The sequence below is a fragment of the Triturus cristatus genome, chromosome 3_2 (genome assembly GCF_964204655.1).
Source record: "Triturus cristatus chromosome 3_2, aTriCri1.1, whole genome shotgun sequence".
Classification (NCBI taxonomy): domain Eukaryota; kingdom Metazoa; phylum Chordata; class Amphibia; order Caudata; family Salamandridae; genus Triturus; species Triturus cristatus.
The window spans coordinates 1152114471-1152258649 of record NC_140584.1 but is presented as its reverse complement, the minus strand read 5'-3'; positions in this window follow the sequence as shown (position 1 = coordinate 1152258649).

Sequence of the window (144179 nt, the reverse complement as noted above, 5' to 3'; positions counted from 1 at the left end):
CACGACATGTAAAATGTAAAAGTGTTTTTTAAATACACTGCACTCTGCCCTCTGGGATGTTCAGGCTTTACCCTATGGGTGACTTATATGTATTAAAAGAAAGGTTTAGGCCTGGCAAAGAGGTTTATTTTATGAGCATCAGAGGTGGTGAGATGCACACCAAAGTAATCCCAGTTTTTTTTAAAAAGCTTAAACACCATCAGACCTGTGTAGGCGTGCATGATTGCCCCGCACCACGCCCCATTGCGCTGCAATGTAACAAACACGAAGGAATCCCATTCAGTTCCAATCAAGCCGCACAATCATTAAACTGAATGAATCCAATGAATCAAATTCATATTCCTTAATCTTCTGTTTTTCAATTTTACTCCATTTCTTTTTCGCCGTCTTTTTTACTTTACTTCAATTCATTTTATTTATTCAAATATTTTTGCAGAAGAGTTCACACAAGCACAGGAGCAGTGGTTGGTTCCACATGTCATGACTTTATTAAAAAAGTGACCCAATGCATTTCGGGATGAATCCCTTCATCAGGGGTATCTAAAATACAAAAAATCCGTGCACATCAGTATCAGCATTATAATAGCACTTTCAATTCACTAAGCGAACTTCCTACTTCTATTTAACTCAAAGTCTGTTCTATCAGTAAACTGTAAGCTAGAAACGTCATACTGCATCTATTTTTAACCAACAGCATTTCCATTGCATTTTAATTGCCATACCAATTCGATTAACAAACTTGCTGCATCTATTTCCCTCAAAATGATGCTAAGAGGAACACTGTGTTTTTTATGACCAACGACATTTGTAGTACATTGAACAGCATCCCTTTCCACATCGCCTGTACCTTTATCTATCCCTGCGTGTCACTGGAAAACCTTCCCTAGTTTAACGTAAAACTTTCCCATATTGGTGTACATCACTTGTTCTTTATCACTTAGGCACTTATCGTCTCAAGGACGCTTACCGTGACACATGGTGCATTTACATCCAATGTTCAAAAGTACCCCCTTTGTATGGCGTACTTGTATAGCGCAGACTGTCACCCGAAGGGTATCCTGGCGCTTGTGGGGTGACAACTCTTTTAAACAACAAAAAAAAACTGCCATGGCGTTGGATTTCATGGATTGCAGAAGCACACTTCTCCCTTTTAGTCAACTATTGGAAGATCGCTCCTTATATTATAAACCCAACTCCCCCCAGGTGAACTGTCACGTGCATCAAAAAGGGAAGGCTCTGAAAGGAAATTAAACAATGGACTTCGCGTTAAGCGCGCTCACCCTCATTCCTGTTTGCTGTCCAATAATACATGTCCCAGAATGCTGTATGACAAATCCTTCTTGGTATTATGTACTCCCCCATGCCCCATTTACCAATGCAACGATTCTGTATAACCAATATCCACACTAATAGACAAACCAGACAAAAGTATAATGTCCTCAAATTTTGTTCAAACAGTTCATCTTCATGAAAGTGGTGCCAACGTCACAGTCTTTAAAATGCCTGTCATATTTGCATGCTGAATCGTGAACGGTCGTGACCGGAAACCCAAGAGGTTTATTTTGCCAGGTTGAGATAGCAGTTTAAAACTACACATACAGGCTGCAATGGCAGGCCTGAGGCCTAGGTACAGACAGTGTCACTTTACTAGGGACTTACAAGTAATTAAAATGTGCCATTTGTGTGTAAGCCAATTCTACCGTGTTTGAAGAAGAGAGCACAAGCACTCTAGCACTGTTTAGCAGTGATAAAGTGCACAGAGCCCTAAAAGCCAACTAAACCGGGTTCAGAAAACAGGGCGAAGGCAAAAAAAGTCTGGGGATGACCCTGCAGAAAGGGCAAAGTCCAACAAAAGTGTTATTTACTAATAATATTTTTGTAGTAACTTACACTTTTGTTGTACCTCCATTTTTTTCTAAGCGAAGGTGTCCCAATAACAAGGGTACTCCATGTGTAGTGTTGTAATCATTATAAAAGTGTAAGTTATAACAAATATGTACGTTACTACCAAAGTGAAGTTTTTGAATACTGAAAAGTAGCTAACTTACTCCAATGTGTAAACTTACTCAAAACTGTAAACTTTCTCAAAAGTGTAAACTCATTAAAAAGTGTAGGTTTATTTTACGGAGTTTTATATAGCGTACACTTGACCCGAAGGTATCGGGTATTAGAGCGTTTTGCATAGCCCCAGTTGCGTTACATGAGGACACATTCATTTTTGTTAGGCACTGGGAGATTAAATGATTTGCCCAGAATTACAGGATGTTCAGCGTCATTGCCGAGACTTGAACCCGGTTCCCCAGATATGAGGTCGACCGCCCTAGCCGTTAGGCCAACTCCTCTCCCCAAGTTACCTTTGTCAACCAGGCTCAGTGTGTTTGGTGGGCTATCCTAAGAGCTACACATTCTGGGTTGGAGCACAGGTCTGTATATTCAAGTCTCATGTAGTGAATCCTGAAAGATTTGCACCATTACTCAATAAACCACAATTCATCCCAAGATTTGCACTAAACCTTATCACCGCAAAAGGTAAAGAATTTTAAAACACCAGAGCTGTTCCTACATTTGACATACACTGAAAACGAGCAAGGGATGAGGAAACTGAACTAAACAAGCAAATGAGTGAAGTGAACTCACCCAAATCCCATTCTCTGTGAGTTGTTCATGACAAAATTCTTGGCAGCATCAGGCATAAAAAAGCCTCCCCACGACACAACTGAAAGTATTCGATGTGTACTTTCCTCGTAATGCTTGACATTTGTTTTGTAGCCCAGAGACTTTCTTAGCTCCTTACCTTTTACTTTCCATCATTCAGTAACATCTCACACCAATGGGCACTTTAACCTTAAACTAAGTTACCGTTTGTAAACATGGCATTATATTGCTGGAGGGCTGTTATATCAGATCTTCTTAGCCAGCTGGACTCTAGGCTCCCACCCCTTTACACTGCCTCCTGACTCTGTCTCCCTAGGCCTGCTCCAGCATGGCACCTGTCAGTGTCGCCCCCCCCCCCCCCGCAGCACCAGCCACCACCCCACATTCCTCTTCTGATCCCGCCTGGGTCAGCCAGCTGTCAGCACCACAGCTTGTCCAGACAGTAACACATCTGCCCTCATCGCCTTCCAGTCCCTGAGTGCAGGCAATCTGCAGCCAGACCTCGTAATCAGCCAATTAGCTCTGCACATGGGGATATGTTACGCCTAATAAATCAAATCTTTCCAGTTCACACAGAAGGGCTGAGTATATCACAGGCTGGGTAATCATAGCAGCCACAGCTTAACCTGGGGGCTCCTGGGAATAGGAGAGTCCACCAACCTGGTCTTACAATTTCACAGTGGACTCTAATGTTTTCATCAGTTGCTGAAGGCTAAATAGAGGGGTATAATCCATTTCATAATTTAAGGAATCCGTATCTAAGCTACCAGGCATTTCCATGCATAAGTGGTAGTAAATGTGTGTCCCTGATCCAGTGTCTGGATAGAGCAACACTGGCTGGGAGTGAATACACCCAGACTGAAGTAATAACGGTGGGATCTGTGAGCCTCCCGAGGATGTGCCATAGTGCACAAGTGAGTCCCATAAAGAAATGCATGTGTCCCCTCTTGGTAACAAATTTACAGAGCCACAGCAGGTGAACTGGCCAGCCTGATCCTGAGTTTGGTGTAATTAAAATAAGATGTTATTGACTCAGTAGCACTGAAAAAACCACATAGTTGCCGTGGTGGCTCCTCCGCTAAGGTGGAGCAGCGTCGCCCCACTGCTTTTAGCATTTCAAAGAAGGAGAAATAAAATGATAACAACACAATGTTGTTATCATTTTATTTTTCTGCGCTGGTTTTGGGGTGGGGCTTGTCTGTCATTGCAGCCAGCTATGGGAGGATGAATTATGTGAACTTAAATACACATGATGGTTTGGCCAGACCTATTGGGCCAACCAAACTGTCATGCGCACTTTGCATGTTTGCCACCATGCTGTAATGCACAGCCTAGTGGGGAACATGCACAGGCTCCCACTGCCTGTCTGTGTGCCGAACCACAGCGCTGCATTGCAGCATTATGATTAGCTAGGGGAGCCTATTTGCGCTTCCTGTTCCAGCGGGACCAAGCGGAGGAGAGACGGTGATGGAGGAGAGCCGGTTCTCTTTAAAGGTAAGAGAGGTTTATTTCTTAACTCCCCCCACTGCCGCCCCACCACCCTCGTTCAATACCAGCCGACACTGGGATTGGCGGTCAACAAATGGATCCACGATCTGATTGCAATCAACTTCTAGAATAAACAATTCATCTTTATATTGGATACATTTTTTCATAAATTAGGCCAGACGGAATAATCTAATTGAGTCAGACCATAAACATTAAATACAGTCAAAGATATATTATCAATAAGTAGTTTAACTAATAGCCATCTACCCTCTGAATCCATGTCTTGAGAAACAACAGAACATTTGAACTTTTTATGATATAAGATAATGATACAATTTTTTCTTTGTAGAGATAGGAGACACTAAAACTAAACCAACCCAATTTCATTTGAGCTTCAAAGCCTCTGTCTCCGTCAAATGGGTTTCTTGCAAAAGAACTAAGGGCCATATGTATGAAACTTAGGTTTTGCGATTCTCAAATAGCGATTTTTAGAGAATCGCTATTTGAGAATTGCAAAATGCTATGTATGTAGGATTTGCAAATAATTTTGCGAATCCTACATATTCCTCAATTGCGAATCGCAAATAGCAATTCGCAATTAAGGAATACCTCCCCATTCATTCCTATGGGCCTAGAGGTGTCCTGCTTTGGGTCAAACTTGCACTAGGTGTAAAATAAAAGGTTATTCTGTTTCTATGTGCAAAAGTAAGTCAGTACCAAAAGTTAAAACTGTAGAAGTTTATGAGACCGAAGACAATGCGGTGGGAGGTGATGATTTTGAATTTGGACAAATTGTTATTCAGGTTCCGAGTGAGACTAATAAGAAATCATGCCCTTTTGACAATATTACTGTTGAAAGGGAAACCACTTGTGTTTTATTCGATTCTGGTGCAAAAATTACAATTGTATCTAATGATTTTTATCAATCTAAATTGAAAGACAAAGTTTCACTGATAAAGCCTGACGTTACTCCTTTGGCCTATGGTGGTGATCCCATAAAATTACATGGATATTTTTACTGGTTTGATCGAATATAAAAACAGATTTACATCTGGAAAGATTTATGTATCAAATCAAATCAAATCAAAAAGAGCTTTATTCGGTTTTAGACATATAAAATTACAAAAGCAGTCACAATTTAAAAAGACATTTAAAAACATTTCATAGATTATGTATAAAACTGCTTTGCATTTTAAAAAGGGGCATACGTATGGCAGCCGCGGTCGGTAGTAGGAGTAACTGCAGGGCGGTGACGTGGGGCGGGGGAGTGGCAGGGTGGGGGGTAGTAAACTATGGATTACGGAGATTTACAGGTAAATTAACATATAAATTAATAAAACGAATTTCGTTGCGTGCACTGCATCCCCAAATGCAGTTGCTCCTACTACCGACCGCGGCTGACGTATGGAAAAAGGTTAGCATAAAATGATCAGGATAAGGAAGACATGCATAATTAAAGCAATACTACATGATTTAATTTAATACATACTAATCTTTTTGAAAAGGGTGTTAGGCATTAATAATTTTCCTAGATCTCAGTATACTCTTTAAATAACCAGCCATGACTCCAATACAGTAATCACTGCCCAACAATTGTAAATACAGAAAAGCAGGTCGACATTGCCTCCAATTCCCTTTTCTCAGGAGTGGTATAATCCACCTAGATCTTTCCTTGAAGTAAAATTTACAGAATAAAATCACGTGGATAGTTGATTGTGGGAAAAGATCATCATAGGAGCATAAGCATAACTCTCTAGACCAGTTGTTCATCTCCGGATAGCTAAAACGTGTCAAAACATGTCTGTCATATCCCCCTATACAGCGTAAAAGGTATGGTTGAATGTCATGTGTTATTGCAGACAATTGATATTGTACAACCGCAGGTTTGCTCTTTTCCAATGCTAGCCTGTTTTTCTCCAGGTGGGACATGCAGATTAATTTAAATTCTTTCCGACAGATGGACTTTAAAGTCTCTGGTAAAGTAAAATCATTTGGGCACCCAAGATCATTAAATGTTTTTTACATGCTTTAACCAGGTAAGTTGCATGCTCCAAATTCATTGAGTCCTTCATAATTTCCTTATTTAAGTCTGTGGAGTCTGAGGTCCAAATTCGGTGCCAGAGTAAAACAGGTTGTATCTTAATAACATCGGAGATGTATGTGACCCCCAGCTCCTTGTGACAGTTAAAAACATGAGAACTAGCAGGAACTGCTAAAACAAATCTTAAAAACACATTTTCAACATATTGAATGAGTGAACAGTCCTGGAAGCCCCAAATTTCTGCCTCATATGTAGCTATGCTTACACATTTTGCCTTGTAAATCTTTAGGAGAATTTCCGGAGGCCTTTTACCAAGTCTTTTATAAAAGTTAACTACAGCCGCTGTCGATTTCATAAAAAGAGTCCAGGAACAGGTGCGGCTAAAAGGAACACCCAGATAAGTAAGTGTGTTTGTGGATTCTATTCTGGTTCCACCTACACGGATACTACTGCTTTTTTGCTTTCCCCGCCTGCAAGACATGATAAAAGTTTTCTTCGCGTTCATTTTTAATCCAAGTTCATTCATAAATCCGGTATAAGCAGTAAGTGCCTTTTGTAGACTTATCTGTGTACATGTCATGAGTACTGCGTCGTCTGCGTAGAGAAGGGAGACTATCGGACGTTTGTTGACATAAGGTGAGTCCCTAGTGTTTGACACCAATTCCTGTTCCAAAGAGTTCGTATAAGTGAACAGGAATGGAGCCAAAACACAACACTGCCTTACTCCTCTCTCTACTTTGAATGACGCAGTACATTCCCTTTTCGTTCCATACCGTATCTTGGCTTTTGCCCCTGAATACAGTTGTCTTAAAAACTGTACCAGTGCTGGTTCTACCTTTAAATCAGTCAAAATGTATCAAAAAAAGGCAATAGTATTATTAGTTGGTTACATCAAGGAGATTTAGGTGTATTTCTTGATCCAAACGCAGATCCTCCAATTCAAATAAAAGATAAAGTGTGTTCTGTGATGAAATCTGACGAAAATGAATTTTTACATAATATTAAGAAAGAATTTCCAGGTGTTTTCAAACATGAGTTAGGTTGCTTAAAGGGCTATCAACACAAAATCAAATTGAAGGAAGGTTCCGTTCCAGTATGTCGCAAAGTACAAAATGTACCTCTATCTGTAAGGGATGACATGCAAAAAGAGATTATTAAACTCCAACGTTCTGGAATTATATGAAGAGGTTGAGGGAACTGAATGTTTGGCCCCGGTGGTCACAGCCCGAAAACCCAATGGAGATTTGCGTCTCTGCATTGATTTGAGACAACTAAATAAATGTGTGATTGTTGATCGATATCCCTTGCCAAATATCACTGAATTGTTAGTTTTACTAGGTGGAGCAAAAGTATTTAGCACAATAGATCTAACCTCTGCTTATCATCAGGTTGAGTTAGAAGAATCATGAATGGATTTTACATCTTTTATAACACCTTTTATCACATTTAGATTCATTAGAATGCCGTTTGGATTAGTATCCGCTTCATCTGTTTTTCAACAGGCCATGGAAAATTTACTTAGAGACACTCATGAGGTATGTATATACCATTACCAAGACGACATTCTCATTTTTGGTGATGATGTGGAGCAACATGTTGCTCATTTAAGAATTGTGTTGGAAAGGTTGTGTGAGTGTAATCTTACTATTAAAATGGAGAAGTGTAAGTTCAGAGCTGATTCGACAAACTATTTAGGTGGAGCTGCTCTGTTCAGCTAATGAGGAGATCGGACTTGGCTCACCCCCTGACCGTCACCTGCCCAGCCGGACCTTGGGCACAGTTTCTCCTCTTCTCCCTGTCTTGCCCACCCTCCCCCTCATCGTATTTCTGCCGTTCTGCTTTTGCCTGTCTCCTTTCTATCCACCTTTCTGACCGACACCCATTGGAGCTTCCTTGAGAGCTATAGGGGAGACTGGCCTTGGACTACCTCCCTGGCCATCACCTACCCATTCGGTCTTTGGGCTGACTTTACCTTTGTCTCTTCTTCCTTCTTCCCCCTCGTCCTCTCCCTTCTCACTCCCCCTCTCCCCCTTCCCTCTCTACTTGTCTCTCCTTCTCTCCCGTTAATGTGTCTTATATATTTGATGTAACGTGTAATTGTTATTATTGTTGTAACTTTGCTGACCTTATGTAAAGCTCTCTGATACCTACGGGTCTAGCCAGTGCTATATAAAACTGTTTAAATAAATAAATAAAAATAATTAGGTCACAATATATCTGGTCATGGAGTTAAACCAAAAAGTGATTTGATTATTACTATTCACAACATGAGCTCTCCTACTAATAAGAGTGAGTTGATGAAGTTCTTTGGTATGGTGGAATATTACGCAGAGTTTTGCAGATTCAACTGTGAATATGAGGTCTTTATTATGTAAAGGCATTGACTCTGAATGGTCAGAGTTATGTGAGAGTGAACTCAAAGGTGTCAAGGAAAAACTAAATTCTGCTCCTTCACTTAAGAGCTTTGATCCCACTATTAAACTTATTCTAGTTACTGACGCTAGTGAGAAAGGCTTAGGGGCTGTTTTACAACAGCATGGTCCTTCTGGGGTGCAAACTGTCATGTTTCTTTCCAGAAGTTTGAGACATCCTGAAACTAGATATTCGGTGGAGGAAAGGGAATCTCTTTGCGGTCTTCTGGGCAATAAATAAATTAAAGAAATTCCTGTGGGGTATTAATTTTGAGGTGCGCACTTACTATAAACCATTAGTGGAAATTTTCAACAAGAAGGGTCTTGATCTAATTTCTAGCAGGATCACCAGATGGGGGTATTGGTTTGCAAGAATATAGTTTTTCACTAAAATATATTCCTGGAATTGACAATGATGATCCTGATGTTTTATCGAATCTCATCCCCAGTGAATCCACCGTGTGTGAGGAATATGATGATACAAGTGAATGGGTGTGTGTGGTAGATCATGAAATAATTTCTGAGAAAAGGTAGTTGGAAGAGTTGGCCAATGATTCGATTTTGACAGATGTGATGTTGTTTGTTCAAAAGGGGTGGACTAACAAAAAGGCTGGTTCTGACTCTATGAGACCATTTTGGATTGTACGAAACGAGTTGTCTGTTGAGAACGGGTTGTTGTTTCGTGGCACTAGGTTAATTCCTCCATGATGTCTCAGGAATGAATTAGTGGATCTGGTTCACGCAACACATGCTGGTCTTACCAAAAGCAAAGAAAGGTTGCGCAAGTTGTATTGGTGGCCTGGTATGGACAAGCTAGTAGAGCGTGTGGTGCGAGATTGTGTGCCGTGCACGTTAAGTGATAAATCCAAATGTCCACGAGTGCAACCCATGATCATAAGAAGGCGTCCCTCTCGTCCTTGGCAGATCATTGCTTTGGACATATTAGGTCCGATTTATCATGGTGGCATGCAAACGTATCTTTTGGTAATAATTGATATGTATTCCCATTGGCCAGAAGTTTTCTTTTCGTCTGCAATAGACTCAGCTCATGTAATTATGTGTTCGAAAGAATTGTTTTCGAAGGAGGGTTTGCCTGAGTCTATTTTAACGGACAATGGTGTTCAGCTTACTTGGAGAAATGGAAGAATTTTTAAGCTTGAGAGGTATTATTCACAAAACTTGTGCTCTATATCACCCAGAATCCAACGGAAAGGTTGAGAGATTTAATAGAGTTCTTAAGGAAACTATTACCTTGGCAAAGTCGTTGTCCTTAGATTGGAAAGGTGAAGTTCTAAAAAAAGTGGAGGAGTACAGAATGTCTCCTCATGGTACCACTGGGAAAACTCATTTTATTTTATTCCGTGGAATACCTAACACATTTGTGGAACCTTCTTGGGTCAATATTAAAGAGTTAGCTAAAGGAAAGGGAGGAGTGTGTGATGGTAATGACGTGCAAAAGAGAGAAGACATGAAAGGCAATAAAAAAAAATGTTATTTTGACATAAAGAATGCTGTTGGTGAAAGTCGGAGATTGGGTCATGATTAAGCGGCCTGGTCTGGGACGTAATTCTATTTCTAAATTCAGTAAACCTCTTATGGTCATCAAACGTTTTAAGAATGCTATTAAAACCCAGGATCATCGCATTTGGAATTTAATAAGAATTGTGGTGGTCAAAGGAAGATTGGATGCAAATGTAGACAATGCAATTTTTACTCCTGTTGGTTCATTTAAAAAAATTAATAATAATAGCAATGTTTTGAAAAACATCTGTTGCTCTTCTATGACTATCAAACATCCTGGTTATCTTACAGATTATGTTTAATGTTTCTTCATGTTTTTAATTTTTTTAAATTTTTGTTGTTAAGGAAGGGAGGTGTGTGGTATGTCTCTTTAAATGACATCTGCATAGTCTGGAACACTTGTATGTCATATTGGAATACTATGTATGTCATCAAGATTTATTATGTCTTGAGTGAGCTTCAGTTGAAGTTCTAACCTTAATCTTGATGGATGGGATCTTCTTATGGAATAAACCTACATTTAATCAGCCTTCCTTTTAGTCAGTCTTTTATGTCAGGAATGCTTCAGTACACTTTTGGCTAATTATCTCAAATCTCGGAAAGAACATATGTTGATAGAGTCCATTTAATCATCGGAAGGAAAGCATCTTTTTAAAGATCAAGACATCTTAGATGAGTTTATGAAATTTTATAAGAGTCTATATACTCCAGAAACCCCTGGCTCTGTCTCTCTTATTGATACTTATCCTACTCAGGATCCCCTCCTTTGCATGTGAATCTTGACTTTGTAGCTCTACAGTTTGATGCATTGATTCTGAAACTTTCTCAATCTTTAAGTCTTCTTAAAAAAGGAAAAACCCTGGGTATAGATAGATTTATGGTAGAATTCTATCTACACTTCTCAAACCTACTTCTTACGATACTCTAACAACTTTTTAAAAAAAGTTTGTTACTGGCAAGGCGAATGGCACCTTTTTAGAAGCCACGATATGTCTAATACATAAAGAGGGCCATGATCCTAAGCAATAAAAGAACTATCATCCTATATCCTTTGTAAATGGACGATTACAAAATTTTTGCTAAACTGCTTGTTTTACGTCTTAAGCCTCTTTTGCTGAATTTGATCACTGGAGAGCAATGTGGCTTCGTTAAGGATAGGTTGACGTCCGATTATTCTCGACTGCTATTTAATGTTTTAAACAAGGCTTCTACTTTTTCCTATTCTTTGGCTGCAGTTTCTATCGATGTGGCAAAGGCATTTGATAGAGTAGACTGGTCTTTTTCATTTAAAGCTCTTCATTGGCATGGTTTTGGTTGTAGATTTATTTCCCTTATCTCTTTGCTTTATTCAGCGGCTAGAGCTTCTGTTCTAATTAAAGGACTTATCTCTCACTCCCTTCCGTTACAGCATGGTGTACGTTAAGGTTGTCCCTTATTTCTTCTATTATTTATTTTATCTCTGGAACCTTTTTTGTCTCGTATCCGCCATAACTCCTCCAATTCTGGATTCCTCTATGGTGATCAACATTTGAAGTTATCGGCATATGTGGATGATGTTTTACTTTTTATATTAGGCCCCGAAACCTCTAATCTCCCTTTATTGCAAGACATTTCTTATTTTTCTTTAGATTCCGGTTATAAAATCAATTTTGACAAGACAGAAATTTTATGTCAAGACAGGAGGCTAGCATTATCCATATAACTTTTATTTCCCACTTCTCAGCAGCACCATTAAAAGCTCATTGAACCTTAAAACATCACAATCAAAAAGAATCTTCAAGTCCATAAATAACATGTGACCACCATCTTCTTTCTCTTTTGTTTGCTGCTTCTGAGCAAATTTTTAAAAAGACATGAACTATGTCAGATTCTATCTTTTATCCAATTTGGGATGAAGTGTTAAAGTTATGTGTGGTTAGATGTGTGAAAGAATATGAGTCACGTATGTTGGTGAAAAGGAGTGATGGAGAGAACCAGTTATTTATTTCTTATGTTAAACCCTTTGATGCTGTTATGAATGCTACCTTTGCAAGATGGGTGAGGTCTGCTATGGGAGAAGCAGGTATTGATTTGTCAAAATACAAAGCACACTCAGTGAGGGGTGCCATGGCTAGTAAGACTTTTATGTCTAGAGGGAAGTTGAATGAAAGCAGATTGGTCTAATGAAGATCATTTTAGGAGATTCTATTTTAGACCAATTGATCATGTTTCACGCTGCGCTTGAGAAACTTTGAACATGCATAATGCTAGCCGCCTGTCTTCCCATAAAATGTTGATTCGTATAGGGTCACTGAATAAAGAATTATGATTCTATTAAAGACGAGGAGGCTAACATTATCCCACCTTACTCACCCAGGTGAATATTTGGGTTAAAATTGATGAGTGCATTTTTGTACAGAAATTAAGGGATTGTATTGCCATGGTTGTTACTCTATATTTTGGGAAGAAGGATATACTTGTGTCTGTTGCTTTTATTTGTACAGATCAATGAAAGGTTGGACAATCAAGAGGCAAAAAGAAGAGGTTAAGTTGAAGCGGACAAACAAAAGAGGAGGAACATGGAACCTTGAGGGACTTATTTGGACCTGAGTGTTCTGTTTAGTTAAGAGATAGTTTTAGTTCTGCTGTTGGAACTTTTAAGGTTGCTGCTCTTAAGTGGTGAATAAAAGGATTATACCCCATAAACTAGTCTCTTAAGCAACTTTAGCTAGATGGATACGGACCATAATGAGTGAAGCTGCCATAGATCCATCTAGATGTCCTAAGCAGCATTTTGATTTGGCTGGCTTCCAATGGAACAGTTCTAAAATTAAATACTTAGGCGTTTTGTTTAATAACTCAATTTCGGATTCGGTTAAGATTAATATGAAGGAAGGGTTTCATCAAGTCTCTAAACTCCTCCTGGAATCCTCTTTTTCTCTCATGGTGGCGATGTTTAGATTCTATTAAAATGATGATTACCCCTATTCTGTTATATATTCTTACCAGGATTACTGTCCATATTCCGTCCATTTACTTGAAAACATTTAACTCCCTTCTTTACAAGTTCCTATGGAACAATAAGGGAGCTAGAATGTCGCTGTCACATCTTAGGAAACCTAAATTGACCAGAAAAGTGAATTTTCCTGACTTTAATCTTTATCATAAGGCCTTCTGTCTTAGACAAGTATCTAAATGGCTTCTTACAGAACTCTCCTCTTTCACACTTTTGTGGACTGTCATGAAACTGACTCTACTTGCGGCCTTTACTTTTTTAAAAATTGTTGCCTTTACTGCAAAGGCCAATATAACTTCTATTCCACTGTTTAATCATACGTGCTCATTGTTAAAACCTCATTGTCGGCCAAAGATCGTCTCCTGGGATTCTTTCCTACATTCTCCTCCTTACCACAACCGTTTTATTACCATTAAAAATAGACCTCTTTATTGGAAATCCTGGAGAGTTTGGGGAATAGTTTGGGTCCAAGATATGTTTGATGGTATGACTCCTTGTTCTTTTCCTCAATTTCAGGCTACCTTTAAGTGTTCTCGCTCATTCTGGCTCAATTTCTCAATCCTTATCTAGACTTTTTTTATTCTCTTCCTAATACTGACGTTACTTCCGAAAACATCCTTGATTTATAAATATTTTTTCACTCCAGTACCTGACTGTCCTAAAAATAAATTGGAGTTGTCCTGTGAGGTGGATTTGGGCTGTTTTGGAGCATTGACTTCAGGAACAAGATCTGGGCTAGGTCGCTAAATTTCTAGGTCTTCTTCCACTACTCGATCTGTTTTTTCTACATTACAGATTGTATTTTACTCCTATGTCCATAGCTGATTTCTCCCATACTAATAATAGGTCTTGCTGGTCATCTAATTTCCTGTCAGCTGATTTTAAACATCTCTCGTTTTCCTGCCCATTGTAGTTTAATTCTGGGTAAATATATGGTCTTGTCTATACATTCGTTTTAATTTGCATATTTCTTTATCTAATACCATTCTCTTTACAGGAAGCTTATCAGAGTCATTGGGGCTATCTCCACATGAAAAAGGGTTATTTGATCTTATGTTTCAGCAAATTACACTAAATTGGAAATGTTCAACTAAACTTTCAGTTAAAGCTTGGTGGAATAATGTTTGTCATTACCATAGATTGAATATTGCTTATGCCTCCTCTTGCAAACCATTTGTAAATAGAGATTTATATTGGTTACCATTAACTAATTATTTAAATAAGGTTGCAGCATTACAGGTATCTCGTAAACATTCAGAAAACTTTCAACTCGCATAAATTGTTTTTTCTCTGCTTATTCCTCTTTATTATTTCTTCATCATTAGATAGTTTTTTTTACGTATTTTAATTGCTGCCATATTTTCTATCAATGTTACAGATTTATATTCTATGCCCCTTCTTCTCCCCTCCAAACTGTGAAAATGTAAATAGCTCTCTACTCTGTTTTATTGATAGTTTTATGACTTTATGCAATATTATATTTAATATGTTATGTTCATGACTTACTTTTTGTAAATGTTCTTAGTTCAAATAAAGTTGGTGTTGGAAAGGGAATTATTGGTAGGGGCAAATGTAGGTCTGCCACTGACAGTAAGGCCACTAACACAGTATAGGGCTCAGAATTGGCCTTAGAAAATTATTCCTATGCTCAACCCTTGGTAACGTGGCTGCGAGCAGGCAGGCTTAACTTCAAAGGCAGGTCTGTAAAGCATTTAAAAACACCAATTCAGTAAATAATTAAGACACAACACAAAATAAAAATCCAACACCAATTTATAAAAATAGGAAATATGTTTATCTTTTAAAAGACACCAAAATGAAAACAATCCACTGTAGGGAACCAGAGATATGAATTTTTAAAGATGAGTCACTTTCTAGTGCTTAGAAACCAACATTGCCCCTTTTGGTAATTTTGTTTCCTCTGGCAGGGACACATTCACATTTGGCAATTGTTCTAGAGGATTTCTCACCAGTCTTGTGCAGAACCCTCCAGCAGGCTGGTTCTGGTTAGAACTCCTTCCTGAAGTTCTTCTTGCGGGTATTAAAGCATCCAGCACACAATCCAAGGTTGTGGATTCTCCAGGAGGGTGCTTGAAAGTGTGAGACTTCATTTCCCACAATCCACTTAGACAAAACCCTTACAAATCCACTGGGGATTCTTGTGGTGATGTTCCAGGTGAGCTCTGTCAACCTGTAGCTTGCAGGGAGTCCACTCTTTAGTAATACACAGGCTGTAGTTACAGATGGTGCAAAAGGTGCAGTCTTCAGAGTGCAGGAAATGCACATCAAATTTCCAGCATGGCCCGTCTTGCTTTCTTAAGTTTCAAGCAGCAGATCTGAGCGGCGCTGCCCTTCTCAGATACTTATTCCAACTTCTCTGGGTCAAGCAGGAGGGCACTCCTGTCCAATGGGCTGCAGGGTTCCACCCAAAGGTCTGACCACTTCCTGCAAAGTGTAGCAAAATGCTAACCCAGAATATTTCTCAGGTGTGCAAGCGTGACTGTACTTTGTGATCAAATTTGATTTGGAGTCCTTTTGTCTATCTAACATAATATAGTCTCTCTGTCCCTCAGCGCTGCTCGCAGTTGAAATTACATGGAGGAGAGGTCGTACCTTCGCTGTGGCTGTTCTCAACTGATGACATGATAGAACCTCCCTCAGGAGTTAGTGGAGAAGGGCTATGCGTCATCTCCTGTGTTACGCGTCAATCAGGAACTTGTTGTTACCTGGCTACAAAAAGAGTGCGTCATCTTGCAGATGAGGAGCATCACTCAACAACATCAGCACGTTACTCTGTGTATGTCATTGTTGCCTAGCTATGTGATACTTGGCTATACTTAGCACACAGTGTGCACACCATCACGCAGAAGCCAGCCGTGTTCCAACAGATTTAACGCTTGATCTGGGATAAAAGTGTATGCTGACTTCTGTGTCCTATTTCACGGTGAGCAAGTCTGAGCAAAGCGTTTACTGTGCTGTGTGTGTTGCTTTCAGTGCGGTCCGCCGATGGGATCCAATAGGTCAATTTGACGGAGGCAAGCAGAGTCAAGGTTATTTAGGCTCCTCCACCCCGGCAGACCATGAGGCAAATTTTGATTAACTACTAAATACTACGCGTTCAATCTAACCGTATGTAATTGATTTACGCTGACACTAATGTGCGCGTTTATTTTTCCTTTTTACTTTATCACCTTATTATAGGTCTTTGCACGGAGTGGTACACATGGGGCTGGTCCCCATGCGGTCCTGAAGAAGAGGTTTAGGGGATAAACTCGAAACATGTTGGCTTTCAATATTAGGGACTATTAGCACATTATTACCTAATTCCTCCCTTGTATTAACCCCCCTTTTCATCCTTTACCAACTAGGAGCACGAATAAACTCATTTACTCTCACTAGCTAGGTCATTTTTAATTTAAACCCACACCACTCCCCTCTCACTGCACTACACAAAGTCTTCACTAAATAGTGCTCCTACGTAACTGTCGCAAGTCGCAGCACGCCCCAAGCAGTAGATGCTTGGGATGGCCCCAATGATGAAGCATGTCACCTAGGGGAAAACTTTGGTGAGTGATGGGACTCAAGAAAAGTATTTTCTTTTCCCTATTTGAGGTGCGTCTTACTCACTAAGTAGACCCCTCCCATCCCATCTAGCTAGGTTCTCTGATCCCTGATGTCGGATCTTTTTTTGCGCTTTCAGTGACACCACGCATAACATTGGAGTGGGTGCTTAGCGCATTGTCTGTTGCCCAGAAAGACACAGCGTTTGACTGTAAGACACATGGTGCATGGGCATTGTCCTATGCTCTGAGATACACACCGTGCATAGCGCAGTGTCTGTTGCTTTGAGAGACACACCGCGTTTGACATCACATTGTTTGTCCAGCTTTTGGAAATGTCTGCAAGTTTATAACTGTTCTATTTTCAAACACTTTCAGCTTATGGACTGTTTCTTGTTCTGGAAAAAGTCTTGCAGTATCTATTTTATCCATTATTATCGCAAGAGTGACTAACGTTTTTTAAGAAGGGATGTGCATTTATTTATAACTTTTGCCATTCTTGCCTAAGTACTGCACAGCGACGTTTTGCTGCATAGTGTTCTCTGTGACATTTAACAGTCAAAGTGGAAGTCCATCTTCAACGTGGGGTTGCTCTATTCATTCATCAATAGTAACCTTTTATTTCACAGGTGGACTATCTAATTATTTACTGTAGTGTATTAGGATTAACTTCTTTACTCCTCAGGTATTTTACCACTTACAGTAATTGTTTCTTCTTGTCTTCACCATGCAGAATGTACAACCCTCGCCTCCTTTTTTGCATCTTCCAGGTGATCCACCAGTCAAGTGGAAAGTGTGGTATAGAGCCTTTGTGAAATACCTAGGCGCTATGGGGAGGCTCAAGATTTAGCGCTGAAAGGAAGCTTTTCATCTAAGAGCATAACCTGGGATTTGAAGGACAAGCTGTTTTGGAACATCTGCCTCCCCTAGTTGTGGTTGTGGGTGAAGAGGAATTAAATGTGTATGATAAAGCTGTGGGCATGCTAGAGAAACAATTTGATATAGAGAGCAGCTTAGTTGTTGCTAGGCACAAGTTCTTGACGAGAGAGCAGGTCTGTGAGGAGAGCATTGTGTCTTATGTAGCTGCTTTGCGCATTCTCGCTTCAGAATGCGAGTTTGAACATTTCTCGTCTCAACTTTTTCTTGACCAAATTGTTGTACATTGTAGGGACAAGAAAGTACAAGAGAAATTGCTCACTTTAAAGAATCCTTCTTTGGATGAAACAATTACCATTGTCAAGAGTATTGAGCTTTCTCAAAAAGCATCGAAAAAGCTCAAACCTGAGAAGAATGTTATAGGTTTGGTTAAGGATCATAAGGATTTGAGTGAAAAAAATTCAGGGAGACAAAGTCAAACCGCAAGAACAAAAAGGGAACAGGTTTGCTTCCACAAAGGCTGAGAAGAAAGGTTATTACTCAAAAAATCTATCTAATAAGTGTGGGTTCCCATCGCATTTTCCCAATTTAAGAGTGTGTCCGGCAAAGGATGCTTCTTGCCGCAAATGTGGGAAACAAGGCCATTTTTCAAAAATGGACGGTTTCCGGGGGAGCATAAATGTTGTGTATTCAGAGGAACCGAAGAGTGATCTTGTATCTGAAGTAATTAGCTCTCTTACCGATTTTGTTGTGGTTGTCAAAGAGGATTGTGTTGATCCCATTGTAGATGTGTTGGAGAATGGGAAGTGTCTGCACCTGCTTGTGGATTCGCGGGCCTGTATGACTATGATTACAGAAGAGTTGTTTGAGAGCACTTGGGGGAACAGACTCCTCAATCCTCCTGACAGAAGTCCTGTCTCATATGAAGGAAGAAAAATTGATTTGACGGGGTTCTTTGAGACTTCTCTAGTATTTAAGGATAGGCATATCCAAGGCAGGGTTTATGTGGCCAAGAAGGGTCTCAACATTCTTGGCTGGTATCACCAGGGGTTGTTCGGGATGACTCTCAGGCCTGGCACGTCTGAACAGGTTTCAGTCGTGGGTGAACAATCTGAAGGGAAGAGTTTAGCTACCTGGTCCATAAAGTTTACCAAAGTCTTTGGTGACAAACTTGGTTTTGTTAAAGGATTAAAACACTTTATTAAGGTCAAGGAACGGGCCCTCCCGGTTAAACATAAATTACGTAATGTGCTTTTTAGTATCAGGGATGACCTCTCATTAGAGCTTAAGAAAATGTGTGAATCAGGACTCATTGAACCTATTGAGTCCTCTCTCTGGTTATCTCCCTTGGTGGTCGCGCGCAAAAAGAATGGAACTCTTAGGGTTTCCATTGGCTTGCCCAGCCTCAATAGGGAGATTTGGGTGGATTCTCTCCTTCTTCCCCGTATTGATGACATCCTATCCAAATTTGCTCGTGCAAAGTACTTCTCCAAAATTGACTTAGCATCAGCATACCATCAGGTTGAGCTTGATGCTGCTTGTAAGCACTTGACTGCTTTTGTATCACTTGTCGGTACTTTCCAATTTAGGAGGATGCCCTTCAGGCTGTGCTCGGCAGCCTCACTTTTCCAGCGTGTTATGGAGAATGTTTTGGAGGGCGTCACAGATACGGTTGTCTTCCAAGATGATATTTTGGTGGCTGGAAAGAGCAAGGAGTCGCATGACAAGAATCTTGCTGATGTTTTGGGAAGGTTGGAAGGGAAAGACATTGTTGCCAACAAGCTCAAGTGTGATTTTGGTGTGAATTCCATTGAATATCTGGGACACCGTATTTCTGGAGACGGTATCGTGCCAAGAGAATGTCTCATCGAGGATATTTCTAATGCTTCTTGTCCAACCTCAAAAGAACAAGTCTCCTCATTCCTAGGTTTGTGTGAATTTTATACTAAATTTATTTCCAATTTTGCTGCAAAGACTGTCCACAAGAGAAAATCTGTGTTTCTCTAGGATGACTTCTGTCAAGAAGAGTTTTTGCAGATTAAAAAAGAGTTAGGGTCATGCAACATTCGTACCCCTCTTGATTCTCTCTTTCAATGTACGGTGTCCGTCGACGCCAGTCTTGATGGACTCAGTGGTATGATCTCCCAAGTCAAGCAAGGAAAGGAGTTCACAACAGGCTTTGCCTCACAAGCATTACGCCAGAGTGAAAAGAATTACTCGGTCATTGAGCGAGAATTGCTTGCATGCTGTTGGGCTGTTGAGCGTTTCAAATGTTTTTTGTGTGTGGAAGACGCTTACTCTCCTTACTCAAAGACCACACTCCTTGAATCGCCAGGTTGAGTTCAAAGTTGCTGCAATACAATTTTGGGGTGGCGCATATCCCTGGTGGGCAAAACACACAAGCTGATTATCTCTCTAAATCTCCTTTACCCTTAGGGAAATCTGATTATGACAACGATGCAGATGAAGATTGTCTGATTGCTGCAGTTGACGCTTGTGGTGTGGGTTGTTTCACTGAACGTGATTGGTCTTGTAGAATGAAGTCTGATTCTCTACTTAAGAGGGTGAAGGGATTTATCGTTTCAGGTTGGCCCAAGGAAAAGCATCTAGACAGTGATTTACATGCTTTCACAAAGGTCGCTGATGAGCTTACTTTGGAGGGTGGAGTGATAATCATGCATGGGGATAAGTTTGTTCCCCCTGAATCTCTCAGAGGTCGTATCATCGAATATGGCCATGATGGACATCTTGGATAGACGAACTCTAAGAAAAGGGTTTGCAGTGTTTATTCGTGGCCTTCCATGGACCGTCAAATCAATGATGTTGTGGAGATGTGTCTGACTTGTTCTACAAGTGATAAGGTTGTCAAAATTGTTTTACCTCCAGTACAACAGGTCGAGGCGCCTGATGGTCCCTGGTTGAGATTGGCCATCGACTTTCTGGCACCTTTTAATGTGCTGGGCAATAAATAAAAGTTCGCTCTGCTGGTTGCTGACTATTTCAACAAGTGGTGGGAGGTCCATTTCATGACAGATCCCAACGCACAGGAGGTTATCAGGTTCCTTCAGAGTGTGTTTGCCAGAGAGGGTTTCCCCAAGGAAATTGTATCCGACAATGGAGAACAGTTTACTTCCAAGGAAATGTCTGTTTTTTTAGTCTCAGTGCGGTATTACCCACCGGCATGTGGCTTTATATCACCCACAGGCCAATGGTTTAATTGAGCGCAACAACTGCATTCTGGTTGAGAGTGTTCAGTGGGCTGTTTCGTATTGAGTTGACATCAAGGAAGCTGTCCAAAGTATGTTGTGGGCACATCGCACTACCCCTAGTTCGATCACAGGTTCTAGTCCCTTCACTTTACTTAGGGGTAGACAAGCTTCTTTCCATGTGTGTCCTGCTTGGATGAAGAAGTGGGTGTAGGTGTCAAGGTGCCGGGAGACACAGGAAGACAGAGACATACAACCCCTTCCCACGGTCCCGACACAGCCCGTTGTTCCGGATGTGGCCAACTCTAAGTCCTTTGTCTCTGTGGGGGATTGAGTCAGAATTATGTTCCCTCTCAATGTTCCCAAGGGACTGTCAAAGTTTGGTCCTCCTGTAAGGGTGGATGCTACTTTTCGATTTGCTATAAGAGTCAATGGCAAAAATTGGTGTAATCTATCCAGGATTTATAAGATTCCAATGAAGGTTGATTTGCAACTGGGTCTTGAGACGAGCAACACCGTTCAGTCTGATTCTGTTCCAAAAAGTTCCCATTCTTCTCAGGACGGGAAATCCTCCTTGAGATATGTTCCTCCATCGAGGAGTGGTAGGACGAGTGTCCCGCCCAAACGTTTAAATCTTTAGTCTTTTTTATTTCTGTAATGCATTTATATTTGGCCTATTTTACTTGTATGCATTTGTGGACTCCTTCTTCATTTTATCTTCCATTCTTTTTGTTTCATAGAAGGTACTCTCTCTGCCTTTCTCCTTTTCTTGTTCCTTGGTGTATTTTCTCCTTCTTTCCTCCTCTGTTTCTTTATTTCCCTCCTTCTTTGGTTGTTCTCTCTTCCTTTGTGTATTTATGGAAAGAGAGGAGATGTTGTAGTAGTTTCTGATTAGCATGCTGCACTTCCAGTCTCTTATTCTTATGATGTCACTGTCATGACAATGGAATGCTATGGTTTGAATCCCAGGAGGTTGTCAGTTCCTGGAAGCTGTGGAGATGAACAGTCATTAAAGTTCGTACTCTTACACTTACCTGTCTGGTTTAATCACTACACCACGATTCTTCCAAAATATAATATGTCAGAACTTTCAGCAGGGAAAGAAAAGCTGGCTAAACACACCCTTAGGATGGCTAATCTCCATAGTCTCTCCCCCTTGCATCTGCTCATTCCTTTCTTAAGCCTAGCATAGTAGTGTAGTTCCTGTAGTACCTCTGCAGGACCTGCGCTTTTGGATAACATACACTGTGGGTCTGGTGGTAGACTGATTCTGTGCACCCCCACCGCGTATGTTAGCCTTGTTTGCATTAGCTAGCTCACAGTGCAATTAGAATCTCCTTTTATCAGGGAGATTAGTTTTTGCCAACCTCAGAACATAAACCTGATTCCTCAGACTCGTGGAAACAATATACTACTTTTCACCCAGTCACTCGTGTTTGCTCATTTGGTCTCAGAGAGTTACGCAGAAGAAACAGTTGAGCGTGTTTACAATAAGAATTTATTGCACCGTTGTTCGTTTAGCGTAAAATATATCTGCTGCTACAGCTGTTACACAGTAGCAGAGATATAGGATCAGCAGTACAATGAATAAAAATACAGTTCTACCATTTTGCAATAGTCATGAACATATACATGAATATAAAATGCATTTATAAAATAAAGCACATACTCATACGATGTCTGTCTAGATGTACCGAAGTGTACCTAGCATGTGAGTAGGTGCGAAAGAGCTAATAAGCCTAGGAGCCAAGAATCCCGCTAGGATTTAGTCGAACCCCATTACCTGAATATTGAGAGTGTGGGACCTCGTCCTGGTCTCGAGTTGGACACCCCGCAAGGGATGTTTAGACCACTGTCAGCTGGGGCGACTGCATGCAGGATCCTCAGCGTCTTTCGTCAGTGTGTCGGCCTTGAAGTCTCGGTTCCCTCCAACTACTGATTGCAAGAGGTGCTGTATTTATACAGAGTCCCTTTGTCCCTTGTGCGCGTGTTAGCCATTGTTTAGTATGAGGATGACTTATGGGATAAACCTTGTGCATAGACAGGAGGAAGGTGAAGTATACCCCCTGGGTATTATCCTCATAAATTATTCATATGTGCTAAGGATGACGTCCGAGCAGTATTGATTGGGAAAAACCCTCCCTCTGCATGGAACTAGGTGAAAGCTTTAGGCCATAAAAGGCATTCGATCCTTATAAGGCGTTCTGTCCCTATAAAGCGTTTTGTCCTTATTAGGTGTTCTTGTCCTTATAAGGCATTATGTCCCTAAAAGGCTTGTTCGTGTGAAATGTAGGGGAGATGATGTAGGTGAAAGGGTATGATGTTCCCTGGACCTATATTAGAGTATCTATATGAAACATAACACTCCTAATACTCAACAATAATAATACACATTTGAGATACACATTTTACTAGGTGTCAGTGCATAAAGTTATCAATGAACCATTCAAAATGTTTCTGAAAACGTTAAAATCATTTAAAAACAGTTTAAAAAAACGAGGAGAGAAAAATATTTCTCTTGAAAAATAATTTTTGTTTTAAAGTTCCGCAAATCACAGTCCTAAATGAGTTCGATCATACACTTTGAACTACTACAAGCGTACTCAGAAGGCCATGCTTTGTTATTGAAAGTGTCAATTTAAGGAATTTTGTTGAATAAAAGGGAAAAATCCAAATTCTTTCCCAGCACACGATGATTTTTGCAGGAGTATTTCAAGTTCAATTCTGCCCCGGATATTCCATTTCATACTACCTGGGACACTTTTAAGCAATGGCCAGTCAAATGTATAATATTGATTATGTAGCAAATAAAATGAAAAAAGCTATCAAGGAACCTTCATGTTTATTTTAATCTATTAAACAACTCTAACATGAGTATTTTACATCCAACTAAGAAGACACCAAAGATGCTTCTAGTGTGCTATTATAAATCAATGTTAAGTTCAATAGGACAGGAAAACTGTTTTCTAATTATCTAAAGGTTGAATGTCAAAACTCTAAAATTGTTAGCATCACCGATGACCGCGGTATTAAACACTTGAAAGATGCTGACATTTCAAAACGTTTTACAGATTTTTACTAATTCTTCTGACAGACATTATGACCCTGAGCATCTCGTTTCTTTCCCTGCTCCTCCCTGCTAAGATTGAGCTTGTGTAAACCTTTTTATCCATAGCATATTTATGGAGATGGTGGGAGCCCTCTCACTCAGCAGTTTGTGGTGCAACATCCGCTGAACACACTGCTATCATTGAAGCCTTAGGAAGCATCAGTCCATGGTACATTCATATCCGTGTGCAGAAACCAAAGCTTATAGCAAGGCCATCTAGCAGGAATGTTTTACCTCCTACCTACTAATGCTGTGAATGCCAAGCAGCAAAAATACACAATTCTTCCGCTAAAGAAATGAAGAATGGAGGATGGTGATTTACACACGCACAAAGGGGCATATTTACAAGGAAGTGGTGGAGCGCTGTTTTAGCTTCTTTGGCTAAACGCCGCGCTCCACCACATCTGAAACGCAGTGCTGCACCATATTTACAAGAATACAGTGCAGCCTTCTGTTCCCCCCAGCTCTGGCGCTAATTTAGCCCCCTACCGCCAACAAAGGCATCGTTGTACCACTGTGCAAGGGTGTTTTCATTAAGGGGAATGATTGTTTATGTTCAGGAAGGTGCCCCTTCCTGCACATAAACAATCTGAATTGGAGTATTGAAACTTTTATGTGAGTTGCATTATTCAGCACACATAGAAGTTGCAAGACGTAATTTGTTTATGATTGTTTATGGGCAGGATGGGACACCGTCCTGCACATAAACAATTAATGGTGTTTTGCGGGTTTTCCCTGGTCTTAATTTTGGTGCTGCCCTATACTTACGCCACCCTTGTAAATATGGGGCAGTGTCAAAATCAATGGGTATTGCGGTGGAAGGCCCACCACAATACCCATTGCCCACTCCTTTCATGCCAAGTATAGCGTGAAAGGGGGCCTCATTCACAAGGCGACATTAAGCCACATAAAGTGGCTTAACGCTGCCTTGTGAATAAGGCGAAGCCCCTGTCGCCACCATAACATCGAGAAAAGTGATGTTGTGGTGGCGATACGGGCTTGTAAATATCCCAAGTTCAGTATTATTCAGCTGACTGTATGAATAAAGCAAGACATTTACCTTCTTTTTATAGCATTTAAAAGGTTGATACAAGTCCTGTAATATATTAATATCATAAAAACAAAGACTGCTGACTGTCACACACCTCTTTCATCACAGGGTACGCCAAGGATCCATCCTTAACTTGAGATGTGGGTGTGCGCTGCTGGACACACTTCACCTCACAAGTCATCAATACATCTCGCTCTAGTACAGGGTCTCACCAGCATCTGACAGTCACCATGTCAGATTCTCTCTCTCAACCATATGCATGTATGCAGTCCTGTGTGCTGCCTGTCCACCTCAAACATAATCCCATCAACACAAACTATGTTTTGCCACACAGTAGTGTTTAGCAAACCCACATACAAATCAGAATGAACTTCTTATTATTTCCCTCACACTGTACGAAGCCATCAGTTTTCACATTAATTTTAAGCACTACTTAAAATCCTGAGACTTGCATTACCTGCCACCAAGAGATTCTCGCTTTTCAAACACTTCATCCTCCCTGACACTTTGTGAACTGCTTCAGGCTCTGCTTTCAACTCACTTTGACAGAGGAATCACCTTGCTAAATGGTGTAATCAATATCATTATTTCCACCTTAAAATGTCGCCTCCATGCACTAGCTCGCCTAATATCTGGTGAGTTAGTAGGACTTTGTGAAGCGCACACAGTCACTGACGGCATCATGGTGCTAGGACTCGGAACGACTATGTGAGGCGGCATTCTCTCAGATCGGCTGACCAAGCGTTAGTCAGTGTCCCTCGTGTTCTGAGAGCGAGAGCCGGAGGCCGCTCTTTCCGCAGTCTTGCGGCGCAACTCTGGAATTTGCTTCCGGTTCCGGTCAGAGGGATTCAGAATCATCTTGCTTTTCGTAAAGCCATTAAGACCTTGCTTTTTCCGGTTCACTTTTAAACTGCTCTCCTCCGGCAACTCTCACTGTCTTTGGTCGCGCTGGGACGCCCCGTTGCTGGGACAGCTATGCGCTATACAAATTTGACAAATAAATAAAATAAATAAGGAGAAGCAGCTAACCTCAGTGACTAACAAGCAGGAGGGAATTTAGAGTCCCACTGAACTTTCATGATTGACAATCTGACACAAGACCAGTGATGAACTGTTTCAGAGCTGCTTATGAGGAAGACAAATGGCCTGCCACCTTTCCTGCATATCTTGTAGCTTTGACTCACAGCAAGAGAGAGGAAAGGCGGAGCGCAAGAATAAGTGTGTCCAGTCAACCTGACAGTGATGTGTGTCGGTGCGTGATCACAAAGAGCCTTGATGGCCTAAGCAAGTGCTTAAAGACAATCCATTGTTACACACCAAGCCAGTGGAAGGACTTTTGGGCATTGGACACATGGTAAACATGAGAAATTTTTAAACCAACCTAATTACCATATTTTGTACTAGATGTAGCTTCTAGGGAGTGGTGCGGAGTAATGCAGCTAGTACACATTGGCAACTAATCCACAAGGTATGGTGGCTCCAACAGCAGGCCTCTGTACTACAGAGAGGTGCTGGGGCTCCACATAGATGTTGATTCATCTGAGTATAGCTTTTGAGTTACCAAAAGCGGTGCACTTCCACAGAAAGAGTGCTTATCCTCCAAGAACCTGTGATCAATTGTTCATCCAGCAGCTTGAGCCAAGCTCATTATCAAGCCAAGCTCTTGAAAGACAGAACTTGCTCTTTAAGGTCACATAAATGTCACTGCAATGCTATCAAACAATCTCTCCTAGATTTATATGGTATTTGTTCTCAGTGGTGTAGGAAGGTGGGTGTAGTAGGTGCAAGCTTCCCCGGGTATCATCACTGAGGGGGGTGACAAAATGGCAAAAATATGTGTTTTAAACACATATTTTTGGCATTTTGTCAAGCCGGGGAGCGGGGAGAGGGAGGGGAAGTGTCATCACTGAGGGGGGTGACAAATTGGCCATTTTGTCATTTTCTGCACCGGGTACAACCTGACCTTGCTAGGCCACTGTTTGTTCTTCTCTGGTTGCCATGTATGAAAGCTTATGCTTGATACAGCATGGCTTTGTTGACTGTTGTGGCAAGCCAATGATCAAGGCCATTTGTGTATTACTCTTATTATGAAAAGTTAAGAAAATGGCAGTGGGACTGGCTTATTTTTTGTGAAAAGAATTTGTTCAAGTCAATAAGCATTTAAAGATGGATTGCTATTACTCTATGAAAATCTGCAGAAATGTAATTTGTGACATGAAATGTCAAAGTGTGTCATAGTAGGCAATGGTTTTAGAGGGACTTACCCGCACTGACAAACCATGGGGATAGGAAATTAAACGTAATATTTGCTTTGCCAACAGTAATGTTCTTTAGATTTCTAGTTTTGGAACAGAATGCCTTAGAATTGCTTAGTTGGAAAACCTGCGCTCAGTTCAGTAGGCCTGAGTTTATGTACCAAGCCAGTGATGAAGGCCACATGCCTAATTGGTTCACTGGTAGAAGTTATACCTCAAGCCATGGGTAAAATCTTGTTATAAAACATTATAACCAAGTCAGTAGGCGTGGCTGATTTATTGTGAAAAGCATTTGTTAAATCTATCAATCCGTCTCAAACAATAGATTGTTATCACGCTGTGTTACAGGCTGTCCATAGGTATTTTGCCACGTGAAATCTCAGAGATTTCCCCAACAGGCAAGGGCTTTGGTATTAGTTATGCTCTGTGGAAAACCAGGGGGCTAGAAGAATTTGATTGTGATAATTCCTGTTAGACCCTTTTGAGAGAGGTAGTATATTGTTTTGCCAACTATAATTTTGATAATTTTTGTCATTTAATAACTGTGTGAATGATGGTTCCAAGCCTATGCACACTTCAGTAAGCCTGTGCAGATTTTGGGGGGTGAGGCGAGTGGTAAAGCTATGAGCTTTACTAGTTCATTGGGAAAAGTGATGTCAGATTAGATAGGTTTGACCTGTGTATTTTTAGAGGCCGTGGGTTTCACTTACTTACTAGGATACACTTATTTAAGTGTTAAAGGCAATAGGCTTTTAAAGGTGGATGTTATTACACTTTGGTCAATCCTGTAGGCAGGCATTTTGTTAAATGGAATCTCACAGATCGTCTAAGTGGGCAAGTGTTGGCGACCTACTCAGACAAACGGTGAGGATAGAAAACTGGCAGTGTGATAATCCCTGTTATGCCCTCTAAGAGGGGATTTTATATGGTGTGACAAATGTTGTTTCATACATATCTACAATTTTATTACTGTGCACCTTACGGTTGCCTTGAGGGGAGTCTAATGCTAAATACATTATGGTTGAGTTAGTTAAGATGTCAAGCCAATGACAAAGGCTACAGACCAGATTGACTCAAGAGGAAATGGTTGCCAGATACCACAGTTCAAATCTGTCCTTAGACAAGTTACAACAAAGGCAAGAGGCCTCATTTATTTATACTGAAATGCATATATTAAAGCCAAAAAGCCTTTACATGTGGATTCTTATTGTACTGTGTTAATCGAACTGACATGCGTTGTATTGTTAGATGAAAAGTAGGGGAGAAAAACACAAGAGAAAGGAGAGGCGACAATCAAGTCACCGAAATTACACACCTAGTTGGAAACTGCAGGTTACACCATGTACAGATGCATTTGTCCCTGACTTGTCTTTTTTTTATAGAAACTTGTGACATGACCCCAAACGTAATAGATTATTAGTAGAATTCAATTTGGGGGAGAACACCGCAAACTCTATTGTTTTGACAACAATGTCCTCTTGATACTCTCCCCACCAAAAATATGACTGGCTGCGGCGGCACACCAGCTACAATGCTTGGAAGAAGCAGCACGATTACGTATAATTAACGATAAATCGGAAATACTCAATTTGACGCTTACACACGCAGACATTCTGGAACTAAAAGGCGAATTTCCATTTAGGTTTGCCATGTCTCTCATTAAATATTTAGGATCAATATTACCCCATCCCTGTCAAAGTTGGTGCATGCCTACTACTCAGCACTAGAAAGAGACTTTTAAGCAAGACTGTAATAGATGGAGCAATCTCCCGGTTTCATGGCTGGGACGAAAGGTGAGCACGAGACCACCAGAGCAACACTCACTAACAGCTGCAAAACAGCTCATGGCTGCAAACCGGAAAAAGTATGAAGCCCACACACTTCATAGATGGTACTTGAAACTTTGGGAAGTACAAGCCATGGTAAAGATAAGGTATGACCTGGATAACCAATGTAATAAATTCCAAGGCAACCTCTCAGCCTCTTATTGAACACCTGATGGTCAATAACAAACTCGACCAGACTTAGAGCATTAGATTTGTACTATTAGTGCTTAAAAAGACCCATAATGGAGTCAGGGCACACTATGATAAATAATGAAGAAGGAGAAACCTCACATTGAATTTGGAAATTATTTGTGTGACCTTGAGGGAGACGATTGTAGGGGTGTTCTCAGAGATTTAATATGAGCAAATATTTGGGTCTTTACGAATATATGATAGTAAAATCTGGTTGTTTCTTGATAAACACATTGCATTTATACAGCACTTACTACCCCTGTCGAAGCGTCGAACATTCTGATATGCCACCTGCAATCCTCAAAGCAGCAGCTTGACTGGATTTTCTTTGCAGTGCGGCTACTGTTTCATTGCCTAGAAATCCATGAGTTGACATATGCACAAAATTATAAACACTTTTAAAAAGCTGTGAAGCATTTTACACAGAAGAAGGAGCAGTATTCAGGGCATGAATTTCCAGGAAAAGTTGAAGTTCCTTGGCAATTTGTCTCTCCCTAAAGGGACATCTGTCAAAGAAAGCCGCAACATACTATTGTCAGCAGTGAGTCATGCTTTGCTGGGCAATGCCATTCACAAGCTTCGTGCCCCTTGGGGCGAGCAACAAAGGCGAGGGCAGATGATGAATCAGCATTCCAGTTACATCAATGGACAATCGCCTTCTGGGACAAAGGACAATAGGAATTTGATGAATACCGGGCTGCGGTTGATTCCCGGCACCTCTTCGAGGCATTACGCCACTTCAGGCAGAGGGTTCTACAGAAGGTCGTAACAGAAGGCATGATACATCATATGAGTGACTTGTTCTTTATGGGAAATGCAGGCACTATTGAATGCAGGACCATAATGGCTGCTTTCGAATGCCTGTGAGAGGGATCATGAAGCCACTAGCACAAGAGCAATGGACCAAGAACAATGCAGGTGTTCAATGACATCAAACTAATCTTGACACTTGTCAACTCCACACTCCCACAGACAAAGGTGCTTTCCATGACTGCCTGCAAACTACAGATCCTGGCTGGTCTGGTGAACTTTGGTATGTGAGTCATACTGATGGGGATGGCCTTTAATCCCAAGAAGCAAGGGCTGTGCCTGGGCGCAGCGGGGAGACACATCACATGTGTGTATTTGGATCTGAATGAAGCCTTGGAAACAAGGAGGCAGTTTTGGGAAAATGCAAAGGGAAAATGACAAGGCAGGAGGTAAAGGGTGCCTGAAGCCATGCAACTTGTACACTACACAACACCCAACCAACAGCGAAAGCCAGTCCCAATTTAAGACACCAACTAATGATCAACAGAAGACATTAAAAATGATCTTTCCAATCAACCACAACCAACACTGATCACTTTGTCATGGCTCCCAAACATCATTGGCAGCTCAATGCACAATGCTGAACAAGACAATTAACCCAGACGACAACTCAACTATTTTAGCCAGAAACTTGACTATACCTATTCAACCAATTAAACTCCATAACCCATCGATCTTGGAATTTCTACTCATTATTAGAACATTGGAATGCTGGGCGCTCCAATGAAACTATGACGTGGCTCAGAGCAATAAGGGCTGTATATGCTTTCTGCTTCAACATTGCAACACTTGTCTTTCTGTTTCTCCTTCTTTAGTTCTCTTCTTTACTTTACCCTCCATGGGTCAAATGTTATAACAGCATTATTGGTATTCTGCCTCTGGCTATAAAAGTTGCTGACGGTCCTCTCCCTTGTTATAGGTTCTGTCGTTAACAACTGTTATAGCTCACAGAAGCTAGCATTAATGCTTTATTGATTATTAAAATAAACCTGTTGCAAACAACTACCCGCTTGCTCACTATAAAGTCCCACATCATAAGCCCAACGAAAGACCTGTCTACATCAGAATCCACAAAATCAGGGCGAGAAGGTACCAGACATAGATAGCGTTGCAAAGCCATACTACCAGCAGGATACAAGCCCTAGAAATATGCAGGGCCGGACTGGCCGTAGGGGCACCGGGCAATCCCCCAGTGTGCCGCACAGGTGGGGGCCGGTTTTGGGCCTCTGGGGGCCGTCTTAGTTACAGGGCCGTTTTTGCAGCATAGCTGCAAAATCGGCCCTGTAACAAAATCGGCCGAAAACCGGCCCTGGCAAAGCGCTCGGCGGCACCCGCAAGCCCAGGAGGGGGGGGGGCGGCAAGCACTTTGCCAGGGCCGGCTTTGGTTCCCAGTCCGGCCCTGGAAATATGTCTTACATACCAGATTACAAAGGCTCTCGTGGGGTTTAAAGCAATTATAGGTTAGAAAGGCTAGCAAACGAGAGCAGCCCTATGAATCCCTTAATCCTAGGGCTATCAGTTTATAGGGACCCTACGACCATCTAGGATTGCGCCGTGTCTTGTCCAGAGCGGATGGGAGCCAGGACTCTGGTCTATTCTTTTGTAGGGTAGTGTTGAGCTGATGTACATGAAGCAGGTCACTTTTTGTTATGGTGCTGTCAAACGTTTGTTGCGCTCTTTTAATTGATGTTGTTTTCTCAATATTGCTTTATGTGAATTACACAAAAACACAGAAGTATGCGAGTGAGGACGTTTGTATTTTTTTAGTTCCAGTGACTGAGTAATTTACTTATTCTGTATTTTTTCTAAAAGAGTTAAGAATGTCGCAGTTGCAAACACATACAAGATAAAATCTCGATAAAAAACTTTACAATTATTAAAATTAGTGTCGACAGAAACTCATTGTCATAAAACACTAACTAATAAAATCTGGAATCTTTATAGTTGGTTTTTATACACCCAGGGCCTCAGAAAAAGAAGTTGTCATATTTCCGCCTAACAGACTCTACCTAAATTGGCATGTAATGAAGGCTGACAAGCAGTGCTTCTCATAAATGTTGGCCTCCATTTACAAATAAAGCTATTTCCTGAGGCAAGTTCAGACTTCAACGTACCTGGCACTGCTTTTATAAACTTTACAAATCCACAGGCCAATTGCAAGTCCGAGTTATTCAAACATTCTTCTGCTGCTGAGGCACACGGTGTGACCCCCATTCTCCTGAAAGATGTGGGTAATAAAATTCCTCATTCTTTTTACAGACTATCTGGCACATGCATCAAAGCTTTTTGCAATCGGAAACGGTGCGATTCGCAAAAATCGGCCGTTTTCTATCGTTAAATTAGCTTTTGCGATGCATCAAGTGTCAAGGCCCTCGCAATTTGAGAATTCGCAATTAATTGCGAGTTCTCAAATTGCGATTGCATTTAAGGATTTGCATTCTGCGATTCCTTAAATGCAATGCAAGAACCACTCTGAAGTAGCGATTTCGCTACTAGGGGGCGCAAATGACCATGAAGTTGAACTTCATGGTAATTTGCAAAAACTTTGAAAAATGCACTAAAGTGCATTTTTCAAAGTTGTAGGTTACACACACAAGTGTGTGCGCAACATTTGTGCACAGATCAATTTCAGGGGTGCAACGGTGTCCTTTTGACACCCTTGAAATTGCATGAGCAATTTGCGAGTACCAATTGGTACTCGCAAATTGCGCTTGCAATTTCCCATTCATTCCTATGGGCCTGTAGGCCCTTAGGAATGAATGGGAAGCTATTCCTTATTTGCGACTCGCTATTTGCGAGTCGCAAATAAGGAATGTGTAGGAATCGCTATTATTATAGCGATTCTTACATGCTTAGGATTTTGCGAGTCCTTAATTGCAAATCCTTAATATTTGCAATTAAGGACTCGCAAAATCCTAGCTTGATGCATGTGCCTGATTGACAGAAGCCGGGCTTTCCAGATATCACTGACGAATCCTGCAGCCTCCAGTGATTCGAATGTTTTTTCCATTTTTATTGAAATTGCCCAACATCAAACTGCCCAAAAGTAGCCTAGCACGCTACTTTTCGTTGGGTTTGAGTGGAGTGGCCTTAGTGAGATATGGCTAGGGAGATCCTTGAACACTGCGATTTAGTCAAATTTAGTAAAGCGCTTTAATAAATGGCACAATATAAAGGCGGATGCAAAAAGGAGGCCCGCATTTGTCCCTTTTAAATTGTTCTGAAGTGAGACCAGGGAGCCGAGTATTTCCAACCCATGCTTCATGCATTTCTTGCAGATCCAGAACATGATGTCCGGCTTTAGGTGGGTGCGACCGGTGCCACAGCACCGGTACCGAGATCCGTGTTTAGAAACACCTTATGGGTTTAAAGCACCAGCTGCACAGTTGTCGGGCAACAATAAAAATGTAAAGATAACTTAAATGATTCATTATCCGTTGGTGCGAGATCTGGGATTTTTCTAGTGGACATGGCAAGACTGGCCATAGCGGGCATCAGGCGTTTTTCCCGGGAGGCTGGAAGGGTGTGGACGGTTTTGCAGCAGTGGGCGCTGTTTTTTGTTACTATGGGCTGTTTTCGAGCAGTGCTGAAATATCGGCCCCAAGTAACAAAAGCAGCAGTGCTTCACACTTGCACCCCGCTTCTCGCCCTGGAAGGGGGCTGGGGTCTGGTCCTACAAAATTACCTGGGGTGCTTTGGGTTCCCAGTCCCGCCCGGCTAGTGATAGCTTGTCTCATCATAAAGTAGAGCAGAGGGTTAGTGTGCCTGCTGCAGAGCACTGTACCATGCATTTCGTAACAGAATTGTAACATATATGCGTAGAGATCAGGGGGTTGGCTGCTTTTGTCACAGAGATCCTTTTCCTACCTGCAGTTCATAAGTTTCAATCCTGATATAATACAGTGAGCAATAAACTATGATCAAAGACCTGCACGCAAACTGCATGGTATAAAGAAAGATATGTTTTTGTATCAGTCTTTCATTAAACTAATGTTGCTAAAAAGGGTTTGTTCGGGTAGAAAGAAATTCATGACAATCCCAACCACTGTGTTACATTTTAAATCCTGACTTTATGCTTCTCTGGAGCAAGTGCTCTTAAAGTATACTGCCCACCAGTATGGATGACATGTGGCTCCGACACTTTGTAGTCCTCATTGTCTTATGTAGCATTTCCTATACATTGAGTTACACATTTATGGTCGTCTCTGTAGAATATGTGTGTGATGTCAAGTGCTCTGACACCCTAAAATGATGTGAGTAGCGCTATAAAACAAATGAAATACATGTGAGAGAGGGACTATGGAGGCATGAGGGGCACTGTTGGAGGGTGGTAGTGAGGGAATCCATGGAGAAGGAGGTCATTGGTGGGCGCCAACAAAGATTGTCCCACCAGCACCACCGTCCCAGGAGGCCTGGAGTTGTTGCAGTTCTGTTTCTTCCTAAATTCGGCCCTTATAGAGGATTTTGGGGGTCCCACCTCTGTGTCTTTGCATCTCTACCAAAAGCAGGAACTGACTTTCTTTTTGCAGATTTATATAGTGCGAACTCGAACCAATGGTATTGGAGCGCTATACATGAGCACCAGTTACCTTACACAAGGACATATTCATTTTCTGGTAGGCGCAGGGAGATTAAGTGATTTGCCCAGAATCACAGGAAGCTGAGCCGACCCCGATGCTCGAACCTGGTTCCCCTGCTCTAAAGTCGGCAGCTCTGGCCGTAAGGCCACAACCTCTCCCAATTTGAACAGAAAATGTCTCATGAAGTCTAATTTAGGCAGAAAATGTTTTGTAGGAGGCATATTCTCTTCGGATCTGTGCCTTGCCGCTATCTCGAGAGACTTTTGAAAGATAGTTATGCCCTGGCCTTCAATTTACACTCGAGATACGCCGAACTGTATTTGTGCATAATTTCATGCAATTTTACTGAAATGCTGCCTTTTTTTCAATCATCGATTTCACAGCTCACCATGCCAAGCTTCGACTTCACGGAAACGGTGACTTGAGGTATAGCGGTTTGGAAAGTCACCGCTCAGGCACTTACCCCGAAGTTATTTTATTTTCTCTCCTTGAGAGTGCACAGCAGTGCTCCATTGGCAAAGGCAGCGCTACGAAGGCGCCAGCGAGGCACCTGCCAACATTCCGACGTCTTTTGGCGGGGCCGCCCTCCCTTTCAAACCAGAGATTCGGCCGTATGGATCGCATTTGAGTCCTCACAGTCAAAGGGCAATCAATTACTTCAACATTTTCATGTCATGCAAAATCCAATTTTCTCATAATTCCACAAGCCGCCCAACAAAAGTCTCCGAAGGAAAACACGAAGTTTCCATGAAATGTCGAGCCCCGAGACAGAGGTTGGCAGCCCCAACAGCTGCTTCCCTTTAGTTATAGTGTTCCGAGGACGTCAGGAACATTGCCCAATGACAGAGCAGCATCTCTGATGATAACTTGCCCTGCTTCCATTGGATAATACTAGAGGGACGGCGCATTGGACAAGGAAGGAAGCAGGGTGTAGCAATAGGGATCTGGGGAACCCCATATCAATATTAAACTGGGTAACCCCATACATTACCTCTTGGGTATAAATTAGATGGACAAGGAATTTCTCACTTTTCCTCTTTCCTGCCATCTTCCAAAAAGCCAACATTGTAAGGCAAAGTTTCCCAAAGTTTCTTCTGAGGGCCCATGACATGGACATTTATGGAAGAGACAGGAGAAAACAGTCCGCAAACGCCCCTGTTATGAATGGCCCCACCGATCATGTGGTAAGTATGGAACATTTTGATAGTCGAGAACCTGGGGATCTGGACATGAAAGCTGCAATAGTTACCACCTAACACATGTTTCGCCTTTTAAAATGGGACTTAATACATGTCTTTAGGTATTCACCGGGCATTTTACAATGGTAAATTTCAGCAGATATTACTTACTGAAATGCACCTGGGCAAAGTTACTGGGGTGCATTGACTAGTTTTAGATTCCAATCCCTGGGCAGGTATAGAAAAATCACAGTTTGCTGTTACTACAAATACTCTTAGTAAAATTGACCAACTTTCAGTACATGTAAGACAGATTGACCTACACACTACCTTCAGAAAGTGCTCATACGACCTCTATTCTGCTAATTGAGGGCCTGATTACAATGGCGGTGAACCCGCCACTGAAGGCATCTGGTGGTGGGTTTACCGCCATTGTAAGGCCATTTGCCACCCGCCAGATCAGGATGGTGGGTGGTGTGCCTGGCGGGTGAAATGCCCATCCGCCACTAGTCCGACAGAGGCAATCGTAACAATTGCCTGTTGGACCCACCCTGCATCCATAAAATGGTGGCGGTGCCTAGCAGGCACCGCCTGTCAGAATTGGATGCTGCATCCCCACCAACCTGTCTATGGCGGTTCGACCGCCTTTGAAAGGCTGGTGGGGATGTACTTTGGGGGTCCGTTGCAGGCCCCCCTTGTGCAGGGGCATGTGGAATTTGCACTTGTGGGGTACTTATGGTGCCCCCTACAGGCCCTGCACCAGGTGGCAGGCACTGCGTGGTGCCTGCCTCATAGTGCAGGGAAATGCACAACATGCATTTTTACCATTATGGCAGGTGCTGCAGCCAGTAGCACTCCCCGTAATGGTAAACAAGCACAATGCATTGTAATGTCATGTGCAGGACTGCCGCCATATAAGCAGCGGTCCCAATCCCCGGGCGGATGATGGCGGACGGACTGCAGTCCGTCCGCCATTGTAATGAGCCCCATAGTCTTTGGCTAAATGTGTGGTGATGGGCCTTGCATTCTCTAGAATCCTAGTATGAGGTATGTGGTACTATTTAGAAGTAATGCAAGCAATCAAATCACAACCAGTGTCCGGCTCTGGGCGTAGAAACCGAGTTTGAAAGATTACTGTCGGGAAAACATTTAAGTAATAATCAATATGAAAAAAGTATTGACACTTCCTTTGAAATGCTGCTGTCTGCACTCAGCATCTGACGTGTCACATACCTATTATTATTGTCTGACCGATGTGGGACTTTCCACTCCTTAGCAGGATGAAGGGCTGAGCTTGTAGTATCCTTTTGGCTTGGCTTGTGCCATACAAAACACACACATATATGTACATCAGAATGGCAACTTGTGAAGAACATACTGGAGGTATCCTAGCACCTTACTATAGAGTAATAGCTTACCAAGTAGGCTCCAGCAGAAGTGGATATTAATCTCTCATCTAGTTGTATGTAGTCTAGGAAACCCTAAATATAACAGTGGTTGATTCTGTAATATAGCATTGGATGTAATGTGATGAGCGGGTGAGAATGCAGCAGGCAATCACATTGGAGCTCTCACGCTGACCTTATAATGTTGCCTGCTGGAAAGGCTTTAGCTGGTTAGTCCTCTTTGAGCTAGCTAGGGCATATCTTGAGCAATCAGCTGGATGAAAGTCAGTTTTAAATCAGGCACAGGGGTGGCTCCTCTTCCAAGGTGGATGAACGTCGCCCCACTGCTCTCTGAGCAGTTCAAAAATAAAAAGACAGGAGGAGGAGCTTAGCGCGCATCCAAGATGGTCGCGTGAGCACAGGGCTCCCCGGACACTCGCCACTCCTCGCAATTTATCCTGATGATATCCTGATTTCTCGGACGGACCCTCGAAGGTGAACCTCGACTGAGTCCATAACTCTTTCCAGAATTTGAATCGGACTTGGGCGACCAGAATTACAGCACTTTGAACTTTTGAGACCCACCTGGAGGCCGTGCCGGGGACTTGGTGATTTGTGGAGCCGGGACGTAGTTGAACAACAACGGCAGTGGGACCTCATCTGTGGCTGTACCCCCACTTTCGGTTTCGTTTCCGGATCCTGACATGGTCTGATTGATAGACAGTTTCGCTCGGCCGGGGACCAATCCAGCCTCCATTCAGTGTCATCGCTGCCTCCTTATTATAGCCTCTTGGGTCAAGTTGTGACTTTCTTCGGATCGTACGAGCCAGCTTCTTGACCTGTTGGTGCCCAACCTGCCGGCGGCCATTTTCACCAGGTCTCGCGGGCCCCTCCGGGGTGCATCTTCCAACATGACGGGCAGGGGTGAACCCGAGAAGCGGAAGACCAAGACGCCTCTTCGTGGGGGACCGTTCCAGACAAATGTTATGGACCGTTACACTCAAGCCAAAGGATCCCCCGGGCTCTCCAGCAGTACCCCGGAGGAAGCCAGAGACGACCCTTCTGCCCCTTTTGATTTGTCCCTGCAGGACATTATGGGCGCCATCACCGGCATGAAGGAGACCATCAGCCAGCAGTATGAGGCTCTGGCTCGTAAAATTGACACGGTCGCCATTGATGTCACTCTAATCAGGGCCGACCTGTCTAAGACTAACGAGAAGGTGAAGTCATTGGATTTGAAGACTTCCAGCCTCACGGCCGATGTGTCGGAACTTCAAACAGACCTTGGCAATCTGAAATCGGCCAACGACTTGATGTCCCATCGGCTGGAGGATTTTGAGAACAGGGCAAGACACAACAACATTCACGTCATAGGTGTTCCAGAGAATCCCGAGACTCGTTCGGTTGACCTCCTGGTCGGAGATCTAATCCTCACCCATCTTGCCCCTTCCGGACTGAGCAAGTTTTTTGCGGTGGAGCGTGCACATCGTGTCCCGGGCGGTAAGCCCAAGCCTGGCACTCCTCCGAGGCCTATCATCGCAAAACTTTTTCATTTCAGAGACCGTGATGCGATTTTGCAAGCTTCGAGAGTGCACGGCCCGGTGAAATTTGAAAACTCCTCTGTCAATTTTTTCCCGGACTTCACTCAACTTGTCCAGAGACAGAGGATGGGCTTTCAGGTGGTTAAGCGACGTCTCCGGGACCTGGGATTGAAGTATGCTATGCTTTTCCCTACCAGGCTTCGAGTGGAATACGAGGAACGGACCTTCTTTTTCGAGCGACCGGACAGTGTGAGTGACTGGTTGGATTCCCTACCTGGTCGGGGCGATCGCACGGGGCACCCTGGTGGTGCCGAGGGTGGTGAGCCTACACAGAAGTGACCCTTTGGTCCCTAACCTTGACAATCGGACATTGCTCAGTTGGGTTCTACTTCTTTTGTATATTTTGCCTTATAGTAGTTCGCGTCCGGGTGGCGGGTGGAGACGGGCCTCTCTCCTCCTCCGGGGTCTTTTTGTAGAATGGGATTGTTAGGGCGACAGGCACACTGCATTTTGGGGTGGCTTTTTAGTCTGCAAGGGTGCAGGGAGGGGGAAGTTGTAACGGGTTTTGGTTGGGGGGTGGGAGGGGGTGTTTGTGTTCGTGTTTTCTTTTCTCAAGGTGGCATATTGGTTCTTTCTCTGTTTCAGGTGTCCTGCTCTCTGTGGGGGGACTCATGCAACTCTTGTGGGGATGGGGAGTAGTGGGTTGAGGTTGATATCTTGGAACGTCAATGGATTGGGGGATCGTATTAAACGGGGTGTTGTACTGCAATATTTGCGTCGTTTGACTCCGGATGTGGTACTCCTGCAGGAGACGCATTTGGTTGGCAACGTGTGTCATGCTATGAATAGGTGGGGGTACCGATTGGTGGCACACTCTGGGTTCACCACTGGTTCCAGAGGGGTTGGTATTCTGGTCCGGTCTTCCCTCCCACTAGAGATTGATAATGTCATCCTTGACGACAGAGGGCGTTATGCCGCCCTAACCGGTAGGTGGGAGGGTAAGACTCTCTCCTTAGTCACAATATATGTTCCCCCAGGCCTCCAGACCTCCACTTTCTCTGATGTTGGTCGGATGTTGCTGGAACTCCCCGATAGTCTTCTCCTCGTGGGTGGGGACTTCAACTCCGTGCTATCCGGTGATCTGGATAACCACCCCACCAGGGCCCTTCTCGTTTCCCAATCATGGCTTGGTGGGTTTTTGGACACCTTTGGTTTGGTGGATTGCTGGAGGTTAATGCATCCGACGCAATGTCAATACACCTTCCACTCCGGGGCTCATGGGAGTCTCTCCAGGCTTGATTACTTCCTCATGCCCGCGGCCCAGTCCCCCCACGTTGGGGAGGTGAGACACCTGGCCCGGGGCATTTCAGATCACTCCCCTGTGTGGCTTCTTTTCGACACTGGGACGCAAGCCGCGGGACGGATCGCCCCTATTAACCCCTGGCATCTGCGCAACCCCAAGACTCGTAACAGCCTCATTAAGTCGCTCGACCACTACTTCCTGGAGAACAAGGGGTCTGTTTTGTCCTCAGTATCCCTTTGGGAAGCCTTCAAAACTGTTATTCGTGGACAGGCCCTATCATTAATAGTCGAGACCAAGAAAGCTAGGAATGGGGAGGTCATGAAGCTGGAGGCCGAAATACTGGAGTTGGAGGCTGATCTAGACTTAGGTGTTACCCAGGATAGGCTCCACGTCCTTAGCTTGAAACAGTTTGAATATAAATCCCTTGTTACGGATGCTGCCAAGACTATGTACAAGGAACAGCAAGGTAGACTGTATGATGTCGGGGATAAGGCGGGTAAATTGATTGCATGGCTTGATAAGAAGGAGAGAGCGAACCGTGTGGTCCCCGTGCTTCAGAATTCTGATGGTGTGCATGTGACTGACCCTGGCGAGATTGTGGAGTGTTTCGCGGACTATTTTCGTGTGGTCTACTCCCCGGTGTCTGATAGAGATGAGGATGACTCTCGTTTCTTGTTGAGGGACATTACGCTGCCCTGCCTGTCCGAAGAGGATCGAGGGCGCATGGAGGCATCGTTGTCGGCCGACGAGATTGCTGCCGCGATTCGTTCCCTTCGTTCTGGCAAAGCTATGGGCCCCAATGGATTGCCTATTGAATTGTACAAGTTGCGCCCGGATAAAGTCGCACCGTTTCTCCGTGATATGTTTCTGGAGTCGCGTGAGCTTGGTTCCCTCCCCTGTGATCAGCGTCTGGCCACTATAGTTGTGATTCCTAAGGAGGGCAAGCCTCGTGATCGTTGTGCCTCTTACAGGCCTATTTCCCTTTTGAATGCTGAACCGAAGATTCTTGTCAAGGTCCTTGCTAATCGCTTACTCGCTGTCATCTGTGACCTGATCCATCCGGATCAGTCGGGTTTCATTGCGCACCGGAACACTGCTCTTAACTTGCGGCGCTTACATGGCGTTCTCGCCAGGGCGGAGTTTCTCTCCGAGCCGGCCATCTTGGCTTCCTTGGACGCCACGATGGCCTTTGATACGATAGAATGGCCATATCTTTGGGCCACTCTGGCGAAGTTCGGTTTCGGGGTGGGATTTATTAGTTGGGTGAGACTTCTATATACGGATCCGCTGGCTCAGGTTGTTGTCAATGGTAGGGTGTCCCAGCCCTTCGCTCTCGGGAGGGGTACTAGGCAGGGGTGTCCGTTGTCCCCCTTGATCTTTGCTCTTGCTTTAGAACCGCTTGCAGCCTGGCTCCGATGGGAACCATCGAAAAAGGGCATTCAGTGGGCCCCTGACTTTGAGGATCGGGTTTCATTGTACGCCAACGATATTCTTTTGTACCTCACCTCCCCGCGTGAATCCCTTAACGTCCTATTCGACGTCCTCACTTCTTTCGGTAAAAACTCCGGTTTGATCATTAATTGGTCTAAATCGTGTGTGTATGTTATCTCTGGTGGCCTTCCCCCCTTACCGAATAGGTTTCCCATTCACATTTCGAAATCCGGTTTCAAGTACTTGGCGGTCTACGTATCGTTGGACCCGGCGGTCCGCCACGAGCATAATCTCCTTCCTCCTCTCCGGCGATTGAAGTTGGACGTGGCTCGGTGGCGTAGGTTGCCGTTGTCGCCACTCGGTCGAGCGGCCCTTTTTAAAATGATATCCCTGCCCCGATTTCTCTACGCACTCCAGAACTCCTTTGATATTATTCCAGCGGCCTACTTCCGGGAGGTGGAGGGTTTACAGAGGAGACTTGTTTGGGACGGTTGCGCACGCATCGCTCTTGCAAAACTGACTCTCCCCTGGTATGACGGGGGCATCATGCTCCCGGACATCAGGAGGTATTATTGGGCCTCCCAGTTGTCCGCCATCAACCATGCTACGTATGCTCCCGGTCCAAATCCGGCTTTCGAGATGGACAAATATCAGTTGCCTGGTGGCAACTTCAACAGAGCGCTCTACTCTCGGACGGTGGGGAGGAACCTAACGGGACCCACTAAGATTGCAGTACGTGTGTGGAAGGATGCCAATGTGGCTGTGGGATGGAATGATCGCCTGACACGAGCGACCCCCTTGTTTGCATAGGACAGATTGGGATGCCTCTGGACAACGAAAGGTTTTGAGAACTGGGATACGATTGGCATTAGCAGAGTGGGTGATCTTTGGGTGAAAGGTGCGGTCAAATCCTTTGCGGTGCTTCAGAGTGAGTATGAGTTGAGTGAGAGGGAGTTCTTCAGATATGCACAGGTTCGCCACGCTTTGCTGTCGGTCTTCCAGGCCGGTTCCACAGTCCCTGCATCTTCACCACTCGAGGACCGTATACTTGATGGTCATCTGCCCGATAGTACGATTTCCTTGATTTATAAGAAATTAATCAACAATCGGACGGACCTCCTGGTGCGTCTTAGGGAGGCCTGGACCGGAGACGGGTTGGAGTTGGATGACGAAGACTGGCAGTTCGCACTGTCCTCCCCGAAAGAGGTGGCCATCCCTGCCCGTCTCCGTCTCGTCCAGCTCAAAATTCTTCACCGTGTTTATGTGACGGGTCCTCGTTTGGTTGTGATGGGTTTTTCTTTGGATGGGTTGTGTAAGCGTGGCTGTGGAATGAGCGCCACCTTCCTTCATATACTTTGGGAGTGCCGCGAGGTTGCGGCATATTGGCACCGTGTGCATGCTGTAATGGAGTGTGTCACTGGGGTCGCTCTGTTGCCTGAGGCTCGTCGATGTTTGTTGAATGTATGGGAGCCGAATGACTACAACGTCGCCCAGGCCCGGTGGGCGGCACTTGGGAACATGATCGCAAAGAGGGATATTGCGCAGCTTTGGGGTTCCCGACGGCCTCCCACGGTGTCAGTGTGGAAGGAGAACATGGACTGGTGCATGTTCAGAGAGAAGACGGTGTATCTGGTTCGTGGTAAGCCTGGGGCGTGGGGTAGAATTTGGGGTCAGTGGAACACCTACCGAGGTAACATCTGTACGCCCCCTTTTGTAGATACTCCGGACATTTCTCTGTCCCCCTGATCCTGAGGTTCCTGGAATACTGTACCCTTTTGTCTGATTGTTCTGACTTCCCCGCTGCCTCCCCCTTCCCGGTCATCGCTGTTGTCCTCCTGATTCTTTACCTGGTATGGTGGGACCCCCCCATCGGTGCTCGACACCGTCTAGACTGTTTCTCGCCTTGAGTTTTGTTTCCTTGTTTCCTTGTTTGTTCTTTTCCCTTAAAATTTAAAATATTTGTATCCTGCCTAGCTTCTGAGTTGCAGATAATGTCTCCTGTAACCCTGCTGAGCCTCTGGGGATCAGTCGCTGCTTCGTGACGTCAAGTAATTGACATGCATATATTAGCGGCCGGCCCTGGTGGTTGTAGGCCCATATTTGTAATGATGCTAATTTGCACAATAAAGTTTAAAAAAAAATAAAAAAAATAAAAAATAAAAAATAAAAAGACAACGCAACGTTATTATTATTTTATTTTTTCTACTGCAGTGGCTCAGTTCCTTTTCCTGTGGGTGGGGTCGGGCTCCGTGACGCCAGAGCACTGCAGGGGGAGGAGTGGTGGCACTCTCCAAGTGCGCATGATGCTTTGGCCGGCCGTCTTGGGCTGGCCATACCATCATACGCGCTTGCCATGTTCTCTACCGGCTGCATTGTACATGCCCAGGCTCCCAGTCACTGTCTGAGCATCGAACCGCAGCACTAAGACCATCACAACACTGCATTGCAGCACTGTGAATGATTTAGTGGAGCCTGGGAGCTCAGGTGCTACCTGCTGCAGATTCCAGGAAGAAGATGAAAAGGACGGAGAAGAGGCGGCAGCCGGCTGTACTCAAGTTTTTTTTTTTTGTCCTTTTCATCCCCCCACCGCCCCCACTCCCTCCCCACCCACCACCCTCGTCCAGCAGCAGCCGCTACTGATCAGGCATCAATAGGGTAAAGTGCTAATCCACACGTTTGTGTAACCGTATTGTATCACATTAAGAATTATTATGGAAAGAGCAAAGTGACGACATAGGAGGTATCTTGGGAATGGGTACACATACTTCCAAAAGCACACACCAGCGAAAAGTGAAGTGATAAGGGGGATCCAGTTGACGGGCCAATTACTAGTGAATCCGGGGTTGTGCCAATTGGTGCTCAATGATTTGCTTCTTGAAGAAGTGGGTCTTTGACTCCTTTCTGAATTACCAAAGTGAGCGTGCCAGACTGACATGGAGTCAAACATTTTTCTAGGGTCTCGGTGAAGGGTTTTCTCCATGACTCCAGGCTTTCTGTGCTGAGATTTCCAATCTGGTGATGGTTGTCATTTGCATTCTAGATCTACCCGGGAAGACATGATGAAGTCAATTATTGAACTCCTCTTTTGCAACCAAGTAATCCTTGCATCTCCTGATACCAAGACTATGACAGACTCTTTTTTGTCACCTCCTCATGTGTTCGAGTTTGGTATGCATGTAGGGGTCATAGACGTCGATTTACCAGAATGCCAGGGGTAACGAGCGCGACATCAAATGTCCATGACATCATAGGATGAGACTTCACATGCTCTTTAGCCCTGATGATATCACAGAAATTGGCATCTTGTGACATTTGGCCCTGATTTAGCCACAGGAAGTGACATTTCGGAAGTGGATGCAAAATTATAAACATAAGGCAGCACAGACTTCTGACATGACTCTTTCTGATCCCTTCCTTCTTTGATGCATTTAGGGCTGCAATGTTGCATGTATGTTATCAACATGGCTGATATATTGCCGAGGCCGGTGAAAAGTTAGAAAAATCAGCTGGTACTTTTTTCCATTTTGAAATCTTACAGCAGCTAACACAAGGGGAATTCATTTCAAACTGTTTTAGAGCTTTCTAAACTGATCCTATTGGTTTATGCAGCAGACAGAAGTAATATTACCAATGTATACAAATATATAAATCATAGTTCACAAAAAGCATTTTTCACATTTTGCTATTTAAGTATCAGCAGCTCTTGGCCTATCAAACAACATGAACAAATAGCCAGTATTATTCTCTATGAAAAGTGGCCACCCTAGATGCAGTCCAATACAATGAAACATACCAGAATCCACAGCCTCCAGGACAAGCAAAGTTGTGCTTGGTTGAGCTTGTGGCATAGGAGGCATTAAAGGCAGTAGCAACACCTTACTTGATGGCACACACTGAAACAATGTGATATTCCAACAGTGTACTGTTCTCAGCAGCCTGGAGCAGCTGCTCTTTTACAGAGAGAAAAATCCCAAATATGGTGATTTTCTAACAGGAAAACGGTGCTGTCTTTGCATCTTGAGGCCAGGGGTCGCAAGGACAGTGTCAGGGGTAGCAAGGGACTAGCCAGGGGTCGCATCTGTGACCCCTGGTGACCGCTAAATTACGTCTATGGTAGAGATACACAAAGTTTTTGTCAAGTAAAAAAATTCTTGCACAGATCTCACATGTAGGCTCTCTCTAGTTGACAGTTTTCCTCTTTTCCTATGAAGGCCTCAGAGTCTTTTTTTCCTGCTAACTGGTAATATTTCCAGTCAAGTGCTGGTTTCTCGTGAGGTACCTTCAAACCATTTTTCTCACAGCTTTGTTGAGGAAATGTTTGCAACTTTACAACACCCATATCTTCCTGTCTCTCACACCTTCTGTGAAATTTGCTGACCCTTCGAGGTTACCACTGGCCTTCTATCAAGTAAAACATTTTGAATAATAATACCATCCTGCCGTTTTCCTCGTTTCTGCACAGCGATACCTGTACAATTGTTGCTAATTTATTGCATATGTATCTGTCTGTGAACATGAAATAATCACAGCAGGTGAGTAAGTCCGCCAGAGACCACAAAAAAGTGGTTTGCTTGGTTGATTCAGTTCATCCATCCTGTTAGTGCTATTTTTCTTTATTATATGTTCTGTGGTGTAGCCCAGGCTTTAGAGGGTTAGAAGGGTTCCCCCTTCTTACCTGTACATAATGTCTGAAATTCAGCACCTGTAGAAAGAGGAAAAAATGAGGTGAAATAAAGATATTCCTCCTCGTTATGCCTCCCCTGGAGAGGCGTAGCATTCTGACACATTCACAGGTCTACCAGTATTGGTAAATGTGGGAATGCTTCTGAATCTATGGGTGGATGCACGGAAAAACCCATGCTCCACCTATGGAACGCCTCCATAAATCATTCATAGAGCACCTTTCCACTTGCGGAGAGGCGTAATTAGTCACCCAGAGAGAGGAACCTGCCCCTTGGGGGGGCATGTTGACAGTGTCCCCGCACATTCATCTTTCTTTGTACTGTCACTTTACCGCTGCATTATTAATGAGGGTTAGGCCACTGGAGAATTGGGAAAGGTGAGATCACCCTTGATGTCATCACCTAAAGACAATTTTATCTACGGCCTTCAAGAATTGTCCAATCACAATTGTGTTAACAGTCCTAGCTTGCTTCCCCCACGCCCCCGCCCCCAGCACCTTTCCGTCAGGGAATCTATAGTGGATTCTCTAATATTTTTGTTACTTCTTGTGTTTTATCTTCTTATTTTTCTCTGCCTTAAAACTGTTACTTTGAAGCAGTGGTGCTATTGGTACATATTTTGAGTATTCCTTTTTCTCCCCTCCCTTGCCAACCTGTTGGTGCACCCCTACAGTCAGGTTTAGGCATAACTTGGAATGTTGGTACCCAGAGGTTCTGTGATGGGAGCCTGCACTGGAATGTTGAAAGTGGATAGAAGAGACTGATACTGGAACTTACCTGTTTGGAGATTTCTTCTTTTCAACAGATTTATTACAATGTTCATTCTCAAGCAGCTGTGCAAACAAGGCTTGAATACATTATTTCATGTTATCTAGTGGGTGAAGTAAAGATCAGTCATGGTCTAGCATGAATATCCACAGCCTGCCTTGAGGCATTTCACATTCTGCATCTGCTGGTGGGGAATGTAGGTTTGTGATGTGAGAGCAAGTGAATTACATGAGTGCGATGTTGAATGGGCAAGTGAATTACAGGAGTGCACGCTATGAGTGGGCAACTGAGTGGGAAACTATATTCAACTAGTGAAAGCACTATGGGGTATATTCACAAGAACGTGTGATAACTACAGCAAGAGTAGCGTAACGCAACTTTCAATATCGCAGCCTATCACGGGAAAATAACCCAGTAACAACAAGGAATTCACAATAAAGTGGTAGCAAACGATAGTCTGCCGAAACCGTGGACAATGTCCACAATACAACCACCACGACGGAGATAAAACCACAACACCAAAAAACACGCAATGGGCCAAAGCGCGATGAGGAAATCAGCGATAAGCAGCGCCAGGCCTGCAACACACACCTGGCAGGCTGAAAAAATCACCATAAAAGTAGAAAAAACACCCACACACAAACTGACCTACACCCAAGCACCATGGAGGCAGCCAGAACAGGCGCAGAGGACGAGCGCAACCCCACAAGCACCCCGGATGACCAGCCCGGGACATCGGGGACAGGGAAGGGTAAGGACAAGAAGAAGAGGAAGACGAAGTTCAGTCCGCAGGCGAACAGGATCATAGTCACGGAGGTGATGGAACACCATCAACAACTCTTCGTCATCTCCAACGTGTCATTGGGCACCAAAACTGGAATATGGCTGGACATAGTCGACAAGGTGAATGCCATCGGAGAGCACAAGCGGACAATGGACGAGGTCAAGAGGCTCTGGAATGACATTAAGCGGAAGACCAAGGAGAAACTCTCCACCAACCAGAAGGCAGCAACACAGACCGGAGGTGGGGGCCCGGCGCCACTGATGCAGCGGATTTACCAGCTTGGGTTACTCATACACCATATAATCACGGAAAAATAACATTTAAGATTTCTCCAATAATGACAGTTTAAAAAGAGTTTTAAAAGTTTATCTAATTAATAATTTTGTGAGTCAAAGATCAAATACAATGTTAACATCGAGCTTCATTCAGGAAAGAAGTCAAATTTAGTTCAATAATAAATCTCAATAAAATATTGTGATGACAGTACCTGAAAAGGGAGGAAAGAGAGAGCAGGTACAAAGACTAATTTCACAGAATTATATTTACCTAAGGAGATAGATGAACCGTATTTTACATTAGGCTTAATACAATTTATACAATTTATAATATGTTGCTCTTGTCCGGGTCGATGGGTTAAGTTCCCATGTGTTTCTTGCCAGCTTGACCTTGGCTGGGTTTCAATGGTGTCATCATAGTTTCGGGCAGGGTTTAGTGCGCGTGCGCACAGATCAGGTGGGGTAGGGATTTCAGTCACCCTCCGAGGCCCAAATACGAACTAACAGTAATGTCAGAGAAAGACATGTTAGAATACGAAAATAAATAAATTCACTGTATACCACTTATAACTACTCTAATCCCATTTACTTATAATAATCTTTCACATTAGCAATTAGTAGAATTTATGAGGTTTAGTTTAAGCAGTAGATGCGCATTACCATGTGAGTTTCAAGCGGCCATTTTAGAAGCTATTGCGCAGCTGCAAAAGTTTCCCTCCAAGCATAGAAAACGCCATACTACGTAGATGCAGTAGACGCAGGCGCAGTGAAATTCCCGCGTTTTGACTGCCATTTTAAGGCACTCGGGTTACTGGTTAGTAATACACATAGGCAAGCATCCCCTAGATACGATATATTGTGTATAATGCAATTATTAGTTTTCACAAACAGATTGATTAAGGTATCATACATTATTTTAGAGGATTGCATCCAAGCAAGTTTCTTATTTATGAATCCCCTCTCTGATGGCATTTTATGCCATCACCAATTTAAATTACTAATTCAGATGCCAACTTCAGCACTTTTCCATTCCAATTTCTTCTTCAAAGTTTCTTCGTTTGGATTTTTCATTTAATTGTTCAGGCTGACTGGATACCTGTTTTATTGTTTTGAGGTGGTATCTCACTCTCTTGATAACACTAGGCCGATTATCGCCTTTTCGACCTCTTTTGGCTTGTACTGCACTTTCACTTTCTTCAAGTGTTCTTTTTTTTTCATTGGTTTGTGGCACAACTTGGTTATTTTCGTCTTCAGTATTTCTCTCTATCTAACCTTGTCCAGGGCTTATTGCCTTAGTATCATCTGCCTGGATGCCTTCTTCTTCCCTAATCTGACCCTGTTCAGGTTTTATTTCAATTTGTTTTTCTTCTTCTTCTCCCTGAACTTGTTTTTCTCTTCCTGTCTGGTCCTGCTCAGGTCTTACTGCACTTTGGCTTTCTGCCGCCTTCTAAGCCTCCTCAGACTCAGGAGCTGTGGTTTCAGTTTCTTCTGTCTGAGTAGATTGTTCTCTCCTTGACTGGTTCTGCTCAGGTTCCCTAACAATCGTATTTTCATTTACCTGAGCGCGTTCTTCTGCTCCTATCTGGTCCTCACTCTTTTCCTGATTAACTAATCTAGTTTGGCTCCTTGTTCTTACAAATACTTCAGGTATCTCTACTATGGGAATCCAATCATCCTGACTGGTGCTCGGTTGTTCCCGATCAGCTACTTCAGGATCTGTTTCTCTGCATCCTTCAGCTGTACAACCTTCAGCGTTCCCAACTGTTTGGGTCAGTTGAGGTCCGTCTTCGTCAGGTGCTGGTACTCTTTTAGTATGGCTTGCATGTATCCAATTAGTCAAGCCCGCACATTTTACTGATGTCGTTGTAACCAATGTAACCTGATGTGGTTTTTCCCACCTTGGTGCTAGGCACGATGCTCGAGTGTGATTCTTCACAACTACCCAGTCGCCGGGGTTCAGATCATGTGTTTGGTTCGGCTGCCTGGCAACTGCGTATTCTCCAACCTGGTGAGAGATAGAACGCACTTGGTCAACCAACTCTTTGCAATACTCTAGCACCAAATCATCATATATATTTAACAGCTTGTGTCCTGGTATGCATGCTTGTCTCATTGCTCTTCCCATGAGTATTTCATGGGAACTCAATCTGGTATTCTTGTCTGGAATACTTCTGATTCCCATCAGAACAAGAGGTAAAGCATCAGGCCAGTCCAGTGGTGTGGATGCACACACTTTTCCCAATCTTGATTTAATGATGCCATTTACTTGTTCTACCACTCCAGAAGTCTCTGGGCGGTATGCGCAGTGCAGCTTTTGTTCAATTTTGAATGCTTCACAAATTAACTAAATTATTTCTTTATTAAAATGAGACCCTCTATCTGATTCAATAGTTACTCGAAAACTGAATCGAGGAATGAGTTCTCTCAATAGGAGTTTGGCCACTGTCAGGCTGTCGTTTCTTCAGGTTGGGTATGCTTCCGCCCATTTTGAAAATAAGCAGACTATGACGAGTACATATTTTAACCCTCGACAAACTGGCAATTGAATGAAATCTAATTGCAGTCTTACAAAGGGACCTTCTGCCTTTCCAATTCTTCCTAAACTGACTATGGTTTTCTTGCCTGGATTCATTTGTTGACATGTTAAGCATCTCTGGCAAAGACGCTCTGCAACAGTCCTAAATTTTGCATTAAACCAATCTTGTCTAAACAGTCTTATCATTGCATCCCTGCCTACATGGGTGTCTCCATGATACATCCTACCCATTGGTGCAATCATACAGTCTGGCATTACCGACCTGCCATCTAAGTAAACCCATACACCATCTTATGCCCTTCTCTGACAACCAACTTTCTCCCATTCCTCTCTTTCTCTTGTTTCCACTTCATCTTGTAGTTCTCTTACTTCTTTCCATGTTTCTAAAATTAAATTTTGCGCAGTGTTGGGCAACCTGGTCAGCATATCGGTTACCTGCCATCACATGGTCATTTCCTGACTGATGTGCAGCACACTTGACCACTGCCACTTCTTTTGTCAACTGTATTGCCTCAAGTAATTATTTCACAAATATTCAATTTTTAATGGGAGACCATGAAGAAGTCAGAAGGTCTTGCTGCATGCAAAGCTGGCCAAAGTCATGCACAAACATGTAACCATATTGACTATCAGTGTAAATGGTTACTCTCTAATTTTTCCCATTTTTGCAAGCTTTCATTAAAGCTATAAATTTGGCGCCTTGTGCAGACTTGACTCCTGCTAAATAGGATGCTTCGACTATTCCTGCCAATGTACACACAGCATAAGCAGCACTTAGTCCACCTTCCTCATGGCGCATACACAAGTCATCTACTAAGAGCTCATGTTCAGCATTCTCCAAGGGCTCCTCCTGTATGTCAGGACGGGGTTTGGTACTGAGTTCTGTCACGTCGAGACATTCATGTTCGACTTCATCCTTCACTTCTTCATTGTATGGATCTGGTAACAAGGTAGCTGGGTTAAGAACAGTACATCTGACTATGGTCACGTTTTCTGCCCCTAGGATAATTCTTTTGTACTTTGTCATTCTACTGAGATGCTGAGTTTGGGTTCTTGTTAAAAGAATTACGACTGCATGTGTGAGGTGTACACTTTTACAGGATGTCCCATCACGATGGACTTGCTCTGTTCCAAACTCATGCACATTGCAGCTACCGCTTTTAGACATCCAGGCAATGCTGATGCTACAGGGTCCAAGGTAGCAGAAAAAAATGCCACCTGTCGTCGCATTAGACCATGTCTCTGTGTTAAGACCGAGAGTGCACAATTATCTCTCTCACAACAGAACAGTGCAAATTCTTTTGAATAGTCAGGCATACCTAAAGCAAGTGCTTCACACAAACAATTACGTAATTTCACAAAGGCTTCCATGCTTTGATCATCCCACTCTATAGGGTCTTTTGCTCGTTTCTTTGTCATTTGTATCAGGGGGTTTGCCAATAAGGGAAAAACCTACAATCCATTGTCGGCAATATCCTACAACACCAAGAAACATCCTTATTTCTTTTTGGGTTTGTGGCAATTTCATTTGACTTAATATTTTTATTCTCTCAGAGGTCACTTTTCTTAGTCCTGTCTGTATCTGATGTCCCAAATATTTAACTGCTGTTTGGCAAAACTGTAATTTCTCTGGGGACACTTTATGTCCGCCTTTGGCTAGATGGTTCAATAAAGCAATGGAATCAGTAACACAGTCGTCCCTTGTTTTCGATGCGACCAACAGTTCATCAATATACTGTACCAGAACTGACTCCCTAGGCAACACTAATGTTTCGAGACACTTTTTAAATATTTGGTTAAAAATCGAAGGACTTTCAGTATACCCTTGAGGAACACGATTCAAAACATAAATACGATCCTCAAATTTGAACGAAAATAAAAACTGACTATCAGAATGCAAGGGAATAGAGAAAAAGGCATGGCACAAATCAATTACGGTAAACCATCCTGCCGTCCATGGTATCTGGTACAAAATCACTGCAGGGTTAGGTACGATAGGGCAACATGGCACAACAATCTTGTTTATCCTTCGTAAATCTTGTACTACCCTATACTTCCCGGTAGGTTTCTTGATACCAATTATAGGTGAATTACAAGGACTAGTCATTATTTCTTTTAAAATGCCTTGTTCGACCATTCGATCAATTTCTACTGCAACACCAGCTTTTATTTCAGGACTCATTTTGTATTGTCGTATATTTGGATAAACTTGCACCTTCTTTTACAGTCACTTTTACGGGATCTACATTTTTCATTAATCCCACCTCTTTTCCTGTAAAATCCCACACTTCAGAATTCCCTGTTATTTTGACCTCATTTGGTAAATCTTATTTGGTCATTACAGAATATAATTCATCTACTTCTGTTCCTTGTTTTGCTAGCATGATATTGTACACTCCATCTTCGTCTGGGGTCTGAATAGCAACACCATCCGGTGTGCAAAATATGGTGCAATTTATCTTTGCATAATAGATCTCTGCCTAATATGTTCACAGGCCTGGAATCACACACTACAAACTTATACATCTCTTTGAATTTGCCAACACGTACCTCCATTGGTTTTGTAATTGGGTTCCTAATTTGTTTATTAGGGACACCTACTACTTGGATCGCTTCTCCCGAGAGGGGTAGGTTTGGGATGTCGGCTGTTCTCACAGTAGAAAGGGTAGCACCAGTATCCGACAAGAAGGTAATGTCATTTCCTTCCACCTTACCATCAATATATGGACCTGACTGATCTACCGGCAAGGATGCGCCAAGTATGCACTCCTCTTCCTCTCTCCTCAGGCACCGTCATAAGCTGCTGTCATCAAAATAAGAATCCTGCAAAAGAAACTGCGATGTTACAAAATGTTTCTTACCACTTCCTTCTTGAAATCCCGTATCTGTACTGTGCTTGGCTTGACTCACAAAATTTGGCTTTGGGGCAGGTGGCAATGGACTCTGTAGGTTTGCAACCTGCTGCGGTTGACTCATTATCACCTCATTCTGCATCTGTGGATTTTCATTTTTATTTGGGCCATTATTAATCTGTGTACTTTTGCACTCGTTTTTCCAATGCCCCAATATTCCGCACCCATGACAGGGAAACTTTTTCTTTGCCTCTTCTCTGCTCAATCGCCCTTTTGGTTTACCCCCATTATTCTCACCATGACCTTGCCCCCTTCCTGTATTTCCTGCCTGATTCTGTAGCTGGAGTTCTTGCTGTTCTGCTAATTTCACTCGAGCCCACATCACTTTCTCCTCTACATTCTTTCATCTACTGTCAATTTCATCTCCGCAATACTTTGCATATTTTAGGATCTCATCTATGGGCTTCGCTTCCCAGCACAAATTGTGCTGCTTAATCATTTGGGATATTTCTTGTCTTAACCCTGACACAAACCGATACACAAAATGAGTCATGTCCTTATCTCTGATATTTTCAAATCCACTATACTGCTTGAATACCTGTAAAAGGCGTTCATAGAAAGCATGTACAGACTCATCCTTTTCTTGAGTTGTTCTATCTATCTTTATCCAATCTGTTTCTTTTGGGGGAATTTTTCCTTTTAAGAAAGTGATCAGTTGGTTATATTTTTTCATAATCTCCTCTGACGGAGCTCCTGTTTTCTCATCTCTCGGGTACTCATCGCTTGGCCAATCAACTGTAATTTTACATTTGGTCCACAAATCAGTAGGCACCACTATGTCAAATAAACCATCCAAATCTTTCAACAAAACCTTCGAATCCTTCACAAATCTCTCAACTTGCCTGTACCATTCCACTGGCTTTTCTCTCAATTTAGGGAAATCATTAGTAAATGATAAAATATCCTGTCGGGTCCATGGGACATGTACATATCCCCCTCCTGGAACCTCTCTCATTGGGTACAATCTTTCAACCTTCTCTGTTTCTTTCATCAAATATTCAGACGTCGACCGATTTGTCTGTGCTTCTTCCTTTTTCTTAGTCGATCTGACTTTCTATCTATCTAAATCTCCCCATTTTTGTAATAGCATCATCAACTCCATAAACTGCAATTTTCTTCCCGACATATTCATATTTTCCAAATCCCTTTCAGAAAATTCTGCTCTATAGGGTTCCTGCAACTCCTTGGATCTCCCTATTTCAATTCCCATTTCAGAGGCCAAATTTGTCAATTTTTCATGAAATATTTTTGTATTTCTGGTGATGCTGATGCTGATGCAAATGAACAGTAACTCTTCTTCACTATAGGTATTCAACCTATCCAGCCCTACATTTCCAGCGATCATTTCTTCTAATTCAACTTTTAATTTTAATGGTCTAATACTTTCGGTGGTGGATTAGGTTTCTCTCTTTCTAGTGCCCATCTTTCTATTTCTTCTGGGGTTACTATTGTGGCACTTTTTGTCCCTGTGGATGTCCCTATTTGTACTTCTTTTGAGCAACCTGGAGTGTCCCTTCTTGGTGTGTCGTTTATTTGCCCTCTTATCTGTAAATCCATTAATGAAATCACTGACTCACATTCACTAGCTTGATCATCAATTATTATTTTCTCTTTTCTCGGTTCAATGATGGGTGTAGTCATGATGGGTGTTTTAGGAGAATTTGATTTATCCCCATACAATGGGACTACAGGACCTATGATCACTGGTATAGTCAAAGCTTCAGGATGCGTGTTTAACTGAGTAATTTTCTGTATTAATTCACTTCTGTTCTTATTTACCGCTTCCTTTTCTCTTTCTTGTAATACCCTCTCCATTGTTTTTTCATGTACTACCTGTGGAACTAAAGGTATATCTACAATTGGGGCACTCGGGGTAGTTCTATGAGATCTTTCTTGATAAGGCGGAGGATTTTTCATTGAAATATCTTCTAAATAATCATCTTCTGAGTCTCCACTACCTGCCATTGTTAAGTGCTTTGTTTTTTCGGTGCATTTTCCTCCTGTCTGTTCCTCAGCCATCAATACAGGATATAATCCTTCTGTCACCTTTGCTTGCCTACACTGTTTCATCTGCCTATCTCGAGTTTCGCGTGGAAATTTGGGATCAAATCTGCTCAAGTTTCTGTCACTTCTTGATCTATCGCGCTCAAATGCTTCAGTCTCCCATTCTTCTAATGCCTCATACTGTGTTAATCTGGGTCTGGGTTCTAATTTTTTCATTCTAGTACGTCAATTATGTAGGATTCTCCCATTAAATGTTCCAAATTCGGGGAAAGCTAGTTTCCCATCGTCTTTTGTGTACTCTAGCCAATTTTCTAACCATACACAGGTATGATAGCCTCTTTCCATCATCATATAAAGTGCAGGCGTTTTCGGGGGAGGAATAAGAATCCCTTCTCTAGTTTCAATGGGTTTATCCCTTTTAAAATAATTTTTAATTTTCTGCATAAACGACATTTTCCTTTTCTCTCCGTACATTATTCGAGATCTTCCTTTTATGTACTGTTCGTGGGCAAATCCTAAATACCTTCTATCTGGTCGATTCCCTACCAAAGTAGGATCGTGTCTCCACATGCAAGACCCACTATCAATTATTATTGTGGCTTCCATTTTTCAACTAATCAAATGTTCGCTTTTACTTTAACAATTGACCATTACCCGCGCGGCTTCTTATTCTTCTCACCAATCGGATTCTGTTCTGCTACGTGTCTAGCCAATACTAGCGCGGATCACTGTGACATCAGTATCATTCTTTACTACTGACCCCTCTTTTCCAATTCTTCACGTCAGTCACACGCCCGCTGTAACAACCAATCCCAGCGTGGCGCTCTGTGACGTCAGTGCAGCACTCGCAACTGGCCCCTCCTTCACAAGGTAATGCGAAAACTTATTTTCTTCAATTTATGTGCAATTTTCATTAACTAACAACATAGAAACATTCGCTACTTTGTCTGATCCTCTAAATTCAATGAATATTCTATTGCTTTTGCTGCGAGTAAAACCTTTCCGCTTACTCTTCACACACTACGAGTAAAAACCTTTCCGCTTACTCTTCACTCAAGCATCAGAGAACCTGCTACTCCTTCAGTATTACCCTTTCTAGGTGATATAAGACCAAAGTTTCACCAGTGAACTCTTTTGCTACCAATTACTCTCACTTTTATAAGAAAGAAAATAATCCCTAAATCAGTGCTTCTCGTACTGCATAACTTTCAGCACCTTCTTGATCCAGACAAGTAACCTCACTGCAGTGTGGCTTCCATTCGCCAACCTCTACTCATAGAACATAGAACAGAATACAAACGAATAACGGGTGTTAATACATAAATCAATAATTCAATCCACAATATTCTCTACCTAACTAACTAGAACCCTAACCATAGCTCTGCTACCAAGAAATATTGATCCAGCGTATTTACCAGCTTGGGTTACTCATACACCATATACTCACCGGGGCCCATGAACATTCATACAATAAGCTAGTAGTACCGCCGGAGTCAATATTGTTTTACCTGCAAGATTTTGTTATCTTTACCCAAATCTTACCATTCCAATCTCCTTCACAAAAATGGTCAATGAATCTAGTAGCTAGTAGTATGGGGGAAAAATAACATTTAAGTTTTCTCCAATAATCACAGACTCAACTAAAAGTTTATCTAATCAATAATGGTGTGAGTCAAAGATCAAATACAATGTTAACATCAAGTTTCAATCAGGAAATAAGTCAAATTTAGTTCAATAATAAATCTCAATAAAATATTGTGATGACAGTACCTGAAAAGGGAGGAAAGAGAGAGCAGGTACACAAACAGATTTCACAGAATTATATTTACCTAAGGAGATAGATGAAACCCAACTCCTTGAAGATGGGCAGATGGAATCCACCAGGAGAGGTGGTAGACAGAGGATTAGGACAGGTTCACAACCGGGAAGGTGACCTCTTCTAAGAGGCACTAATCTCCTCGGTCTTTCTTCCGCGATTCCCCTTCTAGATGATTGGATTACCGATCAGTATTTCAGTCTCTCAAACAGGGTCCCTGGCATCTGCAAGGTCTGAGACAGCATCTCAGACAGTGTCTGTGGCAGCATACGTGTCGGGTCGGATTTCTCCAGTTTCAGAGACCTCTAACTAACTTACCTCAATTATACTATTTTGTCTTCGTGTATTACCCCCAAATGTTTCAATATCGTGTTTTCCCCTATTTCTGATTGGACAGGGCAAGGAGGTGAGTTCATCACACACCATTTTAAATTTAATATTTTACTTTAGGCTCTTTGTTCTATGTTTCCGCCCCTTAATTTACTTTCCCAAATTTTTATTCCCACCCGCATTTCACATTAGGCTTAATACAATTTATACAATTTATAATATGTTGCTCTTGTCCGGTTCGATGGGTTAAGTTCCCATGTGTTTCTTGCCAGCTTGACCTTAGCTGGGTTTCAATGGTGTCATCATAGTTCCGGGCAGAGTTTAGTGCATGTGCGCACAGATCAGGTGGGGTAGGGATTTCAGTCACCCTCCGAGGCCCAAATACGAACTAATAATAAAGTCAGAGAAAGACATGTTAGAATACGAAAATAAATGAATTCACTGTATACCACTTATTACTACTCTAATCCCATTTACTTATAATAATCTTTCGCATTAGCAATTAGTAGAATTTTATAAGCAGTAGCATGCGCATTAACTGTGAGTTTCAAGCGGCTATTTTAGAAGCTATTGCGCAGCTGCAAAAGTTTCCCTCCAAGCATAGAAAACGCCATACTACGTAAATGTAGTAGATGCATGCTCAGTGAAATTCCGACGTTTTGTCGACCATTTTAAGGCACTCGGGTTACTGGTTAGTAATACACATAGGCAAGCATCCCCTAGATGCAATATATTGTGTATAATTCCATTATTAGTATTTACAAACAGATTGATTAAGGTATTACACATTATTTTAGAGAATTGCATCCGAGCAACTTTCTTATTTATGAAACCTTGCTCCATCACCACAGCTCATGCTGGATGACATGAAGGAGCTGGTGTCGACAGTCATCAGTGTGGATACTGTGGCCAGAGTCGGGGGACCGGACACTGCTCGACAGGACACAACACAACCGCAACAGGGTGGGTGACCACCAGGTACTGTGGGGACGGGTGGAGATGGCCACGATGGCACACATGCACAATCAAGCAGGGCACAGTACACACCCACAATGACCCTGGCTCCTTGCCCAGACCCACAGACTATCACAATGTACAATGCCATGCTGTCTGAATGTCAACCTGTACCATGCGGGAACAACAAATGGCCTTCCAATGCTGTGTGCTAGAGGGCCAATGGGAGATGGCTGAGCAGGTGCAGGTGGGGTTCGAATTCATGGCTGCCAAACTGGACGCCATCCTTTTGTGTCTATGTCTGCCCCATGGTCTCCAACGAGCCCTGACTGACGTCGCTGGAGTCATGACGCAGAGAGAAGAACAGCTGTCCGCTCAGAGTGGCTCCAGCGATGCCTGCTGTGGGCTGGCACCCACGGAAAGCTCATGGAGGACATGGTGCGGATAGAGGCGGAAAGGATGGCAGCCACCGCTGCACATCATCGAAATGTAGCTGGGATCTATCATGCCCTGCAGACCTCCATCATGGCATTGCCCCCACAAGATGTGGCGCCAATGAATGCTTCTGCCCCCACACCATCCACATCCCCACCCCCTGGTGTGTCAGTGCCTCCCAGTGCGGCAGGCGTATCCACTCAGGCACCTGATGTGTCAGTAGCAAACAGTGCTGCCAACAATCCCCCTCCAGCCCCTGATGTGTCAGTGGCACACAGTGCCGCAGCCGGTACTGCAACACCCACAGGTGGGGCAGAGCACACATCTGGGGACGAGGACGTGGATGGGTTTGTGATCAGGAGGCACTAGCATTCATTTCCGCCACCTGGCCTGTTTCTGCTTGGTGCCGAATGGCCTCATGACCTTCCACTGACCCCCAATACACTCCGATGCACTCACCTTGGACAGCGACATGGACTGCCACATCCTGTTTGACGACCAATGACACGGCGGACATACTGCGGGCTGTACCCTTCCTCTTCCGCAGTACATATCATCCCCGGATGGACTCTGGCTGGCCCTCCATTGGCCCATATTGTGTAGTGTGCTTGGCATTGCCCTGTACCGCTCCAGCTGCATGACTGCACTGGATGTGCAAATAAACATCCAATGACGCACTGCTGTGTCATGTATTACATCATTCAGGTATGGATGTGTGGATGAATGTGGGGACAGTGCCTTCCCTTGCGTAAATGATGTTCATCCTGTGGGATTCGACTCAGAGGGTGCGACATTGCATTTTGTGTACCTGGTCCCGTGAACACTACAACAGGGACACACGCATCAGTCACTTCCTTGTCCGGACATGGAGTGGACCACGCCTGAGCCCACGAGTCATTTTTGCAAGCCCTGCGCTTGTCCGGTGTACGGCAGGCCAGACCACTCCGATGATGCACCGAGGAGGGCCATCATTGCTACCCGTCACAGGCGTACGCGCTGGTGGTGTGCAGGTCACTGGTCTAGTCGTCAGCATGTCACAGCCACTCCCTGAGGGCAGGTTTGCACACAAAACCACACACAACCACACCCATCCGGCACAGGCATCACTAGCCATGTGACTCTGCCAACATAAGGGGCCAACGACGTCACATTCCCCTCTTCTGGTGGTGACTGGATGACGGCCGCTCCACGCTTCTCATTCATAAAGGGCCCATGAGTTGTTGCGCACAGGGTTGGTGGCATCCGAGGCCTGACGGACGGCACGGGCCTACCGCCACGTGGTGCAGACTGGGATTGCACAGGGTTAGTGGCATCCTAGGCCTGGCGGACGGCACAGGCCTACCGCCACGTTGCGCAGACTGGGGTTGTACAGGGTTAGTGGCATCCGAGGCCTTGCAGACGGCATAGGCACCCCGCCACGGGATGGTGACTTTGGGTGCACTCTCTCTCTCTCCCTCGCTTCTTTTCTCTCTCTCTCTCCCTCTCTTCTTCTCTCTCTCTCTCTCTCTCTCCCTCTCTTCTTCTCTCTCTCCTTTGCTCTCTCTGCCCTTTGATGTGCGCAGGACACACCTTCTCATCATGTTTTTTTGTCTTGCAGGCTTGTCCCGAGGGGAGCAGCCATGTGTCTTCATTTCATTTCAGTGTTAATTTGAGTAAAGTTTCATTTGTTACTTCGAAAGTGAATGTGTGCTGCTCATTTCTGTGTCGACAAATGCATGTCACCAGTGGTAATTGTGTGACGTCAGGCAGATTATTTTGTACATGTTTAGGTGTAGCTGATGTGGCATGTCTTTGGTCAGGGGGGGGTGCCAGGGAGGGGTGGTCCTGGGGGTGGTGGCGGTGGGTGTTGTGGCCCTCTTAGGTGTCCGGGCCACATGATGGGTGGCTCCATGGCATCTGCTGCCCTTCCGATGTGACCCTGGGCTGTACTCCCTTTTGTGGTGCAGTCTGCCATACCGACTTTACACCAGGTCAGAGCAGGTGTAGATTTCCTGGTGCTAATGCGCCTTATCACCTGTTTTGTGTTTTCATCGCAGATCTGGCTGGTCATTAAGAAAGTTGAGGTGTGATGTTGTTGCGGCTTTTGGCACGGTAATGCCCACTCTGCATCTCATTAGTGATAGTTGCGGGGGGCCTCTATGGCGATGTTTTTTGCGGCTGCTATCGCAGGTAAACTGGTGCTGTGGGCTGTTCGCACCAGCTTGTGAATGGGGAGGTAAATTTATCACGACTTTGGCTGAGATAAAGTGCCGTTAAATCGGCGATAGCTCCTTTTGAATATGTCCCTATGAGTAGGCAATTGAATGAAGTGAATTACAAGAGTGAGCGCGCCATGAGTGGGCAATTGAATGGGCAAGTGAATTACGATAGTTGGCATGCTATTAGTCGGCGACTGAGTGGAAAATTGAATTTAACAAGTGAAAGCACTGTGAGTGGGCAATTGAATGGGCAAGTTAATTACAATAATGAGCACTTGATAAGTGGGCAACTGAGTGGGAACCTGAATTCAACAAGTGAAAGCACTGTGAGTGGGCAATTGAATGGTCAAGTGAATTACAATAGTGAGCGCTTTATAAGTGGGCAACTGAGTGGGAACCTGAATTCAACAAGTGAAAGCACTGTGAGTGGGCAATTGAATGGACAAGTGAATTACATGACTAAGCACACTATGAGTGGGCAACTGATGGGAAAATTGAATTCAAAGTGCTATGAATAGGCCATTGAATTGGATAGTGAATTGCACAGGTGAATGCACTATCAGTGTGCAACTGAATTCGAAACTGAATTCAGTAAGTGAGCACATTTAGAGTGGGCAACTGAATGGGCAAGTAAATTAGTGAGCGCGCAATGAATGGTGAACTAGATTAAAGCAGTGATTGGCTATGAGTGGGTAAATGATTTACATGACTGCACACACTATGAGTGGGTAAGTGTATTACCTTAAGTGCACTCATTATAAAAGGACAACTGAATTACATGAGTGGAGTACTGTGAGTGGGTAATTGAATGGGAATCTGACTTCAACCAAGGAGTGAACTATGAGTGGGCAACTGAATGAGAAAATAAATGACACTTGTGAGAGCACTACTATTTGGAACTGATTGGGAAACTGAAATCAACAAGGGAGGGCACTGTGAAGAGGCAACTGAATGGGAAACTGAAACCAACAAGGGAGGGCACTGAGAAAAGGCAACTGAATGGGAAAGTGAATTTGACAAGTGAGTGCGCCATGAGTGAGCAAGTAAATTACACGAGTGAGCACAGTGTGAGTGAGCAACTGAATGCAAAATTGAATTCAATAAGTGAGAACGCCATGAGTGGACAACTGAATGGGCAAGTGAATTACATGAGTGAGTGCACTATGAGCAGGGAAATAAATTACACAAGTGAGCGAGCTATGAGTGGGGAAATGAATTACATGACTGCGCACACTATGAGTGGGCAAGTGAATGACCTTAAGTGAGTGCATTATGAACTGAATTCGCAATGGTGCATTATGAGTGACAAATGGATGGATAACTGAAATACACCTGAGTGGGCAACTGAATTCCACGATTGCTCCCACACTCCATTTGGCACCCATAGCGCACTCATTCATGTCATTCAGTTGTCCTCTCATAACATGAATGAGTGCAGTACGAGGGGCAACTGAGATACTGAAGTGAACTCCCTATGAGAGAGTGCTTTAATAGCAACTTAATGGTACAGGCTTTGTTGAAGTAGTGAGTCGGTCATGCTTGGATTCAGAATTGTGAGCTGCAGATTAGGTAGTAAATGTGTAGCCTCTAAACTGTTTATTAAGTCGCAGATTATCCCCAGTGATTGCTAAGTAAACATTGTACAAGCTTCCTGCAGGAGAAACGGGATTGGAAATGTGTATTCTTAGAAGGTGCCTGACACTGCCTCCTCCTTGGGCCACTTGAAACGGAGCTCAGTGGGAAATCACCCCCTCCCCCAACTCCTGTTTCTTCAGGTGCTGAAAAGAATGCAGATGCCCCAGGCAGCCACTGGGAGAAAGCTGACTAGCATCACTCTGTGAATTGCAATAACAGGCAGGATAAACCAGAGGGGGAGCCAGATGAGGTGTCTGCTGAAAGCATGTGTTCACTTGGCAGGAAATGCTTGAGTAAGGGGATCTCACAGCTGGTGGCAGCAGGTGCTTGGGAAGAGAGAACACTTTAACAGTGGTGAGCAGCAAAAAACTTAAGGAAAGGAAGGCAAATTATACGTCCCTGCTTGCAAATGATGAGAAAGTGAAGAAAAGAAATTCTGAAGCGGAAAAAGGTCGATGAATTTTTTTAATGACCATTACTTAAGGCTTAGGTGTAACAAAGATAAACAGCACCTTCAGATGATATTCCAAGCAATAAACTTCATTAAATATATTTTTTCTATAAACACACGTCAAATAAACTGGGTAGTTATAGTTAGGACCATGTTTCCATAGGCAAAGAATATTTTGGTCTGCTAATAAGGTTGGCAGAGTTTCATAATCTTCACAAAACTTTGAAAAAATGAGTTCCTCCACCTCAGCTCCTTCCTGGAAAGATTTGGGGTGGCCCATCAAGCAGGGGTCAAGTAAAAGGAGGGTACCAAAACAAGTTTTCCCAATTTATTTTCCATAGGAAAATTAGACTCCTCTACAGCCAAAACCACTAAAAAAAATAAGACCCAATTTGGCAGAAACCAATATCTTGGTAGAGATATTATCTGATTGGCTGCCACCACATGCATGTGAAGATAACCATTTTAGAATTCAGGGACTCAGTACCCTATCCTGAAAAAAATTTACAATTTCTTCTTATCGGGCAGAGAAGTCTGCGGGCCTCATTTGTGAGGAATTGGTGTAGGGCAGTGCTACAAGACTTCTTGCTGCGCTGCACTACGCCAATGTGAAAGAGCAGGAATGCACCATATTTATGAAATACATTGCATTCCTGTCCTTTCCCCCTGCACTGGCGCACAATATGCTGCCTGGCACTAATGTACTTTGGGGAGAGGATGTAGCCCTACGGCTAGAGCGGTCGACCTCGAAGCTGGGGAAACGGGTTCGAGACTAGGCAACTACGCTCAACATCCTGTGATTCTGGGCAAATCACCTAATCTACCCATGCCTAACAAAAATGAATGTGTCCATCTGTAACAAAACTGGTGCTCATGTAAAGAGCTCTGATACCCTATGTATCGGGTCTAGTTTGCGCTATAAAAACTCTAAATAAAATGTACGCACCCTTGCACCATGGTGCAAGGGTGCCTCCTTTGCAGGAAGGATTGTTTTTGTGCAGGAAGGGACACCTTCCTAGACAAAAACAATCCTAAAAGGAGTTTCCTCTTTCTTTGAGTGCTGCACAAAGAGGTACTAACAAGAAAACTAAGATTTTTTCTCCTTTTTTATGCCACTGTCGGGAAGGGACATGCTTTTGGTGCACACCTAGGTTTACAAGTCTTTGTAAATCAGAGTTTTGTGTCAAAATACAATCCTGGTGATTTCCTCTTTCTGTGTGTGCACACATAGAAGGAGAAAGAACAAGGAGAAATGTAACTATTTCTCCTTGTTATGCCTGCTCTGGGGCGGCATAAGGTTTTGGCGCTGCCCCAGGTTTACGTGATTAAGTAAATTTAGGGCAGCATCAAAATCCATGGGTGCTGCATGGGAAAACCCACTGCAGTGCCCACTGGAATGCCTGCTTGATACAGAGTAAGGCACAGCAGTGACTTGCGGCGCTTTATCTAACTCCATATCTGTGAGGCTATGCAAAGCCAGGCAGAGTGGCTTTGCATCGCCTCATAGATATCATTGAGAAGCTTGCGCTGCCAGACCACCAAAAAAGTGATTCTGCAGTGGAGTAAGCCTCTCATAATTAAGCCTCTGAGTGAATAGAGAAGGGCACAGAAGTCTTATGTGTACCCTCCTACAGGGAGCAAAAAGATGCTCCAACCTTGTGGGAACACAAAAGTTTCTCCCTGCCCACACTCTTGCAAGCAGGAAAACAAAGAATTGCTCCCACCCAGTAGAAGCAAAAGAAAAGCTGCTCCCACTGGGTGGGAACAATGCCGGCCGATGCCACACCTGGGCTGGGTGTAGACAGGGGAGCCGGTGGGGCTGAGGGAGCCATGGGCCTCTTCCTGCAGTCCCCAATAAAATAATGGTGTGGGGGCAATGGGGCACCCCAGCTCCTGATCCACCCATGCAATGGGGCCACTTACAGGGGGCCAGGTGGGGCATGGGGGCCTTGAGTCTCCCCTTGCTCTCCCCAATGGAAATTGTATCTGTGGGTATCCAAGGTGGAACCAAGGCACCCCAGCAAAGATAAATGAAAATAATAAAAAGTGAATAATAAATGGGTGGCCGAAGCCGCTCCTTTATTAGTCACTGATTCTAGCAAGAAGCGCTCCCATAATGTCACTCACGGCCCAACTTACACATATATTGTTGCTGATGGTACCCTCAATCTGGACGGCGGTACCTCAGCATGTTTTTTAAGTATTGGGGTGCTGCAGGAACTGCAGTAGCCCCCACAAATACTTAAAAAAATTAACCCTGTGTTTCCTGGGTTCTACAGAATATGACCCCAAAAACTGTTACTGATATTTTAAGTATTCCCAGTGCTGGAATCTTCGCACTTCAGCTGGGGAATGCGGGGACCCTTTGCAGTTTGTTTTATGCTTTCATTGTGTGGCTTCCAAGTGCACGAATAAAGATTAACTAATGCTTTTTTGACTATAAATGCTTTATTGAAAAAAAAAACCCATTATGTTATCTTTATTTTATTGGTAATACCTTACTTTAAAAAAGTCACTGAAAATCCAAAAATCAAAGTGATAGTTATAGTTAGAAATCAAGAAACTCCTAGAAATCCACTGAAAAAAACATATCTTTAAGTGACAGTTATAATTAGGACTTTAAAAAAACCTTAGAAAGTTGCGTAAAAAAAACAAAGCTTAAAGGACCATTTTAAATAACGAAAACGACTGAAATTCGCCAGTTATAGTCATCTCAATTCGTGCCCTAAAGTAACTATAGCTCGCGCCCTCGCCATGCACTTCTCATTACCTCACATATTACAGCACTCATGACATGTTCTATGACATCCATGACAACATCACTGACATCATTGCTAACAACACTGTGCATGAATATAGTTTCTTAAATTGATTTGATTAGGTGATGTCCCTTTATTAAATTTTGCGTTTAGGTGTCATTTTCATTGCTATGAATATTGTGACATTATAAGCACAGAATTTGGTGTGCGTTTTATGGTATGTATGGCTGTAGTGTGAGATATGGATTATGGTCCTAACTAGGCTCGGGTACATTTGAATTACTCTGGTGTCATTTGTGTCATCTCAGGAACTTCGCATAATGCTTGTTGAGCGAAATTCCAGAAACGATTCCATTACACCATGTTGAGCAATTATGATGGTGGTTGCAGGTAAATTACTATACAGAGACTGGGAAGAATGTGAACAGCCAGAATGCGAACAGCTGGTGTTTGCAGAAATTCTGTTTTTCACACAATTATTCTTAACCACGGGGCATATTATGAAGAGCGGTGTTAAAATTATCGCCGGTTTAGTGGCAGAAAACTGCCGCTAAAGCGGCAATAATGGGCTTGATAATATGCCCTTGAGAATTCCCATAGAAGCCCATGTTCACACCTGAACATCGGCTTCTATGGGAATTCTCTGCGGCATATTATCAAGCCCATTATCGTCGCTTTAGCGATAATTTTAACGCTGTTTCTTGATAATATGCCCCTCAAATTGCAGGAGCAGGTCGAAGTAAATGAGCAATGAGATGTTAATGCGGGGATAAAAGCAGCAGGACAAAAAGGTGAGTGAAAGTAAGGGTTTTTAGTAATTTGAGAAATAATGTATAATGTGGTCTATAAGGGCTAAAAATTAAAAGGGGGTACATCCACAAAAGTACAGCATTTCCTTTTCACATCTGTTTAGCATCTCCCTATTTTTAAAACAGTAACCGTGGCACTGACTCATAAAAACACAGGTTGGGCATAACTTGAGTAATTCGGTGTTACGTATTAACACGGATTTACCTATGAATTCCATGAGATTAAGCCTGAATTATGCAAAAAGATAAATTCTGCATTTAGTGCTATTTCTTCATGCAAAAATGCCCCCTCGCCACCAAAATGGACACAAGGATGCACCTTGCGGTATGAGATAGTGCTAAATGAAGCAGAATCCGAACAGCAGCTACTCACGCGCTCTACATGTGCTCACGCGGGCCCAAAATACTCTTAATTACACAAGGAGGAGTTATCCTGTAAGAATAGGTCATTCTGCATCCGAGTGTAACGCAGAATTACTGAAATGACTCCGATTATTCAAAATTCTGCCCAGCCTAATAACATCAGCTCTCAAGATAACAACATGGCGGGCGGCACTACAAATATTTTAGCCCTCAGCCGTCTTCTTCTCTCAAACTCCGCTGTTCTTCCTTCCCGAATGGATGTAGTTTCTGCCATCAGACTACCCACCATTGGATCACCCCCACTCCATCCTTTCTCTGTTGTATGTCTGAATATATCAAGTGCTATAAAACATTTCAGACTTGGTTCTTTAATTTGTTACTTACATGGTACATTAACTTCTTGGTTAGGGCTAGTAACATAGCACCAGTCTTCCACCTGTTGGTGAACATTGCCCTAAATCCCATACAATCCACTAGGAATCTAGAAAATTTGCAGAACAATCATTTGCATTTCATACATTAAGCATCACATCTGGTCGAAAATTGATATATAGAAGCGATAGAGACGGCCCATGCCTTCCAAGGGTATCAGATCTATTTTTATTGAATCTGACTCATGCCGTCCTCTAAAATGCTGTGCAAATGAGACCGGCACCTCTTGGTCAGAAAGTACCCCACATTCAGAGAGAGACTGCCAAGGGGACAGCTGCATTGATATTAAATGACATTCTTGTCATTACTGAATTCTTTTCCTAGTCCTGACATATTTTTGCAAAATCTGCCCAGTCCACCCAGTTGGTCTCGGTTGCGTGTGGTCCATCTCTCAGGTTTTGGTGCTCTTGATGCCCAGCTCTTTCAGAGACTGGCTGTTGGTCCCTGCCAAGCCCAGTGAGTGCCAAGCATATTGGGGCCAGGTGGACTGCAGGATCCCTTGCACAGTTTTGGCAGTGGAAACAGGAGATCCATTACATCAACCCTTCTTTGACCCTACTCTTCTAAGGGCTGGACAAGAATGGGTAGGTCCATGGATATAGAGAGGAGGAGAGTGCTTAATCTGTCTATGTAGTGACGTACACAGATCTGATCCAGGTTTCAGGGTCATTAACAGAGATTGCGTGACTGCCCGCGAGATCCGCTGACATTAATGGCCCGCCTTCTATTAAGGTTGATCAATCACGTGTTTCCAAATAGTATTCAATACAGGTCAATATTGCAGCTACAGTAGGAGCCACAGTGCAAAAATATAAATTCTGTGAGCTGTTTAAAGTTTTTTGCTCATGACGTTTTGTAAAGGTCTTGGGTTTTTCCTTTCAAAGCTTTCGAAGCTGCGTCTTCGCTTTCTCCTGTGCTAGGCTTACCCCCCCCACATAGTCAAATATGTTTCACCACAGAGCGACTGCTATTAACTTCTAATCAAACCCAGCAAAGCCGGAAAATGTATGAGGACCTTCCAAGTTTCCAGATTGCCGAGATTTTCTTTGCACAGTAGTAAATTTTGCAGACTTTTGTATATACAAAGGTAGTACATAGAAGAACAATTGTGCCTTGCTTACAAGAGCTGCAGTAATAAAAGCCATGTGTAACAACTGTTTCTGCAGAGGCTGCAATTACACTCTGGTCAGAGTTTACACAACTCAGTAGCTGCGGGGTGTAATAAATCTTACATCCAGCAGTACATCTATATAAGGGGAATCCGCAAAAAAAGGCCAATGTTGGTGCAAAAACCACAAAATCCACGGCCCCATTTTCAGGGCTAAACTCATAATAGCACTACGTATCTCACATGTAAAAGTGCAAACCCACACTCATTTTTGTGGACCAGCACTATTTTTTCTCATTGAATATTTCCTGAGGCACGAGAAGGAAAAACACATACAAACAGTTCTTAATTTGAGTCAGTGGGGCCACCCGCATTCATTTTTAGGGGCCTGATCAAATTGGCCTACAACTAACTGACACATTAAATTTACTTGTAAGTCCCTAGTAAATGGTGCTACCTGTACCCAAGGCATGTGAATTAAATGCTGCTAGTCGATAGCAGCACTCATTGTTCCACCCACCAAAGTAGCACTGTAAAACATCTCAAGCCTGTCACTACAGCTGCAATGCAACTGCCATTTTGAATGATCAAAATAAACATTTTGCCAGGCATAAACCTTCATTTTTAATACTTATAAGTTACCCCTATGGTAGGCCCTAAAGGTTTGTAGGGCAGTGTGCATGGTACTTAAATAGAAGAACATGTGTGTTTAGGTTGTACATGCCCCCCCAGCTCAGCACCTCAATCCCAGTGATACAATTAATAAGCCCTGTGCAATCTACCTCCGAAACCCGCCGCACTTGGGTCTCACTGGAATCCAGACAAATAGATTAGAGATCATGGAGGGAGCACCAGAAATGAAGTCTCACTCTCTTAGGTTGGTCTTTTCAGTTTCTTTTATTCTTCTTAGTGACACAAATGATAGGGCAAATTAATCTGAAGTCTTCCTGATAAAAGCGGCAAGTGTGCCCGTTTGCAGCACTGCCGGGCACACTTGCCACTGGTACCAGGAAGACTCTTCAGATTAACTTGACTGGTGTCTACCACTACCCCTATTGTGGGGACTAGTGTTCCATATACATTTGGACTCTTTGAACTTAATGCTTTGGACATTATCACCTTTAATATTTAGCCCTGATGAAGTTCCTTTGAAAGGAATGAAACGCGTCGGCTGATGCCCTATCATTTGTGTCACTAAGAAGTATAAAAGAAACTTAAAAGACCAACCTAAGAGAGTAAGACTTCATTTCTGGTGCTCCCTCCATGATCTCTAATCTTGTAGATTGCAGTGCACCCCAAAACCATCAGGGGCAAACTCCTCCATCTCTCTGCATCTCCCTGAAATTGCTGGACAACCTGCCCCAGGTTTCTAACTTATTCGATCTCTCTACAGGAAGTGATATAGAGGCTTAGGTATTGAAATTCCTCTCTGTCTGTCGCCAGCCTCTGAGGGAGGGTGGTCAGTTCAGGTGCACGCAAGGGCTTGCAAATAACTGACTTTCTCTTGTATATTCTATAACTCAAAAAGCCATCATATGTCTCAAAGGTCTGGAAAATGGTTGAGATTGTCATTGGGGGTTCAGTGATGTAGAGGAGAACATTGTCTGCATATGGAGGGCATTTGCAGCAGCAGTTCTGTAGTGAGGGCCAAGAGGAGCGGGGACAGGGTGCATCCCTGTTGGGTCCCCCTCTCAAACGGGAAGACTGAAGAGACAATAGCGTTACCCCTCACCACTGCTGTTGAGTCTTGGTGTACCAGCGCTATCCACTTCCTATAGTTGGGGCCACAACCGAATATCTGTAGCGTTTGATGAAGGAAACGCCAGTGTATAGCATGAAACGCTTTTTCAGCGTCCAATGAGAGAAACACATGGGGTTCTCAATTATCCAGAATCTCCGCAAGTTATGGAGCCATCTCAAGTTATACCTGGTCAACCTACCCAACGTAAAGTCTGATTAGTCTCCATGTATCTATCTTCAGAAGCCGGGTGGCCAATGTCTTGGCCAGTATTTTAACTTCAGTTTTTAACAGTGAATTCGGACGTATGCATCACAACAATCCTTGGGCTTGCCGTCTTGGTGGATCCCCGTGATGATGGCATGTTGGAGGTCTGGTGGGACTGTGAGTGCAGTTTTGACCTGTCATTTCAACCTGACAAAACAAACCTTTTGTCAGGTCCACACCTTTCTTTTTAATACATATAAATCACTCCTAGGGTGGGCCCTAGACAGCCCAGAGGGCAGAGTGCAATGTATTTAAAAAGTAGGACATGTACATTTAATTTTTAAATTTCATGGTGGTGAAAAACTCTTGCAATTGTTTTTCACTACTGCAAGACCTATCTCTTCTATAGGATAGCATTGGAGTTGCCTTATTACATTTTATAAATGTAATTTCTAAATGTGAAGGCATAACTAGTTCATGCCTTATGTTTCGGGAATAACAATTTAAAATCCTAGCTCATGGTGAAGTCAGATTTTAAATTGCAAATCTGAAAATGGCACTTTTAGAAAGTTGCCATTTTTTTAACCAGTTAGTGCTAGTAGCCTGTCTTTGGTCACATGACTGGATGTAGCTGACAGTTGAGCTTTGGGTATTCCTCCTAGACAACCAAACACAATAGGGAGCTTAGATGTGCCTTGATGGGTCATTAATGGCAAGACCGGAGGGAGGAGCTGAACCTAGCCCCACTTACAACTGACTATGCTGCGTCCTGCTTCCACACAAAGGGGTCCATTACGATTTCCGCCGGCCACCGTAACAGTACACAGGACCGACTGCCAGAGGTGTGGCGGTCCCGCCATGGCAATTAGGATGCCACTACCACGGTGGTGGTGGCATCCCGCCTTTCTTACATTGCGGCGGGCGGTGCTGTAAGTAGCACCCGCCACAATGCAATGTATGCATGTTGTGCATTGGCAAGTACAACGTGACAGGCACCGCAGGGTACGTCTTAATCTCCTGAGTTCACCTGCTTTGTCTTACAGAGACACGGGACACTCCGTTAGGCGTAGAAGATAAGGTTTATTAGCTGCAGCTAAGTACAGTTGTCCCAGAAGTACACTCGGTATGTTCTTAGGAGACTGCCACTTTACTTTGTGGCGCACAATCTTTTATAACACACATATTCACAAAGAACACTCCCAATGCATACAGGGTTAACCAATGAGAAGAATGTGAAAACAAGATATTAAGTAACTCAAATAAGCCTCTCTTCCAACTGTGTTTGTCACCCTTCCCCACAAGTTAATCAGTGGTAGTGTTTATAAGTTGACTTGCAGGTGGCAGGACACATTTGTATTCCCCGGAGGACAGTTGTGAAATGAGAGAATACGAGTAAAGAATAGCAAAGGCCAGAGGATAAGATAAAGTCAGGAAAGAATGTTGCGAACCAACAGATAGTTGAAACAGGGATCAGTCAAACCAGACGAGGATTAGTGGAGTCGGCCGGACTCTAACACCAGCTTTAAACAGAGGCAGGAGGTTATTTGACACGTTGCAGTAGGAAGAGGGAAAACAACACCTTGTTCACCGTGCTGCCGAGTGAGGGCAACACAAAATGGCGGAAAGACCCAAAATGGTGGGTAAATACGAACGGGATCGGAAAACTGAATTACCTCACTTCCCCCACCCTCTGGGGGCCTGCAACGGGCCCCCAAAGAGAACTTCGCATGCCTTTCCATGGCGGAGTCTCCGCCATGGAAAGGCCCTAAACATGGCAAATCCTAATATGGATGGCAGTACCTGCAAGGCACCACCATCATATTGAAGGCCTTTTCCGCCCGTCCGGGAATCCGACTGGCGGAAAAGCGGCAGACGGTCTTTCCTTCCGCCGCGGTGCACCTTGCCATGCTAATATGGCAGGGGGTGAAGATGGGATGCCACTGGCGGCCCGGCGGTGGCGATTCACCCACTATGCTAAAGGGCCGCAAGGTGTTGCATACCCCCTGTAGTTAGACTGGAGCCACGGCAGGGAAGGCAGTGTGCCTAGGGACTTCAAAGGGAACTCTCCAGAAGCATCTCCCCCCTCTTCAAAGGCAGAGCTGGCATAAATACTGGACCTCAGACACCAACTCTTCAGTACAATTTGGGACCTGTGAATATTCTGCCAGGAAGAAGGACTGTTGTGCTGCTAAAGGACTGCCACTCTGCTGGGTCCCTGCTTTGCTGTGCTGGCCTGCTGCGTACTGCCCTCTTGCCTAGGTGAAAGGACTGGACCTGTGTGTCTTGACCCCAGAACACAGAGTGAGTCCAAGGGCCAGTGTCCAGCCTCCTGATCTGATGCCTCAGGGACAAAACAGGCTTATAACAACCTTGCATCTGCACCTGAACTCTGACATCTGCGACTCTACCCTGTCAAGTAGTGCCACTCCAGTCCTGGGCCCTTGGAAGTGGGCTTAAGGGGCTTTGCTAGCCTCTGTGGAGCCAGCAGAACCAACGCATCTCCCCTGCTGCATGTAATGGACCCGTCACAAAGACTTGCATCTCAGCTGTAGTCTGCATCGCCTTCAAAACCCCCTCTGCGTGACACATCCTCAGCACAGGCTCTCACATCGCTCGTCAATTGCAGCCTCGATGACAGTACCAGACTCTGCATCACAGTCTCAGACCTCTTCAGAATGATTGCATCGCCCTGACTGTACACCGCATCCCTGACACTGGACTTTTCATCGCAAACTCAGTCAACAGGATCCTTGACGTCAACGTAGCAGAACCTCACACCACAGTCTCGAGGCACCTCGGCATGGACACATCGCTTCGGCTGCGCGAGGCAACTTCAATGTAGATCCATGCAACACTCAGCAACCCAGGATTTGAGATACTTTGTACAGCGGGCCTAACTGGGTCCCTGTAGCCAACCTGCACACCATCACAGTCGACTTGAACTTGTGACTTTGTCCCGGTTTGGCGTGACCAGGTATTCACAGTTGGCGCGGTATGCCTTTGGTCGCTATTTTTTCTAAAAACTTTTAAATTCAATATCTCCGGTTCTACCAATTGGATTTTCTCATTTTGGCCTTGTTTTATTTATTAAAAACTACTTTATTTTCTAACTCTGTTGTAAGCTCCTTTTCTGGAGTGTTTTCACTGTGTTAGTGTATGAAATGCTGCACAAACACTTTACACATTACCTCCGAGTAAAGCCTGAATGCTCTACGCCAAGCTGCCCAAGGGACGAGAGCAGGGTAATTTAGGTCTGCTTATGACTTCACCCTGAGAAGAACTGTGGTTGCTGCTTGGGAATGGTATCACTCCCCTCAACCAGTAACCCAATTCTTACAGTGTATACTTACTATTACAACTAGGTATGATGCTATCCTTTACTTCTATTTACCCTTTGCAAGTGTAGATTTACAACTAGTTGTAGGCTTATATGTCTTTTCTGTCTCATTTCAGGGGGTGGGGCTTCTTACAACAGGATTTGCAAGTGCAACGTTACTGCTAGTAACTTTACCCACAAAGGTAGTCACCTCCATCACTGTGGCAGAAATGTCCCAATGAAAACAATAGGAAAAATGATTAAAGCTTATCATTCTTTAAAAAAAATTAAAAATATGTAAGTGTATAAAACAAATGTTAATTATTTTAAAATATTTATTACTAATGAAAATGTAATAAAATAAACAGCCATAGCATATGAGTAAGCAAATACATGTCAAATAATCAAATACATGTATATCTAATTAATGAATGCATTAAAATATATTAATTTAACTCATAAGTGATATTCTTAATAAATAATAAAAAATCCCACCTTCATCAATACTTTTATTGCTACTTAATCCATACTAAATATTGTTAAATGTTATGAGTTGAATGAATTTAAATTAATTTACATTTATTGATAGACATTTGTTATTTTTAATAACGTTTATTAATACGTTTTTCAAAAAATGAAATCGTAATTTTAAATTGTATATATAATTTTTTACATACATACACACAGACACTTTAAATGTCAACATATTTTAGTTTACTTAACATTAGTTCTTAAGGGTTTATTTTTTATTTACCCTCCTTCATCATTTTCTGTGGGAGTGTGTTGCAGTGCCTGCCAGGTGCTTGACTTACTCAAGGGCTTGAGTTCATTTACCCCTGTTTTGGCACCAGGGCTGTAGTAACTTGAGCAATGTATTTCTGAACAACAATGGCTAATTTCATTTGTGTTGGTATCAGCTTGTTCCTCCGTTATCCTCTCCTTAAATTTCTACTGACCCATTTTGTTTTATAGTAGATATTACCCATTTTCCCATTCCTTCACCAGTCCCTCACACTGTAATTTACTATTGAGACATATAATTGCATGTATGGAGATGGATTTAGGCAAAGGAAAGATATGAGAGGCAGATTTCTAAGAAGCAGTAAATTATTACACAAATTCTTGAGCGCCAGAATCCATGTAGATGTCGAGTCTGATGACTCAGTGGACAAATGTACGCAGTACAGTCATCAATCTTTGACCATTTTAAATCTTGGATTTTCCACTTTTGCTTTCATTTTTCTGTAGCTGATAAAATGAATTGCATTATTTGGCCTAGCAATAAATCTATTGTCTGTCAGTAGTCATGTTAATATAGCATGACTGTCCTCTGCCTTTGATATATGACTTTTGTGTTTCTCCACAACATATGAATGTTAATATATTGTGCAAAGTACAGCGTTTATGTCAGTTGTGATTTATTATTTCATGTTAGTAATATTATTTGTGTCACACCATTTATTGGCTTTTCCTAGTTTATCAGGAAACAAATATTTCAATTTGAAAGAAATTGTATGTTTCCCTACAGAACCAATTGTTTGTTGTACACTTCTAATGCCCCAGGTTCTGCGGGACACTGGGACACCTCATTAGTATTAACGGCCTTCCCAGGATTGGGCAGATGGGCAGGAGTGCAGGAGGAGATACACACAGCCATTACTGCCTCGAGCAACGCCCAGTGGCCCAATCCAGCTTTTCAGGAGGTGGGCAAGAAGGGACATGAGGATAAGGATCGGAGAAACAGGCACGCTCCCCACACCTTCCTTGCTTCATCCCTCCCACTCCACTGACAGATGAAATGAACCAAGAGGTGGGGACTGGGACAAGGAGACACTGCGGCTGTCCGTGGCTCCCGCAGGGGGCCATTCCAAAAGGGCGTCCCTTTAGTGTTATTTGGGCACCAGCTCATCCCTCTCTAGTGGTTGGGCTCCTGTAGGAGTCCGCTCACCGGGGCGCCATATGGGCGTCTCATCTGGTGCGCTGAGGTGGGGGGAGGGTATATATGCCTCCCCCGCCCCTCCTGGCGTCCTCTGTTTCACCAGCCACGCCCATTCCCATACAGGCGTATGCCTAAGGTTGGTTGACAAACATGGGGTGCATTTGTCACAGGTGGGCATGGACACGTTCCACTGGACATGCAGGAGGCCCTAGAAAGCAGGTTCGGGTCAGAAATGAGCTGTTTTGGAGGGGTGGCTCTGGTGGCGATGGGGGCCGCCTCCAGAGCTGTGGCGGAGTTACAGGGCGATCTGGAAGCAGACGGGTACAGTAAGGGTACCTCTGCGGCAGACGGGTACAGTAAGGGTACCTCTGTGCGGCACTGTAGGGGTGCCAGAGCCAAAGACCAGGGGCCTCAAGGCAGGTTCCTGGAAAACCGCCACGGCACCCCGTTAGTCCTTCGGGCGGTTGGGGGCCTGACCAACCGGGGGTTTGCCCTGCTACGCTCTGCCCTGAAAAGGGCGTGAGTAATAAGAGACCAACGTGTCACGTGATCCGGAGGAGGATCACCAAAAGGTGTAGCACTGACTGGGTGACCCACAGTGCTGGCTCATCAGGCGGGCTGGGGCAGCAAAGGTTGGTACAGCTGCCTGCCCTTGGATCGCCCGTAAGATAACCCACCATATTGCATACTTTTGTATGGAATAAACCTGCAGCAATATTTTCCCATAACAAAAGTTGTCTTGTGTATTTATTTATTCATGCATGCTCAGACTGTGGGTGGGGGAAGTTGCCGATAATGGCACTATGGCTCTCGGATGACGCTTGCCTTGCCTTGTGCTAAAGACAGATGCATCCATGCAGAAATGCAACTCCAAACCCTTTTTTGATTCAATCATTAAGAATAATAGTCTTTTTGACTAATCCAGTATGAACCTTCTCTATTTAATAATTTGGAAAGGCACATGATTGATTGAAGTAAAACACACACCCTATGGATGTTGCATAAATTGAAAACTTACACCCATATGAACCATTTTTTCTTGATAATAATTGCCTAACCAGGTTTCCTTTCGGTAGAAAGGGTAGAGACATTGGCCAAGGCATAAAGCTAGACAGTACCAATAGGCTAAAGTGTCTCTAGGTAAGTTAGGAAACTATGGAGGCTATAAAGAGCCTGCTGTGGCACCTCTTCCTTACTCCTTCCTTAACGCCCTCCTCTTCAGTAGCAAGTATTCCTTATTTTCCAGCCACTTCCCTATGTCTCTCCCACAATCAGTACTAAAATGTATTCTTACATGTGTTGAGATCTCTGTAGACGGGGTGAAGATCTTCACATAGAAAAGTTAGGAAAGGCAGAGACCTCGGTAAGTAGGTTTGTGATTAGCATTTTGTAGTACGTTAGCAGCACTATTGTTAGTATTAATAATGTACTATAACATGCAGTTCGTGAATAGTCCTCAGAATAGTCACACAGCATCAGTCTGGAGAGCTGTGCTCATGTGTTTTGAAGTTGCTTTGATTTTGGATGGGGTTCTTTACTTTCCACAAGTAGCAGGTGCATATGCATACCCTTTTGACATTTTTTGGGCCCAATTTGTCCCTCTCATTTTGGGATGGTGGTCTCTTCCTCCTATTACAAGTTGGACCCAGCAGTATCCTCAGTGGGATACCTCTAAACTGAATTATAATTGGCCCTGTGTTTGTGCACCAGGAAGTCCAGGGTGTGGGGACTACAGAATGGATTTTGCTGGCCAGTAAATTGGCTTTGGACATCGGCTGCAATTACAAAGCAGCCTGTAAACACAAATGGTTACCTTCTATGTTGGGGGGAGGATGTGGTGGGGAAGCATGTAATACTTTCATTTGCGAAGCCATATTCTTCCTTGACTATTGGCACCCCCTGTACCAGCCTCTTACCAGCCTCCTCACTCAAGACCCTCGCCGGCATTGACCACCTGTTCGTGCTGGGTGGAATTCAACCTAGAAAAACTGTGTCTGCAGTTATTCTCCATTCTCTAGGTGGGGACCCTTATGCAATCAATTGCCTGTGTCTCATTTTGTCCATCTCTAAGTTCTTTTTTATTGTGCGAGGTCGCAAATCAGATGTATAATTACTGTTGTGGATGAACAGTATGCAGAAAGTTGAAACAGCAAGTGAGGAAAAGTGAGTGAAAATGAGGGACTGGGAAAGGGTAGAATTCGAGGTTAAACAAGAGATACAAAAGGAGAGATGGAAAAAAGAGGAGGAAAGGATATAAAAGGAAAGTGGTGGACAAGTCATGCATTGTAAGGCATCCTTGCCTTAAGGAAGTCACAAAAGGTCAAAGGAGGTAAAATAAAAAAAATGGAGAGCATAGGCACTGGATGTTGGGGCTTGGGGGGCCTGCAGCAACCCCAAAATAACCCTGCTGGAATTTCGAAGGTGAAGAAGCAATAAAGACATCTTTACATTTTGTTTGCATCTTGTCATGTTTGCTGTGTGTTCACAGATCGAGGTCAAATGTCAGACTGTATCTTCTGACAAATTGCTGCTTTTTATAAACATTTGTACATGGAAATTGATGTTTACTTACCCATCTCTGACTTGACAAAGAGAGGATTGGTGAGAAAGGAAACACCTGTCATTTTCTCTAAATCACAACGAAATATAAATACCTATAAATAAACTGCACATATATCAAAACATATTAGCAGTTAGGCAATCACAAATTAAGTGTTTATTTCTATAATTCTAGCCTACTCCAATCTACCCCAATTTGCATCCATCTAACCCACTCCAATCTGCCATAATCTACCCCACTCTAATGTACCCCACCCATCCTACCCCAATCTACCCCACTCCAATCTACCCCTCTCTATTTAGAAATCTCTGCCTGCCTGGCGGAGAGTTTTGTGTCCTCACAGGAGCCCCTGCTACAGCGGTTTCTCTGAAAATACCCCAAGTTTGCTGAGCTGGTGCCATGATTCGTGGGGCCACTAAACAAACATTTTTGTTTTTAAACAAAATTGCTCCTGAAGAGTGAGTGTGTTTTTGAAAAAGTAGTGAAATTATTATCTCTGACTCCCTGGGAGTTTTCTACAAGGTTACAGGGGTCATTTATATTTTTTAGGTCGAGCCTAGGCAGTGCGCATGCGCTGTCTACAAAACCTGTTGTTATTGCCTCTATCGGCTTTGGCATGCCCATGAATTGCCATTTGTTCGTTGTTGTGCCATTTAGAAATAAGGGTTTTTTATTGGTGCATTGGGTCTGATTCTCCCGCTTTTGCGTGCTTGGGTCATGCCCAGGCGATTTCACTCATTGTTTGCTTGCCTTGGCCATTCCAATACATCCGCGGTTCCTCCTAGTCATCCTGATGTGCCTTTTTATTTTGTAGGCTATCATCATTGATTTAGGCTTTCAGGTTGTTTCATGGAGCAATGCTCTGTGTGGCACCTGCAAAGTGGCAATTTGTGTTGCTGTTGAGCTATGCCAATAGCTCTAACTTCCAAAAATACGAGACCCATTGCATTTCTAATGCTTGTTTTCTGTTTATCATCATCAACCTTTTCTTGGTGGCTACCGAGCAGGAAGAATATGCATGTCAGGCCATTAGAAGGTACACCCTCCAAAGGTCTCAGGTTCTTAGATTAACAGCCCAATGCCTGCTGGGCTGTCCTTGTAGGGTTTCCAACAGCAGGGCAGGAGAGGCTCTACTGGCAGAAACACAACAGTTTGCCCAGCTTCAGTACAATATGGGAACTGCCTGTTTGGCTTCCGGTGTACTTTGCAGCATCTGTGCAAAATATCCTGTCTGTCTAATTCTAAATAACCCCCAAAGTTTCTTTATAAAGTCACTGAATTTCAAAGTGATTTCACAGATCCCTATATGTATGTTACAGGGTACTTTATTTTGTTTAATACATGGTGGCACTACCCTTCTTCCTACAGCCCTCTGTTGGACTTGGCCCTTTTTGGCTAAAGTTCCCTAAACTTTTTTGCCTTCCCCCTAGACCTTTTTTCTGACATGGTGTTGCCAACTTAGATGCTTTGGGCACTTTGCCACTGCTGATCAGTGTCAAAGTGCAAGTGTTCCTTGTGTAAAGTGTAATGGTAATCGGTTCTCCATAATTGGCATGGTTGTCTTACTAGTAAAGTCCCTAGTAAAGTGCACAATGTGTGCCAGGGCTGGTAATACAAATGCTACTAGTGGGTGTGCAGCACTAATTGTGCCACCCACATAAGTAGCCCTGAAAAGAGATCTCAGGCCTGCCACTGCAGTGCCTGCACGCAGTTTGTTAAACTGCCTTGTCCTGACAAGTGCACCCACTTGCCAGGCCTTACCCTTCCCTTTTTATACACATCAGACACCCCCATGGTAGGCCCAAGGTACCCCCCCTGGGCATTGTGGAGTGTATGTGAAAGGTAGTACATGTACTAAGGTGTGTACCATACCCTGACAGTGACATACTCTCCATTTCGTTTTTTACTGTTGCAAGGCCATCTTGCCCATAGGACAGAATAGGGGAGGCTGTGTAATATGTTTCCAGCCTATCTTTCCATAGGTTTAAAATGGAGAGGTGAGGTTTAGTGTGCCTGAACTCACAATTTAATAACACATCTTTTTGTGAAGGTGGTTTTTTAATGGTGTGTTTAGAAACCACGCTTTTAGAAGTGGCTGTTTTTTTTGTTCTAACAATTCTGTGTGTCTCTGCCTGGTTGTGGACTGACTGTCTGGATTTGAATGTGATAGGATCTTGGGAATGTCTTGACCCAGGGGAGGAGTAGGTGAGACAGCCACGGCTGACCTGCATCTGGGGGAGGAGTAGCCCCTGGAGGTGAAGAGGCCTGGGCTGCTGCCATAAAACAATGGCTCTATCTCCTGCTGAGTGATTGAGGGTCCAGACCCCCACTATCAAAAGAAGAAGGTGTCACTGGCAGGGAGACACCCAGAACTGGTTTGGACAGGGGTCAGTGCCCCTGAACACAAAGACTTCAAAGACATTTAGGGGTATAACTATGAGAGCTGAAACCCCTGGACTTTGGACTGATTAAGACTGAAAAGGATTTCCGCTCAAGAGGAACCTCTGCCAAGGAAGAACAGCTGAAGAGACTAAAGAGAAGGACTGAAGCTTGCTGTGTGTTCTGGGGCTGGCCTGCAGTTTGCTAAGTAACGTGTCTCCAAGGGCCCGAGGAGAGCTGCCTCCCTATTGTGGCAACTCAGGACCATAAAGGTTTCCAAGTGTGTTATTACGCTAAATTGTACTTCCTAGCATTTAGCGCTGATGATCTTTTATTTACCTACTACAAGTAGTGGAGGGGAACAAACATTTCATAAAAAGAGGTCAATATCATACCTGAAAGTACCACAGACTCCGACTTTGGGTTTGTCAATTTATTATAAGGCCAAGAATAATAGGATGTAGACACATCGATAAAAATTAGCATATATAGATATAGAAAAATTAATACAGAGCCAATTCTACGAATATAAGGAATTCGGCATAACAAGAATACAACTGTAAATTCGAGGATCAAGATTCAACTCAGGATGGAAGCAGAATCTAAATCTCTTTTCATTAGAGATATAACAAATCTGTCCCTACACTATACTAAAAGGAGACGCTACCCAACTATCCTTCCATCTAATCCCAAAGGTGTCAGCACGTGTTGACTTCCTGAGAAGTACTCACGTCAAATGGGTTAAAGTGCTTAAGGTTCGGAGCTAGTTCTAAGATGCTCCTTTCTCTCCGAAAGCTAGCAGAAGTCTGGGGTCTCTGTCCCTGTGCATCATAAAATATAGAATTCGATTTTCTGATTCATCTTGGTAAAAAAATTCCATTGCCACTTTTTCTATGCGGGGAGGTTCATGCTCTGTTAATTAAAGTTCTTTGTTCACCAAGTCGACCTTGGTTCCCAGACCAGCCAGACACGAGAGACATCCTCCCTTCTCGCTTCCAACTGTCTTTAAAGCATTCCTTGTATCTTTTCCAATCTGAAAATAACGAGTTGGCATTCCGATACCTGCAGTAGGATGAGAACACTGCTATTTCTTGAAAACAACATGCATTTAATTCTTTATTTCTTGAGACGCCAAGGAGGTGAAAAACAATTACGGTTTCAGGCCTAGTGACACGGGCAAGTTAAACTAAACTTCGTTACACTGTGTGTTTATAAGACTGTCCAGCTCTCAGTATATGCAGGCATAACGATACATACAAAATCATAATATAACATTTCATTACAATGAATGCTACTGAATACATGTTAATGATCATAAGACATTGCAAACAATAGGAATATGTGAAGGTGCGTATCAACCATGAGTATAGTGCACCCATACAATATAGAGTGCTGAAAGCGCTCTATCAGTTCCCCCTCTTATGACTAGTGTCATAACACCTAATTTTCTTCTTTCAGAATTTCTTCTTTGTAGAAAATATTGACCTAAACAGAAGCTGTAGCTTGCTGTCCATGTCTAAATCTTTCTAACCCCTTAAGGTGCTGATAATGACGGTCCTACAGTCGTTTCATTTGCTGTTCTCGTTTTCTCAGAACATTTTCCTGATGTCTGGCCTTTTGCCATTTGTATGCTCTGATGGCTCCCCATGAGACAATTATACAATTGACAGCTATTATGATGGGTTTCAAGATGTATCCCATAATTCCCTGTCCCAAACTGCCAAACCAACTTCCAATCTGTCCAAAACCCTTGCCAATGTGATCCCACAGTGCTTCAGTGACCAAATTATCAATTCTTGATGGATATCTGAAACATTGGCGATATACTTCCTTATATCCTGACTAATGCTAGGAATATAAGTGCAGCACTGTTGGACTCTCAAATGTTTACAGACTCCTCCAGCTTTTGGTAGTAGGATGTCTAAAGCAAGACGATTTTGAAGAACCATAGCCCTTATCGAGACCATCTCACCATCCACTAATAACAGGATTAGTGCTGTATTCACGGAGAGTTTATCCACTATCGTTGCCAGCTTTTGAATTTTTACATCATTCAAAACCACACCTAGACTAGGTATCATAGCTCCAAGCATAAACAAAGTAGGTCGCACACTGCTCGTCATACCAGCAAATAGCCCCATAGAACTCTGGATAATGTAGTAGCAACGGTGAGTACGCCTATGCCACGAGTATGTCACTATAATGCCATCCCTGGACACGTGTTTCAAGGTAATTGCCTCTCGTCAGCAGGGAGCAGGTAGGTGTGTGGGGTGCCAAGTAGACTGCCAAAATATTAAAGGTAAAATACCTCTTACGGCGCGCAGGTGCGGAACCAAGGCTCGTCAGCCCAAATCGCTCGAGGGAGCTTAAATACATAAACAAAGTAGGTCGCACACTGCTCGTCATACCAGCAAATAGCCCCATAGAACTCTGGATAATGAAGTAGCAACGGTGAGTACGCCTATGCCACGAGTATGTCACTATAATGCCATCCCTGGACACGTGTTTCGAGGTAATTGCCTCTCGAGCAGTGTGCGACCTACTTTGTTTATAGCTCCAAGCACATCACCAATGATTTTTCCAGCACTTACACCACATTTTCCTCTATGAGATACTTTTCCTTCCAAAGGCCATAAATCATCCACATGGAATGTCTTGGGAAATACTAAAGCTAAATAGCATGTCCCATACAAAATCTTGGGCAGTTTCACATAAGCATTCTTTCCACATACAAAATAGACATTAGGCACTATGGTCAAAGTATCCAATAGTGCTTTCCTTATAGACTCTTCAATCAGAAAAATCTGCTCACAATCACTTTCACCCACGAATATCTTGTCGTAATATGTGGATGGATGTCTAATGCACAAATTTCCTTTCTGCTAAAACTCTAACGCAATGGGTCCTGAACTCCCTTTCGCCTTGTGATCCAATTCTTCTTAGGTCCATGGCAATACCTTATGCTTCGGATCTGGTCGAAACAAAGTTTACCTATGTCGATCTTCTATCTGATCTACGAATTTATTTTCAATGTCAGTTAACATGCAGGTCAAATTATGTCTGTGAGCATAGGACGTATCTAGAGTGATGGTAGGCACAAAATACTGAGATATGCGCTCTACTTCCTAGTAATAATCATATTTGTTCATGTATTTTAGGACTGGAACTTTAGAGAGTACCACATCATAATTCTGGAAATAATATTCATAAAGGACTTTACTATAAAAAATGCTTAATAGCACGCTGCATGTAATGCCATAAGTCACGGGCAAGTGATGGTATTGTATGCCTTCCTCTACTGATGCTGGTGATTGCATGCACACATGACAATCTTTCGCTTCCATTGTGTCCACATACTCATACAACAAACGGGCATATACATTCAGCGTGAAATCACCCTTTGACAAATCTACATGTAATCTACAACTAGTTTCTTTAATCATTTCCTTATCTTTTATGGATGGACATTCTTCTATATCTACATTTGAAACAGGTGGGGTAAGGGTAGTTTGCTCCCCATTCTTTTCATCATTGGGAGACCCAATCAAAGATGTGACAATCACCACAATTATAAGAAGCAGCACTATTGCTATAAGAGTTCCAATAATAAATTTCTGTTTCCGTCCAGATGTTTCAGAAGCCGTGTTTTTACTGTCGTATTTGACACCCCAAAGAAACGTTGAGAGTCTCTGTTCTTCTTTTCTGTACTTTTAGTTTCAATTTACAATGTCTGTAATTAATTTCTCACTCGATTATTGTCGGATTCAGTCCAACAATACTAAACCTATTGTAGAGAAGTAGTCAGCCCTAATCCTGAATTCTTCTCTCTATTGAAAGGATCCTATTTTAAATCTTCTTCCACTATGGGCTAGGTTATCTTCTTTCTTAGGCCTAATGAGTTCTTCGATCACAGTTCAAGGTTCATCTCTAATGAGGTTAGAGCCGAGTATGTTGAGAACCAATTGCAGGATTTCAGCTCAAATTTCTCCCAATTCCAATGCAGTAAGCTGTTGACCAAAGGAAGGGAAAACAACCTGATTAAGGATCAAAAATCTCAACCCACTCAATCTGGGTGGATTCGGAACTTGCAGTGTCAGGGTTCCAAAGACGTTGACCCCCAGGACTAACAACTGAATATCAGTCAAGAGGGTGTCCCCTCCGTAGCTCACAGCTCCAGTTCCCAATCTCCCAGAATTCCTTGGGCTCTGCATCTGCAACCAGATATGTCCACTCAGGAGATGCGTACTTCTGAGAGGGTGTTCTTTTTCTTCTTGAGCGTCTTAAATCATCTGGATTATTTTCTTGTTCGCTTTGTTCAGATTCGGACGTTTCAGGAATTGGAGCAAGATTTTTCTCAGATGCAAATCTTATATTTAGCCTTTCTTTTCTTGTTGGCCACTTTTCTGCTGTGGCATCTGCTCTCCGCTCTTCCTCTTTGTCTGTTCCTTCTACACCAGGCCGTTCACTCGGGTCTGGTTCAGAGGGTACTTCCACAATGTAATCAATTTCGGGCTCTGTATGCTGCTCCTCAGCAGGCAGTGCTCTTTCTCCTCTCTCTGTTTCTCCCTATAAGTCTTCAGCTTCAGTTGCTCTTCGGGCAACTTAAGGAATGGGTGCTCCCTCCACAGACTCTGGAACCTTGCGGGTATGTGAAGCGTGGATCCAATGTGGCAGCCCTCCACACTTCACCGCTGTACTTGTGACCAATATGACTTGATATGATCCTCTCCAACGAGCATCAAGACAGCTCTTCCGCAAGTTCTTGCGTACAAGTACCCAGTCTCCAGGGTTTAGATCATGCAGCAGATCTCTCGAGGTGGATGCAGTTGCAGCCTCTACCTGGTGGGACACAGAATTAACCACATCAGCCAGTCCCCTACAATAATCCAACACCATATCATCAGTGATATTTATCAATGCTCTGGATGGCACCATAGGCAATCTCATAGCTCTCCCTGTCAGTATTTCATGAGGGGATAGCCCTGTTCTCCTATCAGGGGTGCTACGCAGGCTCATCAGAACAAGAGGCAAAGCATCCGCCACTTCAATGCAGTCGATGAACAAACATCAGCCACTCTCATTTTGATTGTGCCATTCACCTGTTCAACCAGACCAGACGCTTTTGGCTTGTAACTGCAATGCAATCTCTGGACTATGTTTAAAGCAGCACACAACAGTTTCATGAGTTCACTATGGAAGTGAGTTCCTCTATGTGTCTCCACTGAAGTCGGGAATCCGTATCTCCGTATCAGTTCTCGCAACAGCAACTTTGCTACAGTGAGACTATCACATCGTCGAGTTGGATATGCTTTAACCCAACGTGAAAAGATACATACCACCATCAAAACATATCTCAGCCTATTGCATCTTGGCATCCCAATAAAATCCAATTGTATCCTGTTAAAAGGACCTCCTGATCTTCCAATGTGACTCATTGTAACCACCGTTCTTTTTCCTGCATTCATTTGCTGACACGTAACGCATCTATGACACACTTCTTCAGCAATCACACGAAAGCATGGATTAAACCATGTTTGCCTGAACAATGAATCGCACCATGGCATCTCATCCCAGATGGACTGCTCCGTGAATCTGCCTTGCCATTGGGCTTAACAAACAGTTAGGAAGTACTGCTCTGTTATCGGTTGACACCCAAATGCCATTGTCTCTTTTTTCTCAGCCTGCTCGGACTCTATGTGAAATAATACAGGCACATATTAATGCAATGATTTCTGCTACCTGAGCAGAGAATACTCTATTCAAACAGGCAGCTTCTACTACTCTGGTGATGGTGCATACAGCAAACGCTGCTCTTAGGTACCCTTCATTGTCTCCTAGGCATGAACCGTCCACAAATAGGAGCAAATCAGATTCAGGTAAAGGTTCATTGACAATGTCAGGTCTGGGTTTGGTAGATAGTTCAGTGACATCTTGACAGTCATGCTCTTCACAATTTTCATCTCCATCATCTTGAGGAACAGGCAACAATGTAGCGGGGTTTAGAGTGGTACAACATTTCAACGTAACATTTTCAGATGCTAGAATGACTTGCTCATATTTGGTCAACCTAAGTAAGATACTGTGTTTTTGTTCTGGTCATCAACAATTCCACAGAATTGGCACATAAACGATTAATGGGTGACCCATCGCGATGCTTTCGCATCTTTCAATGCTGACATCTTTTGCAGCAACGGATTTGAGACAGCCCTGCAACGCAGAAGCTACTGGATCTAATGTAGCTGAAAAGTAAGCCACTGGTCTACGGGCACCTCCATGTGTTCGTACAAGGCCCGTAATGCACATCCCTCCTTCTCACAGCAGAAGAGCGAAAATGCTTTATTATAGTCTGGCATTCCCAGAGCTGGGGCACGACATATGCTTTTTCACAGCTCATGGGAGGCTCTCAAGCATTCTTGGTCCCATGGTACCGGATCACTGATGTCTTTTTGTGTTAGTCTTAACAGAGGCTTTGCTTGTAAAGAAAATTTTGGGATCCACTGTCGACAATAGCTGACCATGCCCAAAAACATGCGGACTCCTTTCTGTGTTTTCGGAGTTCCCATTTGCAAGATCGCTTCTTTTGATCTGGTGACACCTTTCGCTTTCTCTTCTCAATACGATATCCCAGATATTGAACTTCATGTAAACAATACTGCAGCTTATTTGAGGACACCTTATGTCCATTCTCTGCCAAATGGTTCAACAAATCCACTGTGTCTATCCTGCATGCATCTTCATTTTCTGAGGCGATCAAAAGGTTGTCAATATACTGAACCAGGACTGATTTCTGAGGCATCACCAGCCCTTCAAGATTTTTTTTCAGACACTGCCTAAAGCTAGAGGGGCTTTCTGTATACCCCTGAGGGATTCTACACCATGTTAAGACACGATCGCCCATCCGGAATGCAAATAAATACTGACTTTCTTCGTGTAAAGGTATGGAAAAGAATGCTTGACACAAATCTATGACAGTAAACTATTCTGCTTCACATGGTATTTGGAAGAGAATAACAGCCGGATTCGGTATTACGGGACAACAGGGAATTACGATTTCATTAATCCTGCGCAGGTATTGTACTATTCTATACTTGCCACTAGGCTTCTGCAATCACATGATCGGTGAATTACCGGGACTTCCTCGTATCTCTTTTAGAATGCCTTGTGTGATCAATGACTCAATAACAGGAGTTATCCCGCCACTGTCTCTGCAGACAGTTTATTTTGTGGGGTTCATGGAAACTCAGAATTTGGTCTTACCTGTATCATAACAGGTTCCACCCCTCGGATTAACCCTATCTCCTCACCTGTGAAATCCCACACCTTCGGGTCAACTAAATCTCTCAAATCATGTGGCAATTCTGCTTTTGTGAGAACCACAAACAGTTCTGCACACGTGCTCATATCAGCCATTTCATTTTGAAATCGGCATCATCATCATAGGTCTGCAGCTCCACACCTCTCGGAGTGCATGAGATGTTACAATTTAATTTGCACAAAAGATCACGGCCCAAAAGACAAACCGGACTTGTGTTGCAAATCACGAACTGATGCTTATCCTTGAACGGCCCTATTCTAACAGGTAATGCATTTGTTAATGCTTTGGTCATTTTCTGATTACTGACACCCACTACTTGAAACGATTGCCCAGAAAGAGATAAGTTGGGGATCATATCTGTTCTTACTGTGTAGCGCGCAGCTCCAGTATCAAATAAAAAGGTGACAGGATATCCATTCACATTTGCATCCACGAATGCCCCACTCTGATCTACCTCCAGTACTGTATCGAGAGGGCATTCTTCCTGTGCCCCCCTCTGGCAGTCCAGAGGACCCTGAGATTGTTCGTATCTGTCTCGTATTTCAAAATGCAACATCTGCTGATATGTCTGATTATGCATGGGCATTCTGGGAGGCTGTGGCACCTGTACTTGTGGCTTTCAACCTCCATAATGGACCTAGGTCTAGTCACAGTCTGTAGAGTCTCGCATACGTGTCCTTCTCCCTCATATTGGCTTTGATTAGCAGGATTCAATCGACACTCACGCTTCCAATTCCCCGTCTTGTGACAATAATGATAGGCAGTAACCTTCTTTTGTTGTGCCACCCACTCACTTGTACTCATCTCTATACCTCTCCCTCATCCCTGTCCTGGTTGGGTTGCCATTTGTTGAACCATACCTCGGCCACTTCCTCTTCCTCGACCCATACCTCCTCCAACCCCCTGCATATTATCCGCATTTCTCAACTGAGCCAACATCAACTTGTCTTGCAATTTCTTTTGTGCTGATTCTACTTGATCACTACAATATTTAGCATACCGCAGTATTTCATCCACCGACTTATTCTACCAACATATCAGGTGGTGTTGTATCATTAAACTAATGTCAGATTTCAAACCTAACACAAACTTGGAGACAAACTGTCCCATATCCTTTTCATCAATAGTGTCCAACCCACTATGCTGTTTAAAAGCCAATAACAATCGTTCGTAATAATCATGCACTGATTCCTTAGGCTTTTCAGTCGTACGATCGATTTTAAGCCAATCAACAATCTGCGGAGCTACCTTAGACTGCAACCAGGTAATGACTTGCTCATATTTCCTCATCACATCAGGTGAAGGACCATGCGTTACTGAATCTCTGAGTGGCTCAGATGTTGGCCACTCAATAGCAATTTTGCATGCTGCCCACAGATCTGCCGGAACCACTATATCAAACAAAGTGTTCAAATCGATCCACAACACCTTTGAGATCTTTACAAACCGGTCTATCTGCTTATACCACTCTGTTGGTTTCTCCCTACGCCGAGGAAAATCATTTGCAAAAGCATCCAAATCACCCCTGCTCCATGGCACATGTACATACCCTTTGTTCTGCACTTCTCTCAAGGGAAAATTTCCGGTGGCTTCCATCGCTCCCCCTGAGGTGAAGAGGTACCTATTCCAGTCTTAGCACATTTCTTTTTGGCCCATCTCTCCTCCCATCTGTCTAGTGCTTTCCATGCTCGCATTCCTAGTACCAGTTCTCTAATCTGGGCTTTCAACCCAACAGTTTGCTTTTCCTCCAACTCCTTGTCTGTATAATTTAATCTGCAAGACCCCTGCATCATCTTGGTCTTTGTCAAATCAACATCATACCTTCGTGCTAACTGCCATAGGGCATCGTAAGCCCGCTTTGCCTTTCTTGTAATATCTTTGGCCACAAATAACAGTTCATTTGGATCAATTCTCTCCAAAGGCAGATTTCCTTCAACCACTTCATCTATTTCCACCTTTAATTGAACCACATCCAACATTGGTGTTTTTATTGCACCCTGCAACACTTTCTGAATTCTTTCCCTTTCTACATTCTCTCTGTCACAACTTTGTGTTCTCCTTGGTATTGCTCCTTCTTCCCTCTTCGAGGCTGTACGATCTTCTCTATACCAGCTCCTACTCCTCCAATATCACACACAACCTGCGGCCCAAACAGTATCCTAGAAGGTTCTGCCCTCGTCCTTTCTTCTCTTGGCAACATTGTCTCTCTCACTGGTTGAGCCCACATTCTGAGATCTGACCTAGAATTCGCTAAAATTCCTGTTGGTTTGCGTTCTGACCCACTGTCCATTCTTGATGGATCTGCAGTAGCAGGCAGTGGAGTACTATAAGCCACGGGTGCCAGTCCTAAACCTGTTCCAATATGTGTAAGACTCCCTCCAGATATTGTCTCTTCCCTATCCCCTGTATACTGTTGACTATCATTTTCTCTCTCTTCAGGGGTATATATGGGGACCACTGGTCCAATTGTGACTGGCACTGACAAAGCATCTGGCAACTGCATATTCCCTGCAGGTTGTGCTGGTTCATAATTAGCGTATCTCATTCCCCCTGACCCTCCTGGAATCCGTACCATTGCTATTTTTCCCCTGTCTCCTGTTGACTGTTCCTCCAATCCCATCTGCCCTGCTCCCACTGGTGGTTACGATCTCTCTATTTCCGACTTAGAGTCACAAGGTGGAGGTCGTTCTGTTAAGAGCCTGTCAAGGAAACTATCATCTGTATCACTGTCCTCGTTTGTCTTACTCTTTCCCTCTGACTCGCCTGCTAACAATCGAAAGGGGTACAAGCGCTCTCCTTCTATGGTATCTACTCTCCATCGTGTCAACTGTGCATCCCATCTGGCATCTTGATATGCCTTCATCGCTTTCCTCATTTGTCACTGTGAAGCCTCTCGTTTCTTTGCTAATACAGCTCTCATCCAAGTGTCTAATGCCTCAAATTGTGTGGGTCGAGGTGGAGGTTTAAGGGCAGCCATCACCCCCCTCAGCTGGTACAGAACCTCCATACGAAATGACCCATAACGAAGGAAAGCCAATTCCCCTTCATTCTCTGTAATTTTATGCCAATTCTGAAGCCAAAGGATCGTATGCAAGCCCACATTCGTTGCCATATAATGTGCAGGGGTATCCTCCGGTGGGGCTTCCTCCCCTACCCGAGTCACCACCCCTCTGTCGCCTCTGCACAAATCTCTCAACTCCCGAAAACAACGCATCATGAAAATTGATCAAATTGCAACCCACAAACCAATATCCGACTATGAACGCAGAGCAACCAATCCCAGTGCGGCGCTACCCCAACCGACCAATCCCAGCACGGCGTGCGCTGACGTCACTGCTCACTCCTTGCAGCGGTTCACCCGCCTTTACACTTTCACTTCATACACTCGCTCACACATTCACTTCTACAAGTAACTGTATAACGCAAAGTTATCAACCAAGTAACCGGTCCTACCACAGTCACAAAAACGTACAGTTACAAAACAAGTAATTGTCTGTCCACTATACGTGCGATAGAACACTCACACAAGAACACGCATTTACTGTGACCCCCGACCTGCGTTGTTCACTTAATCACTGTGATCTACCCCCGGCACCTGGGGATTCACACAGCGAGTTATTCCCACACTCACACAAAGTTCCCTAACACAAGTGAACAGTCGATAGCGCTTCACGACTTCCACAGTTTACTCAGACAATTACAGTACAATACTATCACGGGATCTTGGACTTCTCTTGAGCCCGTTCACCAAATTACCTGATCTGCACGTGTTCGGACCAGTACCAATAACCTCAATCATTCAACATGCATTTCAACTCCGCAAAACATCACCCGAATAAAACACACCGCAATCTAACACACCTCACACAACCGTTCATACACACGCCGCTCCTATTTCCGCTGCACCGTCAATGTCCGCCGGTCTCCGCCACTCGTCGCCGATATTCCATCCGTCGCATCCAAACCTCTATTCTTCCTACTCTACACCGTAATTCTCTTTCCCCTCACCTTTTAAAGGTAAACCATCCTCTGCTAGCAAATGATTACGCAACATTGCACCCCTGTCTTCTTCCTAGCATTTAGCGCCGATGATCTTTTATGTACCTACTAAAAGTAGTGGAGGGGAAGAAACATTTCATAACAAGAGGTCAATATCATACCTGAAAGTACCACAGACTCCGACTTTGGGTTTGTCAATGTATTATAAGGCCAAGAATAATAGGATGTATACACATCATAAAATTAGCATATATATAGAAAAATCAGAGCCAATTCTACTAATATAAGTAATTCAGCATAACAAGAATACAATTGTAAATTCAAGGATCAAGATACAACTCAGGATGGGAGCAGAATCTAAATCTCTTTTCATTAGAAATAAAACAAATCTGTCCCTACACTATACTAAAAGGAGACGCTACCCAACTACCCTTCCATCTAATCCCAAAGATGTCAGCACGTGTTGACTTCCTGATAAGTACTCAAGTCAAATGGGTTAAAGTGCTTAAGGTTAGGAGCTGGTTCTAAGATGCTCCTTTCTCTCCAAAAGCTAGCAGAAGTCTGGGGTCTCTGTCCCTGTGCATCATACAATATAGAATTCGATTTTCTGATTCATCTTGGTAAAAATTTCCATTGCCACTTTTTCTATGCGGGGAGGTTCATGCTCTGTTAATTAAAATTCTTTGTTCACCAAGCCGACCTTGGTTCCCAGACCAGCCAGACACGAGAGACATCCTCCCTTCTCGCTTCCAACTGTCTTCAAAGCATTCCTTGTATCTTTTCCAATCTGAAAATAACGAGTTGGCATTCCAATACCTGCAGTAGGATGAGAACAGTGCTATTTCTTGAAAACAACATGCATTTAATTATTTATTTCTCGAGAAGCCAAGGAGGTGCAAAATAATTGCGGTTTCAGGCCTAGTGACTCGGGCAAGTTCAACTAAACGTTGTTACACTGTGTGTTTATAAGACTGTCCTGCTCTCAGTATATGCAGGCATAACGATACATACAAAATCATAATATAACATTTCATTACAATGAATGCTACTGAATACATGTTAATGATCATAAGACACTGCAAACAATAGGAATATGTGAAAGTGCGTATCAACCATGAGTATAGTGCACCCATACAAAATAGAGTGCTGAAAGCGCATTATCATGTGTCTCAGCAACGCTGGGTGCGTGTGCTTCTTGCAGCCTGAGAACTTCGTAAGAACTGCCCTGTGATCGTGTGCACCCGGAGTCCAAGTGAGTCTCAGCGATGCTGTGTGCGTATGCTTCGTGCAGCCTTAGACCTTCGTGAGGATTGCCCTGTGAACGTGTGCACCCGGAGTCCAAGTGAGTCTCAGTGACGCTGTGTGCATGTGCTTCGTGCAGCCTGTAATCGTGTACACCCGGAGCTCAAGTGAGTCTCAGCAACTCTGTGTGCATGTGCCCTGTAGCAGCCTGAGACCTTAAGGGTAGAAATTGCCTCGTGACTGTGTGTCCCAGAGCAGTCGTGATCTCTGTTTCGATCAACAGCGTGACCAGTAGTGCTGCGATCGTCATTGCCATTGGCCCAGACCGGCATCTCCAGAGGAGCTGTGGGAATTCACCGCCGCCGGCCCGAGCCTGCCTTTGCCAAGGAGAGACCTCGAACCATCGCCGAGGTCCGAGTTCCACTGCCCAAGATCAATGAAGTCGCACATTGTTTTTATGAAACTTGTGTGGAGTCCATTTGTGGTGTTATCACTGTGTTACTGAGAGCGTGGTTGCAAATACTTTACACATTTGCCTTGGAGATAAGCCTGGCTGCTCGTGCTAAGCTACCAAGGGGGTGAGCAGGGGCTGTCTGAGATGGTGTCCTTCCTTTCCCTGACTTAGAAGCAAGGGTCCCTATTTGGACTAAGGTACCTACCTCAGCCAACTAGAGACCCCCCAGTTCTAACACCCTCTTTTATTTTTTAACTCAGCTCATGAAAGATATACTCTGGTTGCAGATATGAAGAATAAATATGGAGCCTGGTCTGTGTGAATGTACATGGCAATATGCAGTTTTGGATTTGTTGCTATATATATTATAATTATGTAAATATGCGACCTTCGACAGCGCTTACAGTTCAGAAGGGTGGTGACAGGCAGATAAATTCCTGCTGCATTGCAAAGAACTCCAGCAGTGTGATAAATCACTGCACTGCCAAAATTGTCATCTTACCAACATATGACTGTGAATTTCTCAGAAAAACAATTCAGAAGAAAGAGCTGAAAAGCCAATTATGCATTTAATTGTTTAAATAGAAGTTGTAACTCTTTCTCTTGAAATGCCCTTAACATTCTCTCCTTTGCTCTGGCGCCGCCACTGTGATGTCACAAGCGAAGTGTTGGAACGTATTACTTGAGTAGCAGCTGTGTTAGGCACTTATTACAGGCCAGAGGTGATGTCGTAACGTGGCTGTAATAGGTGAATTAAAGACAGGGTCCCATACAATTATTACAGGTTACTCTTGACCGTGACTTCTACAACTTCTTTCGAGCCTCCTCAAAGTAGGTCTGTCAATTCTTCAAACCACTCTCGTCATTCCCTCTCCCCTCCCCAAGGAATAATCTTCAAGGAGTTTTACAAATCCACTGACTGTCCCATCAGCGTCTATTGCATCTTGACATGGCTGCATGTAAATAACCCTTCGACAGAACTGGGACAGGCCAGTGCCTTCAACAGGCCCAACTGTTGCCTAGGAGCTAGGACACCGACCGACTACAACAGAATGCAAACTCTTGGGGTTGAAACAAGCAGCTACTGGAATTAAGCGAGTCTGAGACGGCCGCTTTTCCCACATAGTTATCGATTTGCCACACTTACCACATAATCCATCATCTGCAGTTTTAAATAAAAAAAATCCCTTGCTCCAAAGGAGAAATCTTACTAAAATCGCAAAAACTCGTTTTGCCTTGCAGTGGAAGGTCCTTTACAAAGTGACTGGTCACCTTTCAGTTTCTTATTGATGGTCTCAGGTATTAAGGTAGTACTAATGAGGTGAAACCTGCCTATACAGTGTTAACATGGGTTACAAATTACAAAATAATGAAGAAATACTATCACAAAATGTGCTGCTGCGTTGCACCTTTTCTTGCCTCACTCTGTTCTATAGTGAACCATGCCGCATCATTTTATTCTCCCTTGCCGTATGTAATGCATACAAGAGGATCACTAGAATGGCGGTCATGCCTGCCATCACCCACACTACCAAGAAAGGTCTCTCTTGCCTATCCCCTACGTAAAGGTGAAAGTATATGGATGACTCTGCTGCGACTCAAGCAGAAAGAAAGAGTGCTTGTCACGAGGAAAAGAGGAAAACTTTAAGTCGCCAAATCATTGCGCGTGAAGTTCAGATGCAAACACGAATAGGGGCTCTCTCATCGTCTGATTTTCTGTGAAACTTGAGATTCCAGGGAGCCTGAAACCAACCCGTACAACGGTGTAATGTGTAAGAGCGGGGGACAACAGCCCCCTGCTGGGGGGGATCGGGTGTCACGAGTCGCACCCAGAGTCACGAGCGGTTCAATAACTCCAAAGTAAACTTGTTGGTAATGCTCGCCATCGCCATGGCTCCTTTGGGAGGGCATCTCTTTCCCTCGCGAGCCAGCTGCGCTGCCCTCTGGACACGGGATCGCCCGGGGCTGGCAGTGCCAACAGCGCATTAACTCAAATCCCGCACATTTTACAAGCCGCTCCCTGGTGGTCCCTGAAATGTCTGCAGTCTCCGCGCCAGCAGCAGCGTTTCTTCGGCTGGCGGGAGCTCGGGGGAAGGGGAGAAAGTATCGAGGGCGGCCGTTTCCCATGACAACGCCTTGTTGTGGTTTCGGCTTACTGGCCACGGCTGCTATCATTTGTAAATGAAAATAAATATGAGGTTTTTAATTCCCTTTTGACAAGTAGACGGTGGGTGAAGGAACGTTTCCCGAGGCGGCTGGAAGGAAAACAGAAGCTATATGTGAGGAGAGAGCCTGTAGCCACGAAGAAACCAGACCCTGCTATCCATCAAACGAGACAGCATTTTTCGCTTTTCAACACCACATCCCATCATGATCTGACCCGAACAAGGCGGGAGATTCCCGATGTTTGGACCAAAAAAGATGTCTTTATTTCAGGTGTCTTCTGTCTGAAATTGCTTCTGCTTCATTAGAAGTCAGTGGGTAATATACATTTCACCGATATTGTTATCAACATTTTCCAATTCCCTGGTTTAAAATGTTGATATATGACATCCCTTTGTTTTGTGCTTCAGAGACAGGGTTCCTTACAAGCACATGTCACGTGCACTATCAATGAAGGCTTTGGGGTGGGAGGGATTACATGTAACATAGTTTATGCCTTCTTAATGTAGGGAAGATGGACAACGTGGTGTGAAATTTACAAGTTCAGTAGCATGAATTCCCAGATCCCCAAATTCCTGGTCAAGAAAGGGCTAGATGAAATTGTAAAATAGAACACCAAAAACAAATGGGGGTTCCTTGGGGTTTTGTGATCTAGTTTGTGTGTGAGATTCACTGAAGAAAAACAGCTTTTCTGAGCAGGGCAAAAGTGTAGGTGGTTAGGAGAGTTGGTAAGGTGGTCTCGGCAATGGTGGATCAGTGACAGCCCTCAACGTTCTGAACAGGTGCAAAACTGGGACTACACAGCACTTGAAAGAGTGCATTCAAACCTATCGGAAGGGGCTGCACCTGTGTGTTGGTCTAGAGCATGGGTACTCACAAACATTTTCCCGGGGGCCGCAAAGTTTGCTCTTTGGTGTGACTGAAGGCCGAAGTGATGCCAGCAGGGGTGTAACATCGGTGTAGGGGGAGCAAAGCATGTATATTTAGTGGCTGAACTCAATTGCACAATTTGAAACCAGAAAACCTGGGATGAATTCCCGGCTTCTCCACTTGACCAAATTGTGTGACCCTGGGTAATTGTTTTATTTCAATTTCCCTCCTTTTTCTTCATTATCACATGTAAGAGGAACTCGAAAAACATGACTACGGGATGCATGCTGTTAAAAACCATCTCCTGTGCTTGGATGTAATCAGTAACGCAAGGCATTGTTGTCAGGGTGGGGGGGCATGAACGTTTCTTAATTCATGTTTGAAAACCATCACTTTAAGAAAAATACTTCTGAATGCACTGCTATAATTTGATTTACTAGGGTGAAATGGCTCTACAGGTCATTGAAATACACTTCTTGAAAAGACTATGGTATGTTTACTTGTTTGCTGTCTTTAATAATGAAGATGTTCCTAAAGTTCAGGGCCTAGTTACGTCCTATCCTAACTGCAATTAACCTTTAAATAAGGGTTTGCTGTATATTTAAAATTTGTATTCATGTTAATACTGAATCGAGTGAACAGCAGCCCAGTGCTGCTGCTGCTCAGGGGGCCGCATGCAACGATCAGGAGGGCCGCATGCGGCCCCCGGGCCGTACTTTGAGTATCACTGGTCTAGAGCAAAGTTACTTAGGCTGTGACTGGGCTGATCCAAAAACACAATGACCTACTAGGTAATGCAGAAACTACGCACAACAGTTAAGCCTCTATTGAAAATCACACCTATCCCGCTGTCGCTAAGGTTCTCATGGTAAAGGCAATGGCCCTATTTGAGTCTGTGTGCACACAGTTCAAGCTCCCACTGTCAAGGTGCGGTCCTACCTGGACTGTTCAATTTCTAAACAAAGATCAACCAGTGCACCAATAAATACTTGAATATTTAACGGTTGTAAAAATAAACTTTCAAATTCAGTATCCAAGGTGTGTTTCCAAATCTTTTTTTTTTATTATTCAGACGTGACATGCATATACAGGAAGGAACAGCCAACTCGATTTCCGTGGATTCAATTCAAGTCAATGAGTGGAAAAGAGTAATCCGATTAGTAATTTAATTATGATAAAATCCATCCGGTAAGGTCAATTGTGTAGGTGAGTCCTAATATGAGAGACCAAGGGCAATTCATCCCTCGAATTGGCATCGTAATAAGTGCCAGAGTGCAGAACGCACATCTCCGGAACCCTCACAGGCAATGAGTGAGTTCAATGCATTAAAATGAAACGCATTGGCTGTTCTTTCCTGTATACACATGTCACGTCTGAATAATAAAAAAAGAAAATTTGGAAACACACCTCAGATACTGAATTTGAGACTTTCTTTTTACAACTGGTAAATATTCAAGTACTTATTGGTGCACAGGTTGATCTTTGTTTAGAAATTGGACAGTACTAGGTAATGCACTTGAGTAACATGTGCTATGAACCAGGAACTATTTCACAATATCTTATGTGAGATAAAGTCCCTAGGAAGGTGCCTATCCCTCTAGGGGCGATCTTCAAGAGCCGAAACATGTTGACAGAAAAGGGAACCATGGTCCATTGCTGGACCCTCTCGTTTTTAATTTTGTAGTAAGGAGACCCCAGTAAAAACGGGTTAGATGACCCATGCACAATTGTTATATAGGCCTGATAGTTGAACAATGGGAGAACATAAATGTTGACAAAGGGACATAACCACACCTAAACTAGGGACTCCATAAACAGAGGACAGAGCACATGTATGCATGGTAATTCCATCAGAGGGTTGTCTGTTCATTACCGGAGTCTTGTATTTCTTGCATATTTATGGCTGTTTGCACAGAGCGTACAACAACCCTTTCACTCCTCTCACTTCTTCGCTGGTGTGTTAGCTACCCGTGTTGTACCTTTACTATATGTGTGAGAGAATGGCGTGGTGATAGACGGAGCATCAGAACCAATCAAACACTCACACCCAGTCAACAGATTCTGATGCTCCGTCCATCACCACCCCCTTTTGTACCACTTTGTTCGCCATAAGTTGGCAGGGTATGCTCAGACGTGCGTCCCTTGCTCACTTTGCCACTGGATTCAGGCAAGCCTGGCTGAAGACGGCTGAAATGCCAGAAACCGGTCCTAGGAAGCTTGTTTCCGGTCCAGGGAAGACATGGCTTGGCAGTTCGGGCTGGACTGTTCCCATGAGGCACAGGGTCAGACTGATTTGCATATGGCCATGTCTGAACTGGGGTGGCAGAGTGGGCTAAAGAACGGTGATGGATCAAACCCAGATCTGTTGACTGGGTGTGAGTGTTTGATTGGTTCTGATGCTCCGTCCATCACCACCCCCTTTTGTACCAGTGGGTGAGAAGGCAGAGGTAGTCTTTTAAATGTACATTCAAGGATCCTGCTAATAATGGACTAACATTTACACTCCTTAGCAAAAATGGGCTGCTTAATCAGCTATTTACCAGAACAATGTGTGCAGCAGTAGTTGGACATATCTCAAAAGATACAGAGAAAAGAAAAACAATGTACTTCTGTTAGAACCGGCGGTCTCTAGTTGGCAGAGGTATACACTTCTGACAAATAGGGACCTACCAACTCTAGTCAGGGCAAGGGGATTACACACTCAGATAACCCCTGCTACCCCCTTGGTAGCTTGGCAGAGCAGACAGGCTTATCCCAGAGGCAGTGTGTTAAGCATTTATGACCACATACAGTAATAAAGTGAATACACTACAAATGGACACAACACAGGAGTTATTATAAAAATAGTATTTTTATATAAGGCTTAGCACAAGACCAAATAACGACAAAAATATACCACAGTCTTGATAAATACTCTTTGGAAGGAAAAATGATAGTTCACGTAAGGTTTCTTCTTGGCAAATAGTTCTTTAGCAACAAAATTAAGTATTCTTCTGAGCACAGTTCTTTGGCAACAATGTAACCCCCACAGGAGTCACTCGACGTCGAGTTTACTATATTCCCAAGGTTCGGCGTCGACCGCGAGGAGCGCTACGTCGAGCCTGGAGTTGCAACAGACCCCACAAACACAGTACCTTTGGGAATGAAGAAAAACGATGATCCACGGCGTCGAGATGTCGGCGTCGAGGTCGGCGTCGATCGTGCCTCGGAGTCGGGTCGATCTGCAGCGGCGTCGAGGGATGTCGGGCCGGAGCAGCGCTCACGGTGTCGAGAAGGGTGTCGAGTCGATGCGATCAGCAGCGGCGTCGGGACGGGGTCGCTTGGAGGTGGAGCCGATACTCGCTCCTCACTGGCGTCGATACCGGCGTCGAGACGGGGTCACTTGGAGCCGGGGCCGATACCCACTGCTCACTGGCGTTGCTGCCGGCGTCGATCGGGCCCGGCGGCCGGCGTCGAAGGCTCGGGACACTGGAGCCGTTACTCACGATGTCGAGCTGGATTCGGCGGCGTCGGCGGCGTCGAGACTGCAGATTTTCCCTTGTGTACTGGAAACAACACTTTCCAGCAATTCAGCAATTCAATAGATGGATGAAGTCCTTTGGCCCTGTGACTTCAACAGGAGACTGGCACTCTTCCAGCCCTTGGAGATTTTCTAGCAAGCTTTTAGAGAGTACACACCAAGTTCCTCTCTCCTTGTTCCTTGGCAAAAATAAAGAAGCAGCTTTCAGGTTCCTCCACAGCAAAACAGCACTCTGGCAGAAAGGGGAGGCAAGTCCTTAGATCAGCAGGCTTCTTGTCCTTGGTACAGGTTTCCTTGTCAGAAGTGATCTGAGTTCTTGGTTCAGGGGTCCTTCTCTTATACCCCTTTTCTCCTTTGTTCCCTTTGTCCAAGCAGGGAAATTCCCCCCATCTCAGGTTCGTTGTGGGTGTTGCCAGGCAGAGGCACCTGGCCTATTCACTGAGCAGGGCAGAGTCCTCAGCCGCCCAGCAGGAGGCGGAGCCAGTATTGTCACTGGCAGGAGCAGGGCTATCAGTCGCCCAGCAGGAGGTGGAGCCAGCATTGTGTCAGGCAGGGCAGGCTACTCTTCCCTCACTCTATGAGTAAATGCCTCATTCACCCCACACTGACTCATTCAGACCTCTGGAGCCACCCAGCCCCTCACACACCAAACCAGCAGAGACCGGTGGATAGTTGGACAAGAAAATAGCCACTTTCTAAAAGGGCTATTTTCAAACATAGAATTTAAAAACCATCCATCCTAAAGGGTGTGTTATTAAATTCTGAGTTCAGGGATACTAAATTCGACCTGCTACCATGCTCCCTGAGTCAGATAGATTATAATGGAGTTAATAATCAGTCTGCCCAGCCTGGCCTATTGGAGGCAGGTAGCCCTTCAATAGTGAAAAACGAAAATGGCTGTAATTCACTATTAGGTCATGCCACACACATCAGGGCATGACCTACCTTTTACCAACAATGCACCCTGCCCTAGGGCCTACCATAGAGGTGTCTGAAATTTGGCAAAGTGAAGGTTTAGAGACTGGCAAGTAGGTTTCCTTGCCAAGTCGACATGGCAGTCAGGGACTGCACGCAGGCGCTGCAGTGGCAGGCCTGAGACACATTTTACAAGCTGCTTCTGTGGGTGGCACAACCAGTGCTGCAAGCCCACCAGCAGCAGTCAACTTACATGCTTGCACTAGACTAGGGTCTGAACAGTAAGTCAACCAAGCCAATCATGGTAACACCAATCAATGTAACAATTTAACATAGGGAGCACTTGCACTGTGGCACTGATCAGCAGTGGCACAGTGCCCAAAGCAATAATCCAGCAAAAACATCGTAAACAGAGGAGGCAAACAGAAAAAAAATGGAGGAGAGACTCATGCCAATGATGCCAGGTCTAACAAATTCCATCCCACTTCCAAGCCCATCCTTGCACTCGAGGTTGGGATGATCTAGTTGGAGCGAATGCAATACCTTTGTGTTGCATCCTACCTTGGACAAGTGCAGCACATGCTGGAGGAGCTGCCATGCGAAGAGAACCAGTGCGGTGGATCAGATGGAAGATGCACTAAATATGTTCAAAAATGAATTTCAGCTGTTCACATATTCGACGGAGGGTAACTTTCAACACTCTCTGCTGTTGGTTGATCATCTGGTTCCCAATCGCCAAACTCCTGCAAATGTCCTAGCTTTTAACCTGCACTCCTATAAGTGCCTTTACCGTAAAGAATCACTTTACATAAACTTCATATAAACCTATGTGACTACAGTGAAAGCTGGTACTTGAAGTCTTCACACATTTCATCTTTCAACTTTGCATGACAGCCATTGTGAGAAATATAATTTTTTTTAAATGTGCTGCTATATTGTTTTATCACATATTTGGGTTTCATACTAAGAAGAAGCATGGTGTAAGTCTACATGTCTTCTGAAGACCAGTGTACAAAATGTAGACAATTCACAAAGGCACTGACAAGAATATTGAGTAGAAGTACTCCTGTAATACTACTTCACATACTCATGAATGCAATTCACAAAGTTATTGGCGTAGATCTATGCCAATATTACAGTGCCACAATCAGGACTAGTACCATCTCTGTCAGCTAGCCATGTCTGTGTGACTGCTATGACTGTCCCAACAGCACACCTAAGATATGTGAAAGCGATGTCCTCACGAAATGAGGGGCGTATCCAACTTGCACTCAATAGAGAGTTGTCACTTCTTAATAAATTCTTCTCAATTGACTTTATTGAGTTGTCAAATATTTCTGTGAATTTGTCAATCGTTATTCATGCATAACGGTGATTCTCACTTAATGACATGCATGTCATTTACATATGTTCATATGCCCAATGCATTTCAGGCTGCTGCCCTTCATCAGGGGCTTAATTTCAACGCTGTGTTTGGAATTTTTCGGCAATGTCGCATTCACTGTAAGAAAGGCCGTGCTGAAATAGTGACGGCGTTGGAAACCATTCCCAAAGTTAAACGCGTTGATGAAGGCCAACAGCCCGAAATGCATTGGGCATATGAACATATGTAAAATTGAAAAATGCATGTCATTAAGTGAGAATCACTGTTATGCATGAATAACGATTGACAAATTCAAATAAATATTTGACAACTCAATAAAGTTAATTGAGAAGAATTTATTAAGAAGTGAACAATTTATTTACAACTCTCTATTGAGTGCAAGTTGGAGACGCCCTCATGTTGTGAGGACAACGCTTTCAGATATTCTTCCATCCTCATACTCAGGAGGATTTAGCAACCTGCACCACCCACCCCATTCAAACTGTGTAAAATTTATACCCAGGAGTGCGCTCATCTACCCAAGCATTGGTTCGTGTACACCTAAGAAACGCACAACTTACACTGTCCCAGCTTGTCTCTTGCCTGGTCATATGTAGTTAGCAAATGTTAAGACAACGTTCTACCCACGCAGTATGAGTGACAAATTGAATGGCCTCATAAATATTCAATATCACCATTTAATTCACAGGCCCCGTCTTCCCATCCTGTCTGCCACCTGCCTCCACTTCCACTTCTGTAACTTTGCCTGTGCATCTTCCCTGGACTAACCTGTCACACCAGGTGGATGGCAGAACCTGGTAAGTCAACATCCATTGACTCGTTGACCATAAGCATTGTCCATATTGACTACCCTTTTCAACTAAAGAGGAATTACATACAATGTTATTCAGGATAAATACTGAGCGCCCGATTCACAGAACTAACTTAAGACAAAATCCTAAACTTACTACTTTTGGTATTCACAGAAGTTAGGATTTTGTCTTAAGCTTGTCTTAAGACAAACTTAAGACAGACTTAAGACAGACTTAAGTTAGGATTTTGTCTTAAGTCTGTCTTACGTTTGTCTTAAGACAAACTTAAGACAAAATCCTAACTTCTGTGAATGCCAAAAGTAGTAAGTTTAGGATTTTGTCTTAAGTTAGTTCTGTGAATCGGGCCCTGAATGTGACACGGCTCTTTTAATTATGATTTTGTTTACAGAACCCACATGTTACGGCACGGGGTTGGGTCCAAATGGTACGTCGAAAGCCCCAAGGAGCTACATAAATTTGGTAGCTAGTTTAGGCCAGTCAACACAGTGTGTCACAGTTTGCGTCAGAGTGTGGAATGTCTGATCTGAGTTGGTGATTGGCAAAATTGACCCTACAACAAAATCAAAGATAATATTTGTAATGTCTACCCCTTCCTTTTCAATCCTATAAATTATCTCGGTTAGGAACCTAACAGGTTTGGTTAATTACCTTTTTCTTTCACACACTTATGATTAGATATGATAGCGGGAGCCGATGCAGGATCGTGGACGAGGGTTTTCTGCCTTCAGGGTCACCGCACATGGGCGGGAATATTCAGTGCTTATGACTAAGGGGGTCCTTACAGTGAAACCTGATACCGCGGACACAGCGCAGCACCTACCTGGCAACTTGGGCACCTGTCAGCAGCTTTCACATCCTTCTGGCCGTTTGTTTCCCCCGCCGTCTCCTGCCACCCGAGGCCGCAGTAGGGTGAAACTATAGGCCCCAGCATTCTCCTCCACCCCGCCCACTTCCGCCGGACAACGCGCCCGGAGGCGCTACATAGAACGAGGCTCCCTCGGTGGAGCGGGGGTCCTTACAGTGAAACCTGATACCGCGGACACAGCGCAGCACCTACCTGGCAACTTGGGCACCTGTCAGCAGCTTTCACATCCTTCTGGCCGTTTGTTTCCCCCGCCGCCTCCTGCCACCGAGGCCGCAGTAGGGTGAAACTACAGGCCCCAGCATTCTCCTCCGCCCCGCCCACTTCCGCCGGACAACGCGCCCGGAGGCGCTACATAGAACGAGGCTCCCTCCGCGTCGCGGAACGCTCACTGGCGGAGCCCGTGCAGAGGGCGGGCCGTCTGTGGCCGTCCGGGGCCGGAAGAGGCCGGGCCGGGCCACGGATCCTGTCCAAGGTTACTGGGTTCGGGACTTGTAAGTAAGCCACCCTGTTGATCAGTGGCGTTGTTGTGGTTCATATAGTTCGTAGTAGGGTATGCTGATTGTATGATAGTTCTGAACACCAGGTGAAGACCCTGTCATTTTACCTATTTGTAAGTTTTAACAGTGGCCCGCCTTGATGTCGAAGCTCAGGTCTACCAAATTACCTCCCACAAGTGATAACAGGACTATGGACAATTATCTTGTGAAAGTGGTAAATAAGATTAACAAAGACAGGAGACTCTCCCTTGGCAGACTGAGCCCAGAAACGTCACCAACAAGGTCTACCACTCCTAACATTAGACCTCCTGTTCTAGAAAGTAGCAGCTATAACATTAACACCGCAGATGTCAATATAGATATAACAAACGATTTGGCAAACGTTGAAAGTATGGAAGAGCATGTAACATTTAATGACTCAATTTCCTCCCAGTGTCTAGCATCTTGTTCAAAGGACATTCCATCTCCATCTCCCACGCACAGAAGGGTGCGTGCTTGTAGGAAGGCTCCAGTAAAGAGGGTGGTAATCCGAAAGCCCAAAAAACAAGGCGCAGTACAACCAAGTAGGGGGGTTCCATCAGAGTCACTAAACGATACCCCAGAGGCCACTAACAAAGCTGAGGGGAGTACTCTCCACCCGGCCCTTATAGATCTCTTGGCTTCTATTTTAGAGTCTAAACTAGAGTCACTACTTAGCCCTTTGTTGGCGAAGTTAGATCTAGTCTCTCTAGAGGTAAACAGACTGAAAGGTCTCTTGGATTCCCACCTGACCCGGCCCACTTCTCTGATAACCCCTCAACCCGACTTGTCTGGCCCCTTGGGCCATAGCTCATTGGAATCCATCTCTCACCCCATTGTTAACACCTGCGAGGGATGTCCTGGGGGCTCTGGGGGTAGTAGTCAGACATGTCGGCCTGTAAATGCCTTGCCACCCGCTTTATCATCACATCCACTAGTGGCCATCCCATCAGTCTCAGTACCTACCTCACGACAACCACGTTTAGTACAAAAATGCCCTCAGAATACCCAGATGAACTTAGTCGAGGGTGAAGCTCCGGGGTTCACTAAATACAAGAGAAACAATGCTGTCAACCTCCCACCACAGTGTGTTCCTTACACAGTGGTACTAATCAATGTTCCTGAGGTTGACACCTGTATGTCGAATTCTAGGCAGGATACCCACGTTGCTTTAAAAAATAAATCACTTGCTTGGCTGAATAAAAATTGTGGTTTTCCGCTGGCTTTTTCAAACGATATAATATCCACTCGTAGAGTAGGCTGGATTGGGTGTGGAAGGAAAACCACAAGAGGGGACTGTATCATAATCAACTTCAAATACCCACAACATGTGGCTACCGTCCTCTTAAGAGCCGCCTCTTTACCGAACCAGGATAACTCAGTTGCTGTTAGACCTCTTGGATATTTTTATAGTCATCTGATCAGCACTCAGCAGCGACGGCCCCAATTGCCCGAGCATCACGGAAATGACACTACTAGGGGAGGGCTTGGCCGTCCTATTAACATGTCACTGAGGGTTCCTATGCATTCAAATGAAGGGGATTTTTATGGCCATCAGCCAGCTAACAGCCAGTGGGATCACACTTTTCCCCTCTCTAATCGTTACTCCGCTTTGTCCTCAATGGAGGAAAACGATTGACTCCCTGATGCAACCAGGAAGCCACCCGAGTCATTAGCATCATTTCTTAAAATTGCCACCTGGAATATTGCTGGCATAAAGAACAAAATGGGGAACCCGGAATGGCTATCGTCACTTAAAGCCTTTGATATTATTGCGCTACAAGAGACATGGGATCTGATGAATAGCTTTTCTTTGGACGGTTATAGCTGCTTCTGCATTCCAGCTATCAGTAGCGTGGCTGGACGACCCAAGGGGGGCCTGTTAACTTTATTTAAACTAGACATAAAAGGGATACTTACTCAACGTTTATCTGGCTCTGAAAATTGTCTGATCGTTGAACTTGCTGCGCAAGACAAGGCTAAGATTCTCTTTGTTAATTTTTATAATTCTAATGCCAATGATTGCACCAGTCACAATTTAGATGTACTGGACACATTTTTGTCAGCCTATAGTACTAATGTCCATACTTATGAATTAATATTATTAGGGGATTTTAACATACATCCATGCCCTTTATCATGTACTAGTCAGGATGTTGATGTCCCCCCCTTCTCCTTCCTAGTGCATTTAGAGCATACCAGGCGTGCTGAACTTCTAGAAATTTTTCTAGCTAGATGGAACTTATATGAATCAGCCTGTGGGGATGGAATTAACAGAACCCCTTCATTTAAAGGAAACGACAAGGGTACCATCATAGACTATATATTTTTGACTTCTTGTTTGTTGTGTAATGTTATTAAATATTTTACGGAGGTATCAGTTTTTAGTGACCATAATCCTGTTCTTCTAGAGTTATTGTTTGCCAACATATTGTCCCTTAAAGCAGCTAAAGGAAGAGGGGGAGCAAACCTTGTGGCAAAAGATCAAAATCGCAGGTTGAAATGGGCAAAAATAGTTCCTGAAAGTTTTTTAAAGGAAGTGTTGCATAGGACCGAGGACAAAGTTGCAATTTGTTTATCTAATAGAATTGAATACAATATGGTCATAGCAGCCTTTGATAACATTTGCATAGAAATTGACCGTAGTCTCCAGAAAAAACCTAGCCCGATGGTGTCCGGGGGAAAAAGATGGTTTGACAAGAAATGTTCTAATGCCCATGGGGACTTATTAAAAGCCCTGAAGGCTACACCCAAAATTCGTGTGGACATAGTGAGTGCAAGGTCTATATATAAGAAAACTATTCTAGAGAGAAAGAGGGTTCTAAAGGACAACGCTTTAGCGCAGCTATTGGACCCAGTAACATTAAAAAATAGTGGCCTTTTTTGGAACGCTATAAATCAGCCACTTTTTTCGGAGGACACACACACCCCTCTTGAGGCCAACATCCCCGATGAGGGTTGGATTAAACACTTTAGTGAGATCTACACAGATCCCATTGGCACTGATATTATTGTTGCCCCTTTAGTAGTGGAAGGAGGGGTTCTGAGTCCCGCCAAGCAAATTGTTACTTTTGCACCGGTAGAAGTGGAACGGGCAATTGATTTGTCCCCGAAGAATAAAGCCCCAGGCCCTGATGGGGTTCCAGGGGACGTTTTTAAACATGCACCCAAATTTTGGTCTAAAATCCTATGTAACGTTTTTAATGTTCTTATCACCGATAAAATTCCGGATTCATGGAAAAAATCGATCATCATACCGGTCTTTAAAAAGGGTAACAGGCAAGATCCATCCTGTTACAGACCGATATCTTTAATCGACTCATCGGTGAAGATATTGGGTAGGGTTATCCTTTCTAGGCTCAATGATTGGATAACTGAGAAAGGGATACTATCCAACGTCCAGTACGGTTTTAGACCCAAAAGGAGTACAATCGATCAAAGTCTTAACTTACACCTATTGGTCGAAAAATATACGAGGGCCAGAGAGGGGCTCATGTACCTGGGGTTCATGGACCTCTCGTCGGCCTTCGATCTTGTTAATCGCTCCAAATTGTGGAATATCCTGCTTAACATAGGACTGGACAGGGCTTTAGTTTGTCTTCTAGCTGACCTCCACTCTAACCTAACAGCCGCGGTCAGAGTAACCTCGGAAGGGCGTTGCACAAACCACTTTAAGTCAGAAAGAGGGGTGAGGCAGGGTTGCATCCTGGCACCCCTCCTATTCACAATCTATATAAATGCCTTGGAACCCTCCCTCAAAGCGGCAACTCTTGATGTTCCACGTATAGGTGAACTTGGTATTCCAGTTCTCCTATACGCGGATGATGCCGTTTTGCTCTCCAGTACTGGTGTGGGCGTCCAAAGGCTATTGAATGCTTTTGAGGCATTTATGAGTTCCCTGGATCTAAAGATCAACGTTAAAAAATCTCAAATCATGATCATGGGCAGGGGTACGAACAATAGGCCAACAAAGACATTCTCCTGTGGGAAACAAGAGCTTTGTAGAGTAGCCACCTTTCCATACCTAGGGATGACGTTTGACGAGAAAGGCACCTGGGCGCCGAATATAAAAAATAGAACTATTGCTCTTGCCAGATCTTCTTCCGCCCTCCAGAGCTTTATAAAAAAATTAGGTGCAAGACCGATAGTCACTCTGTTAAAAATTTATGAAGCCAAAAGTTTAGCTGTCGCAACATATGGCAGTGCCATTTGGGGTTATTGTTCGACGGAAAGCATCCAGATCACTGAAAATACATTTTTAAGATCAGTCCTTTCCGTCCCCCAGTCAACTCCCACTTACATCGTACACTCCGAACTTGGCATGGGTCATATCAATGACCATATTAAAATGGCCCCTGTTCTGGCCTGGTTGAGGATCTGGCTGAACTAGGAAATTCCGCTCAACCATACCATCTTAAAAGATTGCATGCAGTTAGATAGAGCATGCAAAATACCGTGGCTAGCCTATATCAAAAATAGTCTCTCCAAGATAGGGAGAAGGGCCTCTACTTATCCCCGTCTACAATAACTGCAAAAGACCTAGTCCAGATCAAAGGCCTGATGGGAGATATGTTACGATCAGACAGGGAACAAACAGAATTGGAGAAACCTATGGTAAGGGCGGGCATTATCCTGAGCACTCATGCTGGCCCGGAACCATATTTAACTATTGTTAACCTGCCTTATCATCGCTTTCTCCTAACCCGTTTTCAGCTAAACCTGATCCATTTATCTTTGGGTCACTTTCCGACTTGGTGTTCTCCCGTTAACGCCCTGCCATGTAACTGTGACAACTTCTCGACCCAGAACACTTTGCATTTTTTGATGTTCTGTGACCATTTCACGGCATTAAGAAGGAAATACTTGCTTCCAATCCTTAAAGAGGCTGGGTTCATACAGGTTAAGCCCGCACTCCTATTTTTACAGTTATTACAGACACCAAGGATAACCATCCATGTTGCCAACTTTTTAGTGGGGGCTATTAGAGTCAAGAAAAGGCTGTCGATCGACATTACTCCGAATTTTGGTCCCTAAATGCGTTGAACTGTATTTTGCCCATGGTTAGTGAACACTCTAACAAAGACTTTTAACTGATTTTATGTAAACGATTTGTACAGTTTATTTTATCTTAACTGACCTCTTTTTAATGCACATTTAGGATTGAATTTTATTGAATGTATCTATTTTAGTATTATCTATGTGTATATTATGATTGAATGTATATAAGACAAGTATTTATTTGGTATCAATTGTATTTTTTGTTTGAGTGTACATATCTTGTTCCCTTGTCTTTTTATGATATTGATTTATCAAAATAAAGTACTATGACTGACTGACTGACTCATTAGATGAGGGATGAGTTAGTGTGTGAGAGTTATATCTAGGTCCTGCTGAACGCCGAGGATTTATGTTTAGTACACTAGAGGTCTCAAACACATTGACCCAGAAGAGTGAGTGAGCAAGGAACCCTAATAGTTACTTTTACCACCACTCTCTCTTTTTAACCTTGTACCGGACTCCCATATTATAAATAAGTCACCAGTGGTCGCAGCTGTGACCCCTGGCCTGACCCTTGCGACCCATGGCACTGCCTCTGTGACCCTTGGCCTCAGAGGTGGCAAAATCAGTGTCAGGAACAAAGGGGAAGCTCTTCCTCGTGACGTTGGTTGTGGCTCCACTATCCTTACTTTTAGTCAATTTTTTTATTACACTAATAGTGAAGAATATCATTTTATTTCTCTATTATTATAATAAACAAGTTAATAAAATTGGAATATGACAATATCAGCCAGCTGAGGTAAGTAAAAGATGCTTTTAAATATATGTTGTGTATGTGCTTGTGGGTGAGAGTGTGCTTATGTAAGAGAGTTTGTGTATGTGCAAATGTGTGTATTACTGAGCATGGGTGTGTGAGTGAAAGTAAAGGTTAAAAGACATGTGATGACGCTTTCGCTACCTCTAGTATTTTGGTGACTTGACGTCCATGCTCATAGGGTGGGGTGATGGAGGCCCCTTTCATGAAGCTTGTCACCAAGTGTGAATGAAGGGTTTCATCATTTTTAAGAAAGTTTCCAAAAGTCGAATATCAGTTTACTGTGACCAAGGATAGACTTGTAAGAGAAAAAGATGTATAAACTATCAGGGACAGCCTTCCTTCCAATATTTTGAGTGAGAAGCTTAGTCTTCTGTGAATAAATCATGGAAGTATGGGAGACGGTGCTGGCTATGGGCTAATTAATTGCTGATTAATGACTAATGAGACGCGCCATAGGTCAACATCCATGACGACCTGAAATTGCGACTGCATGTCCTAATATGCACACTTTTAATGATGGTAAAACTGGCATAAAATAAAATCTTCAAGTGCACATACGTTGAGACAATAAATTTGGTTAGATCTATCTCACAAGAACTCAACCACCAAAAACACATGGTAAGACCTACTCTTAAGTTCACTTAAAATACTGAAACTAGAGAATTTGCGGAAGAAAAAACAAGCCACAGTTCTTTTTGAAAAAGAGGACCAAAAATTGCAATAATTTTTTTTTTTATGGAAGTCAAGTGCCTATTTAGAAAGTTCTCTCATGCATGGAGAATGTTACATTTTTAGTCGTGAAAAACCTGCCATTAATATTTACAACAGTCCTGCTAAGTAAAAACAAAATTAGAATTCTTCCTCTAACAATTTGGGAGTTTTCCCTGTATAAATCAAGCCCCATTGTGGACTTATAAAGACACCAATAGAAGTCTCAGATTATGCAGCTATAAACAGTCGCAGCCGCCATAAACATAGGGTGGTGGGGTGGGTGGGGTCACGCGCGGGGGGAATACTAAAACAATATTAAAAAATATATAAAACTTACCTTTAAAAGTCGCAGCGGCCACCTCCAGCGTCGCGTCATGTTCGCCGTCTCTCCTCTTCCTGGTTCCCAGCAGCCCCTGGGACCTAGACTCCCATCCAATGCCCGTGCTGCATATTAGCGCAGTGATTGGTCTGAGCAGGCAGGGGAGACGCACTGCTCAGATCAGGGAGTCTGTGGGGTTTCTGCAGCCCGGCGGCTCAAGTGCAGCTAGGCTGGAGAAACCCTAGTGCGCATGTTTGCTTTGGTCAGCCTGAGACGGCCGGCCAAAACACATATGCGCACATGGGGAGTGGAGTTCAACTAGCACTCCTCCTCCCTCCTCCCATTCCTAAGCCCCGCCTCTGCCAACACCGCTGGCAGAGCTGGCAAGTGTGAAATCAAACGATGCAAGAGCATTGTTTTATTTGACATTTTCTGGCTCCGAGCCAGGCAGTGGGACGACGCTCCTCTGCCATTGCAGAGGAGCCACTACTGGCTATTAGGTTAAATTGTTTTTGTACATAGGTGTGTGTCTTTCAGTGTTTCATTTGTGAAAGAAAGAGTTTCTCACGGTCCCTGCATCAAGAGGATAGAGCAGCACTGTATGTAGACGACATACAACTATACCTACAATTCCCCCAGAAAAATTCTGGAGGTCTATGGAGATGCAGATGGTCTGCGGGCTCACCCCTTCCACTGTTACTTGACACCAGACTGAAAGGTCATCTCCTGCCTCTTCTAGTAACTTCACATTCTCATTGCCTCTGACCCACCGACTGCATGTGACCTAAACATTACACCAATCCTGACATGCACCTGCACGGATCTTGACACCTGGCCCACCCTTCAACTGAACTACCGGGTCAAATTGCCTTATATAAAATGCTAATTCTCCCAGGATTCTTATATGTGGTACAGAACTACCCATTCACACTACTTCCTTCCTTTTTCCCAGACTTATATTACATGGCTTCAAGGTTTCATTGGGAAGCCTGGTCTCCCAGAGTCTCGCAGGTTATGTGTTTTGCTTCCCACTACGAGGGAGGCCTGGGAACCCCTAGTCTCCGCCTCTACTATTGTGCGGCACAAATGATACAGATGAATGACTGGCTGTTTGCGGATCCCCAGGGCTCTTCCTCGCACCTTGGACGTAATTTGCTTGAGAGATGAAGTGTCCACAATTTACTTTATGGGACAAGCCCCTCTGCCTCCCTTCCACACATCACCAAGATCCCTTTCCTGTGTTGGAGGGCGGCACTTCCACAGATAAAATGCCTGGGTACACTGACAACACATATTCGTTTATGGGAGGGGACGTGGTTGGACAGGGAATGTGCCTAGACAGCTTTGAGCGATGGGACCAGAAAGGGATCACCACACTAGGCAACATATGGGATACCGATCACATTGTTCTCTTTGACCATCTTAAAGCCGAATACAACCTTTATCCCTCGCAATTCTTCAAGTGTTTACAAGTGCGATACGTGCTTGAAACTTACCAAGAGTTACTCACACGAGTCCCTGTATCCAACCCCCTGGAGACGAAATTAATGATGGGACCATTAGGTCAACAAGGAATCTCCTAACTGTACAGATCCCGCCTCCTCATCACCCCAGGCCTCCTCTTAAAGCTCAGGGATAGCTGGGCGACTGATCTGGAGGAACACGATGATGAATATTGGTGAGACACAAGAGCTGCACATTATGGCCAAATTAAACCCCAAAGTAGTACTTCTGTGGAGAATGGATGGATGGGCAGATACTCCACACCACATATCATTTGCAGGCAACGGGTATCTTGTTGCCAAATTGAACACTGCCCAACAATGGAGGTTGCTCAGCCCTCCCTTACTGTCTGTCTGGCATAAAGGCATGCATTTCTGGTTTAAATCCAAAAAGGAGATACATAAATGGAGAGGTTGGGCCATAAAAACATAAAAGAAATTGGGGGCATGGGAACTGTAGACCCGGAATACGTCTCATCGATACTATACCACCTCACCAAGACTGCGGGCGTAATTTACTGTCTGCTTGGGTGAAAAGGGACTTTTGGTTCAGGGTCATAACAACAATTGTATCTGCCACCTAAAAGTATGCTACCTTGTACTGTTGATTTATAACTACACTATAAAATAAACAAGCATTGGCATAGCCAATAGGTCTCGCTTTTGGGACCTTCTAAGTATTTAGTTATGCAGCACAATATCCTTGGTGCACCCACATCAACTGTTGCGTGGCTAAACACTTATAAGGTCCCAAAGGTGAGACCTATTGGCTATGCCAATGCTTGGTGTGGTTGTGTGTGTGGTTGTGTGTGGTTGTGTGTGTGGTTGTGTGTAGTTGTGTGTGTATGTGTGTGGTTGTGTATGTGTGGTTGTGTATGTGGTTGGTTGTGTGTGTGTGGGTGGTTGTGTGTGTGGGGTTGTGTGTGTGGTTGTGTATGTGCGATTGTTTGTGTGTGGTTGTGTGTGTGGTTGTGTGTGTGGGTGTGGTTGTGGGTGTGGGTGCGGTTGTGGGTGAGGGTGCGATTGTGGGTGTGTGTGTGGATGTGTGGTTGGGTGTGGTTGTGTGTGTGGTTGTTTGTGTGTGGTTGTGTGTGTGTGGTTGTGTGTGGTTGTGGTTGTGTGTGTGTATGTGTGTGGTTGTGTGTGGGTGTGGTGTGTGTGGTGTGTGTGGTTGTGAGTGTGGTTGTGTGGGTCGTTGTGTGTGTGTGTGTGTGGTTGTGTGTGTTTGGTTGTGTGTGTGAGTGTGGTTGTGTGTGTGTGGTTGTGTGTGTGGTTGTGTGTGTGGTTGTATGTGTGGTTGTGTGTGTGGTTATGTGTGTGGTTGTGTGTGTGTGGTTGTGTGTGTGGTTGTGTGTGTGTGGTTGTGTGTGTGGTTGTGTGTGGTTGTGTGTGTGGTTGTGTGTGGTTGTGTGTGTGTGGTTGTGTGTGTGTGGTTGTGTGTATGTATGTGTGTGGTTGTGTCTGTGGTTGTGGCTGTGTGTGTGGTTGTGGTTGTATGTGTGGTTGTAGTTGTATGTGTGGTTGTGTCTGGTTGTGTGTGTGTGGTTGTGTGTGGTTGTGTATGTGTGTGGTTGTGGGTGTGTGTGGTTGTGTGTGTGTGGTTGTGTGTGTGGTTGTGGTTGTGTGTGTGGTTGTGTGTGTGTATGTGGTTGTGGTTGTGTGTGTGTGTGGTTGTGGTTGTGTGTGTGTGTGGTTGTGTGTGTGTGGTTGTGTGTGTGGGTGTGTGGTTGTGTGTGGTTGTGTGTGTGTGTGGTTGTGTGTGTGGTTGTGTGTGTGGTTGTGTGTTGTACGTGTGGTTGTGTGTGTGGTTGTGGTTGTGTGGGTGTGGTTGTGTGTGTGGTTGTGGTTGTGTGTGAGGTTGTGTGTGTGGTTGTGTGTGTGGTTGTTGTGTGTATGTGTGTGGTTGTGTGTATGTGTGTGGTTGTGTGTGTGGTTGTATATGTGTGTGGTTGTATGTGTGGCTGTGTGTGTGGTTGTGTGTATGGTTGTGTGTGTGTGTGTGTGGTTGTGCGTGTGGTTGTGTGTGTGGTTGTGTGTGTGACAGTAATACTAAAAGCATCTCAAAATAAAGGAACACAAACATCGAGTTGTGGAAAGAGAAAGCACATTGCAAGTCAAACGGGCAAGCGGCAAAGCATTAACACAACAACAAAACAAACAAGATCACTTAGCGAAGTCTGAGTGCTGATAATGGATACACACAGCCCATCATCTTAAGAGTTTGATTCCAGCCAATGTGCACTCAAATCTGCCCCCTCCTTGTGAGTTGCACCCCATATTTCATGAGTTGTAACTGCTGCACCCACCATAGCGCTTTGAGATCTAAAGCGCTACATAGGTCTAATCGATTAACCAGTCGCCAACATGCTGTGCTTTTAAAGAGAATGTGCCAAAAGTTTCCAGCTTCCTCATCATGTCCTCATGAAAGCGCCAACGAAAGGACTCCCTGAATGGTGCAACTAACATGAAGTAGCCACTGCGATCAGAAATAAACACTGTGAACGTTGTCCAGTTTCACAGTAACATTTCCTTAATGTTCTTTAAGTCACAAAACAGTAATACTAAAAGCATCTCAAAATAAAGAAACACAAACATCGAGTTTGTGGAAAGAGAAAGTACATTGTAAGTCAAACGGCCGCAGCAAAGCATTAACACAACATGTTCTTTGATGTTTGATGTTCTTTGAACAAGAACATCAAAGGGGTGCCGCGAAAGTGATCGCGGGCGAAAGTGAAAGTGATCGCGGGCACTTAATGAGCATGACGAGGTTTGCCAGCCTCTGCTCCTAAGTGCGCGCCCGCGCTTATGCAATGTAGCTCTAGGCTGGCCATGGTAGCATTTTTTGAGCTCTCACAAAAAGTCTCGCCAGACCAGCGCATGCGCTGGGTCAGGCGAGACCTAATAAAAAGGATTATAAAAATAGCAATCACTATGTGAAATGTCTAATGTCACCATACCTACCACTGTGCTACCTTGTGTGAAAATGTGCCTTTTTTTACCCTATTGTTTATATTGACTATATTGGCACAATAGCTGGCATCCAGCACAGGACTTGGTAGAACAGCCATCAGTCCAATTCAGGGTGCACCCTACAAGCAACAAATTGTTCCTCTGCAATTTATTGGTTAAATATGTCTGTGACTCCATCTGCATCTCACTGCCCCCTTTTGCCATCTGAATCATGTGTATGAGCAACATTTCTGTGGGTTCATGTGCATCGAATGGATAAAATATCCCTTTGACATTTGTCAACATCGACAGACTAGGAAATATCAACTGACCTCTACATTTCACCTTGAAACTGAGATTCACGAGGCAGGTTGTCAGGTGACACTAATATGTCTTGCTGATAATGGCTGGCGGGGGGAGACCAAGACACTGACGTGAGGAGAGTGAGCAAAAAGCTCCTTTAGAAATTCAATTAGGGGGGTCCGAATAAGCGCCAAAGTGGATGAAATTAGCAGAATTAATTTTGAACCTTTGATTAAAAATATAGGGAATGAATTAAGGAGGGTCAACGGGTTACATCTGTCAATTATTGGGAGGGGGAATTTCTTAAAAATGACCATGTTACCAAAAATATTGTATCTGTTTCGTGCAATTCCGCTGGTCGTAGAAGACAATCTTTTGAGGTCACTGGAATCAACCTTTTCTAATTTCATATGGCAATATGGGAAGGTTAGAAGAGCACTGAAATATTTAACATTGCCCCCGGACAGGGGAGGGCTTGCAGTTCCCAATATCACTCTGTATTACTGGGCAGCATTTTTACATCAGATGACTACCCTTTTATCGGTGAATAATACTAGGGAACCAGCGCAGGGCCCAAAACTACCCACAATTTATGAACTTTCTATGGGGAAGGCAGCCTCTGGGTTGTTACTGAGGCAATTGGAACCCAAAGTGATTTATAGCTCATGGAGAATCTGGAAGCAGGTCTCTAAATTTATGGCAATTCCGAGAATCTCTAGATACACCCCCCTATGGCGCTCGCACTTATTGCCCTGTCTGGCTAATGACGATATAGGGAAAAAGTGGGAAAAATACGGGGTTGGAACAATAGGGGATTTCTGTGGGGGAGAACAAGATTTTCAATTTTCTAGGCTACAGCGGGTGTTTGGCATTTTAGACAACCAATACTTTAAATTTATTCAGATTAAGAATATTTTCACCATATGGCGCCCCAAGATTACGTTATATAAGATACCACTTTTGGAAGTGGTAGCTAGGGAAACGTGCAGAATTAGAGATTTTTATAAAGTGCTTCATGACAAAAGCCCTGACGACCTGGAAAAAATGGAGGCATCCTGGGCAATAAAACTGGGATACCCAGATGTGGATATCTACAGGAGCCTCTCCTTATCCGCAAAAATGTTGTTATCCTCGAATTTAAAATCACAACTATATAAAACTTTATTTAATCTCTCTCTCACTCCTGCTAAACTTTACCTTCGGGGGAAAAGGGCAGATGACAAATGTCCCAGATGTGGGTCAGGACCTGCCAGTCTGATACACATGCTATATGATTGTGATAAACTGGCTTTACTGAAAGAAGGGCTGCTAGGTTTTTGAGAGGCAGTGTTTGGCCTTAGATTAGAACTAACTCCTACTCTGCTGGTTCTTGGATATGATAGTACGCTGGGTCTTAATACCAAACAAGAATATGGTTTGTTTCTGTGGGCAGCGGTGTTTAGGATACTACCAGCTGCAAGATGGAAAGATGCTGAGCCACCAAGCTTTCATATGTGGCTTGCTAGCCTCCTCGGAATTTACAAACAAGAGCTTTCCATATATGCTTGTCGAGGCAGACAGGCCAGAGCCCGGGGGAGGAAGATCTGGGCACATATGGTTGAATGGAGCAGAGACGCAAGGATTGATTAGGGGGGTCGGGGGGTGGAAAGTAGTGCGACTTAGCGCCTGTCTGGTTAACGTGGTCGAGTTTCTCTAAGTATGTTAATTGTATAATCCCGAGTAAGTTGTAATGACATTTTTGTTGCTCTTTTTCATCTTCCCATTGTAACATCTACAGGAACTATTATGATTTGTCTCCCAAACTTTGACCTAATTTTCCTTTTGTCTCCTTTTTCTATGAATCTGTATGTATCTGTATTTATATTTTCTGGATATGCTTAATAAATACATTAAAACAAATTCAATTAGGCCTTTTGCTTGTCAACGAGTTGTTGATTAGTGATCCTGAACTTTCGGACTGGTAGGGGGAACTGCCGGAACTCCAGACTGTGTTGTGCAAGATGAAGGAGACCCTTTAGGTGAGGCCCAGCATTTTATCTGTCTCTGATCACACTCTCAGTTTGATGATGACACTCATGGGCAGAAACCACACACCTCTTTCTGTCTCTCTTATGTGTGCTCCAGGCTGGAGACTACCTTGCTGTGAGAGGCATCACTCTACACAAAGGCTGTGTCTGGAGAGCAGTCTAGAAATGATACTTGCTCATGGCTGATGTAGGACTGATAGAGAAACAAGGTGCTGGGTGTCTCTTGGACAATGGCATGATTGCTCATGATTTAGTACCAGTACCAGAAGCCTACATGCTATGCTGACGAGATTACGGGCTGCACGTCAGTCTCAAGAGGAGACTCGGACCATCGCAACTTTTCCTACACTAGGTCAAGGCAGTAAGTGGATTAGGGAAGGCTCTGAGAAGGCACTGGCCATTACATTCATTGTTCCTGCTCCACATGGAGAGGGTAATGGGACACTTGAAGCAGATAAGGCATTGGAGTCAGGGTCACTGCCAGAGCTTCAGGTGTTTTTAGCTGCTGGAGAACCTGCCCAAGGGGAATTTCTCAAAGGCACAAGTTGACTGTCTTGCACTTGTAGGACATCAGAAGAAAGCAAAAGAACAGGCTAGCAAGATGGTGATTGGAAGGCCTTATCTTGGTTGGCCTTATAAGGATGGTTCATTTTACCGTGAGCCTGTGAATCCTGTGTTAGGGGCTAGCAAAGAAATTGTTCCACTACCGCACAGGAATTTTCTCTTGCCACTGGACGACAAAGTGCCCTTAGCAGGATACTTGGGCATTAGAAAGACCCTGATATGTTGGAAACTCTGTGTTTCTTGCCAGGGATGCCCAGAGATACAGAAAGGTTCTGCAGGCATGCCAATTGAGTGGTAAGTCAGAAGTTAATATCAAGGCACCATTAGTGTCAGTTTCAAGGGTTCCATTCGAGCAGGTGGGAAAAGACAGAGTTGTTCCATTTAGAACCCTTTGGAATTAGGAAAGAGGGGTATCTTGGTTGAGGTGGATCATGTTTCAGATTGAATGCGCTGGGAGGGTAAATTAGACACAGAGCAGACATCCAAATTTAGCTCTCAGGCAAGTGGCCTAGGAGAGTTGATGGGACAAGATGGGAACTAATTCTTTTAGTAAGGGACTGAAGAAATAGCCTGCTTCCCAGGCTATACACCATAACTTGTGCAGCAGTTGCTGTATCTTAGAAATGGGGTCTCTAGTTGCCAGTGGTTTGCACCATGTCTAAGTAGGGACCCTCACTCTAGTCGTGGTAAATAAGCTACACCCTCAGAATAACCCATGCTCACCCACTTGGTAGCTTGGCAAGATCAGTCAGGCTTATCCCCAGAAGAAATGTGTGAAATATTTGTACACAGTAACTCAGCAAAAACACCACAAAAGTACTCCACACCAGTTTAGAAAAATATCTAATATTTATCTGATTAAAACAAGACCAAAGTGACAAATATCCAACATACACAAGTCAAGATATGGATTTTCAAAGGTTAAATAAAGTCATAGCTCTTAGAAACCAATGGTTGCACTTGACCAGCACAAAGTACCTTAGTTGGATCAAAAAGCAAACACGATGGGTGGCACAGGTTGGTGCAGCATCGTTAATGCAGGTGATGCACACGTTCCTTCCTGCTGTGCAGGTCACTGGCATGCTGGCGCTCTGGGATGTTGTGATGCACAAAGGAGGTGATGCGTCACTTGTAGCAAGCGATGCATCAGTTCCAGGAGGCGGCGCAGGGAAGTGAGGCCATTAGTGCCTAGGGACAATGTCCAAAAGACACACAATTGATGGACGGAATGCAGAACAAATCAAAACATTCACTCCCAGTCAAGAGATCTGGGTTAAATCTATCATTCTTTGGCTCACCCTGCCACCCCAGTTTAGACCTGGCCATAGGCAAATCTGTCTTGACCCTGTGCCTCATGCGAACAGTCCAGCCCAAACTGCAAAGCCAGGTCCTCCCTGGACCGGAAACAGGCATGCTAGGACCGGTTTCGGGGTTAAACCCCTCATCTGCCAGGATAGCTTGAATCCAGCAGCACACTGGGCCCAGGACCCACATCTGGGCATACCCGGCGCACTTAGGGCGAGAGAGCAAAAGACACACAATTGATGTACGGAATGCAGAACAAATCAAAACATTCACCCCCAGTCAAGAGATCTGGATTAAATCCATCATTCTTTTGCTCACCATGCCACCGCAGTTTAGACCTGGCTATATGCAAATCAGTCTTGACCCTGTGCCTCATGCGAACAGTCCAGCCCAAACTGCCAAGCCAGGTCCTCCCTGGACCAGAAACAAGCATCCTAGAACCGGTTTCGGGGTTTTACCCCTCATCAGCCAGGATAGCTTGAATCCAGTAGCACAGTGAGCCCAGGACCCACGTCTGGGCATACCCGGCACACTTAGGGCGAGAAAGCAAAAGACACAATTGATGGACGGAATGCTGAACAAATCAAAACATTCACCCCCAGTCAAGAGATTTGGGTTAAATCCATCATTCATTTGCTCACCATGCCACCCCAGTTTAGACCTGGCCATATGCAAATCGGTCTTGACCCTGTGCCTCATGCGAACAGTCCAGCCCAAACTGCTAAGCCAGGTCCTCCCTGGACCGGAAATAAGCATCCTAGGACCGGTTTTGGGGTTTCACCCCTCATCCTTCAGGATAGCTTGAATCCAGTAGCACAGTGAGCTCAGGACCCACGTCTGGGCATACCCGGCGCACTTAGGGCGAGAGAGCAAAAGACACACAATTGATGGACGGAATGCAGAACAAATCAAAATATTCACTCCAAGTCAAGAGATCTGGGAGCGAAAGCCATCAATCTTTTGCTCACCATGCCACGCATTTTCGACCTGGCCATATGCCAATCAATCTTGACCCTGTGCCTCATGGTAACAGTCCAGCCCGAACTGCCAAACCAGGTCCTCCCTGGACCGAAAACAAGCATCCTAGGACCATTTTCGGGGTTTCACCCCTCATCAGCCAGGATAGCTTGAATCCAGTGGCACAGTGAGCCCGCGACCCATGTCTGGGCATACCCGGCGCACTTAGGGCGAGACAGAAAAAGCCACACAGGGGCGCAGGGGAGGTGATCCGTTGGTTGCGAGTGCAATACCTTGGTTCCTGAATGCTAGGTGGTGCCAATGATGCATCAATGCCACAGCGCGATTCGTTGGTTCCGCAGTGTCGATGTCAAAGAACAGGTGTTGCTTCAGATTCTTGAACGGGGCGGCATGGACGTTGGTGATACTGTGCTCGAGACTCAATAAATAAAACTACGAGACTCAAGAAGCGTCGAGTCTTTAGGGCCCTGCGCAAAGCTGGAGCTTGCGTTGTAAACAGTGCTTGGTGCGTCGTGCACTCGGCGGGTGGGAACCACGGCTTCAGGGCAGGCAGCAGCGATTCTTGCAGGGTGCACAGATTCGGAAGTGATGCTCCGAGTCAATGCGTGTGATTCTTCTTTTAGCATCATAACTCACTTCCAAGGGCCCAGAACTGGAATTGCAACCACTTGGCAGAGCAGGACTCTCAGCAGAGGAGCCCAGTTGCTGCCAAATAAAGTCTTTGATGGCGCTGAGACTTCTAACAAGAGGCAAGCTCAACTCAAGCCCTTGGAGAAACTTGGAAAGCAGGATGTAGAGAGCAAAGTCCAGTCCTTTCACTTCCAGGAAAGAAGCATAAAAAGCAGGAGGCTAGTACAGCTAAGCATACAGCAAAATGGCAGTCCCTCCTGACACAAACACAGCTCTTCTTCTTGGCAGAATGTCCTCAGTCCAGAAGTATATGATGTCAGAGGTCCAGTACTTATACCAGCCTTTGAAGTAGGCACACTTCAAAGAAAGGTGTTTGTAGTGTACAATACCCTGCCTGTCCCTGCCTTGGCTCCAGGCACAGTACAGGGTTGGAGACCTCTTTGTGTGTGGGCAGGCACAGCGCTATGAAGGTGTCAGTGTCAAATCCTCCCACCACTCTAGCTCAGGAAGGCCCATCAGCCTGGTGATGGACCATCAGTATATGCAGGGCACACCTCAGCTCCCTTTATGCAACTGTCTAGAGTGAATGCATAAGAGCCCAATTGTCACCCTAATGCAGACATGTATTCAGAGACAGGCAGAGGCACCGTATGGTTAAAGTGAGAAAATGCCCACTTTCTAAAAGCGGCATTTTCATACCTGCAATTAAAAAACCAGCTTCACTGAAAGATGTGTTTTCAAATTGTGAGTCCAGAGACACCAAATTCCAATTTTCTATCCGCCCTCAATTTGCAGATACATTTGTAAGATTTAACAAGGCAGCTCCAATGCTAACCTTTGGAGAGGTAGGCCTTGCGGTAGTGAAAAACGAATTTAGCAGTTTTTCACTACCAGAACATGTAAAACACAACAGTACATGCCCTACCTTTTAAATACACCACAGCCTGTCATTGGGGCTGCCTAGGCCCTTCTTAGAAGTGCCTTACATGTAATAAAAGGGAAGGTTTGAGCTTGGCTGAGGGTGGATTTGCCATGTTGAAATAGCAGATTAAAACTGCACACACAGACACTGCAGTGGCAGGTCTGAGACATGTTTGTAAGGCTACTCATGTGGGTAGCACAATCAGTGCTTCAGGCCCACTAGTAGCATTGGATTTACAGGCCCTGGGCACAGTTGGTGCACTGTACAAAAGATTTAGTAATAAATCAAATAGGCCAATCATGGAGAAACCAAATACCATTACATTTTAGATGTAGAGCACTTTCACTTTAGCACTGGCCAGAAGTGATAAAGTGCTGGAGTCCTAAAACTAGTGAAAATAAAATTCAGCACAGTATCTAAAACAGGAGGTCAGAGGCAAAAAGATAGGGGAAAACAATCTAAAAGAAGCCGGACCTAACACTGGCTCCCCCCAGCTAAAAGTGGGGAGAGCTATCCAACTTTTTGGGAGTGCTCATCACTAAGGCGGAAGAATCTGGAAAGACCATCAGCTTTATATGTTCTGTACCAGGGCAGTGTTCCACCGTAAAGTACATTTCCTGTAGGGAGATAGATGACTTCAACAGTTTAGGATTCTCACCACATATCTGCATTAACCATCTGAGTGGCCTCTGGTCTATCTGAACACAGAAGTGAATCCCAAACAAGTAGGGTCTTAGCTTCTTCAGCACCGAGACCACAGCAAAAGCTTCCTGTTCTATTGCACTACAGTTCTGTTCCCTGGGGAGTAACCTCCAACTAATGAAGGCTACAGGTTGAACTAGGCCCTCTATAGCACTGCCCCAACACCATGCTCTGAGTCATCAGTCTGCACCACAAATTCCTTGGAAAAGTCACAAGTCTTGAGCATGGGCGCCTTGCACACCTGGTGCACAGTACTAGGGATTAACTAATAAATCAAATAGGCTAATCATGGAGAAACCTAATACCATTACATCTTAGGCATTGAGCACTTGCACATTTGCACTGGCCAGCAGTGGTAAAGTGCCTAGAGTCCTAAAATCAACAAAAATTATATTCAGCACAGAATTAAAAACAGGTCAGAGGCAAAAAGACAGGAGAAACCATGCCAAAAAATGCTAGGTCTAACACGGTGGCATTGAGGCCTGTCAGTGTGAGGGGCCCACTGAATCCACATTATGGCTGTTGTACTTGACAAAAGGAGTGTGGGGTCCTTTCGCTAGCATTATGGCTCAGGGCACCCTTGCAGAGTGAAAGCAAGTTGTGAAGGTTCATTGCTTTTTCATATAGTGACAGAGACAGCCTCGAATGGGATAAGTGTGATGGTAGAGGTTAAGGGAAGAGGTAAAAGAGGTAGAGAAGGCAGCCTGCTTCTTAGGACCATAGCTGTTGCAGCTGCATCAGGACCCCAAAAGTGTAAAGGGCTTAATGCAGCTCAATCATGAATAGCAGTGTTTCTTGGCCAGTTTCTGCTTTCATTCCAGCATGAGCCCTTTTATAACTCACAGATTTGTGAATTAAGAGCTACATAAAAAGTACCACTGAAGTAATTGCTCAAACCCAGTCCTGTACTTCCGATTCACCCATCCCTTGTGAAGTAGGTGGCAGACAACACCGTGGGTAAAACCACAACATTATTTGACCATACACTGTACACCCGACCGCCTCAGGCTCTCTCTCCAACACAACTACTGTTCTTTGGAACAACTGGACACCAGAGTTCCATAGGAGAATGGTCAGCCTTGGAGTGGGCCCATCATGGTCAGGTGACGCGAGAGACTACAATACTACATTGAGTTTTCCTTCTTTTAAAAAAAAAAAATAACTTTGGTATAGTACAACCGTTAAAACAAAAGAAATTAACACATAAGAAAAACTGAAAAAGACTTTGAAACAAGCTCAAACATAAGTAACAAGGCGCGAGCAACCAGCTAGAATGCATGCTGGAGGACAGCATTAAACCTACACTATAAATAATACAACAATTAAGGTGCAGGTAAAAAATAAGGAAACGAAATGCATGTCAAACATCATAAAGGAAATATACATGGCAAACTACATAAAACAAAACATAATGAAAATAAACATGGCAAGTAAGAATCCCATAAGAACCCCATAGTACCCCATACCACCTGCGCACCTTTTTTTCCAAAACCTGACCTGCAAAAAGAAAATGTGAGACATAAAGTATACACAGCACCCCAAGACCCAGAGGAGCCTAACGGTACTTGCTGGGCATTTTACAAGCTCTAAGGCTCTTGCGCAGGGGTTGAGTGGGAACCTTGACGTCTGCCAGGTGTATCGGAGAACTGCCACGAGACCTGTTTGCCATCATGGAAGATTGTCTCAAAAAGGCACCAAAGTTAACCACAATATCAAAACCATCATGTTCCTGAACCTTCACAACTCTAGAGATGTTCCACCAATTGGGACCAAGAACTCTTATGGCGTTGCCACACACTCTATCAATAACCAATGTGTCCGCTGGGAGTTTTAATCCAAACAATATCACCCACACTGTAAGTGCAAACTTTGACACTGTTCCTTGTGTCATAATAACACTTTTGTTTCTGCTGTGCCCTTTCCACATTGCGTTGAAGCAAGTCATTGCATAAATGATGCAACACACCTTCCTTTAAAAACCTACTCATCTAGGCTGGCCTGAACTGCAAAGCAGCCTTCCATCCTTTAAAAGCCTCAAAGAGAGAGAACCCTGTCGTGGAATGCAGAGTGGTCCTATAAAACCACAACATGGATTGTATAGCATTGTGTACATCACACTTGTGAGATACTGCCCATCTCACACACTCACCCAGCACCCTAATGAAGCGTTCCACCAGGCCATTAGTTTGTGGATTGTAAAGCGAGCTCTTGAGATGATGTATGGAACTATCCCTTAAAAAACTCTCTACCTCACCCAAAACAAATTGCACTCCATTATCTGAGATGATTTCCTCAGGCAAACCTTCATTCATGAAAATTTCTTTGAGAAAAAGAATGACAGCCCTGGAGTCAGGCTCACCAATGAACTTTACACACGGCCACCTAGAATAGTAGTCCATGAGAACTAGGAAGGACATAACGGGAATTGTGAGGAAGAATATTAAATGGCCCTACCAAATCAATATCTAGTTTCTTCCACAGTCCAGATGGACACTCAATGGGCTTCAGCAGTGGGGTGACAGTTTTGAATGTTTTATCACCACAGGAACACACACAACAACTCTTAACCATTCCATCAATCTGTGTGACCATTTGTGGCCACCAGAACGACTCACGTAGCCTTCGTTTGGTCAATGTGGACCCCAAGTGACCCTCATGAGGTTTGGAAAGAATACTGTGCCTTAACTCATCTGGGGGAACCAGTTTGTCACCTCTCAAAAGCAGCCCATCTTCAATTGTCACTTCCTCCGACACCTTGAAGAATGGCTGCATGTTTTGTAGTAAAGATTTTCCCCTAGGCCATCCCAAAACAACCTTCTTCATGACATCTTTTAAACCATCATCATGACCCAACTTTGTTCTCCAATACTCTTCGCTGAACTGACAGCAATTCCCGATCTCCAAGGCCGCAATGAAACAACATCAATCGTCACCAACACCAACCATCACATCCTTCTCAACTAGGGGATTTCTTGATAAATAATCAGCTTGCACGTTCTTCCCTCCTGAAATATGCACAACCTCGAAATTGAATTGAAGAAGTCTGGCAGCAAACCTTGCCATTCTGGGCGTGCAGCTCTTGCCATTGGAACCATTGAGGATTGCCACTAATGGTTTGTGATCAGTTTGAAAAACGAAACTTCTCCCCCACATATAACACATTAATTTTTCCATAGCCCACCAGCATGCTAGCAACTCTTTCTCAATCACTGAATTGTGAAGTTCGGCATCTTTTAATACCCTTGACGCAAAACCAATGGTGTAATCATATTGCCCATCTTTCTATGAGAAAACAGCACCAACCCCGAACTTACTCGCATCTACTGTCAGCACACATTTCAGATTATGATCAAAAGGTTTTAATGCATTCACACTGGTAAGTTGTATTTTAATGTCAGAGAACGCAGGCAGACATTCATCACTCCACACAAATTCAGTTTTATCCTTCAATAACATAGAAATGGCTCTGTCTCGATGCAAAATTGGGTATGAAGAGTGAGTAAAACTCACACAGACCAAGAAATTATTTCACTCCTGCTTTATCAATTGGGGGAGGTGCATCAAGATTGGCCTCAACAAATCCAGGCCTTGGACGTACCCCCTCTGCAGAAACCACATGACCAAAATATTCAACAGAAGATTTAAGACATTGGCACTTTTCTCTTTTAAGGACGACACCAGCTTGGTCAAACACGGTAAGAACCTTTTTCAAAATAAGTTTGTGCTCTTCTCGAGAAGATGCTCGAGAAGATGCATGAATCAAGACATCATCCTGGAACACAGCCACCTTGGAAATACCCTTCAGCAATTCGGACATAAGTCTCTGAAACACAGAGGCTGTCGAAGCCAAACCAAAACAGCAGTACTGACAAGTTCCTGAAGGTGAAACAAAAGCTGTAAGATGATGCGATTCATCAGCCAACACAACCTGATGATGGGCAGATGCTAGATCTAACTTGCTGAAAAACTTTGCTCAAGAAATAGATGAAAACATCTCCCCAATTTTTGGGAGAGGGTGAGAATCCACCCATATCTCTTTGTTGAGAGACCTGTGATCCACACATACCCTCAGCTCCCCATTTTTCTTCTTGGCCATGACTAAAGGCGAAAGCCACAAAGAGGACCCCTATCAATTTGTGTTTCACAGGTATCGCATTGGCCTTAATCTTGATTTTGTGTTGGAAACCAACAATTTTTCCCAACTCCCCTGAAAATACTTTGGGAAACTCATTCAGCAAAAGTTCAATGTCATCTGAGTCTCTAACAACCGAGACTTGTTCTTTAGTGCCTGGATGTAGGACCATACTAAAAAGCCCTTGGTAAAACCACCCTAAGATGTTCAACCCCTTAACAGCAACATAGATTTTACCACAAATATGCCTCCCTTAAAACATCATGGAATATTTTTTAAAAAAACTTGAAGATCAATTTTCCTGCCCTCATAGGAGAATGGAGACCTATCAGGTGGGGATAGGGTCCGCCCGGGCCAATTCTGTTGGAACAACTCTTGAGTTATCATGGTGATTCTAGCCCCAGAATCCACCAAAAGGTAAAGTTGTTTGTCTCCCACTTGCACATATACATAAGATTCAACACATACTTCATCCTGCATGCAGCTCGCACTATCCTTACCCACCACCACAACCATGTCACACACTTCACCCAATAAGTTCTCGACATCCACCTCACAATCCTCACTGATCACATATACCCTAGTAAACCTCCATCTCGCACTCTGACAGACTTTTGCAAAATCGATCATCAGTCTTGCTCTCTAATTTCCTTGCGGACTTGATTGGAGTCTCTATGCTCTTGGCAATCCTGACGGTTTCTGTCAAGGAAGGATTGCCTAAGAAAGCAATTTCTGCTTGATAGACCTGTCATTGCAGTGGCAAATAAACTGATCACGTATCAGCTGCCCTGCAAAATTTTCAAACTGGCACTCTGCGGCCAACTTGCGCAACGCAGAGATGTAACTGTCAACATCCTCACAATGTGCTTGCTCTCTCTTGAACAATTTGTGCCTCAATACCACCAGACTGGGAGCAACATCAAACCTGGTGACCAGTGTTTTTACTGTTTCTTCATACACATCAAACTCAACATCGCCTTACGTTGGACGTCAGGAAGATGTTTAAAAACAGATCTTCCCTCAAAACCCAGTGAATGTAACAGTAAGTCTTTTTTTCCTTTCTGCTCTGAATCTAGATGCACCAATTGCTCCTAGGTATGTTTCAAAAGCATCATGCCACAGCCTCCATTTAATGGGCGATTCACCTAGTGTTTTCAAAAACGCTGGTGGTGGATTTACATATTGCATAGCTAATCCAAAAACAATAGATGACCCACGTAGTAAATGATCCACTAGAGATTACTGCACAATATTCTTGGAATACAATGACCCCAAATTCTGTAGACTTGAGCCTCTGTTCCCTTCAATGTAAACTTGAATGTTGAATAAACTTGTGAGCAAGTACACCAATGACAATTGGCCACTAATTCCAGAGCTGATGGTGCTCTGGAACAACTGGACACCAGAGTTCCAAAGGAGAATGGTCAGCCTTGGAGTGGGCCCGCCACGGTCGGGTGATGCGAGACACTTCAATACTACATCTTGCCTTGACGTTTTGTATTGGGCCGTAACTTCAAAACATTCAGCGTGTGGGACAAGGAACAAAAAAAGTTTGAAGGCTTCTGATTTTGTCTATTTTGTGATGTCAGCTGGCAACTGTCAGCCAGCCCCATATGAAGGTTGTCACCTACAACAAATACAGTCTCTTTTTTGCCAAAATCCCTTAGCATTCTGGAACCTGTAGTTTCATACTGAAAATAGAAAATGTACTTAACTACAAGCCCCAGCAAGTTAAGTGCTGTCGTCTCAAAATCCATGTTGTTCTACGTTTGGCCCTAATGACATAGACAACTAGATGGCATTGCCACTTCCTTTTCATTTAGCAACCTACTGCATACTGGTAGCGTCCTTTAAATAAACCAACTTGTCTAATGTGACATGTTACAATGATTTCTAATAGAAAATCCAGGAATGGAACATGGTGTCCTACCACCATGGAGTTATCTGGTAATCCTAATTAGAAGTCACAGACCTGTAGGACACGCCCACAGGCAGACCTCCGAATGACTTTCTGTTTGACGTGCTCTTGATCTGCCTTTACCTCTCCATCTTAAGGTCACACATGGAAAATGACGTGAACCTCTCAGGCGTAAGCTCTTCGTATGACGCATGCTGACCACCAGCCACGTAGCCGGAAAGGAAGCAATAAAATGCCATGACAGGTCAAGTCCACTGGCAGTATATCCCTCTTTCTTGGTCCTTCCAACACACAGTTGGCACAGTTTGCAACTGAGGAGAAAGAGGGAGAAAATATTTTTCTTCCTAGCATAGCTCCATGTCCAAGTTAACGCCTCTCGTTCCTGGCACTCGAGCCAAACTTAAATTTCCCATAATTCCGCGGTATTCACAAGCAGGAATCTTGGAGCATGTTTCTGGATCTTTTCTTTGCTGCAGGTGGCCGTGAAGTTAGCTTCCAAATTTTCAATTGCTGCAACTTTTCACAGACTCTGACTTTTCATTCTCTCGCCTGCTTCATTTTGGCAATTATGTGTTGAACTGGCAAGCACGTGTTGGCATGTCACGATAGAGCGAGGTGACAAGCACAAAGCAGCCCTCGAGTGAGAGACCTTCAGAGTGGAGGGTAAGAGTGTAAAAGGAATATTAAAAATTAAAAAAGAGCTAGAGTTTGAATGCTCAGATACAGACACACACACGCGCAACAAAGGAATACATGAAATGTAGAATGTATAAATCGAATGAAGGAAGCTCAGGCAGGCGGGTGTCGGAGAGAGGAATATATGGATGCATAGTGTGTACTGTGGAGAGGCAGACTCACGGCCTGATTCATATAAGGAAATACACATGTAAATTCACATGTATATTTACTCCAGTGCCTAGATGTAACTTCCCACTTTTATCCTATTATAGGTCACAGGCATAACAAAGACCCTGCAACTCCTGCCATCCAGGGGGGCCTTTCCCTTCAGGGGCGACCCATTTACCTACAGGACTCAGGACTATGATTGTCTGTGACATATGGGAGTATCAGGAGCCCCTCAATACATTCTGGGCCCCATAAATTTGCAGTGTGCCGCTGACCTAAGTTTAGACGTACTGAGGGGCTGGAGTCTCTAGGACGGAATATACAAGCGTAAAGTTACTACTATTACACTACTAACTTTCACCTATGGTATATATATATATATATATATATATATATATATATATATCCTCCACTGTGGTTCCTGAGTGCCGGTATTGCAGCGCTCCATGTGGGTGCGTTCTCCTGCGGCCGAACCACGCCGCTACTTATTGAAAATCAAATCTTCCTAGCCAGGAAGAAATAACGGGCCGCACTCTTGAATTCACAAACCGCTTTTATTGTAATCCTTCTTTTAAATGGGCATAATCAGCAGACTTGATCTACGCGTTTTGATGCCTCCTGACACCTTGCTCACGATCAACTGACCCACTGTCCAAGTCCCACAGAAAAGCATTCACTCTGCTGTGATATCACTTGCTGTATTCTTTCAGACTCACTGCCTTCTGGTCCATGTAGTCACCAGTGGTTATGGTGAAGGGTTTGTTGGTATTTTTGCTGTTTTTTTTTCTTTTTTTTCCTTTTTTTTACTCATCTTCATTCACATTTGTTGTCTTTCCTTGTTTCTTCTTTTCTTTTACCATAGAAAATTAGTGAATATGTGCTTGACGAGAGAAAGCTTTTTGTCATTATGTTGCTTATTTGATTTAATTATCTTGCTTTTTTATATGTGTTTATTCTATTGACAACACTTTATTATTTTTTTTATATATTCCTTTGTATCCACTTGTTGTTTTTTCTCTCAATCGAACTGTTTTTTCCTTATTTTTTTCTCTCTTCTGATCTTGTCGTTCCACTTGTGTCTTTGTAAAATTGCTGTGTCCCGAATTTATAGATGAATATACATCTCTTCTGAATGATTTAGGCCATGCGGACTGAGACTTCTCAGATTTAAGATGTAACGCGATTCCTTCTGGCACAACATCTTTTCACAATCTCTACCCCGATCTTTTTTGGGGATTGTCTCAATTCCAAAGAATTTCAATTTCTTCCAATCTCCTTGATGGAATTGCTCCATATGTTTAGATACCGCATTTGTTTGGTCTTTATGTATTGTTGCCCTCACATGCTCCATTATTTTTTTTTTTAGTTCACAAATGGTACTCCCCACGTACCTTTGTGGGCATGGGCATTCAATCACATATACTGTGTATTGTGTCTTACAAGTGATTAATTGTCGAATTTCCCAAACTTTATTGTTAGCTAATTTTACTTCTTTGGTTGGTTTAGCTATTTGGCACATCTTGCATGAATGGCATTTTACAAACTCTGTTGTTTTGAGCCATGTGTCTTCTTTTTTCTTCCCTTTGAAGTGACTGTGAATCAGGTGATCTTTTAGATTTCTTGCTCTTCTGTAGGTCACTGTGGGATGATTCCCCACTATCTCTTTCACTGTGGTATCCAATTGTAGAATCTTTTTCAATTTGATTACTTTCTTGTGCGTAATCCATTATCATCCGTATTTGATCAGATTTTTCCTTGTTTTCAACTTGTTTCACCGCCAGGCAATCCTCCCGTGTTCTTTCATTGGTTTTTTCCCAGCATTTTGTTACCAACCCTGGTTTGTATTTTCTCTTTACAAATCGGTTTGCTGTTTTTTCACTTTCGATTTTCCATTCTGTTTCTTACACATATATATATATATATATATTCACTTAAAAAAACATAGGTTTCACACACGTTATAGTTAGGAATTAGCATTTAAAAAACCTTGCAAATTCACTTAAAAAACCATAGGTATCACACATGTTATAGTTAGCTGGACATTTCCCTCGTAAAAAACCAATGAAATTCCCCCGTTATAGTTAGTGCAAGCAACTATAACTCACACGACCGCAATCCTCTGCTGATGACGTCAGATATTACATCACTGTATTTAGACACCTATTTACCCATGTCTTCTTCCATTAATCTTTAGCTATACATATATTACAAATATTTATTTTTCAGAAAGACACATATGTAATCAGAGATGTAATATCTGACGTCATCAGCAGAGGATTGCGGTCGCGTGAGTTATAGTTGCCTGCACTAACTATGACGGGGGAATTTCATTGGTTTTTTACGAGGGAAATGTCCAGCTAACTATAACATGTGTGATACCTATGGTTTTTTAAGTGAATTTGTACGGTTTTTTAAATGCTAAGTTATGTATTTATTAATATATTTTTTTTTTCAGATTTTTCACCGTGCGCGCGCTGTGGTCGCTCGGTGCGCTTCGTGCACCGAGCGCCCACGATGCGTTGAGCGTGCCGTGCGCTCACGGTGCGCGCACCCCGCGCATTTTTGAAAAAAAAAAAGTGTTTTTTTCACCCTTGGGGGTCCTTCAGTGACCCCCCTGACAAAGGCTAGGGGGTCAGGAACTGTCCACCCTGCCCCCATTTCACGTTCTCCACCTTTGTTTTTCACTGCCTCAGACTGCGAGAGACAAAATGGCGGCCGACACTTCCTGATTTCGACCGATTCGAATGTTTACTGACATCTAACAACCAATCAGAATTGCGCTCGTGCACGTCACCGTGCGCGCACGGTGCGCGCCTATAGATATGTATGTACTTTTAACTGCAATTTCTCAGGAACTAATGAACAGATTGACTCCAGATATGCAAAAGGCACATCCCTGACCTGAGGACTACCTCTTTGACAAATTTAAAGTAATTCTGTTCAGCCGTTTGGGCTGTACCTTGGACTAAAGGTCCCTATGGAAAATTGCATGGGAAAAACGTGTTTTGGGACCCCTTTTTTTCTTAGCCCCTGCTTGACGAATCCCCCCGAGACTTTCAGGGTAGGAGCGGAGCGGAGCGCCCCACCTATTTTGAAAATTTCGCAAGGATTCATCAATCGGCGCCAAAGTTATTCCAAATAGAATGTTGCGGATTTCCTATGGAAACACGGTCCTAACTATAACTATCTACTGGCGACCGCCAGTAGATAATATCTATATATATATATATATATATATATATATTTTTTTTTTTTTTAGTTTTTTTTTTTTTTAACAAAGAGCAGTACCAGGATGAAGCGATGCGGCAACTTAACGACAAAGACTGTTATTTGCCAATATCCAGAGCAATTTATCTTGAAAGCATCGACAAATACCATAATCTCCTACAAATCTGGAAAGCAGATGGTCTGCTAAATCAAGATGAATTCCTATTCCTGAAATGTGAGGCACCCACGATTCCAACTTTTTACCATCTTCCTAAGGTGCATAAAAGTACAATCAATCCCCCCGGCAGACCCATTGTGGCGTCCATCAATAGTCTATTGGAAAACACATCTATCTACATAGACCTATTTTTGGCCCCACTAGTAAAAGACTTGGCCTCCTACATCAAGGACACACAAGACTTCCTAAGATTGATTGAAGGAACTGCCTGGGACACTGATATGCTACTCATAACTCTGGACATCACCAGTCTATATACCTGCATTGATCACAACAATGGCATCTTGGCTATAGATTGGTTTCTGAATAGAAGACCTATGAAATATTACCAACATAACAAAATGTTGATACAAATGATTACTTTCTGTCTTACCAACAACATTTTCACTTTTGCAGGAAAGTTATATCGACAACTGCGAGGGACCGCGATGGGAACGTGCTTCGCCCCCAGCTACGCGAATCTTTTCGTGGGCTGGTGGGAGAAGCACGTGGCCTGGGGCGAGGCGAATGAATGCTGGGTGGAAAAGATCGCTCTTTGGGCACGATACATAGACGATCTTTTTATAATTTGGCGTGGCAGTCGCACCTCGGCTGAGGAATTTGTGGCTTCCCTTAATATAAATGATCTCAACTTAAGATTCACGGGGGAAATCAGTGACAAATCTGTCACATACCTGGATCTAGAAGTTTACGTAGACAATGATACACTGTCTACCAAAGTCTACAGAAAGCCCACAGCAGGCAATACTGTCCTGCATGCTGACAGCCACCACCCACGCAGTACCATTAAGAACATACCATTTGGGGAATTCATACGCCTCAAAAGGAACTGCTCCAAAGCACAAGACTATGCCCAGGTAAAGACAGAATCTACCAAAAGATTCAGGGAAAGAGGCTATAACAACGCAGACCTCGCCGTAGCTGATACTAAAGTCAAAGAGATTGACAGGAAAGATCTATTAATTGCAAAAAAAGATACTGAATCAACAGAAGGACAGGTTAGGATGATAACCAATTTTAATGAAAAATCTAGTCAGATCATGCAGATCTTCAAGAAAAATTGGCACATCCTACAAACAGATAACATTCTTAAAAGGAAATTACCTGCACGCCCTGTCATTACCTACAAGCGTAGCCTATCTATTGGTGACTACCTTGTTCATAGTCACTTTGATCCGGTCCCTAGAGTCAAAAACAGAATAGGCCTTACAGGATTTTATCCCTGCAACCGCTGCAAAGCCTGTAAATTTAGTGAGAAAACAACAACATACTCAGGCAGACCCAATGACCCCAGACCTGTACGCAAGATGAAACTTTTCCTCAATTGTAATTCAGACTTTACTGTCTATTGCCTCACTTGCCCGTGCGCCAAAAGATACATAGGAAGCACCATACATCCTACTAAAAAACGGATTCTGGAGCATATGCGGGCAATTTCCAACAAAGATCCAGCATATCCGGTTGCTCGACATTTTGAGCAATATCATCAGAGCAACCGTGATCTCTTAAAATTCTATTGTCTGGATCAAGTAGGCAAGTCGGAGAGGGGTGGCGATAGAATACGAAAACTTCGTATTCTGGAGTCAACATACATAATAGATCTCCAAACTAAGGCCCCACTGGGGCTTAACAATGATGAGGAATTATGGGTCCACCTGTGAGAGGGTGAAAATATTTAAACCTTGGGTCGGGACATCCATTGTACATAAGACACCCCTGCATTGGGTCTCTAATGTTACAAAATCTTATTGAGATCAAATATAATTGTCACATGTTGTTGTTTTATTCCCACACGTTTCTCCTTCTTCTTTTTCCACCCTGGTAACAGCACATATCTAAGTACTCTCTCTCAACAGTTGGCTTTCTGCCCATTCAGGGCTTTATTAATACACAAGGACAGGTGACTAGGTAATCTGGAGGGAATGCCTGACTTTAGGGGGGCAGCTTGACATACTAAACATTATACGAACTAAGTTCGAGTATTCAGTATTTTTCTAGTCTGCTTACCCCCCATAAACTTGTAGATCAACCAACAACTTTGAGGATTGCATACATCCTGTAGATCCTAATCAGTCCAAAAACTATTTTAGAACATTATGTATCTAAAATCGTGCGTCTTTCCCATCTCGAATAACGCAATATATAAACATCCTATTATCACCTGTCACTTATGCTGCTTGCCAATTTGAAATTGTAATTTTAATCTGCACATATGTTATTTTTTGTATGAACGCTAGGCACTTTATTTGTTTATATTTGCTACTAGAAGATGGCCGCCATGAATTTAGATACAATGTTGCTGCCAATCCATCTTCTATGTTTACGCATTCATTGTCATGTGACACTTTGTTGAACTTTAAATGTGCCGTTTTAACATAATGGAAACTGACATTGAAAAAGCCAGTCGGCGAAACGCGTCTGTCAGCGTTTCGGGGGTAGCACGGGGGGGAACTTGCCAAATAAAGCATTCATGCTTTGAAAAACATTGTCCCTGGATTTTTGCTGGAGTGCTCTTCATTTTACACGTCTATGCGTGTTGGTTGTTTCATATATATATATATGTATATATATGATATATGGCATTGAGAAGATACAGATAAGTCGGTTGCAGGGTAAGGCTACGGAAAGCTGTCCGACCGGCCATCGGAATCGGCCCCTACCCGGAGTCAGCTGGATGATGGAGTCAGCGTGAGCACTCGAGCTAATCAGCCTCTCACGCCAGCTGCGTAGCTGATCGGCTAGGCGCCCTGCGATGCCGCGATGCTCAGACCGATGTACCGATTGACAGCGGGAGGATCGCTAGTGCCCGGCTCGCGGTCTCAAAGTAGAACGTTGGCAGTCTGCCTCCTAAACTCCGCGTATCGTCGGGTGCTGTCTGCATCGAGCCTGCTAGCTCGGCTCTTATGGATTATTTTACTTTTGGCCTTTGATCCGCCCGTATTTACCGCCTCCATCTTTACAACGCTTAGTCTTCCAGGACACGAGGGAAATCGCCGGCGGCAGCAGCATTGTCATCGAAGCTCCCTGACCATGAGCAGCAGGGGAGCCAAGAAGGGCAATAAATCGAAAGCTGCCACTAACATCGACTCTAGAGATGCGGTTCCTGAAAGCACTTCCAGATCCAGACATGAGGTTAGTGGGAATAAAAAACTGCTGGGGTGACCAGGGGGAACAGGGACATCTAAAGATGCAGCTGGCGCTCAGCCACCACTCGCAAAAATGTTTTTGTGTGCCAAGGGACAGCCATCCATCGCAAACGCCAAGACCCCCTTATATGCCCCCTCCCTCGAGACCACCCCCCTGGACCCACTAACTTCCCAACGGCCCGTGCTAAAACAGCATCAAGAGACTGGCTCAGCAGAATCAAACACAGTGGACGGGTTGCAACCTGACGCAGGAATTACTGCGGACTTACAAGGCTCAGCTAAAGTGCTGAGCAATTCCCCCTGTCTTTCTAGTCAATAGTGGCAAAAAGGCGATCGGATTGGAAAACCAGCCAACTTTAGCTGACGCAATGTTAAACTCTGAAGGCTGCCCCCATCCGTGTAGTTCTGATACTCCCTCTATAGCCCCAGAAACCGGTATCGCTAACTACATCCAGGGCCTGGAAGCTACGGCCGGTGCACAAGCACCTTGGACTCCGGAAACTGGGCCCGAGAACTTCTTCTCGGTATCTGATGGTACAGAAACCACCTTCGATGAGGGAGGGACTGACTCAAGCGAAGATGACAGCGAGGAATCGATCAAAGACACCGGTACGGTGCAGCGGCCCAAGAGAACAAGAAGCAAGGGCAAGAGACGTAGTCAACTCAAGTGGGATTATTCTGATTCACAGATGTCTTATCCCTTGGATGGAGACGACTCTCATCTAGCAACCTGGGAAAAGACAAAGACAAAGAGCTTACCAACGGTCACCACTGAGCCCTCACTAGCATCAATCCTAACCTCAATTAAAGAATTCCAGGAAGAGGTTTGAGCAGTCAATCGAGCAGCTGAAGGGGCTGCTAAAAAGCTGCAAGGAGGCTTAAGACGATTGAATAAGACATGCATCGACATAAGTGATCGTGTCTCCATGATCGAGGGGCGCACCGAATGCTTGGAAATAGAGACCACGGCCACTAAAAAACAGAGCGAGACCAATGCCGCTTGTCTAGTGGATATCATGTCAAAAATGGAGGAGCAGGAAAATCGCCAACGCAGGAACAATCTTCGCTTGCTTGGTATTCCAGAGGGGAAAGAAGGTGAAGACCCTAGGCAGTTCATTGTAAAACTCCTTCAAGAATCTTTCCCTGACCACCCAGGCTGGGACTGGGACCGTGAGGTGCAGAGGGCACATCGCTACCCCTTCAACATAAGAAGACAACGCGACGGCAACAACGCAGCAGGCGGACAACCAAGAGTATTTTTGGTATACTTCGGGAACTTCCTACTGAGGCAGCTGATTTATGACCAGGCCCGCCCAAACTCTTAGAAGGGGGCCAACGGAATAACCTTTTTTGCAAAACCTGACTTTTGCCATCAGACAGTGGAGCGCAGATGGCGTTTGAGGCAGTTAATCTCCCCATTTCAGCAGTTAGGACCAGAAGTTTACCTCTTGAACCCTGCCAGACTTAAAGTAATCTTTAATGGGGGCTTTAAAAATTTTCTGTCCGAAATCAAGGCTGGGGAATCCCTGGAGGAGATCAAATCCAAGAAGGGTCCAAGATAGAGAGTCTACCACGGACACAGGCTTAAGCACAGACACGGGCACGGGTACGGGTAGTGCAAGGGAAGGATGGGGAGGGCTAAATAAATAGGGATTCCTATGTTCTTTGGCTCTTTCCACCCCTTCTTAACCCTCTCATCTTTAACTTTCTGGGAGTTCTTTATATCAGCCTGGTTTCAGGCGATGTACAAAGTCTGTCGATTTAGTAATGCTCTACTTTAACTCTCAAGGGTAAACTAGTCGAACATACACTTAACTTATTTAGGCGTGGCTAGCGGCTGAGACTCACCACTGACCACCATCATTCAGGTTTTTCCTGATTGCTCCAAGGAAGGGGGGGGTTGGGTTGGCGGGGGGAGGTTTTTTTTTAGAATAACACAGAGGAATCAAGGACACCTTCTCACATACAATCACTTACTCACTTATATAGTGGACATGACTAAAGAATTCACCAAGGAAGAATATTTAATTAATCAAGAAACCTCTGGCCTATTTTATTCAAAACACCCAAATGGCTAAAATAAATACTCTCAGGTTCATTTCTGCCAATATTTGTGGGCTAAACGATGCCTTAAAAAGGCAAAATGTATTGCAAGGATTACACTCTTTGGGGGCGATATCATCTGTCTCCAGGAGACACACATAGAGGGATCACAAAAACAGCTATTAAACTCACTAGGGCTTAAGGTTATAGCGGCTACTACACAAGGAGCCAAAATGAAAGGGGTAGGAATTATGGTCGATAGGAGACTTCCTCTAAAAAATCCGCGTGTTAAATCCGACTCACTGGGTAGATGGGTAATCTCCGAATGCCACCTCTCCCCTAATCCCCCTTTCACTTTATGCTCTATGTATGGCAGCAACGTTGATGACCCAGGGATCATCAATTTGATTTCTGGGGAGCTAGCTCACTGGCCTACTCCAATAATCATCTGCGGTGATTTCAACATTAATTTGCCCTGTGATTGGAAAATAGACAGCAAGTGGAAGTATAAAGGCAGGAAACCCTTAGTGTTTCAAGCAATAATTAATCTAGCCCAAACCCATGGGTTGAGCGACGTCTGATCTAAGCTTAACTCCACTCAACCTGGCTATACCTACTTTTCTGCACCGCACCGGTCATTTGCTAGACTAGATTATTTTTTGATTTCATCCTCCCTATTAGGCAAATATATCATAGACACGGCACCGTGTTTCATGACAGACCATAATCCGCTTATTTTGAATATCGGGGGGCTGGAGAACTGGAAAGAAGCACCAAGATGGAGTTTCGAGAAAGCACTTTTGCAAGATGTAGGCTATCGGGCTCATATGCAAGCTTGGATTCAGGAGTTTCTGGAAATAAACACCGGAACGGCCTCAACCATGGTAGTCTGGGATACACTAAAAGCGGGTATTCGGGGAGAAACCTTAAGGTTCTCTATTAGGAAAAACAAGAAAGATAAATTACAAATGATCAATCTCCAGGAAAATCTAAAAAATTCAGAAATGAAACTAGTCCAAATGGTTCATACCGGACAGGATGTTGAGAACATACAAAATGAAGTAATACTTATCAAGGCTGAAATAGGGGCGGTATTTGTTGAAAAAACTGCAGCCAAGTGGGCAGCAATGCGAGAAATGAACTACGAATGTAGCGACCGCATCGGTCATCACCTTGATGTCAAAACCAGACAGCAGGCCACAGACAGCGAAATACTTGCGATCCAACTGCCAACAGGGGTAGAAGCCAGTGATCCTATTAAAATACATAAGGGTTTTCGAGATTATTACGCCAAGCTATACTTAGAGGAGAATAGCAGGTCAGCCGATTCAGGAGATCTTGAAATGACCAAATATTTAAAAGAGGTAGAGCTAAGACAGCTCAACCAGGACTATTGCGAGCAGCTAGAAGTTACCCCGACTTGGGATGACATCTTGGAAGCCCTAACCAGTCTTCCAGATGGGAAAGCCACAGGAATGGACGGCATTCCCGTGGAGTTCTATAAAATATTCGCAGCCCAAATCAAGTCCATTTTTCTTGCTGTAGTAACCGCCATATTCAACGGGGCTTCCCCTCCTGCCTCCTGGTCCAATGCCAAAATTTCTATATTTCTTAAAAAAGGCAAATCACCTTTAGAGATGGGCTCCTACAGGCCAATCACACTCATAAATTGCGACTCTAAAGTCTATTCCAAAATACTCGCTACAAGAATATCTACTGTACTTGAATCCCTGGTGTCAGAATGGCAACACGGATTCATTCCAAAGAAGGGCACCACTGAACACATTAGGCGGGCCATTACTCTGTTTGACGCAGCACAGGAGACCCGATGTCTCTGATTCTACTAGACGCTGAAAAAGCATTTGATCGGGTCTCCTGGCAGTTCCTGTGGTGTGTCATGAAGAGGATGGGATTTGGGCCAAAACTCACGCAGGCTGTACGGGCTCTGTACCAGAGCCCGACGGCCTGTGTGTCAATTAATGGGAGGTTAACCGAGCAATTTAATATCTCTCGGGGCACTAGGCAAGGATGCCCCTGCTCCTCTCTGCTCTTTGCCCTCTACATAGATCCCCTAATTAAGAAAATCGAAAAGAATCCAGCAATTTTAGCAGTAAGAATGCAGGGAATCGATACCAAAATTATGGCTTACACTGACGACCTGGCCACAACCACTTCTGAACCTAAGAGCGCTATTTTGGCACTGGAACTGGAGGCACAAAAATTTGGAAAAATCTCGGGATATGCATTGAACAAAAACAAAACCCAAATAATAACGAACAAAGAAGTCAATTGGATTGATAGCCGGATTGTTACGCAAGCCAAATATCTGGGGGTCACTATTACTGCCAACATAGATGAAATTGTAACTGATTACTGAAACAAGGAAAGCCCTCAAACAAATTGACAACTTACACCTGACTCTTGTAGGCAGATGCAACGTAATTAAAATGACCTATTTCCCGAAATTGCTATACTATTTTCGTTCCATTCCACTGGAATTTAGTAAAGCCAAGCTCCAGAAATTTCAACACCTTTTTAGGCAATTTATCTGGGCTTATTCACAACCTAGGCGAGCACTTAAGCAACTGTCTCTTCCCCGGGAGTGGGGTGGCTGGGCTTTTCCTAATATAGTACTTTATTATTGGGCCTCAGTTCTGCAATACAGCACTGAATTGGTGAAGGAACACTCCCTCTCTCCCTCAACCGGTCTCTCTTCACCATTTCGCCTTTTACTGGGAGAGGAAACTCGCGGCTGTCTGTTCAGGCAAGTATCCTTTGGATACTACAAGCGCGTTAGGTTCAAGACGCTGATGAACTCCTTCAAGGTCTTTTGCAATATCCGCAGAACCTACGGGCTGGGAACATTCAATTACTATACTCCTATTAGTGAGAACTCCAATCTCCCTGCTATTTTTGGCAGGTTCTATCTATTGGACTGGTACAAGGCTGGTAGCACTAAGCTAGGAGACCTAATCTCCAGCGAAGGAGTTAAATCCTTTGCAGATCTACAAAGCAAATATGGACTAAAAAATCAAGACACCTTCAAACACCTTACTATTTACGACTTTCTCTCCCGAAAAGCCGGGGGACCTGCAGGGTTTTCGGAGATTGAATTTATTAAAACGCTGCGGGCCCCAACGATTCCCAGGATAGGTCTCATTTACTCTGCTTTAAACAGCCAAACCCCAGATGACCTGCCTAGGATAGCAGACAAGTGGCTCATAAAACTAGAGGCCCCGCATAGTATGTTCTACAATTCACTGGCACTCTCCCAAAGCGACCTGCTATCAGCAAAATTGCAGGCGCAACACTTCAAAACCATCTTTTTTTTGTATATTACACCCAGCAAAATTGCCAAATGGGGAGCAGGCAAAGGTACATTGTGCCCTCGGTGCTCGGAGTTTGGCGCCGATGCAATACATATGTTTGCTCCCTGCCCAAAACTTACTTCAGTTCTTCTCAGAATACAGGACTTTCTTGGGAGGGTCATTACACAGACTATAGTTCTGACTCCCATAACCATACTGTTGGGGACACAGGAAGAGGTCAACAGGGAAAAAGGTGGAGCGCTTATCTTTGTTGCTATGACAATATGGAGGATCTGCGTTGCGTCAGCATGGATTGAGATCGATCCACCTTCCTTCGCCCAATGGCTAGCTAGGCTAGTTGCAACCTACCATCTTGAGAAGGCTGTGTATGCTAAAAAAGGGCGCAAAGGGCAAAAGAAGGAGCTAGATATCTGGGGACCTTTCACCACCTGGCTGGAGCAATCTGAACAGTCTGGATCATACGGCTAATCTGACTTCTTTTTTAAAAAAAAAAAAAATTCTTTTTTGCTGCTTTCTCTGTCACCTTGTAAAATTCTCCTTGGCGATCCTGAACTCAATATTTTTAAATTGTACATCTCTCCGTGTCCTTGAAATTTAGTATATTCACAGTAACAGGGGGTGAGGGGTAGGTGGGTGGGAGCCGGAAAAAAGTCAAATCTCTGTATTTTCTGCATTTGTAAACAAAAAAAATTAAAAATTAAAAAAAAAAAAAGAGAAGATACAGATAAATATAAATACAATATGGAAGCATATCAAAGAATGGCAGCAAGGGCTTCCTCAAAATACCAATTAAGAAGTGTACTTTTCAGGTAAAGTCTGATGATCGTGACTTTAGATGATGATTTGGTTGAATGGAATCATAATGGCAAATTAACAATAAGCAATATAATTAGTTGATTTTTCTATTGTCGCATTTTGGACGTAGTGAGATATTAAATTAGATAGCTCATTGACAATGCATTGATACTTTATAAGAAACTGTTTGTTAAAAGATGTGAAAAGAAAAAGATCTTGACTAAATGTAACTGAAAATCCTCAAATTATGTACTTCACAGATAATGTTAAAAAATTATGGCTCAAAATAGATATGTGATCTCCCCCTGTTAATTTACGGTCCGATTGGCTTTTTACATATTCCAGTGTAAAATGGTGGTGGTCTCTTTAAAAGAGACAGTTTGCACACATACACTCTATGACCCTGCGGAAGGCTATGGCCGAAACGCATTTTCCTGTTTGTTGATGACTAGTAAATAAATAATAAAAAATGCTACCTGGACGGAGCCGTGCCTTATAGATATATTTATAAAACATAGTTAGTGGCGGACTACAGTAGGTATTTCTATTTAGGACAATTTTTTCATAGGAGAAGCGTTTTTTTGAATTGACTATATCTATAGCCCCGTTTGACGAACTTTCCCAAAATTTCCCCAAAAATACATCTATGGGAGTTTCATGATGGAGATAAGGTTAATGTGAATGTTTTTGGCATCCAAAATGTTTTAAAGAAACCTCGTAGTGGAGATCTGTAGATAATGGAATCCAGATGGATTAACCAAATGGGAACAGAACAGCCAGGGAGTTTAAATATTGTTGCTGAACTACATGTTACATCTGTAGAAAAACATTGTACTTGAACATATGAAAATTATCCTTGGGTGACAACACATAGGTTTATAAATATGAGACTTTGATAATGACAGGATTAATTGAAACCTAAAAAATTGAAAAAAATGGG